The sequence below is a fragment of the Ambystoma mexicanum genome, chromosome 1p, assembly GCF_040938575.1.
Source record: "Ambystoma mexicanum isolate Mex_15411 chromosome 1p, UKY_AmexF1_1, whole genome shotgun sequence".
Lineage (NCBI taxonomy): Eukaryota > Metazoa > Chordata > Amphibia > Caudata > Ambystomatidae > Ambystoma > Ambystoma mexicanum.
In genome coordinates this window covers 1,496,209,554-1,496,353,732 of record NC_090921.1, presented here as the reverse complement: position 1 = coordinate 1,496,353,732, position 144,179 = coordinate 1,496,209,554, and positions in this window count along the sequence as shown.

Below are 144,179 nucleotides of genomic sequence, written 5' to 3'. Positions count from 1 at the left end.
CCAGCATGCCCATGAATACATGTCCCTCAGACTCACACAATGGCGACACATGACTGTGAAAAACCACATTGTGACATGCACAAAACAAATGAGAGAAGACCACACAAGTAAAGTATAGAAAAAAAATGTATTGAAGAATAAACCAAATTAATAAAACAAAAACACACAAGAATAAAAAGTACGGAAGTCCAAAAATGAAAAAAAAAATGAATGCTGTAACCAAAAAAATCCAAAGTAAAATGGCTCCAATGGGTCCGTCCATTAAACAAAATCAGAGTTTCAAAAAAGCAAAGTATTCCACCATGGGACCAAGAAAATGAAATCCAGGTCCAAAACTATTTACAAATGAACATCCAAGGGTCCGTGAGCCCAACAATCCAAAGGAAACCTAACCTAAATCCTACCTAATCGATAACTATATACAAAAAGGCGGGGCATAGTCCATGCGCCCCAAAGGAAAATAAAATAGAAAGGAAACTTACACCTACAGAACTATTTACAAAGGCGTCGGGCAAGTCTAATGGCTCACCTGTTGATGGCCAGGGCATCATCGAACTCCTCTTGAACGTCCTGGAGGCGGGCCTCTTCCCTGGCACCGAGGTCTCGCAGGGATGCAGCCATGGCCTCCTCCTCTAACTCCTTGCGAGTTGCCTCGAGAAACTCAGCCCGCCTCAACTCCCTGCGCATGGAGTTCTCCACCATGACCATAGTGAGCCGTACCTCTTCCGCCCGCCGCCGCTCCGCATCTATTTGCCGGCCCAACCACTGCCACACAGAAGACACTCCCAATCCAGGGTCCTCCTGCCCTCTGGCCGATGCCTGCCCCTGTGATGTTGATGGCCCTGAGCCATCATTGCTCCCACCTTGAGCCTGCTGCTGCCGTGCAAGTGCCCTGCCTGTTGATGCCTACACGTCCTCCTCCTGCTGGTGTCCAGTTGTTGGGTAGCCACCTCTGCTGGACCTCCGACTCCCGACTGTGGCAGGGATGTGTCCTCCACCAGCCTGGCCGCTGGGTCAGGGGCACCTCCACAGGGTGCCCAGGTGATACCTGGGCAGGAAGATGGCACGAAGGACAACTGGCGCATAGGGGATTCAGTTGAGGAGGGGGTCGGTAGAAGGTCCAGTACATGGAGGAACCCAGCACTGGTGACCCGTCCTAGTAGGTCGACGCGGTCAACGAGGCATCCGAAATAACGTGCATTGTCCACACAGGAACCCTGCACATCATCCCGAATGCCACGTTGATGCAATGCCATCCCAGCCAGGACAGGCTCAACACGGTCCCGGATTGCCACGTCCGCAGGGAGAGGAAGGCCAGTTGTTGTGTGCGCATACCCTCCCTGAAAACGGGTCTGGACGAAGGCATCCCTGCTGGTGTGGGATGATGCAGTCACAGGATCAGGGACAGGATTACACACAGGCACCTCCGCGGCCGCCTGTGCTGCCTCCTGTCCCTGCCCCTGGACTGCACCACTAGCACCAGTGGAATCCCCCCTCCAGGCCCGTGCGTGGGCCTTTAATGGCCTCCTCCTCAACCAAACCCCCAACAACCTGGATGACTCCGTGCCATCTTCCTCCATAGGCCCCTGTGGGGTCTCAGCTGCCCCTTCTGCTGCTGAGGTGTCCACCTCCGACCTCCGCCTCTTGGACCTACCCTAGGCAGCTGCGGCCCAGACTCCTCACTCCCCGAAGAGATAACAACCCGAGAGGGGAGCTGGGCCTTGCGTCTCCGGCTGGCGGTGGGATCCCTGCCGCTGTGCTCCACAGCACTGTCTCCGCCCTCTTCATCAGTTGACGCTGTAGACAATGAGAGACAGAACACAGGCATCAGGGCACTGTACAATGGTCTGATACACACATGACAGTTGCACATGAGTGGCAGTGTCAAACTTCACAGATGGCATCACACTCCCTAACACACATATCATTCGAACCCACACACATGCGCAAATTAACAGGATTGTTGCAGCAGGCAGCATGTACAACAGCATGAGCATCCGAAAGTTAGCCTGACGTCACATGCAACACGGGGAGTGCCAAACACATGCAGACACACCACCAGACATACATGCATCTGTACATCTCCACCACCTGTCACAGTGAAATCAGACTCATACATGTCTGTGTCACATTCATCCATGGTGTATCACATTCGCACACATGTCAAACACACACACGCACATGTATGCCGTCCACGTACATGAAGGTGGAACCAGCATCCATGTGTCACAACACAACCATGCCACAGTATATACACAGAAACGTAAACATGTGTGCACCCACACATGCATTTGGGCATCATGCATTTGAACACATACACCATCCATTGATGTGCCTCACACATGACTGGACTCACATGCGGCAGGCTCATGTCCATGTAGATACACATCCATAAATGGGCCTTTCAAGACATATGTCCAACCTGCACCCTCCTGGCACACCTCAACATGCACTGTGTCCAATCAGTACGCATGGATACTTACCGGTCGACTCCGGACGGGTCTACCTCTGAAGGACCTAGAGGTGGAGTGCTGGGTGTATGCATTCCAGGACCCTCATCTGGATGTTGGTAAGGCGAACCCGGCACCCCTCTGCATGCGCTGCCTTCAAGAGGCGCCGGGCCTAGTTGAGGGTCCAGGATCTGAAGTCCTCCCAGCGCTTCCAGATATGTGCTATGTTGCGGGCTGCCACCCGCTCCACGTTGATGGCAGCCACGAGGTCCTTCCAGATCCTCTTCCGTCCTTCATTGTCAGCGCGTGAACTTCCGAAGAGGGCATCATAATGCACCAGGACTTGCTCCACCAGGATACCAACTTCTGCGGCACTGAAGCTGGTAGCCCTCTGCCTCTCTGGCTGGGGGTTGCCAGTGGTCTCCGATGGTGTTTCCCCCGACATGGCAACCCCTGAGGCAGGTGCGGGTGGGCAACTGGGTCCTGGTGCTGGGCTGTGGAGCAATGGAACTTCAGTCGGGAGTCTTCTGTTCTAGCAGGGGTGGTCACAGCAACTGGACCCCTGCAGATGGCTGACGTGCAGGCACCAAATAGCAGGGCACGTGGCCAGCAGGCAGCAGCAGATGGCAGATGGGAGCGGGCTCGGGGCTCTGGGGGGGCAGGAAAATGGCCTTCTGGGCAGGAGCATGGTCTTCCGTGTGTTGTCGCGTGGCCAGCTTGATACGGAGTGATTTGGCACATGAAAAAACTGCACGCCAGTGTGAAATTCAAGGAAAGGCCCTTAGCACGTAAGCGCGTCTGTGACGTAAGACGCACGGGCATTTCCCTCCACACGGGTGCATGTTGATTCTACACGTGCAAAAACTGCACGTCCAGCTGTCACTGCGTGTAATTGGAGGAAAGGCCCTTAGCGCGTACGCGTGTAAGTGACGTTGCACGTGTGGGCTGGGTTAAAAGGTACACGTAGGACGCCATTTTCTTGTATGTATGTGCTTTTTGTGGAGAGCGAGCGGGTGATTCTTGTACTTCTTGTCGTTCACACGCGATTACCTCACAACGGTTCCAGTTCGTACTTCTTCTATACTCAGACAGCGTTCAATTCTTCTTTTGGCGGGGTGTTGCCAACGCGCACATGCGTTTCTTTTTCACATTCTTGTTCCAGGCAGACGGTGAGTCGCGCACGTATTTTTCAACTGTGGCTGCCCCGTGTGTCGCGTACCCATTCAGAAGTCATTGTAGCCTGTGTGTACCACGCGTACGCTTATTTTTGTGTTTCTGTGTGCCACAGCGTAGTGCGGGTTCTTCATTCCATGCACGTGGGCTACCAGGGGTCGCGTGCATGTTAAATTTTGTTTTCGGGGTGCCTGAGCATTGCGTGACCTGTCATCTTCCCCCAGGGGTAACAGACAGCCTTGCTAGAGAACTGGAGTACGTATCCCATCTAGAGTACCCTTCCCCTTTCACCCCAATTGCCCAGGACAATTGTTTACTGCACCTCCCATTCGCACAAGAACATCAGTCCTATGGTTGGAAGGTGACCAAGTGGTAAGGGAGGCAAAGGTGGCCGACCCCCAAGAGGTGTCCTCGGTAGGGGACGTGGCCAGGATGTGCAGGGTGGCCCAAGAGACCAGTGTGTGGAGGACCAATCAGGGACACCTATGCCCCCCAATGGGTCGGGGAGATGCAGCTGACACCAACCCAGCTCAGGCCTTGTTAATCCGGTCCATATTGTCAACCGAACCGGCACAGGATGACTCACAGGCCGACTTCCGTGTCACCAAGTCAAAGCCATGTGTGGCGGTGAAAGTTGCTGTCACCAGACCACGTGGATCTGGGGCCGCAATGTCATCTGCTGCCCCAAGTAGCCAGGGTTAGGAGGCTGCAGGGGCAGCTGCAGCTCAATCCACCCCAGCTCCGAGTCACCCAGCCGGGTGTCATGATGCCTACCCCCGGAGCACCAGGCCAGGCCCAGCACCCCCGGGAGCAGGCATCACGTCCCCGGGTAAAAGCCCAGCGGCCCTTTATAGGGGCTCTTTGGACTCTGTCCTGGCGCCGTTGGCGCCAGGCTCATGTTGGACATCAGTCCTGGCGCCATAGGCGCCAGGCTCATAAGGGGAAGTGTTTGGTGCACTTACCTGAAGCAGACCATGCTGCACACTCACCTGATGCAGACCATGCTGCATGAAGAACCAAGCCAAATGAGGCTTAGAAGGGACTATTTTTCTGAAGGAACTATTTTGTTACTTGGGTGGGGCTGTGGAAGAATACTCACCTGGAACTTCTTCCAAAGCTATTTAAGCCACGCCCGGACAGCCACACGTGCTTCGCGTTGTTCTGCATCCCAGCAGCTGAACGCTCACCGTGTCTGCTCCCGCACCTGGACTCCAGCCACGCCCGCCTCGAACCTGGAACACCTGTAAGGGAATAAGAGAAGAGAAAGGTGAAAACCAAGAACTTATTCAACCTTCTTACCTGCATCCAGAATCTTCACGCCAGCATTCATGAAGGAAGACTTCCATTTAAAAGCACTGCGTTGCTCGCTGCAGCGCCGCGCTTCACTCACCTGTTCCCGAGACGCCGCCCGGCTCCATCGCGGCTCTCAGCACCGGTCACCACATCTCTGCACCTAGGGGAGAGAAGAAGAGACAAAAGGTGAGCAAGGGAACACAAGAGGAAAGCCGAATTTTCAGCCATATTACTTACCGGCTTTTCTTGGTGAACCATTCCACATCTCGGGTCGGCGCCGCATCTTTGGCAGGTACCGCACCCCGGCCCCTATGGGGAAAGGACAAAAGACATTACTGGGGAATTATAAAGACATTTAAAGGGGTCGCCCCCATCACTATCTCACCTGATTTACCACCAGCAATTTAACCCCTCAACACATCGCCTTTGTTCTGCACCTGAAATAAAGGACAGAAAAAACAACATAAAAGGAGGCTCACACTTGAACTTTTGCATCTTCATACTTACGGCGTATCGCTCAGAAAAGTCAAGTGGATGTGCCAGCGCCATTCTGAAAACCAGTGAAGTAACTGGACGAACGCGCGCCCCTGCACCAGAAGCAGGATGGAGAGTTCATCCTTCCAAACCATAAGGTGAGCTTAAACCGGGGGTTTTGGAGGAAGTCAGAGAAGAACGAAGGGGGAAAGGGGGGAGCAAGCACACTATTTAGCAGACAGTTAATCCCCTTTCTCATCTGCAGAAGGATATTCCTACGGGCCAGACAAGCAAGATTTGGGGGTCCTGTTCAATCGGTGGTCCGAATTCTGCGCATCACGCTTGAAGAGGCCACAGTAACCCAGACCAGACCAGCGCCTCCGTGGGAGCCAGGTGAGCGTTACACCGGGGCGGGGTTGTCCAAGTCCATCACTCCAAGGTTGGGCCTGCCAACATCACCCAGCAGCCAATGCCTGCAGTGAGACCTTTGGTCATAGTGCCTTTGGCTCCTTCCAGTGCCCAGTCCACCTGCGCTTCAGCCCCTACCGACCAAAGTGGCGTAAGTCACTCAGGGTCCGCACCACCTCTCAAGAGGAAGAAGGGTGCTCTTGCGGTACAGGCTGGGACCTCAGACACGGCTCCCCCCTCCGGCACGTCAAGGAAGCAGAGTTTCAATGATGTGGAACTAGACGCACTTGTGGGCTACGTGTCGGCCCATGGCCGCTAAATGCTGGTGACTACAGGGTACAAGACTACGACTGCTCAACGTAGGGCCCACTGGCAGTGCATCGTGGACCAGATTAGTTCCCTTGGATTTGTGAGGCGCACAGCTGATGATTGCTCTAAGCGGTGGAATGACCTCAAACGCAGAGCAAAAAACAAGCTGGCTTCCAATCATGCCTCTACTCTGGTGACTGCCAGTGGGTCTCCACCAGAGGAGGAAGTACTCACAGAACTTGAGTCAATCGCTGGAGGCTTCATCACAGAGGATCAGATCCAAGGCGTGGGAGACCTACCAGATCTTGAGGCAATGTCCGATGAGTGGGCATGCATGTGTGTGCAATCCATGTGTATGTTGCTTGACTGATGTGTACTGATTGAGTGCCAGGTGAGGCTGTGTAGTCATGACTGCTATGGGTCACCCATGTGGTGCCTACAATCCATCTCCCAGCCTTGGGTTTGGGTTTTACAGTATCCCTTCTGACTGCAGTTAACAATTTGCACCTGATTACTGCACTTGCCCTTCAATTGCCATCATGCCACAACATTGTTCATACTGTTTCCTGTTCATTTTGCCTGATTGATGGAATCCTTTGCATGTTTAACACACATTTTTGTGTCCAGTTCTGCCCCAAATTTAACATACTTCAGACATAGATTACACCCCACAATGCCCCACATATCTTTACTTCTTATGGGAATGATTTCATCAATCAGGCTGATTGAGTATTGTGCACCTACACATGCCCTCCACACAATCACTTCGGGGCCCTTTTTGAATGTTCAACATGACAATTGTCTTCTGTCATATCCAAGTGACCAACCATTGATGTACCCATGTGCCTCCCTCACTGCATTAGTGAACACTGGCCTTGTTGCAGCGTGTGGTACATGTGTGTTTTGTCACACTCTTTTGCATGTTCTATTTCATGATGTCCATCTCACATGGGTGGGTGACAGTACTGATTTGCTACCATCTGGGTGTCCTTGTCAAATCTGTAATGGCTATGCTATGTGCCATCTGTGTGCTGGCATGTGTCATGTATGTGGATTGTCCATGCCACTCACAGGCTGATGTGTGATGCAGGTGCTATGCAGCATGCAGCACATGTGTTGCTTTTCCATCTTGGAGTCCTCAGTGTCTGCTTTTTGGCTCCCCTTCCAATTCATTGCCAGTGCATGCATGCCAGAGTTGTTGACATGTGTGACATGTGTCATTTATGTATTCGATGTCTACCTCATCATGCGTATGTGTGTGGGCTATGCTGCTCATGCCTGTCTTCATTACTTTTCTTTTATGTTTTTGCAGGTGATGAGGCACTAGATGCTGTTGAGGAGGAGGAGATGGCGCAGAGACAGGAGTACTCACAGCCACAACCAGGCACCAGTGGAGGACGTGGGGTGGTGGTGGGTGAAAATCCATTACTCCTACAGACCATCCTGTCCACGGGTGCGTCTGGGTACACCTCCGTAGACCTCTATGAATCAGTTGCTGAATCTGACATTGAGACATATGTCCCGTTACAGGTGAGTGTTTCTGGCAGGGATGCTGTTCTGTCCAACCCACCTGCACTGGGGCATTCAGTGTTGTAAAGTCCGCCAGTGGCGGTTACGGATGCAGGGTCACACTCCACTATATTTGCTCCTGTTCCTGGGCCAGCAGATCAAAGGAGGAATGCAGTCCTGCAGCCTCAGGCAGTGCCAGCACAGCAAGGTGCACATCACCTTGCCCCAAACGGGTGTGGTGCCCGCCAACGCGGTGGCCGTGCGCCACCAGGCAATACTGTGTGGGAGAACTCCATGTATGCTATTGCAGCATAACAGGGAGCATCATGTGAGATGATGGCCCAGGCCGTGGATAGGGTGGCCACTTCCATTCTCCCCCCTGAAAGGCAGGTGGAGCTCCAGCAGCAGGCAACAGAGTCCATGTGCCGCTCACACAGGGAGGACATGTTGGCTGGACTGGAGACTCTGCGCACAGCCATATCTGCAGAGTCAGAGGCCCACAGGGATGCCATGAGGTTAGAACACAGGTCCCTCAGAGATACTCTGGGTGCACTTGAGGTGTCCCAGAGTACAAGGTCAGAACAGCAGCTGGAGCAGCTAACAAACACACTCTCAACTGAGCTCCAGGCAACCCGTGATGAGATCCGGGCATCACGCGAGGCCTTGTAGGCAGAAATGCGTGCTACCTGTGAGGTGCTGCATGGGCATCTCCGTACCATCATCCTGCAGAACCAAACCTTTCAGACCGGCATACTTGCTGCCATGGAGGAGCATACCAGGGCTTTGCGTGGTCTGCCTCCCATATCACGCGCACCTTCTAATGGGTTCCTGACACACATGCCCCTCCTGCTTCCCCTTTTCATGGGCTCCCAAAGGGTGTGACCAAGTGACAGTAACTTAAACAGAGGCATTGGGCTCCCATAAGTTGTGTGGGCAGTCTGTAGTCCAAACTGTGTATACATCCCTAGTGGGTATTGGCGTGGATTTCTCCACTGCATGGTGGATTTGCATATGGTTTTACATACAGGATTTTTTGCATATATACATGTAGCTTCTTCATGTCTTAACGAGCCCGTCTCCATTGCAGATGCAGTTCATGTTGTATGCAGTAGACTGCCACATTTGCCTACCAGCAATACACTGCAGTTGGAAGGGGTCGATGTGCTGCCTTTTGTCAGGTTGTGACACTTGCACTACTTTCATTTTTTACTGTCATACGGTGCCACTGTTGGATCCTGTACTGATGTTTTATCTTGTTGGTAAGTATTTGTTCATGTGTGCTGTTTTTTTCATTAGTGAGAGGAAATTGTCTCTGGCCTGTTTCCATTTGGGACGGTGCACTTTGTGACACTTGTGTCTTGTGTTGTGCATTCATTTGGTTGCTTTCACATAGCATGCCATGCCATGGTGTGTTGGGTAGCTGAGATGGGGTTAGGGAAGGGTTGGGTGACATGCCACTATTTGGTTGTAGTATTTTGCAAGGGGGTAGTCCTTCATGCTGCATGACTGTGTGCCTTTTACTGACACAGCTTTGGGTGTGTTTAAGTAGCTAGGGATGCACACGATGTAGCACTCAAGGTAAACAATCTCAGGGTGGTATGGTTGTGACAGATGACTGTCCCTTTTGTCATCATCATTAATTGTCAGCTGGTATGTGCCAGGCCTGTGTGCACTCTGCAGGGGTGGGATTTTAGGTGAAGAAATTTGCCACAAGCTGGGTGCGTACTGCCTCACCATGTGCCCTTTCACCTACCATGTGCAGCGGCCGTGCATGTGGTTGGGGATTTGGGGGAACCACCATGTCCGCCAGCACACCCGCCGGGTTGCAACATTGTGCAGGACACATGCTGCCACTATGATCCTGCACACTACTGGGGGCGCATGTAGCAGCTGCCCACCAGAGCGGTCAAGGGAGCGAAAGCGTGACTTCAGCACTCCGAATCTGTGCTCCACTATGCCCCGGGTTGCAATATGGGCTGTGTTGTATCTTACCTCGGGTCGTGTGGTGGGGTTCTGTATTGGCGTCATCATGTAGGTGCTCAGAGGGTAGGCACTGTCCCCTGGGGAGGTGATAAAGGTTGTCATTAGTTGGGTTTTCCCATTTCCCAGTATCTGACATGCATGCATGTGCAGAGGCATTTGTACTCACCAATTAGCCATGTGTTGCCATGCCTCCCAGCTTCCAGGGCCTGGTTTAGGGATGACAATCGGAATATGAAACTATCATGGCTGGACCCCGGATAGTTGGCATATACTGAGGTGATGATTCCCTTGGTATCACATCCAACCTGCACGTTGATGTAATGCCAGTGCTTGCGGTTTCGATAGATGTGCTCAGTGGCCCTGGGAGGACGTAGAGCCACATGGGTGCAATCAATGGTACCGAGCACTTTGGGGAAGTGTGCCACCCCATAAAAGTCCTGGACAACGGCCTGCCTTTCTGCAGGTGTTCTGGGCATGTATATGTGCCTGCGGACTGAGGGGCGTGCAGTCATGATCGCCAACACGTGGTGTAGGCAGTGTGACTGCGTGGCCTGTGAGACACCCCAACTATGGCACTTGTCAGCTGAAATGACCCAGTTGCCAAGAAGTGCAGTACTTTGAGCACCTATTCCAAGGGGCTCAGTGCTTGGGAGCACAGGGTTGGAGATGTGATTCTAGGATTATTAGTGGTGGAAACCTGTACCTCCCATAGACCTGGTCATCATGCATCCCAAAAAGGCTGGTCATGGGTAAAAAAATGCGGGGCCTGGCTATCCTCTTCCTACTGCGGTGCCCCACAACCACTGCTGAGAGGAACGGTATATTCATTGTAGCGTATGAGCTTGTTTGTTGTTTGCGTTCACTTTTATGCTGCGCAGGGCCTCTTACCCCTTCTTCCTGCTGGTGTACGTGTTTCCGGAATTAGCAGGTCTTTTTTGGCACACGGGTTTCCCCTGTTCGATTCCATGAATATGTGTTGTGCGTGCGTGTGGGCATTGCCAGCATTTACCTCCGGTACTTCTCTCGTAACGCCCACATTTTCACACGTTGTTCCCCATTCCACGTGTTACGCCCCGTGTTACGCCCCGTGTTTTCCGCCCCCTTTTCTTGTGTGCGCTACACGTTGTGCACTATCGATGTGCGTGTCGCGCATGGCGTTTAGTGACGTGTGCGCCCGTGTTCGCCACCCACGGATTTGGCGCACATCCCAGGGTTTACACGCGCAGCGCATTCCATAAATCGACAAACGGCTGCGTGCGTGGCTTTAGCACACGTGCGCTGCGATTTTTTTTAACACTTGCGCTCCCCTTTTCGGCGCACATTTATTCCATGAATTACCCTGATGGTATTTCATGAAACAATGATAAAATATTTGGTCAATTTAAAATAATACTGTTGGCTGATTTAAACAATACCTTCCGTTCCTTGTAGGACATGGTAAATTGAATCATCTAACTTTACTACCAGGGGTTTATGCACTAGTTTCTCTGATGCATTTTTTTATCACTGCTAATCTTTTTTCATCTAAGGCACAGAATGGAAGACTCTTATTAGCACTAGTGTTTACATAATATTTCTTGGCCTGATGGAATGTCTGCCTAAGGAACGTCATCCTTCTGTATCTAGGGAACATCATCCTTCTGTATGTATTTATTGATCGATAGTCAGATGTAACTCATCTTCAGACAGAACGTCTTCAGTTGTTTGTGTAGCCAATGATGTTGCAGGCAATTAATTGTCTACATTTGTTTTCCTCCTTTGTGTTTTACAAATCTTGCCAAAGCTCCTCCAAACTTCAATGTTTACTTTTAGCGTCTCCTGGAGTAGGCACATCTGTGGATTTACCAAAGCAATTCTGCTTTAATATTTATTCATTTATTTCCCTCAAGCGGCGTGATGAGACTTGATGATGCTTGCCCTCCATTAAAGATTGTCTCAATTTCCACAGAAACCTCCTCCGTTTTTATGCAGTCACATTTTTAATGTTGTTCCTTTTTTTTTTGCTTTCTTCAAGTTTTAGCTGTTATTGGATACCCAACCCTAGTGGGAATCAAGATTGAATTAGATGGTACAAGTTGAATTTGATTATGGATAGCATTGCCAAAAGATGAACTCACAGGCCCACAAGAATACAAACTGTGTTGGAGTTGTTGGCCTAGAGGACTACACTGAGGAGTCAAACTCTTGATTCAATAGCAAGTTGATTTTGTTTTTGTTTTTTCTGTGCCCAAAGATGTACCCTTTCAAAAAGATTGTTTTTTTCATTTATGGTGTTCAGTGTACATTTGTGATCTTGAAACTCATCAGTTTAACCAATGAGATCAGGACAAAGTTGAGCACAAAGATGCAAGAATGGCTCTCTGGTTGATTATCCTTAAATAAGCACTGCAGTTTAGGACAACTTAGTGGCAGAGGTGATGGATGGTAGGAATAAACCCATGATTCAAAGCTTATTAAGTCATCATTTCTAAATAAAGACAAATACCGGCAGTAACCGTGCCGGTATAGCAGGCATGGCTGCCGCCGGTATCATTTATTTTCCGGAGCCCAGGAATGGGCAATTACCGGGTCGTTATGGCCTTGCCGGACCCGGTAATTGGCCATTCCTGGGCGTCGGAAAAAAATCCCCCTCATTCCCATTCGAGCCCAATAGGGCTCAATGGGAATGGGGAGGCTTAATGCACCGGCACCATTCAGAATGGTGCCCGTGCATCCGGCATGGTCTGATCGCGGGTGCTGGTCTGCCTGCCAGGTCAGACCTGGCGGGCGAAAAGGCACCCACAAGCAGAACTCATAGTTTGCCGGTACAGTAACAATAGTACCAGCAAGCTTACCGGTACCGGTGTTACTGTACCAGCAAGCTTGGAATGAGGCCCAGTGATCTAGCCAGAAGTTCTAGTCAGTCACGCATTTCTCTTATGAGCAGAGTAGATGTATTCAAGAACGCAGTAATTGACTCTCTTAGATCTAAGGGACGAGGGGCACCCAGAGTATTTTCAGTGAGAATTGATTATGTCATTCCTCAACCAATTTTGTTTTTAGTTGCCTAGTCTGCAGAGTCTATTAATAATAATTTTGCATCTAATGGTGAATTTTGAGTCTCATTTTTAAGAATGCATTGATCATAGTTTGAATTATTTGTTTTACACTTGCTTGGTTCGATGCAGATAGATAATTGCGTTAGAGGGGCTACAGGGATCAAGTCTGGGTTAACGCCACTCTCCAATGCTGAATTCATAGCTTTGGAGGGAGAGGGTAAGTTAATTTGGAAGCCTGTAGTTGCTTTTCTGTGCATCTCATACATTGGCTCTAATCTAGTGTAACAAGTTTAAGGACACAGTCTATATCAACTTGTCAGTATGTCCCTTACAAATATAATATTGATGGAGGCAAAGAATGATAATCATAGATAAACTAAATCAGATTACTCACAGAGGAGTGAGAAAGGGGTCTCTTTCACCATATGATATGATATGATATGATATGGCATTTGTAATGCGCCTATACACAAGTGTTTCAAGGCGCGACGATGCAGAGAGTGGGAACAAGGGGAAGACAGACAACGATCCTACTAGGCCAGGTGTCATTTAGATTGCGCAAGTGCAGCGGTAGGGCGGAGGGAAAAGTGCAAGGGGAAGGGGAGGGGGGAAGTGCAGTACAGGGTAAGTAGAATAAAAAAATAAATAATAGGGCCAGCTGGTGGCAAGTGCAAGGTAAGTGCAGACAAGTGCTGGGGAGGGGGGGCTGTAGGGCTACAGAGACAGACCCGCAGTACAGGGGTTGCCAGGGAGGCAGTGCAAGTGGAGAGTGGCTGAGCCAAGGACCGAGGTCGGAGAGAGTGGCCCAGTTGCAGATTCAGTGCAGTTTCAGTGAAGAATTTAGCAGGGGAGAGGGAGAGAGAAAGCAGAAGCAAAGAGGAAGGTTTTGAGGTGCTTCCGGAACCGGAGATGGTTCTCCTCAAGTTTCAGGGAGGCAGGAAGGCTGTTCCAGAGGGAGGCCCCTGCCGCGGAGAGAGATCTACCCCCAGCTCGTTGCTTCGAGAAGCGGCTGACCCTGAGGGAGTTGGAGACGGATGAGCGAAGGGCTCGGGAAGGAAGATATTTAGGAAGAGAGAGTTGAAGGTATTTAGGCCCCAGGCCCCAGAAGGCCTTCTGGACAATGCAGAGGGTTTTGAACTTAATCCTTGCAGCCACTGGGAGCCAGTGTAGAGATTTCAGTCCTGGAGAGATACGGTCCCTGGGCTTGAGGCCAAGGACAAGTCTCGCAGTCCTGTTCTGGATGAGTTGCAGAGGGCGGAGAGTGGAGGCAGGCAGATTAAGATAGAGGCTGTTACAGTAGTCCAGCTTCGAGAGAACCAGGGCTCGGGAGACAGTGAGCTTCTGGGGGAAGGAGAATATGACTGCACTCGTCACTGCACTCTGTGTGGTGCTCCGCTCTTGGCTGCATAATATGATATGATATGATAGTTTATTTATATAGCGCCCATACACAATGTGTTTCAAAGCGCTTCAAGGCAAGGGAGGGATCGAGGGAAAATACAATGACATTCTTACAGGCCATGAACAGTAAGGATGTGATATTCAGTATCATACTCGCCCTGACGACATTTCAGATAGTGCTAGAGCTAAGATATAGATAAGGAAGGGAAGGGGAGAGTTGGAAGGAAATGGAAACAGACAGGCGACTTCCGTACTAGGCCTGATGACATTTCTGGTAGAGCCGGAGAAAAACTAGAGGTGAGGGAGAGGGGTGCAGAAAGGTAGGGGAGGAACAAAACAAGTCACTATCACACTAGGCCAGACGACATTTCAGATAGTGCTGGGGGGGTGGGACCATTAAGGGGAGGGGGCAGGAGACAGACGAGGTTCCTATCATACTAGGTCCAGGGACAATTCTGATAGAGTAAGTGCATAGAAGAAAGTAAAGGGAGGAGATAGGAAAAGGGAGGAGGGAAAGGAGGAGAGAACAGAGAGTTAGCAGTCAAAAGAGTGGAGAAGCAAGAGGGGAGAGTGAATACAATTGCAGAAGTCAGTAGTAACAATAATGTTGCAAGCCAGGATACAAGATGAAGATGGGAACAGCATGATTCAGGGCCACCATGAGTACAAGACGCAAAGTCCAGCATGAGAGTTGAGAAAGGGTGACGCACCGTGAATCAATGAAGTCCATAAAAGTAAAATTCAGCATTGGCCACAAGACCAGAATCTATCAGGACAGACTCATGCAGAAGTAAGCTGGAGGGGTAGAAAAATTCACTGGTGTGCGTCCACAAATGGGTCTGACCAAATAAAAACATCCACTGAACCTCACATCTGCCACTCCTGCAGTGTGACTGCACTCGTTGGTGTGCACCACGCACCGCTCCGCACCTGACCACCCAATAAAACTATTCACTTGTGTGCATCCAGAAAAGGGTCCCAGACAAAACACCATCCACTGCACCTCAGATATGCTTCTCCTGCCATGCAACTGCACTCCACGTGTCGGTCTATGCCTGGCCACCCAATAAAACAATCCACTGGTATGCGTCCAAAAAAAGTGTCTGGCCCAAAACAACATCCACTACACTTCAGATCTGCCTCTCCTGTCATGTGACTGCACTAATCAGTGAACTCTGGGCGGCACCCCATGACTGCCCGCCAAATAAAACAAATAACTGGTGTGCATTTACAGAAGGGTCAGGCACGAAACACCATCCACTGCTCCTCAAGTTCCACCGCTCCTGCCCTGTGCCTGCACTCGTCGGGGCATTCTGTTGTACATTTTGTCAATTTGTAAATACATGTCCTATCAACATCCACAGTGCATATTTCTGTAAATTCCTCTTCTACAAAAGCAATATTGTTTGTGAAAAGAGCACATTAAATATGTCCTTGTTTATGATAGCATTGCCACTTACACAACCTTGGGTTCCTTTTAAAGGCACATGTGAATACATGTGGATGAAACTCCTTGTACCATGATCTGACATTTTAGTAGACATTGTTAGCAAATGCACAGAATGACATCTGTGACACATATATCTCTGTTTAAGTGGATAGGAGCGATGATGGCAGACCTGTGACAGGTCACATGTGCAGATGTGCCATGTAGTAGTAGTTTGTCATTTATATAGCGCCTTTAACCCATTAGTATGGCCACAATGCGCCTGTAGGGGGAACGCCCTTGGGGGACCGCAGTCCAAGTTATGGGAACATTGTAAAAAGGATTAGAACACGTGTACGTATTTGGGAAAAAAAGGGAGTTTGGCGGTATAGCCGAGCTCCAGTAAGCTACCCATTGTGAAGGCATGCCGGAGTGAGACAGAGAAAACAGATTCTGAATTATAAATAAAACACTTTGTCAACTTAAAAGTCAGGATGGAAAAAGGCCTAACTTGCCCTATACTATGGTGGGACTTCCCTATTGAAATAAAACTAAGGAAAGTCAGAGTCAAAGAGTTCAATTTAAGAAACAGTATGTGTACAAAACCTATGCTTACCCTCACAACTAATCTATACAATATGTAGGGATGTCAGCAACCAACAGAAGCAGTGTCCAGCACAGAGTTCCAAGCTCCGTCTAGCTCACAGCTTCCTTACAGCTCCCTTCCCCAAGTATGAAACAGTTACAAAAAAAGTCTCAGAATTGCCTTCCATAAGTGCAGGATGATATAGTTTCAACCGATGCGTGGGCCTCCCTTTCCAAAGTTCAAAATACCATGGCACCAAACACAAAAGAGTCTTAAGGCTTAGTCCTAGTACTAGCCTTAGTACCATGGCTCAGGCCTCAGGGTTCCCTTCTCCAAGACTCAGTTTCAATGTCACAACAGAATTTTCAGTCTTCTTAAATTTCTGCGCCACACTTGCGCCCTCTTGGTATGATTGGTCTTTGTATAAATATCTTGACTGATAGTTAACTTGCACTTCATTCAGCTTTCAAGTATATTTTTATAATGTACAATTTTCTCCCACTATGTTATTCAAGAACGCAGTAATTGACTCTCTTAGATCTAAGGGACGAGGGGCACCCAGAGTATTTTCAGTGAGAATTGATTATGTCATTCCTCAACCAATTTTGTTTTTAGTTGCCTAGTCTGCAGAGTCTATTAATAATAATTTTGCATCTAATGGTGAATTTTGAGTCTCATTTTTAAGAATGCATTGATCATAGTTTGAATTATTTGTTTTACACTTGCTTGGTTCGATGCAGATAGATAATTGCGTTAGAGGGGCTACAGGGATCAAGTCTGGGTTAACGCCACTCTCCAATGCTGAATTCATAGCTTTGGAGGGAGAGGGTAAGTTAATTTGGAAGCCTGTAGTTGCTTTTCTGTGCATCTCATACATTGGCTCTAATCTAGTGTAACAAGTTTAAGGACACAGTCTATATCAACTTGTCAGTATGTCCCTTACAAATATAATATTGATGGAGGCAAAGAATGATAATCATAGATAAACTAAATCAGATTACTCACAGAGGAGTGAGAAAGGGGTCTCTTTCACCATATGATATGATATGATATGATATGGCATTTGTAATGCGCCTATACACAAGTGTTTCAAGGCGCGACGATGCAGAGAGTGGGAACAAGGGGAAGACAGACAACGATCCTACTAGGCCAGGTGTCATTTAGATTGCGCAAGTGCAGCGGTAGGGCGGAGGGAAAAGTGCAAGGGGAAGGGGAGGGGGGAAGTGCAGTACAGGGTAAGTAGAATAAAAAAATAAATAATAGGGCCAGCTGGTGGCAAGTGCAAGGTAAGTGCAGACAAGTGCTGGGGAGGGGGGGCTGTAGGGCTACAGAGACAGACCCGCAGTACAGGGGTTGCCAGGGAGGCAGTGCAAGTGGAGAGTGGCTGAGCCAAGGACCGAGGTCGGAGAGAGTGGCCCAGTTGCAGATTCAGTGCAGTTTCAGTGAAGAATTTAGCAGGGGAGAGGGAGAGAGAAAGCAGAAGCAAAGAGGAAGGTTTTGAGGTGCTTCCGGAACCGGAGATGGTTCTCCTCAAGTTTCAGGGAGGCAGGAAGGCTGTTCCAGAGGGAGGCCCCTGCCGCGGAGAGAGATCTACCACTATGTTATTTAATATGCCTTTCTTTGATTCACTGTTAAAGTTCACCTTCGAGGTTCCATTCACCTTAAAGTTCAGCATATAGTGGGCTCACTCGCATTGTTAAATTTCTGTTCACCTTAAAGTTCAGTATGCACTGGTGTGAATTAAATTCAAAGTTCTGTTCACTTGAAAGTTCAACATATATGGATTTTACTTGGATTGAATTTCCATTAATTTCTGACTTTGGCTCGTGGTGGTTTTATTTGAATGTAAAGCTCCATTCACTTTTAATCCTCATTTGTAACAGTTCTGCTTATTTATTAAGTTTTCATTCAGATCTGACTTCAATAATCATGAGATAGTATTTGTTAAGGTTTTCTTTCAGTTCGGAATTCAATAACCATGAAGTTGTATTTTTTAAGGTTTTCATTCAGTTCGTAAATCAATAACCATGAAGTTGTAATTGTTAGGGTTTTCATTCAATTCAGCCCGCTGTTTAATCTTTGTATGTTGCCTTTAATGAACTGCCCAGAACTGGGAGAATTTCGAAAACCTGCTTTCTTACAAATGCAACTACTCCACTACAAAGTATTCTTAACATTTCAATAGTTACCAAGGATTCAGATCAGAGACCTGCGAAAACGTGTTCTGTCAAACACACGCCCATTCCGATACAAAGTAATCCTCTATGAAAGTTCAAACACTTGCATACCAGGTTTCTCCTTTGATAGAAACTCACCAGTTGCGTCCATGGGTTTTCCAACCGTGCAGCTTGTTCAGCCTTCTGCTCGCCACATCAGGTTTCCGCCTCCAGCTCCTCTGGCACTCCTGTATCCTCTTTAGTCCACAGGAGAACAAGCACTGTGAACACCAGAAAAAGGCACAGCCTCTGCACGGCTCCCTCCCCAGTGTTCGTTTGTTTCCACAGAGCCCCAGCTCCTAAACTACACTTCCATGAACCGTCAGCGTGCTTCACAAACACGGTTCTCTGCTGTTTCTCTTGATCTCTTTGCTGCTGCTTCAACACCACTGCCACCGCCTCGCTCTTTGCCTCTTGATTTGTGCTCCTTTTATACACCTACAGGCCCTTGACAGGCTGCAGGTTTGAATATCCAATTGAACCTGTCTGACCATAATCAAAGGGACATGCCTGACGATGACAAGTCTTGTATTTGTATTTTATTTATTTGTATAGCGCACAAGGTCCAAGGGCAACCGTGTGCATTATTTAGTTACAGGCAGGTTACAGTTAGAAGTATTTACATTGAAATATACAAAATATACATGTTACATAGTCAAGGGAATGTAGGTTGCACAGGCTGAGCAAAATACAAGGCAAGATATAATGCAAGAGGTCAATGATGCCATGATTACTGTTACAGTCAAGGTCAAGCTTAGTCGTGGGTGGACAGCCAAGCTTTGGCATTATGCTTGAAGGCAGGCATATTCCTCGTCCCGGTACCAAAGTGGTAAAAGCATCTAATCTTCATTACTCCTGGTTGATTCTTCTTCATACTGGTACGGCCAATGGTCATATATGAGGAAGTCAGGAGAGCTGAGCCACAATAACCTATGAAGGCTGGGGAAGGGTTGGGTTGGTCATTAGTAGGGAAAGGAGGATTCCATGTCTCTCCCAAGGGCATCCCAGTACCAGAGGACCCTCCACCCCTCTTATATTTAACCCTTTGCGCTTTCTTCCTGGCATATCTAGACTGAGGGCATCTCATACCATTTTCTTGGTCAGTGGGACCTAGATAACAATATCCCATGACTGCTTCTGGAATAAAGGTTTCTTCTGGTACGGGAAGTGGGGAATACCACATCTCGCCTGCTGGCATCCCACTCCCAATCCCTAAGGACCTTCCAACCAGGTGATCCTCCCTTGCTTCCCCACCCACTTGGTCAGGATCCAAGAGCAATGGCCTTTCCCTGGCCACCTGCGCAGAGGATCCAAGGGGAGTAGCAGTGAGAATAACCTCAGGTTTCTTACACCATGATGGTGAGACATGTGGATGGGTGCTGTGCGGTGGTCAGAAGAGTGCGTGAATACGAGAAACTCATTATGTGTCCAGCTTGACCAAATTATTTGTAGTAGATTGTAGCTGCAAAATGTGACTGACAAAACCCCACCATTGCACATCCTAGTAATAGATGACTGCCACCCTACTGTGCATTTCAACTGGTATTGTTGTCCCTCAATAATGCTTCAAAGGCCAAATACAGTCATGAGGGAGACAGTGGACTGTAGTCCATGGAATAGACATGGAATAGGCACAAAGGTGAGGAGAAGTAGAAACTCTGACATGATAATTATGTTAACAACCACATCTACCATCTGCCATATACCAACACGTGCTCAGACTTGTGGGTGGTGGATGGGTTGTTGGGCCACTTCATCACTCTGTGCCCAATTTATGTTATATTGTAGAGCACGTTTGTTCAGTAAGTCACACCCTACCTCATTTTACTGAAGGTTTCAGCTGGCATTCATAAATCTTCCACACTTAGTTATATCACCAAGCTCACTTAACAGGATGAAAACCCTAAGTCAGGAAATCTGACCAAAGCCAGGCAAACGGTCAGACAAGCCTCTGGGTTGAGTTTCCTTCAGGCAGTAGCTTTAGGTCCTGTTGGAATATCAACTCAAAGCAGTTCCCCAAACCAACGCCAACCACAAGACTTGCCTGCCAAACACAATGAATATCTATCTCGCCCCTCTTGCTCACCTGATCTCGTCCTTCTATCCTCATTTCCATTGTTATGCTGATGAAACACAGCTTTCTTTCAAACTTCCCTCTACTACCTCCTCTTCCTCCCCTCTCATTTTCGATTGTCTGACAGCTTTCCAGGCATGGTGTATAGCTGATGACCTCTGTCTTAATGCCAGTAAGACAGAGATCCTTCTTATCGGGACACCTTCGCCCTGCTTCCCTCCTACCATCTGGCCGCCTTCCTTCCTTTGGCCCTCTACCTTGATCATTCTGTGATGCCAAAAACCTCTGGGTCACCTCCTTAGAGGCATTCCCGCTTTCCTCACCTTTCCACAGAAGCTCAATGTCTCCAGAACTCTAGTCCTCTAGCTGGACTACTGCAACATCCTCTTCCTCAATCTCCACTTTCCTGCGTATGTCCCCTTCAGATAATCCAGAATAGGCCCCAAGCCCAGGGACTGTATCTCTCCAGCCCTAAGATCTCTCCACTGGCTCCCGGTGGCAGCGAGGATCAAATTCAAAACCCTCTGCATCATCCACATGGCTTTCTGGGGCCTGGAACTACGGTATCTCCAACTCTCTCTCCCTAATTACTTCCCTGCCAGAGCCCTTCACTCCTCTAACTGCAACTCTCTGCTTGTCAAATGCTTCTCCAAGCAGAAAGTGGGAGGCGGGGTCCCTCTATTCGGCTGGTGCCTCTCTTTGGAAAAGCCTCCCTGGCCCTTTCAGACTTGAGCTGTACCTCCTTAAATTCTGGAAACGTCTAAAAACTCAGATTTTCTCTACCCCTTTCCCTTCCCTGCTAATCACCCCACTGCCGCTGAGACTCACGGCCTGGACCTTCATGAATCCCACAGGTACCAGGCCCCTGCCCAGTCGACACCAGCACCCTCCACTCCACCAGCACTGCCCTTGTGGGCCCCCTACCTGACGCCTCTGCATCCCACTGTTGGGATTCCTTCACCTAAGCACTTAGCCAGTGGCCTCCTCCCCTGGCAACCCCCGGCACCTCTCTCCTGGGCTCTCGCCAGCACTGCTCTTCACTGCACTTGCACGTCTGAATGTCACAAAGCCTAGTAGGACCACGATTTCATATTTACTGTCTTTTGCCGCCATTATTATTTACTCCCCTTGTTCACTCCCCACTTTGCCTTCTAGCACCTGGAAACAATAATTTGTTGTATTGGCACCTAACAAATGCTCAATAAATAAATGAACTTCCCACCACTGGCCAAGTCGACGAAAGCTTGAGGCCTCGACCAAGCAACAAGGAAGTTTCAACATTTTTGGTCCCTATTAATGATGCCTGGGGGAGACCCACAAAGCAGATTCCTGTTTTCTTGAAAGACTCTTTGTTTTGGTGTGTACCTATTTGTGTTACAAACTGAATGAACAATGCTAGTGGACATGGACATCCTGAAATTGTGCTCCACGGATTAAAAACAAAGTAATAGAAGGAACGACTTTAGCAAATTTGGGCTTTCGGAAGATGGTTGAAGTTATCCTTTATTTGGGTCAATGTATTCCTTTACAGTGAATGTTATTAATGAAAAGGCTGTTTGGAAAGTGTTTGTTTCTGAATAGTTTTTTGATCCATGTCCACTTTGTGAAAAAAACTGTCCCTGATCCAATCTACACTTATGCTGCTAGTTATCACTGCATGGCAAACCTGGAGTGCTTCCAATATTCTGCACCTCCCAACTTGGTCTGCTGTTGTAAGTGAGCAGTGCAGACCGCTCAACCATTAACTGCAGGGTTGGTGGAATATATGCACTGGCAAGCAGCATCCTGATGTATGATTGGTGGCCCCTGAGAGTGAATGCAGCCACTCCCAACAGCCTAACATCTCCCCACTTCCTCACTGGCATCATTTCACAAGGAAGATGTTAAGTGATTAATTTGTGAATTGTATGTGGTGATTAAGGATATTAACATATGGCCACTGCTGTGGTGGTGCTTCTAAGGGCAGCCAAATGTGACAGTTACTTAGAGAAGCATCCAGGAAAGGATGGCATCCAACTGGTCTTACAAAGAATTGGCAGCTGGTGTATTCCTCTGTAATGTGTTTAACTATAGCTGCCCCACTCTAAAATGTTTACCTATTTAGGAATTTAAACAACAAACTGGCATCTGAGAGTCCTCTTAACAGCAACAGGGCACTTAATCCAAATCCTATAACTCCACACCTTTGGACCTTAGGCCTCGGGGATGTGGTGGAGAGGCATCAAAGGCCAGAGAAGCACTGACAATGTATTTAGGTTGAAAGTAGCTTCACAAGAGGGTTGCAAAAATCAGCAGGGATTACATAAAAACAGGACAAGGGCCTTCTCAGCGATGAAAACTGAGAGTCAACTACCCCAATTACAGAGCAGAACTAGGTGGACCAGAAGGTAGGTTAACAGGTGGATGCCTCAGCTACGAAGTAGTCAATGGTGGATGAATTGCAGAACACAGTGAATAAACAATTTGCCAAATGCAGCAATTTGGGGCAGAGGTCTGGCAGGAACAATCTCGCACTGCTTGGGCTGCCAGAAGGCATGTGGAACGGAATATGGGTTCATTGTAAAAGCAAATTATTCCCACTCCATGCGAACATGGAGAGGCTCTGCAAATCTTACAGTTGGGCTGTGAACAATGAACTCCCACTCAAAAACAACCAATGGAACGATTGTTCTCCAGAATGATCATGATATACTGAACATCCATAAGAGGCCAACAAGCAATGTGCATTGCTCTAAAATGGGAACCAATCCTTTACCTGGAGTGCAGTACTGAACCTTAGAAGCTGAACAGGACCTAAGAAGAGGTCAAAAATCTTTTGAGAAACAAATGGGTCTCGCACACCTTTGGCCAATGTGACTCAGAATTGAGCTAACTGGGAAATACATTTTGATAGAGTGCCTATAACAACCTTGCACTATATTTAAATACATCTGTGCACATGGAGCATACTAAGGCTTTGAGAAGGCATAACTGTTTATAGAAACCTTCTCTATTCATACACATGCACATTTATTTCTTAGGTGTGCTGGCAGTTTTGCCAGAATGTGTTACTTTTGATTCTCTTAATGCATTGGACTTCTCCAAAGAGAGCTCATCTGTCCATTCGTGCCTCTTCTCCCAACGTGGGATTGTGTTGCGGACCAGGGGCCTCATTACAGCCTTGTCGGTGTCCCAGCGGTAAATCAACCAGGATACAGCCAACGCAAATAGTGTTACCGCAACTCAGTCTGGTGCTATTAGTGCCGGATCCTAAGTTGTGGTAAGGCTGTTACTCCCCATTTTCTGAAGAGTCCATAGGACTCTATGGGGAAGTGATGGTGCTATTACCGCTGGTGGAATTGGCGCTGCGGTAATAGTGCCACAAAGGGGCAGAAAGTGGAGAGTTTATCTCCAGCAAAAAGCTGGAGGTAAACCTCCTACTTTCCACCCAAACTCGGGATTGGGCAGAGCTGTAATGCAGCGGTAATATCATTACCGCTGCATTTTTGCCGCTCTGCCTATCCCCTGATGAGGCCCCAAGAGTTTAGACTCCTCTTTGTAATGTCTTCATATTTTTATTGTCATTACTTCTAATTAGTTGTTGAGTTGTGATGATCCATGTTGCACTTTTTGATTGTGAGGGAAAGGTTGGTGGATTAACATACCATAGATTTTCGTTGAACTAATATTGTTGTAACTCAAGATGGCGTTATGTGATTAACATTACAGGTGCATTGTACATGTTCTAGGTTGAATTCGGCGAGCACGCCTGTTTCCATTTAGTTCATGGGCTATGACTCCCTTGATCCCACTATATTGACTGTGCTGGATACCACTGAAGGGGGTTATAGTCCAAATCCCCTGTGGAGCTAAAGTTTTGCTGACCCCTCATTTAATGACATGTAGCACTAACACTTTGCCATACGTTATGCAGATCACCCACAGGCACATTTTGGTACGTTGCTTGGATTGAAGACAATTGAATGTTTATTTATTTATTTATTTTTATTTATTTTTATTTATAAAGCGCACTGGCAGCCCACGGCCATAGAGACGCTGTTACAATAAAGTGACTTGGTTGCAGCATTGCTTACTGGTTACATGAGGCATAGACATTTTAGAGCAGGTTAAATGTTGGAGCAGGTTACATGTACATAGGAATTCAGATGAACAGTCGTGTTTTGATTTCCTTGCGGAAGGCTAAGTGGGATGAGATATCTCTGAGGTTGGGTGGCAGGGAGTTCCACTGGGTTGCGGCAATGAATGGTAAGTTGAAGCCTCCTGCCCACGCTCTAGTGAACTTAGGCACTGAGAGAAGGTTGGTGTTAGGGGTATACTAGGTGTAATCAAAACTGCAAGACAATGGGTGTAGATGTATAGGAGTCATGCACATATTGTTTTATCACTGGAGATACATATGACACAGATAAGTATTTGACATTGGGAGGTAACGGGGTGGACAATTTTTCAGGTCATCTGTCATCCTGGTATGGTTAAAACATAGTATTCCCTGCATGTTGAGAAACCTCCGATGCCCAGGAATGGCAGATAAGTAGGCATGCCCAGTACAATACATGGGAAGCTGGCTATTCTTCTAAACATGTATGCAGCTAATATCCATGATGCTTCCCTTCAAATGGCCGATGTTATTCAAGAATACTTAATTTACATAAGTTATGGATCTGGAAGAATATTGGGACTGGTCTATTGAATTTTCACATGAATTATTCCTTACCCCACTGACACTTGCGAGATATCCTGCACACTACCACAGATATGTTCTGTATTTGAAAATCACTGGGAAATTGAAACAATCTGATGGGCGCTGTTGAGCAGCCAGCCAAGATGGCTGCCTAGCATCGTTGCTCCGCACCTTGACTAAAAGATCCTGCTGGTGGTGGCTGTTTTCGGTGCTCTGATGAGTCAAAACATTTTAATAAGCACATACCACTGTGAGGAAGAGCCGAATGCCTTGTTACACGAGTGCTGGGCTGCAACACGTGTGATCGCTGCTGTACCCTTCCTGCTGCCGGGACCGGGTGTGGCTGAGACTTCTGTTGGCTACTGGGAGGAGGCTGTGGCCGTGTGTCAGTGGAGGCAATCCTACATTATCCCCTCCTCCCCTGCACCGACTGGTGGGTTTTTGGGACACAGAGGCCCGCTGGATATTGTGCTGTCACAGTACATCACTGCTGGGAACCCCTGAGTTGCCGCGACTGCCGATGCGGGCCTCTGGGGTCGCGGCCATATCCCTTCCTACACGGCCGCACAGGGCCTGATAATGCGCTCATCATGTTGCCGGAGACGGTGAGTGCTTGTTTTCCCGTCTGTGGGACCGTTATCCCTGTGCTGATCTGGTTGTCTGCCTCCCCTTGCTGTGGAACACCTGGATCGCTTTTGATTTTCAGAGGGTGCGAGGGATTCTCCCTTTTTCCTCCAAGCACGTCCTAATAGCTAGGCAGTACCACAAAAGACATAGGGCTTCATTCCGAGGTCGGCAGTAACCCGCCAGTGCCACTGGCGGGTTTCCCGCAGACGCGGAAACACCAAATCCGCTGCCTGACTTCCCAGTGCCACTGGGACATTACAAGTCTCGGCAGCATGGGTAGTCAGGCGGTGGGTTTTGTAACTCCCCATTCCTGGAAGTGGGGAGACGGAAGCACTGGCACCGTTGCTAACAGTGCTGGTGCTTCTGGGAAAGGTCTGTCTGCAGGGGCTGCTATGCCCCGCAGGTCTGACCCCGGTGAGTTTACCGGCACCCTTGTTTCCGGACCACCACACTTGTAATTAGGCCCATAGTGTTCTGGCAACAGCCCAACACTGATGGTGCCCTAGAAACTGGCCATCAAGGTCATTCCCCTGACATTGCCACTGCGGATTCGATGTGCTACGCTGATATCCCTGGAACTTCTGACTGTTACACCAGCGCACTGATCAAACTCAATGAGGAATAGACTTTGGCCAGGGCTTGGCCTTCATAGGGGGCAATCCCACATTGCAATAACACGGAGTGCACCCTCGGCGAGCTGAGCTGTAGGTGACCTTCCAACTCCCCACTTGCCCAGCTTGTTTCCTCCTTTCAGTTGTGAGATTGGTATACCCGCACAGCATGACTAAAAGGGCTGGCGGGTGAAAAAAAAGGCTGGTGCAATGGATACATTTGCGAAAGGGACCCCCCGGTTGGAGACCGGGTAGTCGCATTCATCTCCTCCTGGCCATGATTCAGCCACCATGGCCCCATCTGCTGACTTAACACATATGATGGAGGCTATGGCCAAGGGCTTTGCGGAAGTACATGAGAAACTGGACGATATTATGGCTAGTGTCGCCTGCATGCGCTCACAACTAGCAAAATAAGTGGTACATATTAATGAAGCGGAGGAGAGAATAGGGATGACGGAAGACAATGGGCCTCATTAGGAGTTTGGCAGTAGCCTTGCCGGTACAACCGGCAGGCTGCCGCCAAACTTCTGAAAATATCCAGCACCCGTGAATGGGCAATAACCGGGCTATTCCGGCCCCGCTGAACCCAGTAATTGCCCTTTCGCGGGTCCTGGAAACGAGTGATTCCCATTTGAGCCCCTTAGGGCTCAATGGGCATGGGGATGTCTGTAGCACCTGCACGGTTCACTATTGTGCCGGTTTTACAGGCATGCTGTGCTGGCGGGTGCCTTTCATTCTGCCAGGTCAGACCTGGCGGAATGAAAGGCACCCACAAGCACACCTAAGAGTCTGCCGGTGCGGATACAACAGTACCGGCAAGCTTACCAGTACAGTTGTATCTGGACAGGCAGACTTGTAATGACCCCCAATGTCCTTCGGGGTGGTTACCCTGGTGAAGGACATGAAGCTGGTTAAAGGTAAATGTGATGACTTGGAATTACGGAGGAATAACATCTGGATAGTTGGGGTCCCGGAAAACAGAACAAGCCGTGGAGTGTCTACTTAAGGGTCTTTTGGGAGACCCACAATTATTGCCTTTCTTTGTGGTGGAGTGGACGCATGGTGGTCTCACACCCAAGCCGAAATCTGGAGATTTCCCCCGCCCCATCATTGCCAAAATCTTAAGTTATCACAACAGAGACCCTGTGCTGCGCTTGGCCATGGAGAAGAAGGAGATGCATCTTGGCTCTCATACCATCCGGATCTTCCCAGATTTCTCGACAGTGGTCCAACAGGAACGCCGGCAGTTTATAGGGATCAAGAAGATGCTGCGCAAACTTAGCATTCAATATGCGAAGCTTTTTCCAGCGTGCCTCCGATTCCAATTTCGAGGCAAACTTTACTGCCTTCCCAAATGAAGCATTGAAGTTGATAGAAGCCAAGATCCTGATTGACAGCCTGGAGGAGGTGTCAGCATTATCACCCTCAGAGGATTCAGATTCTGTCACAAAGTCCCCTTCTTCCTCCTCACCTGACGATATGGACTCTGGGGAAGGTATCTTCTTCTTTCCTCGTTGGTGTCATGATCCCAGCACAGAAATACAGATCCCATTCAGAAATGAGTGAGAGGCAGGGAACTTCATTTCTATCAGTGGGTCAACAGTGGCTTCAAGCCTCGTGCAAGAGGCATTTGCCTCCCTCTTAGCATTGTACCCATAGGCTCATTACACTTACATTATCTTCCCTATCTTCAACATGGCCACCGCTAATTCCAGAAGGTAACTCACAGTGCATTCTACACATGTAGCAGAGGGAACTACTTAAGCCCTGCCTCCGCCGAAGCTCTTGCTTCGTGTCTTCTCCACCGACAACGGGTAACTCTTCCAACGATCTCCTGAAAGAACCTGTCAACAGAAGGAAAAGGGTCAAAGATATTAGTTCCATAGCAAAATCAACAGAAGAGCAGAAAAACTATAAAGACTTACCAAACCCAAGTTTTCCAGGAATTTTCCTCAGTCCGCATTAATATTCGAAGTCTCTGCATCTCCTGTCAGAAGCTCAGTCGCAGCATTTCTTCTCTCAGCAGCCTTTGTCGGTGGTTCCAGCGTATTCTTCCGAAAGTTTCCACAGCAGTTCCCCGCATCGTCCGAAGGTATTTTCTTTCCTCAGTTTCTCCAAAGACCTGCAAAATAAAGTTATTTAATGAATGAATGAACTTGTTAAAAGAAAAGAAAGAAGAAGTTTCATATATGCTTACCTGAAGTTTCAGCAAGGCTTTTCTTTGCGTATTTTTACCGTGCTTGTTCCTGAAGGCAGCTATTACTATGCTTTTTTCAACGAACTGGCATAATTTAATCTTTCCTTAAAAACGAGTATAGCTGCAACCTTACCACAGCCTAAGCCCTAATTAGGGAACCACAAACCTGCAAAGGATAAAAGGAAATTAGCAAGAGAGATCTCTCCAACATAGGGACCATTTCTAATTTGATGAACTATAAACAATTATTATTCTTACTAAGAGACTTTCCGTTGATACCTTAAGAAGTTTTGGATGCTATATAGATAAAAGGCTTTGAACACCATTTCCCCCTCAGAATAAGTCACCTACCCAATGCGCTCCTGTAGAATACAGGATGGAGAGCTCCACAAAACAAAAGCACAGGTGAGAAGGGAGGGTCATTTTCAAGGTACACTGTATCACTGTTATCAGTTTGTGAATGGGGATTACAATAGTGGAGTGGTTTTGTTTTAATTGTTGTTTCCACAGAACTAGTGCCCAGACCACAGGTCCTCAACTGAAAAGGCATTACTCTCCCACAGAGATTTAAGGTAAGTGTTACAGTTGGGGTTAATCCTTTTTTTTTAGCAGGTACGGCCTACCACGGAAGGTTGCTACTGTGACCGCAAGGATTCAGCAGGCCAGGGACTTTGCTTCCGGAGTAGCCAGAAAAATAGAGGAAAAAGCCTCCAGACATACAGGGGTGGACTGGGAACTAAAAGAGGCCCTGGAAATAATTACTGGGTACCAAAAGAGGCCCTGGAAATAAAGTTCAAAGTGGCCCCATTTGACACATTTTCAGCAAGCCCAATGCTTTTCCTATGAGAAAATTTGGAAACACCACACAAAAGAGGCCCAAGGTGCAGAGGCCCACTGGGAAATCTCCAGAGTCCCCTATAAGCCAATCCACCCCTGCAGGCATAAAAAACCCTGTGCACTTGTCATAGATGCTGATTGAATTTCTGTATTCAGGTAAGTGTTTCCGGAAATTGATGGAGAATCCAGGTCTGGTATCAGAACCAAAAGTACACTGCTGAGAGTTCAAAAATGTACACCTCAAGAAAGGAGAACCCTGTGGCAAAATCGCCACAGCGGTGAAGCGGGCTTGGTGGTGAGGCTTAGGCAACGGCAAGATAGAGGAGACCGGAGCATAAAAAGTAGCCGGGAGTCAGGGAGAGCGAAAGCAGAAAAAGTAGGAAAGCAGGGTGTGACCTGCACATGGGAGAAACAGAGATCAGGTAAGAAAAAAGAGCTAAACAGGGCCGAAGGAGAGATGTCACGTGAAACTGGGAGGAGCCAGAGCAAGAGAAGCAAAAGAGAAGGAGAGAGAGTAAGAGCGCGGAAGAGGGGGCTCAGCTGTGGGGGAAAAGTCAGCGCAATGTGCAAAATAAAGACCTCAGGAGACGAGCGCAAGCACAGGGATAGGGAGCAGGGCGACGCTCAAGGGAAAACTGAAGCAAATCGAACCCAGAGAGAGAAAGAACGCAATCGGTTGCAAAGCGCTGACCACCAGGAGGACGGGGAATAAGAGCCTCCCGGTGGCTGTCATGTTGGAACTGACATCTAGACCGCAGAGATCCGCATGAGGGAAACGTAGTGCACAATCAATGGAGGCGGTGTCTCCACTGTTTCAATAGGCGCTAGCTACCCGGTAGCGTGACAGGAGGAGCCTCCTGTGGAACATCCACCTTGTTGACCGCTCTCTCAGCTCACAGTGTCAGATGGCTCCGTTCACCACATGAGAACATTGTATCAGCCTGGAATTCTACCGCCACCGCAACCAACCATATGTGTCCTGAATACATTTAGTAGAAGGTGCTGATGTGGCAACAGTTAGCCCCTTTGAGATTGCTTGGTTTATGTTGAAACTAATAATTTTTTTGTTGCTGGGGTAGTTGGGTCTTGGGAGGGGGAATGGGAATGGGGGATGTATTACACTGCAGGTTGGGGCCTGGCAGTGAGGGTGGATGGGGAGGGGTTAGGATCCAAGTTTGAAATGCATCTTTGGGCATGCCTAAATTTAGGTTGCACAGGTCGGATGAATGGGGTTGGAAAACAAGAATATATCTTGGCAGCAGGGTACACAGGTACTATTGACCCGGCAGGCACAGACATGATAGGCAGGTAGGTAGCCACAGATGCTGTATTTTCATTATATTATCTTTACAATGTGGTTGAATATAATGGGCCTCATTATGAGTGTGGCGGAAAGGCAACAACGGCGGTGGTAGTGCTACCAGCGCCGTTGTTACCTCTCCACCACACTACGAGTTCTGCACGCCGGTGCCGGACTGCACACCTGGCCAGGCGTGCATACCGCCACCAACGAGCAGAACTCATGATTCCACCAGCACCGTTATAAATGGTGCCTGTGCAACCATGCTCCCGATCCCCATTCTGCCCTATGGGACAGAATGGGGATCGGGAGGCCGACCATAACGGCACCCGCGAATGGGCAATTACCGGGTCCGCCAAACTCGCCATGACCCGGTTATTGCCCATTCGCGGGTGCCGGAAAAAAAACAACTCTGGCGGCAGCCGTGCCCCAATGTGTTGGAATGTTAGAGGGTTGGGTAATTTCACCATATCGCAGAAATTGATGACCTATGTGAACAGACATAAAATCAATGTTCTCCTTTTGCAGGAACCACACGCTAAAAAAGGGGTTTGCAGCAGTATAGGTCCATTCTGGGGGGGAAACAGGTACTTTACCTCCTACTCGACCTAATCGAGTGGTGTCCAGACACTCATACACAAATCATTGAAATTTACTGAAAAAGGGTATACATTGACCCGGAAGGGAGAAATGTCATTGTACATTGTGTCCTGGAAGGGACTAACATTTTGCTGGTGAATACATATGGCCCTAATTTTGACTCCCCACAGTTTTATGATGCTACGGTATATTTACTGGATATGTCAGGGGTTCCCATTATATGGGGTGGGGACATGAATCTGATTCTATATCGCGCCATAGATAGAACAGGCGTGGCACCAAGGCCCCAATCAAAGGCGGCGGGGCAGCTCTTACATCATATGGAATTCTTGTCCTTGAGAGACGCATGGTGCCTTCTGCATCTGATTGCTCCAGAGTATACGTTCTACTCCTCAGTAGATGACATGTCCTCTTGTATTGATATGTTCCTAATATCCAGCCTCCTTATTGATAAAGTTCTGCGCAGTAAGTTCTTGCCACGTACTCTGTCCAATAACTCCCCTCTGGTACTGTCGCTCACGACTGCCAGATCTTCTGCACTGGGGAGGTCATGACATTTTAAAAATCCAAAGCACGGAAAGATAGTCTTTAAGGCAGAGATTGGATCTGACATTGAAACCTTCTTCTCTTGTAACACTGCAGAAGACACATCCCGAGGCATAAGATGGCAGGCCTTCAAAGCTTATATAAGAGGTATGGCCATTTCTAGGGAAGCAGGGGTTCTGAAGCCTATTAGAAGGGACCTGCAGAGATGTGAAACTACACTTAAGGAGCTGGAAATGGAATACACTTGTTCACCAAACATGTCTGGGACTGGAGCAGGTTAGAGCCCACGCCTTGAGAGAGGTCGGAGACCTTACATGTCTGCTGACGGCGAGTAAATATGGGGAGGGGGAGAGGCCGGGGAGGACATTGGCTAATCTGGTGAAGACCGAATGCAGGAAAACTCAAATTGATTGTATCCTTGACGTGCAGGGGAACCCCAAGTGGGTAGATCAGGATGTACTTGTGGTACTTGTGAGTTTTATGGTTCATTATACACTACAGGCCCAGTGCATGGGGAACAGGGAACAAGCCATTCATTCCTTATTGGAGGGGGTACCTCTCTCACGCTTGAGCGCCCAAGCCAGAGGCAGTCTGAATGCTCCCCTCTCAGTAGAGGAACTCCTAATAGTAATTGGAGATCTTCCCAAGTGTAAGGCACCTGGACCTGATACAGGGCCCTATTGGCCCCCATCTCCTTGAAGTCTGGGAGGAGTCATTACATAATTCCCTTCTACCAGAATCACTATGGGAAACCACTATAACTGCTATGCTAAAACCTGACAAACCTGGTAATGAGTGTGGCTCTTACCGTCCCCTCATGAATGCGGATATTAAAATATATGTGAACGCCTTAGCGAACTGTCTCCTCCCATTAATGCCCCATGTAATCCACAGTGATCAGGCTGGTTTTGTCCTGGGCAGGTCCACATCTCTCAATATCCGAAGCCTGTTCAATGTTATGGCTAGGCTAGATCCCATGATCGAGAGAGTGGCAGTGGACATTGATGCCCAAAATGCATTTGATATGGTTTAATAGGAATATTTATTCATAGTACTGGATAAAATGGGTCTAGGCTCTGCAATTATCTGTTACATTAGATTATTGTATACCAGCCCGTTGGCTTGAGTGCTGGTTACTCTTGTGTGTCCGAGCAGTTCGCCCTCGGGAGGGGCACCAGGCAGGGTTGTCTCCTGTCCCCTATATTGTTTGCACTGGCCATCGAACCAATGGTGGACCTAATACACGATCGCCATAAACACTGGGGTAGCCACATTAATGGCCACCCCCATGATTATTTCGCTATGCACAGATGATGTGCTTCTTTACTTTAGGGATCTGCAGATAAACCTAAATCCTATTCTCCGTGATGTCATGCAAGTTGGTGCAGCCTCTATATTTACAATAAACTATTCTAAATTGGAAATTGTTCCCTTGACACACAGCGCTAAACAACCTCAAGGAGAGTATACTCTTTGGTGGGCCCCAGACAATATCAAATACTTGGGGGTTGTGGTCTCTAGGGACAGGTCAACCCTCCTTCAGGACAACTATCTTACTTTGGAGCGGTATGTGGAGGACAAGCTTAGTAGGTGGAGGTTGCTGCCATTTTTGGCAGCAGGGAAATTGTCCCTGATTTAGATGACCCTCCTACCCAAGTTCCTATAAGCATTTGCTAATGTCCCTGTCTGACCTGTTAAATCCTTTTTCTCCAGAATACACAGGTTGTTTGCACAGTACCTGTGACGCGCAGGTGCCATCTCGAAAAAGTGGGTTGACCTGACTCTCCCTTATGAAAAAGGGGGTCTTGCTGCCCCCCACATGGAACTGTATTGGTTAGCAGCGCAATCCCAATTTGCCACCTACTGGTACGGTAGCGGAACACACCCACCCCATGTTAAGCTGGAGAGACTGGCGGCGGGCAAGTCAGACATTAGAACGCTGATTCTAGATCAGAGATATAATGATGACCGCCTGTTTGATCCGGTTTCTGCCACAGTCTTTGCCTGGCAGTCCATCTTCTCCAAGCTCGAAGAGACACAGCCATATTACAAATGGCTTCCTCTCTGGTAATTCCCGGGATGGTGGCCGACATGAGACCGATCCTTAGCACTTCAGTGGGAGCGCCTGGGCTTCAGTGTATTGTCAGATATGTTTCCAGAGGGGAGATTTATCACTCCACAGTCATGGTGACAGGAACACACAAACACAGCCATGGAGCTAATACATTATTGCAAGATCCGCGCAGCGATTGAGGCATGGTGGTCGGACTACCCTGATGAGCCCCCTGAAAGCATGGAACTGGTATACATAATCAATTTCAGTGGGAGCAAATTACTTACAAAATGGTTTTGAACAAGTTGAGGCCCTCTACATTAGCACCGAGGCTCCAGTGGTCTGAAAGTATGGTTGTTGAACTGTCCGATGCCCAACGGAAGCAAATTTGTATGCATACTAAGAATGTATCCTTGAATTCTAGATTCAAATTCATGCAATTTAAATTGTTGAATAGACTGAGATGCTGCTCACATGACGCTGACTACATGCTTATGTTCTGGGGTTGCACCCATCTAGATACTTTTGAGGACTCTGTCCTCAATACTCTATTAGGGGTGGTGGGGTTGCCGGTTGAGCACTCTCCCTTGGGCATATTGTTTTGAGTATGGGCTACGTCTCCGAACAAAGGTCTACCGTCATTTGTTAATATGGGCTGCATGATTGCTAAGAGTTGCTTACTGCAGAGGTGGAAGGACAGGCGCCACCTTTTGCCCAGGCTTGGTTGGTTGTACTTACCTGGGATCACAGCTGTGAAGAGGCCTTTATCGAGTTGTTACCCCTTGCCTCGAGACCCAGCTATGTATGGGTGGAATTCCGTACATATCTCGAAAACCAAGCTCCTACCTGATGTCTATTGCACTGTATTAATCTGAATTGAAACAAAAACTGGATTTATAATGTATACTGGTTAGTAACCTTACTGCCTGCCTACCCACATGTCATTGATTGTCTGTAACAGTCAACCCTGTATGACACCAACTGTGTTCTTTTGTACTGTCCCCTGACTTGTCAAGTGTAAACACAAGTTTTAAAAAAAAGAAATTGAAACAATCTATACTATTCTATAAAATGTCTTTCCTCTTCATTCTTCGTTGTTTATTTTGGAGAGAGGTGTGTTGGTAATATTCTTGCCATGTGTAGACTGCGGAGTCATTACGAGCTGGGCGGTAAGGGGATAACGGCGCCGTTAATTGTGCCGGTGCCATTAACCCCTTACCGCCCTATTACGAGTCTGCTCGTGGGTCCCGCTAGCAGACCAGGGAGCTAACAAGAGGCACCGTTATTAATGGGCCCGTTGTTAGCTCCCTCCCCATTCCCATTGAGCCCTATAGGGGTTCGAATGGGAATGGGGATGTACCGGATCTGGGTTTCTCAAATGAGGAATTACCAGGACCTCCAAGGTTGGAATGGCCCAGTAAGTCCTCATTTGAGGAACCCGGACCCGGTACCCGGTAAGGTTACCTCCAACCTCGTAGTGACCCCCTATGTCTGAGTTACTGTACTGCCTTTGAATTGTATCCGTTTTTAATTCTCTGTCGTTTTACATTATTCCACAAAAGGATCATTATTGATGGAGATCTAGTATGACATGTCTCATGTGAGGGTCAAGGAAGATATTTGTAGAAGGATCACATTTTGTTTTACTTTTGTATACATATGGAGAATTAATGTGAATGTATGTCACAGGCTAAGAATCCAGATATTTTGAGATTTCTCATTTCCTAATGTGATTTGTAACATTTTCTAACCATCTTTTTATTGAATGCTATGAAATAGGATAGATTGTGTGTTTTCATGAATTAGACAAGTAAACTTATCTTTGAAGATTCTAAATGAAATTGTGTTTGTTTGATATTTCAGGAAGTCAGTAATTCTACTCCCAAAGAATTGTCTATTACAACTTGAAACACTTTGAGTTCTGTTATTGGGATATCATCTAAAGACCATAGCAAGGCATTGAACTGAAGATGACAAATCCCTTCTTTATAATTTGGAAAGCAGAAATCCAACAAGTTTTCTTTGAAGAATAAGGTTTTTGTATCACATAAATATGGTGGATTATGTTTAATTATTGAGGAAGACAACTACGAAGAAAATTGTTTGATTTATCAATTTTCTTTGTAGTTTTTTGGGATAAGCCTTTAGAAATTAAGTAGTTGATGAACTCATCTATGTATTATGTTACCAGTGAGATTTCATAAGGAGGGGAAATAGCGATTTTTAAATACAGAATATATCTTTGGGAGTGTATGGGATATACCCACAGGTGGCTCTGGGGTAAGGCTTAATGCCTAATGTTTTAGGATAAAACCCTTTTCACTGTATGGTTAATATCCCAACATTAATAATTGTCAGAAACATTAAAATAATTGTTTTATTAGTTGTGTAACCACCTATTTGATGTTATGCAATTGAATTCTTATAATGTGCAACACGCCCGATAGCCTCATTGCACTGCAAGAAAGAGTGCAAATACAAGGAATCAGGACCAGGACAGCAATACCGAAAGAGTTCCAGTCTAAACATTGGAATTAAAAAACAATGTCTCCACAGCTTTTTTGAAGCCTGCAAGACGGAATGTGGTTTAGATGCTGACAGGTATGGAGTTCCAAAGAGTAGGGGCCTGAACAGAGAAAGCACAGGCCACCAAAGTTTCTCATCTCATGCCGGGATACAGAAAGTTTAAGTTGCTCACTGGACGCAAGGGTGCGAATAGAAAGACTCATTCTTAATCTATTAGCCAGATAGCTGGGTGCTTGGTTGGTAAGGCATTTTTATGACAAGGTCAACATTTTATGAGAAATATGGTGGCGGATAGGCACCATTGTGATTCTCATCTTGTCTGAGTGACAGTATCACGCGGGCCCAGATTGCAGATTGTTCTGACAGCATTATTTTGGACTACTTGTAGACTGTGGAGTTTCTTTTGAGTGCCTGTCAAAAGGCTGTTATAATAATTCAGTCATTAATTAACACATGCACAGCTAATGAGACCATGGGTCTCATTACGAGTTTGGTGGTAGCCATGGAGGTATTAGCTCCATGGCTGCCGACAAACCAGGCTTCTTTACCGGGTTCCTAGAATGGGGAATTACCGGGCCATTCCGAGTTTGGAGGGCCCGGTAATTCCTTCCTCTGGGAACCCAGGCCCAAACCTTCCCCATTCCCATCTGAGCCCCCATAGGGCTCAATGGGAATGGGAGAGGGAGCTAACAACGGGCCGATTACGACTGGCCCGTTGTTAGCTCCCTCTTCCCCTCCTGGGACCCAGTAAAGACGCCAGGCGTCTTTACCGGGTCCCGCGAGGGGACCTCGTAATTTCGCGGGACTGGTTCAACGGGTCCGCCTTCATTAGCGGAGCCCGTTAGCCCATTCCGCGAAAGTTGTAATGAGGCCATATATGTTCCAGAGACAGCTAAGGCTTGATCTCTCTCAAAGTTTTATTAATGTATGGACATGAGGATTTTATTTCTGAAACATATTGATTCATGGTAAGACCAGAGTGTAGTGCAATGGTCTTCAAACTTTTTGACCGGGAGCCCCCCTAAGAAAAATGTCTCTGGCTCGGGCCCCCCCTTACACATGGACTCCAAAATTGTACACGGTTGCTAATTTATCGTGCACTGGTGTATAATGGTGCCCCTGATGCAGGAGTGGGTGCCAAACACTAAATTGTTTCAAAATCACACCCCTGCCCCCCATGGCACCGACACCCTTGTCCCAAGACACTCTTCCTACCTACTCTCGATCGGCACTGGCACCCAGCTGGTAAATACAAAGATCGGATGAAGGGCTGGAAAGACCCGTCAAAGTACGGGAAGGCGAAGGTCTTCTGGTGCACATTCTGCAGCAGCACGGTGGAAGAGTCTGGGGGGAAGATGGAAGGCGTTTGAGCAGAGGTTGGGAGGCATCACTGTTAAAAGCAGGCTTTCTACATGCTGAGCAGACTATTGTTCCCCAAATTGGCATCTTACATTTTCACAGCAAAAAAGTAATTTCCAAAATCGAAAGTGCTGCTTAAACCTGCATTCACTAGTTTGCCTTGAAAAGTGAATCTTCTTTTATCAGACTACCACACAAATACCCTGTACTTTTTGTGCCCATCTTTTGTGTTTTATCATAGGTTATATTTATAAAGATGTTATATGCTTGCTAAACTGCTTAATCACCATATAAATGACAAGAATTAGGAAATGAAAAGAAGCATCATGAAAGAAATTGCACCATTTTAATATTATTATTTTGGACATTTCATTAGAGCGGAGTTAAACTGCCGGAACTCCGCCACCACATGCAAACTCCTGCTACCGGAGTAGCAAGGGTTTTAAAATGTGCATTTGTTGGCTCCAGGTGCATGGGGTGAGGAGGTAGCGGGGCAGTCAAAGCAGGGGGAAAGAAGCATCATGAAAGAAATTGCACCATTTTAAATTTAAGTGTTGAATGATACCGGCTCCCCCATGGCAGATTGCCGGAACCTAGCAATCTGCCGTGGGGGAACTGCATTAGGAATACAACACCAGACACCGGCAATTCAGTTTTGGTCCTGCTCGCCTCCTCTCCCCTCTACCCCCAATGTGGAGAGGAGCAACGAGGGGACCGGTGTTGTATTTCTAAAGGGGCTCCCATAAGGCAGATTGCTGGTTCTGAGCAATCTGCCGTGGGGGAGCTGCGTTAGGAATATAACACCCGACACCGGCAATTCAGTTTCGGTCCCCGCTCGCCTCCTCTCCCCATAACCCCCAATGTCGGGCGCACAGAGGGAGAGGGGCACAAGGACGACCAGTGTTGTATTCATAATGCGGCTTCCCACGGCAGATTGCTGGATCCCAGCGATCTGCCGTGGGGATGCCGCGTTAGAAATACAACACCGGCATACAATTCGGTTTCTGTCCCCGCTCGCCTCCTCTCCCTTGTAGCACTCCAATGTGGAGGGTGCAGAGGGAGAGGGACGCAATGGGGACCAGTGATCACTTAGCTCACTGCAGCAAAGGCGGGCAGAAACAGTAGGCAATGCAGGAAACCACAGAGCAGCCTGGACTTGCGATCCAAATGCAAGGAAGCGCGCGTCCAGGCTGTGTTTATTTCCTGTTTTGTGGCCATGCCCCCACCACATCACACTGGCTGAGCATGTGCATGGGAGCCAGTGGCTCCTCATTGCACATGCTCAGTTCAGTGCAGGAGGAAAAAAATAATTAAAATCTCGTTTTTGTCTTCTGGCATCACGCGCCCCCAGAGGCATGTGGCCGCGCCCCTCACAGATTGAAGACCTCAGGTGTAACACCAAGGGCCTCATTACACGGTAGGCGGTAAGGGATTAGCGGCACCAGTAAGGGCACCGGTGCGGTAATCCCTTACCGCCCTACTACAAGGTCCCTCTGTGGGTCCCGTCCTTAACGTGTGGTCAGACCACACGTTAAGGACGGGACCCGCTGAGGGACTTTAGAGCTAATAACGGTACCTCTAATAGCGGTACCATTGTTAGCTCCTTCCCCATTCCCATTGAGCCCTATGGGGGCTCGAATGGGAATGGGGAATGGTAATTGGTATGGGGACTTACCGGGTCCTCCGGAGTCGGAATGACCCAGTAAGTCCCCATACCGCCTACCCGGACCCAGAAGGCGGTAGGGGGTAGCCATGGCGCTAATAGCACCATGGTTACCTCCTACCATGTAATGAGGCCCCAAGAGTTTTAAGATGGGAACTGACCACAATAGGGCAGTTTGAAATAAGAAAATGGGACTACTGCGCTTCAAGTTTCAAAATTCGTTGAGGTGAGCCTACAATCATGAGTTCTGTCTTATCGTTATACAGCACCAGCAAATTATGAGTCATCCAGTGCTGGATCATATCATAGACGCTGTTCAAGCGAAAAAGATTAGCATCATAGTCGCCATCAAGTTCCAGAATAATCTGGCTGTCATCAGCATAATTAGTATAGACGACACCAGCGTAATCAAGCATGTCAAACAACGGGCGGGTATAAATGTAATATAGAATAGGCGAGAGACATGTACCCTGTGTAACCCCACACAAAAGGGGTTCTGGAGGGGCCTTAACGTTGTCATTAGCCACTTGTGCTGTTCTGGGGCTAAGGAAGGATGCAAGCCATGAGATCGTAGCTTCAGAACACCCGACCTGGTGTCTCATCCTTTCCAAAAGCAGGGAATGATCCACCAGGTCAAAAGCAGCCGACAGATCTAGCAAAACCAGGAGAGCAAGCTTGCCCTTCTCTGCTATTTCCGCCAAGTTTGTACGCATCTCAATGAGGGCTGTCTCTCTGCCATGCATGGCACAGAATCCATATTGAGGAGCACTTACAAAGCTTTGTCGTTCAACATTTTCTTGGAGTTGTGAGTAAGCAATCTTGTCCAATGTCTTCAATAAAAATGGGACATTGGTAATGGAACGATAGTTACCAACATTCCCGGGATCTAAAGTAGGATTTTTTAGAATAGGTGTTCTCCACATATTTTTCAAGCTGGAGGGAGCAACAAATGTTCTGAAGGATGAACTAACAATTTTAGACAAAAGGGTGACAAGCAAGTGAATAAGACTTGAAGTACAAATATCTGAGACACATGATGTAGGTTTGAGTTCTAAGACAATGGGCCTCATTACACGGATGGCGGTGAACCATGGCGCCATTAGCGCCATGGTTCATGCCGGTAAAATACCGGCACCGCCTTGGTGGAAAGGGGAATTACCGCCCTATTCCAAGGTTGGCGGGGCGGTAATTCCCCCTTCCACCATTGCCCTTCCCCATTCCCATTTTTGCCCCATAGGGCTCTATGGGAATGGGGAAGGCCCTAATTATGGTACCGCAAATGGCAGTACCGTAATTAGCTCCCTGGTCCCTTTGCGGGTTGGTTTTTAACGCCTGCAAAAAACAGGCGTTAAATTCCGCAACCCGCAAAGGGAGCTCGTAGTAAGGCGGTAAGGATTTACCGGTACCGGTAAAATACCGGTACCGGTAAACCCTTACCACCATCCGTGTAATGAGGCCCAATCTTTTTTATGTCCTCCTCCGGCGGCGCAATAGAATCAAGGGGGGAGAACAGTGTGGGTTGTGTCATTTCGACTGATGGAATTATTGGTAGGGTGTGGGTGCACTGAAAATAGATTCTTCTGCCCAGTAATTATGTTCATTTGATGGCTTTTTATTTTGTTAAAGAAACCTAATTGTAATTCCCTGCACCATAAATTGCTGGCTTGAATCGGGTTGTTATCCTCTTTTTTCCCTTCAAGCTCTTTAAGTACTTTAAAGAGCTCTCTTTTGTCGGATTTGGCATTAGCGATTCTAATTTCAAAGTTAGATTTCTAATTAGAGAGCAAAGCTTTTTTATGGTGGAGGGCTTCAGCTTTGTATTTGGCATGTCTATCAGGACATGGGTCTTTCCTCCAATTTCTTTCCAGAGATCTTTTCTTGTTTCCTTGCATCGTGTAATTCTGTGGTAAATGTAACATGATTAGAGATTAACACTTTCTTTTTTATCAAGCCAAGAGGGGCAAGCGTATTAACAGCCATTGAAGTGATGTCAATAAATTGTTGTACTAGTAGATTAGTTTCATTCGTCAAGGTACATGAGTTTAACTGCTTTATGATAAAAGCCTGAAATGAGGACTGAGACATGCTACTTGTGTTCCTTTACATGTATTCCAGAGCGGGTGGGAGGAGTGCCGGGGGGGGGGGGGGTAAACCTTTGTTAAGGCTGTGGTGAGATCAAGTCAAAGAAAATACAACAATGATCAGACTATGGACACGGCTCCGTTATAGGTGGGGATACTGTAGGATTAAGGGTTAAGATCCAATCAATAATGTGCCCTTTTTGATGGGTAGCCATGCTAATGGTTTGAGCAAAACCAAGTGAATCAAGCATATTCATCAATGAAGAAACCATGTTGTCAGAATCTTCATCATCCACAGGTTAAAATCACCCAGGATAAGGGTATGTGATACATTATCTATTGCATTTTCTTGCAACTGCTGAAGAATTTCCAGTGTCTTGGTAGCACTTTAATCCAATGAAGAGAAGCTACTCTTTTTACTCACTTACTTATGGGAATTGCATGTCGGTTCTTCTGACAGAGACAACATTTTGCTGTTAATTGAATGAGTCAACATAGGAATTCTGACTTCTTTAATTAAAGAGGGTTCGATGGCTGCCAACAAAACCTTGTTAGGGTTTTAAATGTACAAGTTACAATTTTGGGAAAATAGATTATAACATAATGCGCTTTCAGGACATTATTAGTAAAGAAGGTAGCACAGCTGAAAGACAAGGACGGTGAACAGGATAACAGACGATGATAGCCGTACAAAGATCACACAGACAGTAGAGGGGACCTTTTAATATGTATGAGTAGTGTAAGGAACTCATGGTGGCAACATAAAAGACAGACACAAGTGATCACAGTTCAAGGGTGTTTATTGAACAATGTTTGCAGTGTGGAAAAACACCTGATCTAAACCTAAATCTAAGATGGGAGCAAGGGTTGACCATCAAATGAAAATAAGGCAGTCCTAGTGGTGTCGTGCACCCGGCTTTTCCTGGGTGATGGATTCAACCCTGGATCTCCCCCATTCGGGCTCAGATCCCTCTCGACTGTTGTTCTTTTTTTACAATGAACTTTGGGTGATAGCTTCACCTCAGGATCTGCCTTGTTTGGGCTCGGACACTTCTCAAATGTAAATGTCTTTTTAAACAGTTCACAGTGGACATCCCTCGACTGGGTTCAAATTTGTCAACTCACCTTTTACTCAGACTTTAGACTTCGCCCCTCGTCTCTGGCTTCCCTCCTTCCGGTTTCCTCTTCCCATTTCAGTACTTTCAATATTGGCTGTTAGCACCATGGCTGCCTCCATACCGGGCTCCAATACCGGGTTCCTTCAATGAGGAATAACCGGGTCATTCCAACATTGGAGGACCCGGTAATTCCTCCTTGAAGGAATCATTCCCCATTCCCATTTGAACCCCCATAGGGCTCAATGGGAATGGGGAGGTAGGTAATAACGGGCACGTACCTAACTGCCCATTATTAGCTCACTCTTCCCCTCACAGGACCCGGAAAGGATGTCTGGTTTTCCAGACGTCTGTTCCAGGTCCCGCAAAGGGAACGTGGTAATAAGCGCTCCCGTAATGAAGGGTGCCGGTCCCGTCCCGGCACCCTTCATTACGGGAGCACCAGGGTCGTAATGAGGCCCCATGTCTCCCTTTGGGTATTCCCCTAAGCATACCCCAGGCTCCCTTACCCATGTAATCCTTCCTCGCTCGTCCATCCCCAGGGTTTGGATCTGAGAGTGCCAGCCCTTCCTATGCCTCCCGAATAAGGGTCTCCCGAGTCTACTTCTCCAGTTTCTCACAGTAGCTAGGAAAATGGGACCTTAAAAGCAACAAAATAACATACAGCGTACAGTGTTGGAAGAACCTTAGTCTTTTTGTTAACAGAAAAAATAAAATTGCAATGTACTTACACAGGTGGGTAAGCACCCTGATTTGATGGTTAGTGCTGTACAATGTGGCATTGTAGAGTGATGTCCTCCCTGAATTTACTACATGTTTTGTCTTTTGCCCATGCCAGGCAAGGATACTATAGAGTTTTACTCAAGCTATCTCATATGTCCTAGATGTTAAATAGGGATTTAAAAATTCAAAGTAAGATCATGGAAGCAACATTGTCTGGCATGGTATTGAGACTGGCATTTAAAAAATAGGTGGGCTTTGTTCATCAGTGAAATACAAAATGTAAGACCTGCACATTTTTGGAGTTATGTAACGTGAGACAAAATAGTTTTGTGCCAATGCAAGTTTCGTATGCCACACTTCGAAGGAGAGGTATTATGCAGTAGGATCGATCAAGACCCAGTCCCAAATTCTTTTCTCATGTGGTGTGCGGAATTCGCCCTGACACAAAATTATTTTGAGTTTGCGGGTAAAATGTACCAACAAATTGAAGGAACAGCTATGGGGGCCACGATTGCGCCCAGTCTTGCTAATTTATGTGTGGAAAACTTTGAAAAGCAAGTTATCTATGCCGGTACTAATTCACATAAAGACCATATGAAGGAATGGACAAGATACATTGATGATGTCCTTATGGCGTGGGAAGATTTAGTAGATCTAGCCCATTCTTTTTTTTAGCTGTCTCAATACAAAAAATAATCACTTAAAATTCACTATGAGCCACAGTGAAAATGAAATACATTTCCTAGATATTATCATTTACCACAAAGAAGGGGGCCTATTGGTAAAACCATACCATAAGCCAACAAGTACAAATTTTCTCCTGGAATACTCAAGCCACCACATTAAGCATCTATTTGATACTTGCCATTTGGGCAGTTTTTATGCCTGAATGGGAATAGCAGTACAAAATAATAATTTGAGGCTGAGGCGAGGACCCTCTCTAAAAAGTTGAGAAAGAGGAATTACCCAAAAAGGTGATAGGAAGGGCCTCTAAGGAGGCCTACAATAACAATCATGAGGTGCTCCTAGAAAGGACTAACAAAATACCCTGTGGGAACAAACTAGTGTTTGTTTCTACTTGCACCAATCTGAGTTTTAAAATACGCAATGTCATGAATAAATATTGGCAGATTTTTGAAAAAAGAGGGTCAGAGTTTCAACCTTCTTTGCCTGCATTTAAAAAAAGTGTTTCTATTGGTAACATGGTGAGTAAAAGCAGGATGACTAATAGCATAGACAGAACGAACACAGTACAAAGTGCGTTGGGGTTAAGCCTGATTAAAGGACATTTCCGGTGCGGGAAATGTGGAGAATTTAAATTGATTAAACAAATCAAAATTGGTGGACATTGGTATGAACAAACCTTGGACACAGAACACGTTGACAAACTGTAATACTGAACACGTGGTATATAAATGATGACATGCCCGTGTGGGCTTAATGATATTGGTAAAATAAATAGAAAAGCAAAAACACAGATTATGGAATACCGGAGCTGTTTAAAAAACCAAATTGAACAGGACCCTTTAGTGAAACACTTTAGTCGACTGAAGCATGGCTGGGAAAAATTTACCTGGACCATTTTGCAGAAGATCACAGGTCCAAATGTGAGAGATTAAGAAATAAACTATTCAGAAGGGAACAAGAACTCATTTTCCTCACCAAAAGTGACAGATGGGACCTGAATGAGGAGGTGGAGTGGAACAATATCTAAGCGATCTGATGTTCTGCCTGTAAATCCTGACAGTTCTAATGTAGGTGTACCGCAGAGTGTTCAATAGCAAACATATGTGGACTTTTCATGAGCCTGTTGTATGCTTGGAAGACAAATAAACTGTAATAAGTAGGTCTGATTTTCATGTATTGACTCATCTAAAGATGACCACTATATCTTAGACAATAACCATAGAGATTGGGGCGAAGACAACCTCTGGAGATCGAAAATATATATTTCTGGCCCAACAAGGGTAACAGCAGGTTGATCAAATGGAAAGGTTCACAAGTGGAATCTGATCTGGATCAGTTCCAAAAAAGAGGTAGATTGAGGATTTATACTTTGTGATGGTACCTTTGACCCGTTGAATGATGGCCGGCCCTTTTTCAGGTCCGAGACCATACAAAGTAGGTTCAGGTAAACCACCAAAGAGAACAAAACTTGAAATGTTTGCCAAGTCAGGGCAACGCAAGGACGACCAAACTAAGAGGCACGCAGGGAGTAAACAGAGGTAACAAGCTGCGACACACAATTAATCTAGATTAGATAAGAATCTAGCGTGACTCAACTCCCATAAATGTCTTTGAACGGGTGAATTGACACCGACCCATTGGGACGGAACCCTTGATATCCAGAAGACGTATGTACGCGTCCTGACGGTTGAAGCAAAAGAACGGTTACACGATGGAAGGTCTTGTCTAACTGGTGAGTGAGTAGAAAGAAAGAAACCAAGTGGAGAAGTGACACACAGGGGGAGAATAGTAATATGGTCTGTATTTCTGTTGTAGCGTTTGGCAATGGCTGACTGAATAAGTCAAGGTGCCAGCAGAGATCAGAGTGAAGTGGGTAGATCGCCAAACTATAGGGAATCCTCCCACAAGTGTGTGCCAAGGTGAGATGCGTAAGCTAATGGAATTATAGACTGTGTTTTGGTAAGGTTCTGAGAGTACGGGCCTAAATTGGTGAACTGTGTGCGTGGAAGGTGGATTCCCCTAATAATGCAATTTCTTTGCGGTCTATCCTAGGTGACAACTACTTAACATCTGTCTGGTGATTGAAACACCCCATGATGGATAGGACTCCCTGACAGGTAAATTTGAGAGCCAAGGGGGGAGGGGATGTGGAAAACAGGGCAGGTCCCTGCACATCTGTGTTTGGAATTAGCACTTTGAGCTAACGGATGTTTGTTGTCCTTTTTTGCAGTATAAAGGAATAAATAAGGAGGGAAGTAGTTTATGTAATAATATCTGATCGAATTCCTCTGTGAAAGATGAATAGTGACTAAAACAACAGCTCCTGAAGAATGTTCACCACAGTGAGGATGGAAGAACAGAAACATGTTGGCCAATAGAAAGGGTTGATGTTATTTTAAATCACTGTCTATATCCAGAATTGTATTCTTTAGTGATGATGGAAAAGAGAGGGGCATACCACTTTAAGTAATAGATGTGTTTGGTATTGTTATAGTCTTGATTGTTATTAAAAACTGTATAGTGATATTTATGAACTGTATTTTATGATATGTCTTTAAATAAAATGTGATCTATTTTTTGACACAATAAAAGTAACATTCGGTGGTGATTCCTACATTCCAGGTTATTTGGTAATACCCTGTATACTGCAAAGGACAATCAGCATGAGTTTCACCCTTTGTTTTTGTGTATAGTGCTCCCAGGTGGCCCATGCCCTTATTCTAGTCAATGATGGGTGCCAACTCCTCCGTCTTGGTCCAATTCTGGGATGGCAACTGAGTGCTTTGCTTCCGTGCAGTAGCTCCCTGGACGATGGCCACTCAGGTGGCAGCTGGCAGGCCGATACTCCCCCACTGGGAGAAGGTGCCTCTTCCCGTCTTTGCTCAGTGCTGGTGTGTCCGGAGCCTTTCTCTCGTTCAAGGAGCAGCAATCTTCTTCCTGAAGGAGTTGATACCAAAATGCTGTCTCCCCTGGGTAGTTTTTCTAGATGGAATAAGAGGTTTCTCTAGGATGTTCAGGTTCTGTTTGGGAGCCATCTCAAGATGCGGCCATCTTTCTGCAGGTGCAATAGCGCCCCCAGAATGTGCTTTTAAATGCACAAAAGTGCGAGCTTCCCCCCTGCACCTGTTCAGAACTGGCACAGGGGAAGCTCACATCATGGCAGCCTTTGGCAGGGTAATTTCTGACCCGGTCATGATTTGCTTTTGAAGAGATTTCCATGCCTTATATGGGGATGGAAATGCTTTTTGATTTTCTTGGTCATTTCACCGAGACGGCCCGTTTAACAGCACATCTTAGTAAAATGTGCTCCCATAAACCACGTGGTTGCTGGGAACTTGTCATACATTAGTGTCCAGAATGTGATTACGACACTTATGTATGCACAGGGGCTGGACAGCACATCTTTGCGCTATTTTCCAGCCCCTGCTCAGGCCACTTTTGAGAATAAGGTGACCTAAGAATTTCAGCAATGAGCACAAATGATTTTAATTTGTGCGCATTTATGAAAATGTTGACCAATCTGTGGATCACTAGATAATACACAGGCTTGTATTGTTTGTTCACTCTTCTCCAATCAGCATTTGAAGAGGCTGAGAAAAAAACAGGAAGCCATTTTGCCAGTATTTTTCTTTTATCATTCCATCATCAAATGGTGTTCTGAATTATCAACAAATTATGGACTCCATACCAAAACCCTGTCCATCACAATGAGATGAAAAATTGTGGAAAGATGCTTGTGTGGCATTGTGCATCCCATTGAGATATTGCAAGTCAGAAAGATCTGCACGTGAAATGCTCAAAATCCAACTATGCGCATCGCAAATCAGAATTAAATGCTCATATGACACATAATGTTGCATGAAACACATGCTCATCTTGTGGATTTGTGGACAAGTGTGCATTCTTAAGACTCATGCGCATATTTTGTCACATGACTCATGTATTATCATGTGCACTTTTTGTAGCATCTGTTACCTGTGCGGGAAAAAAACAAAAACATTTGATAGCCTGCCACTATGTTTCAGCGATCAGAATGCAACACGATGTGCACATTGGCACTGCATTTCCTCATGTATTGTTCAGTAGAGATTCCCAACATGCTCTAACAATCACACAAACACTAATTACTGATAATTTATACCGCCTGCTGGGATGGTCATTTTGGGTTGGCCTGACTAATCTAAACGTTATGCCTTGTTCAAAGGGAATTACAGCTGGGCTGTCAAATAAGGTTTCTCACTGTCTCCATTTATAAGAGAACATTTGGATTACAACCCGTCTGTTCCCGATGACCTGGAGCTCTCCATCCCCAGAAACGTGCCAGCTTTTTACTCTCATATTAGAGGGAAGACAGTTAGTGGGATGAGAGTCAAGGGCTAGGAGACACTGGGCCAGCTGGCAGCTCTGGCATTCTGAATTATCTATTTAAACATATACAAGAAATAATGGATCTCAGGGTGCTGGGCTCTTGAATTGGACTCTAAGGATGCCTTTCCACTCAATGAGAACAGAAAGAACAATTGCTCACTAAAAAAAGAAGGCAATAAAAGCTCTGTAACACGTTTGTGTAGGACTACAGAGAGTCTTCTGAGAGGGAGCGCTGAGCCCATGTTCTTTTTGTTATAATTACTTTGTTTTCATTTGTTTGTCCTTTGGCGCCCGTTTGCACCATCGACTTTTCACGTTTCCAAAAAACCACAGCAACGTCACACCCATCCCAAAAGATACATGAAGTGTCATGAGCGCAGCCCATGAGGGTCATTGTGTGCCTGTTTATTATAGTCTTGACTCTCGGCCCAGGGCATTCCATTACTGCAAGACCGCAAGTGAAGGATCCCACTGTGGTAGGTCAACAACGTAGAGCTTAGAGCAGCACAGATCTCTCCTCAACTAACCCCAAAATCGTGTATTTGTTCAACTCCCTTAATGCACAAAAAGGTAAAATAGCTTCTTGTTATGGAAAATAATAAAAGCATAACATAACATAGACAGCTATATTATTACATCACTTCACGTACATAGCACAGAAAAGCAAAGTATAAAGCCAATTCAAATAACATAACATCAAGTCTCACAAGAAATCACATGGCATCACCTCAAAACAAATCAATGGCGTTCCTGTCACCACACGTCATAACACCATCGGCCTAATTTACAAAATGTTCTTTGCAAAGTGGCTTTGTGCCGCAAAAGTACACTTTACGCAGCACTAAATGGCAATTACCGATTTACACATCAGACTTTGCGCTGACTCTTTCTTCTTTGCGCCCTGCTGGAGTGCTTTTTGCTGCACGCGCAGAAAGGGTCAGCACAATAAATGAAAATGGCAAGAAATATGCAAAATCCTAATTAAAGGAAGAAAATGAGGGATAATATGGGCAAGGGGAGGGAGGCCCCGTGCAAATGAACAAAACACCCCATCAAGTGCTAAGTACACCCTATTCATAGAAACAATCAGGCTATCGTTCCTGACGTCAAAGGAGAACGATCTTACCTCCAACTGTCACCTGTCTCAAAGCACAAAGTGCAAGGAAAGGCCATATGATTGCCACAATACCAGATCCAGCATTGCTAGCACTGATATTACTACATAGAAAGAGGAGGAGGAGAGCCAGAATCTTCCATCCCCCAATGACAATATTAGGGATACCAGATGATGAGATGCATGGATGATAACGCTTCCCTCCCCATGTCATCCTTGACCTGCTCATGGAGTTGGAGAATGGTCTGCCATCACCCACCATGTGCTCACTGCCTTTGACACCTCTGGTCAAAGTGTTATCAGCCTTACACTTCCTGGGTACTGGATCATTCTACAACCATTGTAGCGGGTATATTGCAGCCCACACAATCAAGGGGCCTCCACCAGGTTTTGCGCTGCATCCTAACACGTGCGCATAGGCACATTTTGACATGCCACACACACTGCTGGAAAGGCAGCGAGTGTGGAAGGTATTCTATGCAATTGTACATTTTTCTCCAGCCCTGGGAGTCACAGACTGCACCCATATAATGCTTCAACTCCTCCCCCACCCCCCGGAGACAGAGAGCACATATAACACATCAGGAAACATTGACATTCCATAAATGTGCAGGTGGTCTGTGATGCCAAGGAAGACACATCATGCATGTGAATGCCAACTACGCAGAATGCACGCATGATGGCTACATCTTGTGGCATTCCCCTATATGCTAGGCCCTGGCATCTGGAACCTTTGGCAACACCTGGCTCATTAGTGTGTATCAACTGTTACGCACACACAAGCAGTCATATGACACAAAGAAAAACAAGAAATTGAACCACATGTAATCAATTAACATCACCATAATAATTGTCATAAGGGCATCAAGTGATTGGGGAGCAAGCATGGCACCACGAGGGTGGGAAATCGGAAGCAAGGGAGTGACAAGAAACTAGGAGAGGAGACAGTGGGGAACAGATCACAGAGTCCCAAGTATTGTAATGTAACAGATATTTATAAAGCGCGGACATTCGCCCAAGGGCATCTTAGCGCACCTGCAGGATAGGAGTGAACTCATAAAGAACAGACAGGTCTTCAGAAGTTTACGGAAAGCAGAATGTGGCACTGTGGCCCTAAGTGGCTGCGGTAGAGTGTTCCAGAGAACGGCAGCCGCAACCAAGAATGAACGACTCCCAATGTGGCAGTATTTCACTGCAGGGACTGAGATAAGGCAGGCATTAGTCGAGCACAACACGCGAGTGATAACATATGGCCTGAATATAGCCTGAAGACATTCTGGTTGTAAAAGACACAATGAACTAAACAATGGGCCTTGAACTGAATCCTCTTGGCAACAGGGAGCCAATGGAGATCCCTGAGAATTGGAGAGATGCAAGCACGACGGGGGGTGGACATAGCCAGGCGTGCTGCCAAGTTCTGAAGCACCTGGAGACGCTGGATAATGTAAGCAGGCGGATCCAGAAAAAATGAGTTACAATAGTCGATGCCGAAGTCACCAAGGTGGAAACCACATGCACCCATTGAGGAATGGGTATAAAAGGTAACACCCGATGCAGAAGTTTGAGTTGGAAGTAGCTCTGTTGACAAACGGAGCCCACCTGAGATTCCATGGAGAGAGAGGAGGTAAGGTTGACCCCGAGGTCCTTGACAACCGAGACAGGAGATGGACACGGGCCAAGAGAAGGAGAACAGAAGTCAGAAGTCCAAAGAGCCAAAGCAGAAGAAATGCCACCACCAGAACCTCAGTCTAGTCCCCATTTAACTTGAGCTAGTTGTCCCACATCCAGTCTCCCACAGCTTCCAAACAGGCCCGAAACCTAGCTGCTGTTTCTGGGATGGACAGTCAAGCTGGACCAGAATCTGTGTGTCATCGTCATAGGAGTAGCAGCGGAAGTCGTGAGAGAAGATGATCTTGGTCAGAGGTTGAATGTATATATTGAACACGACCGGGGATGCGGCCGACCCTTGAGGAACACCACACATGATGCCCGTTGCTGAGGACAGAAAAGGTGGAAGAGAAAGAGTTTGGCAGCAGTCAATAAGAAAAGATGGAAACCAAGTCAGGACGGTGCCGGAGACGTTGACCCTCACCAGGTGATCCAGCAGGACCCCATGGTCGATGGTGTCAAACGCAGCTGACAGATTGAGTAACAGCAATCCAAGGACCAAGCCAGATCATCCATGACAGAGACCAAGACACTCTCAGTTCCACGCCCTGGCCGGAAACCCCTATAATGAGGAGTGAAAAAGGAGGATTGTTCCAAAGAAGAGTTAAGTAAAGGACAGACCAAATGCTTCATAAGCTTAATTGCAAAAGGTAACAAAGAAATAGGACGGAAATTAGAAAGAACAGATGAACCAAGAATGACTTTTTCAACAGCGGGCTCACTGTTGCATGTTTCAAAGAGGAGGGGATAACTCGAGTGTGAAATCACAGGTTAACAGCGGAAGTGCACCACCTGGGGCAGAATGTCTTTAGTCACCATCAGCAGGATAGGATCCTGCGGAGAGGCTGATTTTAAATTAGAAATCACCATTGATACTGCACTGGAGGAAAAAATGGGAAAAGTGGACCAAGAGCTGACTGGCAGAGAAGCTGGAGAGGACAAACATGATTGAATAGGCAGGTCTGAGGAAGAAGGTGGGGAGAGCGAAGGGAAGATATTAGCCCAAATTTTGTTGCTTTTCTCAACAAAGAAAGTAGATAAAGAGTTGCAGAGGTACTGCAATGGAAGAATGCGCACAGGATGGGCGGACGATAGTCTGCGTACAATTTTGAAAAGATCCTGTGAATGATTGATGGAAGCATCAATGATTGTGGCATAGTGGGCTTGCTTAGCAGCGGTGACAGCCCTATGATACTGAGCTGTCACTAAGGACAGATAACTTTTAGCTGATGGGTCATAAAGCCTCTTCCAGCTACGCTCAGCCTGACAGCACTTCAGGCGAAGTAACAGAAGCTCATCAGAAAACCACGACTGAGAAGGGCGAGAGGAGGATCTAACTATTTTCAGGGGGGCAAGAGTGTCAGCAACCATACTCAGCTTATCCGATAAAGCTGAAAAATCCGGGGGATCAGCTCCCGGGTGCTGGGCACATATAAGTGTGGAAACATCATAAGGTCAAACCGAACGCCAGCCGTGTCTAGCAAAGGCCTGGGCTCGGAACACACCCTGCTGGAAAGAAATCTCCCAAGAAAAAGGGATGATCAAATGATCAGTCCATGGCACTGGAAAGGGTGGAAAGGCTGTAACATCCAAAGGCTGGGAGAATATAAGGTCAAGAAAATTGCCTAACCTGTGAGAGGGACTTGTAATTCCCCGAGCGAAAGATACCACATGCATAGCAGATGTAAAACCTTGAGTCTTTGAGTTGGCCAGATCATTTACTTTTAAATTGAAATCACCTTGAATCACAAGGTGTACATGCCTAAGATGTAGGTCCACCGCCAGGTCTAGAAAAGCGTCACAAAAGGACGGATAAGATCCCAGAGGACGATACACTAGCAGAAAATGTGTATGAAAGGTGGGAGAAACTGCAAAGCGTAACACAACATGGCTTCCATTTTTATTTTGTGGCTAACAACAAGGAAAACCCCAGAAGAAGAGAATTTACAAATAATTGCCACGCCACCCCCGGCCTGCGGAGGAGCGCAGTGTGCACAAAGAATTTTAAAATTGGACGGAAGGAGTCGGGCCATAACAGGACTGATGCTTCACTGAACCAAGTCTCTGTGACACATGTGAAATCCAGAGCATACTCAACAAGGAGATCATGAACGAATGCGGAGTGAGCAGTCAAAGAACAGGCATTGAAGAGCAGACATTTAACTGACATATTTAAGGACGACCCTGGGCACATGGCCTTACCGGGTTTCAGACCACCCCAAGGTAAAGAGGTGGAGGCGGGCACCCACTGCAGCAACTGCTCCTTAGAGTAGCACAGCTGGTACAGCGTGGGCAGTCGTACCCAGGGGAACAGAACCCCCCGGCCAACCGAGGTCCGGATGAGCGCAGACGGGCTGAACTTTAGCACGCGAAGCATGCGCCCGTTGGGCTCCATGTACGGCCTGGTTATGAAGCTACACATGTCATCGTATGAGCCAATCAGACGGAGCCCGAGCGAGCAGCAATAGAGGAAGGACTGCTGACGGGTGTCTGCAAAAAAGGAAATAAAAGAAAGACAACCACCGGAATGAGCCCCGGGGCTGAAAGGAGACCAGGCAATATCGGCCGCAATCCATCCAGAATAAAATAAAAGCAAGAGGGAGAGGCAAAACAATTTAAGAAAGTGATGCAGGCAAATATGAAAAAACGGATGAGCGCCCAGTCATGCGTCGCGGCCCGGACTAGCCGGTCCGTGAAAGGAAAGCAAAATAAACAAACTAAAACTAAACAGGTGACAATATAAGGAAGTGTAGGGCAGGGAGGGCAGGGTGTTTAGAGTTACATGTTAGGGGGGAAGTTCTTGAGCTTATCTTGAACTCACAAAATGATGGGACAGGTATGTTGTTGATGGGCAGGAGGTCCCAGAGTCTTGGAGCAAAGCAGAGAAGGACTGACCAGTGGTCATTTCCTTCCTCACTGTCAGAGTTTGAATCTGCACATTGCCTTACTTCTGGTGGATGCAGGCCTCTGGAGATTGAGAGTTTCTCAGTGAGGTAGCTTGGGCACTTTAGGGTCACAGCCTTGTAGATGATACAGTAGGACGTGAACATGATATTAGTCTGCATCGGAGTTACATCAGCTCAATGAGTATTGGTGTGATGTGGATGAACTTGCAGTGTCCATTGATGAGTCTTGCTGTAACATGCAGGACACATCTAAAGTGTGCCAGTGTAGTTGCAGCAAGCACTTCCAAAAGGGAATTTCTATGAAACAGGTGTGAGAGGACCAAGGATTGGCCAGCAGATATAAAGTTGTTTCTGTTATGATGAGAGAAGGTGGCGGATGGGGCGCTATTTGCTGAGATTGTCTGGGTCCAGTGTTGCTTCCTTAAGTTGTGGAAGGATTTGTCCGGTCTTGAGAGGTGGGGTGCAATGTGCCTTGACTTAGGGAGAGTTGAAGATTGACAGGTAAGGGTGGAGTACTCTTGAGCACGCAGGTAGAGAGGATGCTGTCAGCAAACATTATGGCCTTGAGTGATGCCACGGTTTCAGTAAGGGCCTGCATAGTTAGTGGTTTGAAAGTTGACCAGGTAGTTGTGTTATTGTGTTGGCAGATTGTGTTGGCAGATCATGTTGACCTTGTTGCCGAAGAAAGAGTAGATGGTGGTGGATCATTTGATGGTGTGTCATATGGTTGGGTCAGGCATAGGGTTGCTGTAGTGCCTGAAGGTTTAGAAGAGGGCTCTGCTCACATAGTTGGCCTTTGCTATGGTGTATTGATAGTAGTCACCCTTAGCAGGGTCTGTGTGTAGCTTGGAGGTCGTTGAGCAAGCCAAGGTTGCATATGCAGTTGCATAAATTGCCAATTTGATACTTGTTCACTGATGATTACTTTGCTAATATTGAGTTCTTGCGTGTACCAGGGTGCAGAAGCTGTATGCTTAAGGGTGTGCCCGCACACTGGGGTATGGTGCGGTCTTCCATGAAAGCTGCTACTGGGAAGTACATGAAGGATCATAAGGAATGTTTGCAGGGTTACCTGTGGGTATGGATTAGAGATGTTGTGTAACTAATGTCAAACGGGATTGCCCGATGGGCTGGACAGTAGAGTGGAATAGGGTAGCTGTGATGAGGGGGGGTGCATGTCATTAAAGATACGGTCGAGAATATAAGCTTTCATGTGAGTTTGGATTTACATGTTCTGTGCAAGATTCCGTGTGTCTATTAGGTAGGGCAGACCTTCTTTCAATTACTTGGTTGCTGGGTTGCCAGGTATGTTGTTGTTGCAGAGGAAGAGATGTTTGGCATGTGTGTGAGATGCAGTGAGGATCAAGTGGTCTGTAGATGAGGTGAAAAGTGACTGTGTGCGCAGGGGGAGCAGGATGTGGCATAGTTGTTAAATAAAAGAGACAATGGTGTGGACACCCATGCTGACTTGTGAATGATGGTGAGGCCTTAGCCTATCTTGTTTGGATGGTCTAGTTGCACAAATCTGTAGCCATTGTGGATGAGGACATCTGGGATGTAGGTGGATGCGGATGCCATCCATGTCTCAGTAATGAAGATGTCATCCAAGTCATGTGTATTTATGAGGTTGGTGATTTCAGCTGCATGTTTGATTGCTGAGCGGACCTTGGCGAGCATCAGTTTACGTGTAGTGATGGATGCTGGAGTGGTGATGGGGAGTACATTAGTGTGGTTGAGGCCGCTGTGCTCTGGTGTCCATGATGCTGCTGGTGAGCAGCGTGGTTGGCAATGAGTGGTAATGGCAGGGATGGTCTGATGGGAGAGAGGGGTGAAACACATATACATAAATAATCCTATCAAAAATCTTTTTCTCCTTTGCAGGGGGGCAGTGCCTTCACACTGTCACCATTCCTGTTGATACCGATCAGGAATCCATTCACTCCAGGTGAAGGTCCTACAATGTAGCACACATAGCCACTAGGGGCACAGTGGAGCACACATTCCGAGTGCTTAAGTTATGCTTCCGCTCCCTTGACCACTCAGGTGGCGTATTGCTATATGCACCACCTGTACTATGCAAAATCATTGTGGCATGTTGTGTCTTGCATAATATTGCCACACATCGTGGCATAGCAGTAGAGGTACAGAGGGCTTCAGGCCTCACCCACAGGCCCCACCTATTCCCTAAGCAGGCCAAAGGGCACAGGGACTGGACACATGTAATTGGTTAGTACAAGCCTACTTTGCATGAATAAAAACTCCTTTGGAGCACACACAATGTAGCCACATCCCTGGTGGCCTTCAATGATGCAATTGAGCTCATACAGATTACCCATAACAACACCTTGAGAATGTGTCTAATGGATTGGTAAACACTGTGTGCTCCATAACAACAACCAACTCATTGGCATCCTTCACATTAAGTGCAGAAGCCACATCCACATGTCTGTCAAGTCAAAAGGGTCCATGTCACATGCCCAAAATTCCTGATATTGCAAAGCCAGCCCCTGGCATAATGGCTCTATCATATGTGTTCCCCTGAGTCACATGCATCACGTGAAACAACAATGTCTCATCTGAGAGCCATCTTGATGCTGGGTCCCTCTGCAAACACATCAAACTACCCTCATCAGTTTAAATGTGCCCCTAATGACAATATATGAGAAAAAATAATAATACCTAAATACACAATGAGACTAATAAATGATAGTAATCTCGTAGAAAATGTTAAAATACAATTCATTCTGGTCAATCAAAAATAGCTATTAAAAATTAATAAAAACTAAGCAGCCAGGCCCCTCTGGACCATTTCTGCAGCTCAGCACAGCCATGTATGTGCTCCTGCAATGGAGAAAATCAACAGCTGCCCAGCTACTGTACCTGTTTACCTACATCTCCTTCCTCCACTTCCCCAATACATCCCTACCCCTGCTATTTACATCTACTTCCCACATCCCCACCATGTAACTCACTTCAAAGCAATTCCTCCTTCCCTCCCGTCATCATCATGCCCTACGCAAAATACCCACAACTCTAAGTCTGCCATCACTTGCATTCAATCGTTCCTAAACAATATGCAAGTCTTCTCATCTACTGTGGTGGCGGACCCCATACCTATCACATGCAGTGTACCCCAAGGCTCCTGCGTCTCGCCCACTTTGTATAACATCTGTACAATACCGCTATTTGATGTGCTGGATCATCTGGGTGTCACCTACACTAATTACGCAGATGACACCCAGATACTCCTACCCTTTACAGGCAACTATGACACAGATGTACGCCGCGTGAATGAAATCTACACCATCATTCAGACATGGATGGCAATCTATGGCCTATGCCTGAATGATGATAAAACCGAACTCTTGTTAGTGGGTTCCACAGTCAACCTAAACAAATTAAGTCCCAGCTATAACATATTTAACATAGATAGGAATAACATCACCATCGCCAAAGTAGTAAAAACAATTGGCTTCTACTTTGATGCCACATGCAATCTTAACAAACAAGTAAACATAACCACCCCAGCCACTGCCTACACAGGCAAATTGATAAGACCATGCAGACCCATGCAGTCTTCAGAAAGCTGCCTCACACAAGCCAGAACTCTCATAGCTTCTAAACTGGACGACTGCAATGGGCTCTACTTAGGTGCCAATAAATCAGTAATCAAAAAACTTCAGACTCTGCAGAACAATGCACTTAGAGCTGCCCTTAACATACCTAGAAATGAACACATCTCAGCAATGAGACAACAACACAAATGGCTCTCCATAAATGAAAAGATCGAACTCAAAACCTTATGTCTCACATTCAAAGCGCTGAATAACACAGTACCTCCTTACCTCACTGAAAAATTCACCTTTTAGATCATCCCCACGTACTACCAGATCCACTGACACTTTCTGGCTCACGGTCCCAAGAAAAAAGATCCGGCGGTTCTAGTTTTCCAGTACTGTCCTCCCAACTATGGAACTCCCAGCCCTCTGACATCAGAGCCTTACAAGCTTTCAATAACTTCAGGAGTAGCGTTATCACCTGGATCCTCAGCAAAAACGAATTAACTAATGCCAGCCTCCACTCGACCCCTAGCCACACTGATCCTAGCTACCCACTTGACTTGATCACTTTCTTTGCTCCTTTGCAACTATCCCCTATTGGCTTCTAGTATACTGTAATATATTTTGAATCCTTCTAAGTTGTATGTACTCTTTATCTATGCCAAACTGCTTGCCTACACATGCAACCACCTGTATTTAGTCACACCTATGCCCGTACCATACCATACTATTACCTGTATGTACTGTGTATCCTATCCAAGGTTTTATGTATTATTCAAGGTTTTATGTATTATTTTCTCTGCCAATCTGTTTGCCATGTACATGTAACCAATATGTAACTATTCTTCCATAGCGCCCAGATACCCATGGGTCAGGCGCGCTATATAAATATAATAAACAAACAAACAAACAAACAATCAATGTCCCCTCATGACTCTTGTACCACCCTGTAACAGGGCACCCCCATATTCATACTGTCTGCCCCACATCTCACCAGTATGGGCTGGAATCCACACACATCTCTGCCCCAACCTGGGTGGGTACTGGCCTACCCACCATACTGATGAACAATGTGTGTGCAGCCATATCACCTGATAGCCCCACCACTATCTCCAACCATGGTGTAGCCCCATTTAGCCTCTGTTGTCCTGCTACCACCACAGGCAGGGCCGGACTACTTAGACACAGATGACAGTCATTGTTAATTGCTGAAGCCCTGCCCATACACCCACTCTCCCTCCTGCTCTCCCAAGTGCACCCCACTAACCTATACATTAACAGTTGTGACAAATGTGTCTAGAACCCCTTACCATGTCCTTTATAATCCAACATCCCCAAATTACCTCTGCCAACCCCAGCCCCTACTTCTTCCTGTGTGATTTTTCCCTCTTCATACTGACTCCTTTGCACTACTTTCCATTCACAACAAATTTCGTTAGTAGGTGTTTGGGGGAAGTGTTGCAAGGGGATTACATCACCTGTGTGTCATTTGTCCTTCTGAAGAGTGATTTTGCTTCTGCTTTCTATTAAAGGTTTATGCAGATGATGTTAGGAATTTGAATTAATTGAGTTGTAGGATTCTTGCATTGTATACTGCCACGGTAGTGGTGGCTGCTGTCCTAATTTTGATTTGCTAGATTTTCTTTGAATTCTAAAAATGAATAAATATTTCATTGTTACACACCGGCCTGGTTCATAGTCCATTGCAACACAGGTTATTTGTTAAGGTGGGTGTGAGAGGGGTTGGGTGCCTTCTCAAAGTAGAATCCGAGGATAAATAAAGATAAAAAAGCGTTTTTATTGTGTGCCACATTCATTTTCAGTGGAAAGAGTCCCTGGCTGGAGTGTGGCGTGTTCTAAAACCCTTACAGAGCAAACTCACTTCATCTTCAGTCGCGCCTACCCTATTCTCGACTTCCGTGATGCGGTGTCAGTTTTGTCCATACAGGCTTTGATTGAACAGATTGAGCTGCTCATCCAGTCGAGTGCAGCGTGGTGAACCCCTCATGCATGTATTCCATCATGCGCTGAAGCTTTCTGGGCTCCGGGGGCTCCACGCCCGTCCTTGTCACATCCGCTCCATCCACCACTTTGGACGCAGTCTTGGCAAACATATTGATGGAGCTCTGCTTCTTGCCGGACCCTTTCGTCATTGCGCTGGGATGTAAGTGACCACGACTAGCCCCCAACGGAACCTAATACAGGATTACTTTTGCCAGTGCAGCATCCGGCCAGTATTGTCAAGGTATTCAATCGCCTCGGGTGCTTATCACCCTAGAGTTGCACATCATAAATCTGTGAGGGGTGCTGCTACATAAATATTGGGTGGTCCCTAGTTTTGGATGTTCAATGAGTTGGGGTCTTCCTGGTGGATGGTGGGCTCCGTTGGTCAAAATGCTGTTGCAGCGCCCAAATGCGAACTGCCCTGCGCTGTCAAGCTCAAAACTCAAACATTCACATTTATACTTAGCATCTGGATCATCTTCGTTCTCGGATTGTGAGTTTTAGGTGTGTTGCATGCACATGCATCATGGAGTGGTTACTTGACATGACATTTGTCAGGAGATGTTATACAAGGCTGACATGAAAGGAGTGTCAAATAAATGCCACACAAATAAGAACCTACAGCATCAACCATCCCCACAAACGTGTGCTCAGGAACATCCCGAGTCAACTGACTCCAAGCAGTAAATCGCAGAGCTGTAACCAGTAACAAAAAGCACATGCAAAGCTTATCAAGGAGACATGCACACATTTAATCATGGAGGACAACTCACATCTTTAGTGACAGTGACCATCACCTAATCATCACCATTATCTAATGTACATGCTCAACCTTACGTGTGCCACATCATGCCACAATTGAGATGCATATATCACCAGCCATGCCAATGCATGACAGTGCACAACATTACCTGGTGCTACTGCTGTTGTTCTGTGCATCCCTCATCACCTCCACCTAACACTAATGCTAGGAGGGTCAGTGTCCAGGAGAGGGAATGGGGAATTGGGTAGAAATATGGTGAATGGGGTGTCCTTTCACAGAATGTGTGCACTGGCTGAGGCAAGTAATCTAAAATGATATTGGACATTTGTTTGGACTTGCTAGATGAGTCTGTCTGACAGACTGCACATATACACATCAATCTAGAATGGAATGTTCATCTGTATGTGGGAGGCTGTAGCAATTCATGAGACCATGTAAGTTGTCTTCACTGTGCACATCCAGTCCCCCCACACAATAATGTGCCAGTTGCATGGGCAGTTGACTCACTGCCCTCTAGAACACTTTGTCCCTGTCATGTGTACAAAATGCAAACAGTCCACCTTGGACATGAAAAAATAATTAACATAATCCATCTTCCATCCACGTGCATCAGGACACCAGGGTGCATGAAGAAGGTTTGGTGGTGGCAAGAGGATAGGGGTGTGTGTGTGGACATGGACAACGGCATCACCTATGTGGTCCAGCTGGAACCCCCATCCTGTGGTAGATCCTGGGATGGTGGACTCAGACCACGCAATGCCAAAGTCTGGTCCTCATTAGCTATGGCCACACGTAAGAGGAATGCGTGCATGAGTGCCCCAATTGCAACAAGTGCCTGATGGTGGCTATCACGAGTGGCCAGAGTGTCAGCATGCATGGCGACACAGGATGCCTCCAACTGCGTGTTGAGAGTTTGCTGCAATGCAGACATCTCTTTGTGATGGAGGGCCGTTAAGGCCAACATCTCCTGATGCAGAGATTGTCTCAGAGAATCCATGTCTTGATGGCAGAATTCCCTTGAGTCCAACATCTCCTCATGCAGAAATTGTCTTGAGGAATCTATGTCTTGACGGTGGATTGCTCTTGAAGCCAACAGCTCTGTATGCAGGGTTTGCCTCGAGGTGGCCATCTCTTGCCACAGCACATTCCTTGCTGCCAAAGTCTCATCAGGCAGAGATTGCCTGAAGATAGAACCCTCCTAGTTAGTCGCCTGGCTCTGTTGTTGTATATCCTCTCTCCTCTCCTGCCGCAATAGGTGTAGGCAATAGGCGTAATTCGGAAGTGAGTGCGTGATTTAAGGAGATAACATTTTCCGCCAGGCGATGGATGTCACTGGCCATCTCATGTAGGACCTCTTCCCATTGAGTCCTTGCACACAGCAACTCTTACTCCCACTCCAAATGTTCGGCAGGCACACGTCCCCCATGTGTGCATGGCCTAGCAAGCCGGGATGCCAGAGCCTTGGCCTGTCACAACCCTCCCACTGACATTAGCCTCTACTGCCGACTCCATAATGGTAGGAGGCAAAGTGTCAGACACATAATCCACCACTAAAGAAGGCCTCTCCACTGCCCGTCCCAGGGTCTCCTAGCTTTCACTCAGCAACCTCTAGGAACTCAAGGAGCTCCATGGAATCCAGACTACTCATTGGTGGTCCCTCGACCATGTCCCTAAATATGCCTTCCACATCGGATTCGGCAGCATCATGGAAGTTGATTTGGCAGACCTGCTGATGACTGCCTGCAACATGAGGGGATTCTCACCAGACACAGCACCCCGGACTGCACTGGTGGATGGTTGTTCCTCCTTCTCCTTCTCCTCCTCGCACCCACTGCGCCATCACCTGCACAAAGTCTGACAACAAAATTCAGAGGCCCAACTATCCACTTGGACATGCATATTCGAAATCAAACGCACAGAGACACAAAAGGGCTTGGCACACATGCATCATACATTAAAACTGGGCATTCTGTAATGTGAAATGCACAGGTGGGTGAAAATCAATGCTCTGAGCAGTCTTGTCAAGGCACATTGGGTCATGCATCAAGACACTGATTGCAGGGGTAGGTGACCATACATACAGCCAGACATGTATGAGAGTGGAAGATGTAACAGTAGACAGATGGAGTTTGAGTTCCGTGCTTCATTGCTGAGCCCATTCTCAACTTCATACATTCATACACGCAACACATGCAAGTATCAAGTTTTCTCGTGCTGACATTAACGCCCTACAGGATTTTGTGTTGCCAACATCCCCATCATCCCCTTTGCCAGATTGGGAAAGGCACAAATAGTAGTTCAAAATGCTCACATGCATTTTCCCATGTATGAGGAGGCTACGACAGGGATGTGACCAGTGTGTACTTACATGGCAACAGAAACATTGACAGTCCAAATGTGAAAGGAACATCACTTAAGAAACATCTTTTGGACAACCACAGCAACTTCTGTCTGGAATACACCCCTGTGCAACTTCTCACTGACATGTTGCACATCCATGTTCACTGGCCACCAGGGCCAGTGAAGGGATTATTCTGACATCATCCACTGCTTAGTGTTGCTCCATGTTAGGCATCATTAGTTTTCGTATGCCCTATCCACATGTATGACACTGTAAGTGTGTCCAATGGCATGTGTCTTGCAGCCCCTTGGCACATATAGTTGTTTTGGTGTTGGTAAATAATTCTGTATACAGTAATGTGAGGTGTAAGATAAATGTAAACCGCAAACATAGATCATGCATCCACCTTCTAGGATGCTCTACATGTAATGAAAGTGACCATGAATGCATTAATGCAGTAATTATTGATGGATGGGTGAGAAGGGCCCCAACCAACTGTACTACAGCATTTGAAGCCATAATCATATGTTGAGGAAAGCATACATGGCATTCACCTGATATGGCTGCAAAGGTGTCCATGCTCCCACACCAACCACCTGCTCACTGGTTCTGAAGCCACTGGCAACCGATTCAAATGGATTTAGCTCCTCAACATGTGGTGATCCACCTCCAGTAGTCTCAGCAGAGGCCACTTTGCTGCCAAGCTTCTTCTAGGTCCGACTATTAGGGCAGACATCCTCTTCTGGACCTCTTCTGCAGTGTGCCTCTCCACCCCACAGGCCTTTATGAGAGTTGTGACCTCCTGCCACATCCTCCACCATTGGGTAACAGGTAGTGCTGCATTCCCAAAGGTACAGGTCCAGATTGTGTTCATCCATGTAATCCGTGAGGATTATTAGCTCCTCATCAGTGAAGTGTTTCTTCGTTGGTGCCCTCTTCTCCATTGCCTGTGGCTCTTTGCAGGATGCTGCCTGTGCCTGCTCTGCAGGGTGGCACGTATTAATCCTAGTGGGCCTTGGTGGTACTGGGGCAACTGTGGCCTCACCACCATGTTCTGCAGCTGGAGCCTTCTTCTACCCTCATTCTGTACTCTCCATGGAGCTATATCACGCATGGTGCAATGGGATGGTTGAGTGGAAAGAGTTCGCCAAAGCACAATGTAAGGCGTATTTACAGCAAGATACACCCAAATATCACCACTTCTGTGCATGTCAGGAAGTCCACTTGGTACCCCAAATATCTCTTCCTCTGTGCATGCCAGGAAGTCCACCTGGCACCCCCAAATATTGCAGCCTCGGTGCACATCAGAAAGTCCACTTGGTACCCCCAAATATGTCCACCTTTGCGCACACCAGGAGGTCCACTTGGTACCCTCAACTATCATTGCCTCCATGCACACAAGGAAGTCCATTTGGTACTCCAAATATGGCCGCCTTCATGTACACCAGGAAATCCACTTGGTACCCCAAAATATCGCTGCCTCCACGCAGGCCAGGAAATTTGTTTGGTACCCCAAATATCACTGACTCCATGCACGCCAGGGAAAGTACATGCAGGGTGGGGCATGTTATTTACAGCGTTACACATGTATGTGTGCACGTGCTGTGTGCAATGTGGCAGTTATGTCCATAGGGCTGTTCCTCTGATTTTGTCATTGCTTCCTCGTACCTTAAGTGGAGACACCAGTGCCTTGCTATTCCTACTCTCTTGTGCCTTTCTTTGCCTCCTCTAGCCATATTTTTCCTCCAAACTTTACATCTCCTGCTGCCTAGTAGTGTGTCACTGGCTGCTGAGCACTAGCATTGCCTTGCAGTGCCTGGTATTCCTCCATGACCTGTTATTTTAAGGCTCTCCTGTCAGGCTCTGTGACCACATCATCTACCATATAAGGCTTTCCACACCTCAAAACCACCACCACAGTTCCACAATATGTGTCATCAGGGTCCAGGTTCACCCCATCAGCCTCAGGTGCACCATGTCAGCTACATCGAGGTTGCGAGGCTGCGGGCTAACAACTCCTCTGCTGCAAAAGTTTGCCTTCCTGGGTGAACAGGTCCTGGCCATTTAGGATGCCTTCTTTGATCAGCAGAAGCAGCTTGGGACCTATGGCTGCCAGAGGTCTGGATGGACATCACAGCTGGCATCAATGCGGAGGGGGTGGCAGTCCATATAGTGGACAGCACAAAGAACCGATGGGCCAACCTTAGGACCTGGAGCCAGGCGAAGGTGGCCCTTGAGGCAGGTGCTTCCTTGGTGGAGCACTCTGCATGCTGCCATCAGGTGACACCCCTTCTCCTCCGTATCCTGGAGAGGATTCACCCAGCGGTCCACGTGGGCGGATTTTTCCAGCTGAAAGGGTTTTTGACCCTGCCTATTCGAATGTATGTGTTGACGCAAGACTTTCTTTTCAACATCAAATGCAATCAAGTTCCTAATTAAGTCGTGTATAATAGCCAAAAAGCCAAAAATCCATTGCTTAAAAGATTTCAGGAACTCAAACAATTGGGTCTCCTTTCCCTTTCACTTCTAGCTGATCCTGACCACATTGCAAAAAACGAACTTTCTGAACATTAGGTCCTTGGATTGCAAGCCCTTCACAGAGGTAGAAGATACACATTTTAAGATCATGTTAGGGTCATCAGCAGGCCAATAATATCACCATTAGCAAAGGGTTTGGATGTGTTTGTGTGCACCAACATTGACACTGAAGTTGATTTTTCTAGGACCTTTTCTATTTGGGGATTATTAGCCTGGACCAGACCTACTGAAAATAGATCTTGCTCCAATTCTCATTCACCCCTTAGTACTTTTTCCACCAGTTTACTGGATACCTGCTTTAAACATGTCTCGAGCTAAAAGTTTTCAGGCTTCTGAGGGACACCCTGGTTACATTTCCTTGGCTACTTTATAGTTGTTAGACTCTGTTATTGCGGGGCATTTCTTTTCACCATTGTTTCGAGTCACCACTTTGTCTTCTTATTGTATTATATTTATTGTATTGCACCTTTTTGAAGAACAAAGATGTCAATTTTTCGATCAGAAATAACTTGCAATATCACATTAACAGAGGTATTCTGACAAAGGGTGCCTGTACAATAGCATAAAGATGAGAACAAGTGGTGAGCAAGGTTATGAGGGTGTACAAAAATAAAGTGGGACATATCCCAGGGACAAAGCAAACAGAAGAAAATATGTAAGAAAACAGGTGACTTACAAAGGTATCATTAACCTAAGGGGTCAAGTGATTAAAACTAAAGAGGAGTACTATTTAATGATACATAATTATATTAGTAAGACTCACTGGAGGCAGTAGTGGGGTCAGGTAGGGAGGATGCGGGAGAGGGCATTAGCAAATAAGATGTTTACGTCAAGTCTTGAAGAGATCCACAGTTGGGCTGCTGTTGATTGTTGTGGGCAGTGGGTTCCAGTGGAGCGGGCAAGTAGGGAGGAAGAGCAAAAGCAAGAAGAGGCACGCGGGGGGTATGGGATCGTGAGGTTGACTGCAGATGAGGATCAGACAGAGCGAGATTGCAAGTAAACTGAGATGCAATCTGAAGAGCAATAAGGAGCAAGACCATTTATAGCTTTGTAGACTAACAGAAGGAACTTGAAAAGATAGTGGCTGTGAATGGAGAGCCAGTCAACATGTTGTCAGTAGGTAAATGTGGGGGAGGATCTTGGTAGGTTGTAAAGAGTGCTGGTGTTGAGGAGGTTATTGCGAGCAGCAGAGGCAGTAGTAGCAATGAATTGTTGCTGCTATAGGTCACTATCAAAGAAGACATCAGGATTGCGAGCTTTGGATAATGGAGTAAGAAGGACAGGGAATAAGGAAATAGGAGATTGGAGGGTAGGGATGGCTTTGGAAACCAGAAGAAAGATGAGTCCTGTTTTTTTAACATCTATGTATTGATATTTAAGCAAAAGTACAATATTCATCATAAGGAATACATATTTAATGTTGTAATGCTTTGCTCCCCCTGTCTTGACTGCACCACTGGGGTACCCATTGTGGAATATTTGGGACTCATTCAGCACCATAATCCTCCCCGGACAATACCTATTCATAGGCTTGTCTTTATTTTCCGCTTGCAAGACTTTGGTACTTCCTTATTTAATTTCACAAACAACATATCCAATAATGCACTTTGTGGCGGTTCTTATTCACTGGCTATTCTTATGCAGCAGTCTTAGAACCACAATCCACAGAAGCCTTAGAGATCTGTGCTGCTTTCACTTTCCAGGAACTAGAGAGGGAGAAGGCAGATTACCTTCAGGTGTGGTGCTCCAAGTGCTGCCAATGAGCCTGCTTCTGCACAGGGCAGGTCAGTATTTAAGCAGCTGCCTCCAGAAACACAGGGCTCTTGCATTGCGTTCACTCCCAGCTCTTTGATCCTTTGATTTCTGCTGTTGCCTGTTGCTTCCAGATCCTGGTGCCGTTCCAGTGGATCATGCTCCCTGCCTTGAGGCCCTTCTGCTCTGCCTGCATTCCCCTGCCTTCTGCCCTACACCTCTGTGCTTCCTGCACTGCAACCCTGCTCTCCTGCTTGCAGACCTCTCTTCCCTGCCTGCAGCCCCTTGCTCTCTACCACCAATTATCTTGTTACCTCCCTGCAGTTCCGTGTTCTATGCCCATAGTCAGTGTTACCTTGTTATCTGTCTGTAGCCCTGCCCCTGTTATTCCCGTCCAGATTTGCAGTTCCTTGAATTCCTTGTTACCAGTCTGAAGTTCTGCACTTTTTTTCCGAGTCCAGTGTTTCAGTCCTGAGTTTTCTTGTTCCTGGTATATAGTTCAGTCCTCTGTTCCATGATTCTGGCCCTTTGTTTCTAGTCTGCAGTTCCAGTCTCCTGTACCACTGCACTTAGATTATTTTCGTCATTCCTGGTTTCTGTCCTGAACTTTGCTTATATTGACTTCCTATTCATCCCTGGATATTTCTGTCGTTGTTCTTGTCCTCACTTGGGCTTGTATAATTCCTTTGTTCACAGTTTGGCTGCTCAGTTTTCTATCAGGCAATCTCTGCCCCTTTCCTTTGTCACATTTCAGTATTGCACCTTGTGCCATATTGTTAACAGTGTGCTGGTTCCCGCTTCAGAAGGCAGTCATTGTTCAGTTCCTGCTGGACCTGTACAGGTTTCAGTCTTGTGTGCACTGTTTCCTTGTTTGTGCCTTAGGGTACAGACACAGACACCCACTCCTGCTGCTCCTTTCCATGAGCATTCAGAGTGGGTCCCTGTAACAGTAACCAGCTCAGAAGGCTAGAGTTTCACCAGACCATGTGGGAAACTCTCCCCCCATTCTGTGTACACCTTAAGTGGGCACCTAAAGTGTTTGTCTTACTTGTACTCACTGGCCCTTTCTTTTCGCTGCCTTTGTTGCCTGTCTGTAGTACTTGCCTATCCTTTCTTGTTTGTAGGATTCCTTACACTTCTGTCTCTTTTGCACTTTTCTCCCCTCAGTTTTGTGGGCACGTCTCTGCCCTCACGTCCCTCACACCCCGCTTCCCTCCCCTCCCCTGGTCCTACCTCACTCCTCCCTTTCCACCATTCCCCCTAACAGCACACCAAGAAAGTAATCAAGTTGAGGTTGCAAGAGAACATTCAAGCCTTTATCTAACAATGCAAGTCTTAGCGGGCAGCTCTGGATTCTAAAGTTTCCTTTTTGAGCTCTTACTTTGTAGAGACTATGTCACCCGTTCCAAAGCTACAAATTCACAAATTGTTATCAGCCTTGCAGCATGGGCACATAACCCCCTTCCGCCTTTGAGCTATTAGCAAAAAATCTGCAATGATCAGTATCACCACGGCTCTTCGAAAGGCTCTCAACGAGAGTTCTTTCCCTTGCTCCCTTAGTCCCAATAAGGCTTCCATGGAAGCTTTTCCATAGTCCACTCCATACACGGAAACAACTGCATCTCTGACTTCACCCCAAAAAGTCTGAAGCTTGGGGCATTCCCACCATATGTGAAGCCATGTACCCCTGTGCCCACAATCTCTCAGACACTCTGGTGACACGTTCTGGAATATTTTCTGGAGTCTAACTAGTGTGAAGTGCCATCTATGATATGATATGGTATTTATAAAGCGCCTATACACAAGTGTTTCAAGGTGCGACGAGGCAAAGGAGCGGAACAAAGGGGGACAGACAAAGATCCTACTAGGCCAGGTGTCATTCAGATCACGCAAGTGCGAGGGAAGGGAGGAAGGGAAGTGCAGTACATGGGAATAGATAATAACAATAGTAAAAATAACAGCCAGCATGTGGCAAGTGCATGGGTAAGTGCGGACATAAGCTATCGATGTCTGGTAGCGGGACTGTAGGGATACAGAACATTCCCCAAGTGCAGGGGTTGCCAGGTGGGCAGTGCGGGTGTGTGATGCTGGCAGGGGAGGGACTTGGGCCCAGGATCAGAGGGTGTCCAGGTAGCCAGTGCAGACAGGAGGTCAGCAGAGGAGAGGGGGAGAGAAAGCAGAATCAAAGTGAAAGGTTTTGAGGTGCTACTGGAACCGGAGATGGTTCTCCTCAAGTTTAAGGGAGGCAGGTTGGCTGTTCCAGAGGGAGGCACCCGCTGAGGAAAGAGATCTACCACCAACTCGTTTCTTGGAGAAGTGACTGACCCTGAGGGATTTGGAGGTGGATGAGCGAAGAGCTCGAGAAGGAAGATAGTTAGGAAGAGTGAGTTGAAGGTATTGAGGCCCCAGACCCCAGAAGGCATTGTGGACGATGCAGAGGGTTTTGAACTTAATCCTGGCAGCCACTGGGAGCCAGTGTAGAGATTTCAGTCCTGAAGAGATACGATCCCTGGGCTTTAGGCCAAAGACAAGTCTTGCAGACCTGTTCTGGATGAGTTGCAGAGGGCGGAGAGTGGAAGCAGGCAGATTTAGAAAGAGGCTGTTGCAATAGTGCAGCCTAAAGAGAACCAGATCTCTGAAGACAGTGAGCTTCTGGGGGAAGGAGAGGAAAGGCAGAATACCTCTGAGGAGGTGCAGCTGGTAGTGTGACTTCTTGGAGACGATAGAGATCTATACATAATTTTACATCACATCTTGTGTATTTGTATGGCCTTCGTTAGCCCTTCAATCCACAAGAATGAAAAAACTGGGAGGGCTCACCTGGTCCTGGCTTGGGTGACCTGAGTTCTTGAGCCCTTTCGAAGAGCTTCAATTGGGGTATCAGATACAGCTTACAGGAGCTTTAAGGCCTACAATTCCTCAACTCGATGCCGAAGGTCATATTTAGGGATTTGGTTAGGGGTAACCAGTTTACTATGGTGACTGCAAGCTCCATCTCTCCAACCATGGTGCATACCTTCTGATGAGCTCCTAAACAGATGCTGGAATCAGGCTCCACTACACGATTTACAATTTTAGAAAAATGTATGGTAAGAACCACACTCACTCTAGCACCTGCTGCTGCAGTTTCACAAAGTTCAAACTGTGTGGCTCCAGCCCCTTTCTCTGTTAGGCAAGCTGCACAATGGTCTTGGTTCTGTTGAGGTACTCCCATAGTCATTCAACGTGTTGTAAACATGTGGCACAGAACTTGACCATCAACTCTGCACCTGACTCGGAGGCACCAAGTATTCCATCCAAGGGATTGCTTGTTGTTGCCTTTTGCAGAAACACTGGATCACCTTCAAAGCAGGACCTCTCACACTCTCTATGATATGATATGGCATTTATAACGCGCCGATACACAAGTGTTTATCACTTTACACGATTGCTGCCACTCCAGGATTCGCCAGTTATGAAGTATCTGGTTGGTCTGGTTCGCTCATATCCGGTATGCATCGCCACCTTTCAGCGTGGGCCTGAAGACAGGACTTTGGTGGATGTAAGGACCATGCTTTGATGGTGTTGAGATGGCTGTCTGCACCACAACTTTGAAGGTGTTGGCCATAGAGGATGTAATTAGCTTAGCCTATATCCCTAAGTGCAGTGATACAGTGGTAGAGGTGGAAGCACTTGGCCCGACACAGATGTTTGTAGCAGAGGAGGGGAATGCAAGGCTCCAACAGGGGCTAGGTGGAAGTGGACTAGCTGATAACATTGACTAGTTTGCCGAATGCAGATATGTTACTATTGAACCTCCCTGAAAGTGTAAGGCAACGTCTCAGGATTAACCTACCTGAGGCCATAACAGCAGGGTTCAACTTCTCACATGGCCAGTGAGGTGTTCTAGGAGTTGGATTAAAGCTAACATCTGGTAACTTAGTTCCTTCCAGGGGACGCCCCTAATAGCAATGCCGGTCCCAGTCTTTACACAATGTATTGCATTGCTCGATCCATAATGATGGTATGTGTCACAATCAATGCATGTGTAATATTTGGTAATGAGGTCAATTTTGCCAAAAGTGTCAAACCCATGGGGTGCTCATTACAAGTTTGCCAGAATCCCTCAAAAGGACCAGTGATACCATGTATCGGCACCTTTACAGGACCAGCATAGGATGGGTTACACGGAACCCACTTGCCGGAATTACCAGCGCCTATAACACCTCTCTCCGAATTACCAGCACCAGTAACTCAGGTAATGTAAATACTGGCAATGCCAGAATCTTGTGCTGGTAAGGCCGGTACAATGGTATTACAGGCACATTATGAGCATGGACTTGCTGGTAATACAGGAAGACATTTGCCAGTATTACTGGCAAATCAATGCTGGAGAGACCACCATCTAAGAGTAGCCTGTAAAAAGACCCAGGTAGAGGAAATAAGGCCACAGGTGCACCTAATACACCCAGGTGCACCCAATGCACATAGGAACAGTACCAAAGAGCCAGACCCACCCCAAGAACAACTTTCAACACAATCATTATGACACTTATTGTCGCTGCCATGGACTTGGAGGCGCTGCATGCTGATGTGCAGCTAGTCCTGCTGGTGCTGGAGCAGCAATAGTGGCGACAGGAGGCCAGGGACAGAAGAAGGAGGAGGATGAGGATGGGGATAAAAGGGATGCAGGTGGTGAGGCGGAGGCATGCCGTGATCCCTCACACAAGGACCACACCGGGGGACATCACTGACAACCAGATACACACCCTGTACAACGTAGACAGGGAGACCATTCATGAGCTCCTGACCCTCTCCCAGGATGACATTGGGAAGCAGGATCGGCATCAGGACAGCCGTAACACCTCTGTTCAAGCTGGTATCGGTCCTACACTTCCTGGACACTGGCATATTTGAGCACTCTGTGAGCCAGCTGCATGACATTTCAAAGCCTGCCTTTTCCAGAATACTGGTGCAGGTACTGGAGAACCTCCTGCGCCATGTGGGCCAGCCACATGCAATGCACTACAGGTACCAGAATGCAGCACCACCACCCGTCTTTAGTGCTATCACTTCACTTAGTCACCACATTTGGAGGTTAGAATGCTGCATCCCACACTATGTGAAGTGATACCACTAATAAATCGGCAGCAAGTTGAGACACAGGATAGTGCCATTCAAAGAAATTGGGATTTTTTCTGGCAGCCCCCTTTCTGAGTGAATGCTTCTGCTGTGAACAGTGTAACAAACTTGTCAACGCACAACAAAATGTCTCATAAGGTCTGTTAGTTTCCCTAACACTGTGATAATTAAGCATAGCACCATCTGCCACAACATGATGCATGGTGTAACTCTGTACTGCCTTGTTTTGCTCTAACATTTTTTTGAACATGTAAAAAGTGGAGTTCTACCTTGTGGGCAAATCTTGCACAGGATGAGTACATGTCAGGTTGTGCTTGCCTAAAGGTTTCACATGCTGCATGTGCATTCACAGAATGGCGAAAATTGAAGCATATTTCTTTCCAGTTCCCATCAACATAACCATGCTGCTGTACTCCTTCGAAAAGTAATGGACCAGAAGATTCAAACAAGGGGAAAAGCATGGTGTATTATGGAATCTGCAGTTTTTTGCCCTTTCGCAATGCAGATTCTATATTTGCTACAGTATAAGATACCACAAAAATGATATGTAGATTCAGTGGGCCTCATTCCGAGTACGGCGCTAACCAATGGCGCTATTAACGCCTTGGTTGACGCCGTACCCGGACCGGCAGCGCCTTGGTGGATGGCGGAATTACCGCCCCATTCCAAGGTTCGCGGGGCGGTAATTCCCCAATCCCCATTTACCCTTCCCCATTCCCATTCTTGCCCCATAGGGCATAATGGGAGTGGGGAAGGTGTTAATTACGCCACCGTAAATTACGGTGGCGTAATTAACATCAAGGTCCCTTAGCGCCATGGTTTTTAACACCTGCTAGAAGCAGGTGTTAAAACCTCCATGGCGCAAAGGGAACTCGGAGTATGGCTGTAAGGGATTACCGCCACCGCTCTCGTTAGCGGTGGCCGCTATCCCTTACCGCCATACTCGGAATGAGGCCCAGTGTCTGTAGCCACTCAGACATAAGATTTTGCAATTCTTCTAAAATATTATTTGCAGTGTGTTTTTTCTAAAAGAACAGGTGCAGAGGATAGCCATTTTCTGTATACCACCTGTGTGGCTGGTGGAGGATTATTTTGGAGGCAAGGTCTGAGAAGAGATTTATTGGTCTGTAGTTTGCAACGGCATCCAATGTGCAGCGATGCACTTTGGGAGCCGGTCCACATATCAGTTGGTAAATGGACAGTATGGTTTTCACTGACCATCAGGTCAGAATGTACAGTTTTTCGTGCAACTGCATAACTTCAACAGTTTAAAAAAATCAACAGCTTGCCATGTTGTAGTGTGTTGCAAAGTAATTAATAAACACCTTCAAACCAAGGTTTGACAACACTGAATGGCTGCATGTCTTATAAACTCGTTGATTTCTGCAGTTATTATGTAGTTTTTGGATGTTGTGGAGATATTGTCACCATTCTTCTAATTGTTAACCACAATTGTCAATTGACCACAATAGTTAGTGCTGTCTGATGGTTAGAAAGAGCCATTGGATGAAATCGTTCAAGATGGAACTTAAGCAGAGATGCAATGAAATGCCTTGTCTGTTTTCCATGGCTCACTTTCTCTGTACATGTAGTACAGATAGCCATATTAATATCTTTGGGGATGATTTGAAAGTGACTCTAAACAAAAGATGCTGAGGAGTTTATTTGTCGTTGATTTATTTATGGTGCCTGTACAGTAAAACGTGTTTCCAGGTGCCAAAGACAACAAAAAAAGGGGGTGGGGACAGAGGCGAAAACAACAATAATGGTCCTACTAGACCTTGTGACTTTCGATCGTGCAAGTGCAGAAGAAACGTGCATGGGGAGGGGGCAGAACAGGGCAAGGAATGGGAGAAAGAGGAGTGCAGGAGGGAGGAGGCCCCAGGCCCCAGGGACTGGGCAAGTGCTAATTGGGGCACGGAGTGTAAGTGCCAGGGTCAACAAGGGCGAGGATGGGGTTGGACCAGACTCAGTAGGCTAGTCGGGGAAGTGTGCCTGAGGGCATGTGCTAGTGAGGGTGCAGAGGAAGATTGGTCAAAGGAGGGCCTGGCCCCAGTAACACTCATAAGGGAACAGGCAACCAGTTGCAGTGTCAGGTGGGGACTGGCAAGGGGTGGGAGAAGGAAGGTGGATGAGAAAAGGAAGGTCTTGAAAAGCTTTAGGAACTTAAGGAGATCCAGCTCAAGACGGACAGGGGCGGGGAGGCCAATCCAGCGGGAGGCACCTGTTGAAGAAAGAGATCTACCACGACTCTATGCTTGGAGAAATGTCTGATCTGCAGAGATTTGGAGCTAGAGGACCGAAGGACTCTAGCAGGGAGGTATTTAGGGAGAGAAAGTTGGATGTAGCGAGGTCCCAGGCCCCAGAAAGCCTTATGAATGATGCAGATGGTCTTGAATTTGATCCTTGCAACCATCAGGAGCCAGTGGAGGGATTTTAGGGGTGGAGAGATGCAGTCCCTTGGCTTGAGGCCAAGGATACGTCTTGCAGTTCTATTCTGGATTGGTTGAAGAGGGCGGAGGGAGGAGAGAGACAGATTAAGGACAAGGCTGTTGTAGTAATCCAGCCTGGAGAGAACCAGAGCTCTGGAGACATTGAGTTTCTGGGGAAGGCGAGGAAATGGAGAATGCCTCTGATGAGGTGAAGCTGAAAGTGGGCCTTCTTGGCAAGGTCAGCGATGATAGGTATGAAGGTGAGAGAGGAGTCGAAGATGACACTCAGGTTTTTTGCCTCACGGGGGGGTAAAGGGAGGAGGCCCAAGGAGGGTGGCCAGAGAGGAGGAGGGAAGTAGGGGGCAGGAGTCCCGATGAGAAGGATCTCTGTCTTACTGGCATTAGGGCAGAGATCAATTTCAGCACACCATGCCTGAATAGCAGTCAGCCAATTGAAAATGAGAGAGGAAGCAGAGGAGCTTAAAGGAGAGCAGTGTGTAATTAGCATAACACTGACAATGAGGAGAGAAGGAGGAAATCAAGTGGGCATCAGGGGCAAGGTAAATGTTGAAAAACCACAGTGAGAGGATAGAGCCCTGGGGACGCTGCATGTAGAGAGTGAGGTAGAGGAGAGAATAGGGCCCAGTTGCACTTGAGAGGAATGATTCTAAAGGAAAGAGGTCAACCAATCCAGTGCCCGGTCCGTAATACCAAGGGTATTACAGAGACGATTTCTGAGGGTGGAATGATTGACCATTTTGAAGGCAGAGGACAGGTCGAGGAGGATGAAAATGGATGGAGAGTTGGATTTGAGGTTTGAGAGCAAGTAATCACGCGTGTTTAGGAGAGCAGTGTCTGTGCCTCTGGCAGCTCTGAAGCCAGACTGGTGGTCATGGAGAGAGCCAACAGATTCAGTGTGATGGATTTGTTGGGAGATGCAAAACAAAGAGGTGACGGCTGGAAGGGGGGAAGTGAATGAGAGATGGACGATGTCTGTCAAGAAGGAGGAGGTTGGGTTGACAACCCTGAGCCATGATAGTGCTATTCTGGTAGACATTAATGATGCATCTAGATGATGAGAAGTGTGCCAAGAAAACTTCCTATCTGGTTCCACCATTAATGGGAGAGTAGGAAAAAGGGGAGAGGATAAAGACCATATGGGGAGTCCATCGGTCAGGAGAAGGGACAGTAAAGAGGGTGTCAGTGATAGTGTGCCTGGAGGAAGCATTGATGTGGGTGTCAGCAATGAGCAGTAATGGGTTGGAGACCAGGAGTGCTTTCTTAAATGTTTTCCTTCCAGGCTTCGAGGGTGAGAGGTAGGAAAGGTGATAGAGTATCAATTTTAATAGACAGGAGATATGGAGAGAACCATCGTTGAAAGGGGCGGGTGGAGAGCTGATGGGGGGACTGCACAATGCACAAGGATCTCACGAGGCTGCCTAGCAGCAAGTCAGGTGAAGGAGTCAGTTGCAACAAAATAAACAGTATAACAAGGTTAATGAGCAATAGGGCCTAGGTTACAAAGGCAGCAGGGAGCAAGATCGGGAGGTGCATCCTGTAAAGTGGGCAACAAGAATGACAGTCATGGTAAAGGTAAAAGTTTGTATAAAAACATGTCAGTCTTCTTTTAGTCAAAAGTTTATTTATTTAGCAGAGAGCGGATTTCCCTGTCCCATTTATGTTCTTTAATTTCAAGTCCCAGTTCCCCAATCCTTGAACAACAATGCAATTCTAAATAATGCATACTTGCCAAAGGAAGGTAGTACGGGCTAACAAAGTGCAAAAGAAAGAAGACAGGTATAGCAGCATTTCTTTGTGGGGGAGTCATCAACTCGTGTGAGTTTTTGGTAATAGGGAACCAAATTAACTTTTCAGACAGCTAGCTTTCTGTGATGAAAACATTTACAATTTTCCAGAGATTGCCAGAACAAGCCCTATGAGTGATAAGGTGGCTTTTCTGTGAGTCTTTGAGACACCGCCAAGCCGAAACTAACACTTTGCTGAGAGAGCGAGCTGTATACAAATTTACCAGACAGGAGATGCAGTCCCGAGGCCAACCACAGTGAAATAATTGGCACATGGCCACTAAAGTGATGATTGATTCTAACAATAATTGGAGGAAGGCCGGGGGAGCTAGGGGACACCCTGCACCTGGCCGACCATTCTGGGTGCTGCTAAGCAACGTGGAAAAGTATGAGTGGGATTGGTGCCAACCCAATCATAATGGACCAAGTAATCTAGGGTCCTATAGTTAGTAGAACCAATGGGATTTCGTACTTTTAGTGACGTCACAGTAGTCATTTTGAGGGAAGGGCTTAGATGCCCCACCTGACAGTGTTTATTCAATCTCCTTACTCCGTTACCATATACAGATATAGTGCCTATATTAAAAGTTACTTTCCTAGAACCAATAGAATTGCATGCCAACTTTTAAGTGTTAAACGTCACTGATGATGAGTTTTCAGTATAAATATTATGTTTTTTGTGAAGAGAGAGAGAAGATCACGCATCCGCTGATATTCATATGACTCCCCGTTTTTTGTACTTGTCATTAAACAGACTCCCTTTGCCAAACCGTTTTGTTGCCATTATTGATTTGGTGTTTGAGTATTCATCTGCACCCCCCATCCATCTCACGGGTTCTGCTATCTTATCTTATCTGCTATCTTATCTTAAAGTGCTATTGGGCAAACCCCAGCTCTATGGGCCGGTTGGGGGTCCTGGTGCACAAAAGCCTATAGGGTGTCATTCCACTATCATTTCATCATTCCTGTCCCTGCAGTCTGCAGGTGTGATCTGCCGGTCAGAGTAAGTGATCTTGCTTGTTTTCCATGCTCCAGGAAGAGCTCTGCAGGTACATTTTTAACACAGGTCGGTAGCAGTTGAGGAAGCAGATACAGTCTGCACCGTCGTTTTTTCTTCCACTCTTCCTTCCTCAGGAATTTTCAGAAACATTTTGGAAATCTTGGAGCACAATATTTCCTCAAAGATTCTTGGTTAGATTCTAGGAAGCTCCAGTTGCGCAGCTTGTACTTACACAGATTGGTGTATGGTGATGGTTCCAGATAATGGTTATCACAGATGCATATTAGATGATTATTGTCCAATTGCGGTTAAAGAAGCAATCAACAAAACTTTGCTTAAATTGTATCTTGTGTTTCCATTCTCCCTATGTGACGGATGACCAACCGCTTCGAAAAACAGATCTCAGTATAGTGAATCTTATCACTTCTTTGTGGATATTAACCGTATTTTGGCCTTCAAATTATTAGTGCAGCGGATTCAAGGACACATAGCAATGCAACCCTTCATTCAGCATTCAAAGCGTGTCAGCGGGAGTTTCGTTTTGGGAACACATGCCACAAAATTGAAAAATATTAATGGCAAGCGCGCAGTGAAAAACTACGAAATAGTTCAAGTATCCTACATATGAAAATATTTACTTCCATTTGAACATTATAAATGCGCCTGCTCCCTCAAGATTAATTTCTTTTTTAAAAGATGAACCTTGGTTGAGGTGCAGAAAGGCTCGGATTTCCCTATGCTTTAATATGGGCAATGCCTGAAAAAGAAAAATAGTGTTTTTTTTGCCAAAGTGGGCCACTTCTTTTCTGATGTAAACAGAATTTGAATAAAAAAGTGGTGGGTTAATATATAAAGATGGCACAGACAGACCGGGAAGGGAGGGGGGAAGGGTCGATTTCACAACAGGCTGGGTGGACTGTTGCAGCCAGGGCAACACGTGCAATGAGCAACGATAAAAAAGAAAAAAGTTTACATCACTAAAGTTCAATCATGCCTCATATTAGTGCAGTTTTGAAAGGGTCACTGGCTTCTGTGTGCATATATTCTGGCAATCATATTGATTTCTGCACTGATGCATGCGCGCCTGGTTGTCCGTCACATGTGGGCCTCCACAGTCAGATGTAAATGTGCAAAGGCCAAAGGTGTATTTTCATAGTGCACATTGGCAAGACATATTCATTTGCTCGTTATTTCAATGTTGGCTAACACTGTGGCATATAAACCTTTTGTCTATTGCTATCTGCAGCCACTTACCCAAAGTCTCTACACTGGCTCCCGGTGACTGAAAGGATCACATTCAAAACCCCTTGCATCATCCACAAGGCTGTCTGGGACCTGTGACCTCTCTAAATCCAGATATCCCTCCCTAACAACATCCAGCCAGAATCCTTCGGTCCTCTGGCTCCAACTCCAACTCTCTGCAATTCAAACGTTTTTCCAAGCAGAGAGTGGGAGGTAAATCCCTCTCCTCGGCTGGCGCCTCCCTTTGTAACAGCCTCCCTCTCCCCCTTTCAAACAATCTTTGAAAATGGGCCAATATTTGGATGGCCACTCCCGTTTCTCGACAAAGTGCAAGGGTCAACACCTAGAATCGACACTCAAAGTTTATTCTATGCACGTCAAGGCGGCCTTCCTCTAGGGAGCAGCTCTCTGGGGGTACCAAAATCCTGGTGGCATGCAGGCTAAGGAAAATCATCACCTCAAGAGGCTACTGGGACCTCCTGGTTCTTCTTCCTGTGCATCAGTGCACAGAGAATTGCGGTTGACCTTTTTGGAGGATGAGTGGGCAGCGGCCCCTGGCCTGTTATGGCTTAGAATATGGGGCAACATTAATGCTTCACTGTGCCACTTTATAATTAAGGCAACCTTGAGTAAGGCCTTGTCGTACAACATTCCTTGGTTAAGATGTGCTAGAGAAAAAATGTCTAGGGCAAATCTGGCGGTAGCGCCTCCCGCTACTAGAGTGCTTCAAGCTAGGGAGGTAAAATCTTCAAAGAAGTTGGTAATCAGGGAACTTGCGGCTATTCGCTCTAATGCAGTACGGACCTCTCAGGCCGATGGATTTCATCAGCTGATAAGAGGTACGTCCAATATCCAAACGTACGTCACTTGGGCTAAGGTGGGCCACCAGAGTTGGCTCATTACTAGAGCCCGGTTTGACTGTTTGCGTTTGAGGGGTAGCACAGTAAACTGGATAGGGTTTCCAGATGATCCATGCTGACCAGTCTGTGGTGCTCCTGTTGAAGACTTGGCCCACTTTATTTTGTTTTGTCCTGGGTATGGAATAATTAGAGAGCGGACAATACTACAAGTTTTAAGATGCAATGATCTGTGCCAATATAGGCCAGCTCTGTCTTTTTTATTGAAGGCAGATACACAACTAACTGCATGGGCCTTGCTATCATATTTGAAGGTTGCAATGCTTTTAACAAGGGGTTTCTTGAGAAGGCTGGTGCCTGTATTTTAACTATGTGGTAATATGTCGCTACTAACTGTATTGAACACCTGTATATTTTAATAGCATCAATGCATTGTTTTATTGTGATATTTTATGTATGAGTTTAATGAATATTTTACTATTCAAATAAACGTTTTCAAACAAACAACAGCCTCCCTCTCCCCCTCAGAATTGAGCCAGATCTTCTTAAATTCCGGAAACTTCTCAAGACCTTCCCTTTCTCCTCTTCTTTCTCTCTCCCCCCTGCTAAGCTCTCCACCTGCCACTGCGACTGGGGCCTGGTCCTTTCAGAGTCATACAGGGACCACTCCACCCACCTAGCAGTCCTTCACAGCATCCTTCGCCAGCACTTGCCCTCTGGCTCCCTATCCTAGACTTTCCCAACCCACTCCTACTGTCCACTGCATTCCCCCATCCCTTTTTCCCCTAGCACTAGCCACCTTGGTATAATAGCACTTGCCCTCCCCCATGGGTTCCCCTCACTCTTGCACTTCTCCCTTTACCCCCTACCCTGTTGCACTTATCTCCTTATTCAAGCACTTGTACGGTAGGATTGCGACAAAGCCAATATAACCGCCTCTTTGTTCTTGTTTTCTTATGATATTCCATGCCCTCCCCCTTCTTGTCTTTTGGCTCCTGAAAACACTTGTCTATAGGCGCCATACAAATATCCAATAGATAAATAACTAAAATAATTATTCCTACTTTCCCAGTGAGGTTAGACTTCATTTATTTTATTTATTTATTGGCTATATGCAAAGCACCTATACAGAAAAAGTGTTTCAAGGTGCCACAAGACAATAAAGGGGGGGGGGGGGGCAGGGAAGGAAAAACCAGTAATGGTCCTACTAGGCCTTGTGTCATTTGGATCATGCGAGAGCAGTATCAAGAAGTGCAGGGGGGAAAGAGTGGGTAAGGTTAGTTGTAGGTCGGGGCAGAAGGGAACATTCTAGGGTTGGAGAGAGGTGCGGAGCAAGAGTAGGTATACAAGTGCCGGGTGGGATGAGGAGGGGACGAAGACAGCCAATGGGGCTATGCAAGTGCTAATGGGAGGCCAGGTGTGCAAGTGCCAGGTGAACAGGGAGTGAAGACCACATACGCAGCATGAGGAAGGGGCTGGACCAGGCTCAGTAGGGAGCAGACCCCACCAGGCTTGTCAGCAGAAAGGGGCCCAGAAGGGCAAGTGCAGGTTGTGGGCGGGCAGGGAGAAAGGGGGGTGGGGTATACTAGGCAAGGAGGTCCTGGTGCCCTTTGGAGCTCAGAAAGGACCAGGCAGCCAGTCAATGTGACAGAGGGGGGCGCTAATATGGGGGGAATGAACAGGAGAAAAGTTTGGCCTTGAGAATGTTCTGGAACTTAAGGAGAACAGGCAGAAGCCTGAGAGGGGCAGGGAACCAACTACAGAGGGATGCTCCTGCCAATGAAAGAGATCTACCCCAAACTCTCTGCTTGGAATAGCATCTGATCTGCAGAGAATTGCGACTAAATGACTGAAGGTCTCTAAGAGGGAGGTATTTAGGGAAAGAGTCAGATGTGGTGGGGTGCATGGCCCCAGAAAGCCTTGTGGATGGTCTTGAATTTGATGATCGCAGTCACCAGGAGCTAAATGAGATATTTTTGTGCTTGAGAGATGCGGTGCCCAGGCTTGAGGCCAAGGATAAGTCTTGCAGTCCTATTCTGGATTAGTTAAAGGGGGCGAAGGGAGGATTTAGGCAGATTGAGGAAGCGGCTGTTGCAGTAGTCCAGCCTGGAGATGACCAGAATTCTGGAGGCATTGAGTTTCTGTATGTCTGCTGCTCCAAGTTTCTTCTTAGATTCCTCAACTATTGTGACTTCATTACAAATAGGGCTCGAGATTAGGATTGGATAAATTGGAATTACAAGCAGTGTCTGTGTATCCAGCAGTAACCGGTCACCAGGAGCTACCACTATGGAACGGAGCTATTTTAATAGCGTTACATAAGTTGGCCTGTGGGAGCCAAAAGAATCTCCAGGTGACTGTTGGTTTTAAGCTCACTAGTCTCTTCTACATTTGATTTGAGTCACATCCTTGAAATAATCAGACTGACATTTATTGTTCTAACATAAATCAATTATATTGATGGTATTAAATAAACAAATCAAAGAAAACTAGAAATGTTAGGGCCAATCTAGTGACATTTCTTGACAAACAGTATTTAATGAAAAATACATTATTTAACAATTACATCTCAAGTGACATACTACTCCATTTATTGCACAATGAAAATAGTTTCCAAACACTGTACAAAAGCTTGTTACTGTCGTTGTTAAACATTGTGAAGAGAGCCACACATCATTTAAATCTTGAAGTCAACCTTTCAAATGATTTAAGTTTGGGAGGGCATACCTCTGTCGCAATGTTCTGTGGCATAGACTGGGCTCTGGAAACAAGATCTGGAGCAATTCCATGCGTTTGCATGGCCAGCACATTCAATGTCAGATTTTTTGCAAATTCAAAATCCATCTGCTGGAATATTGGCTTTGAAACTCAGTGTTTGCTTCTTTTGGTAAACTCCTTGTCGTAACGAGGCATCTGGAAAATTCCTGCAGTTTTTCTTGTTCCATTCCAACATTCTCATCGTGTGCAAGTACAACCAATCTTGTTATGGCCTCCATACTGTCTATGCCAAAATGCAACCTATTAGACCTGTACCTTAGGCACATATCATGGAACACCTCCCAATCTCCAGTGTGGCAGAACTCAGAGAGTCCTCCCATGTCTCTTGAAAGCATTTTGTCATACACAATCTTCTCAAGTGTTGTGTGAGGTAAGAGAGCCTGGAACCAGCAACCTTTTCTTACGCTCCTGCTCCTTGCTCAATGGTCAATGTGCACATTTGTAGAAATGCTTGTTTTCTGTCCAAGAATGTATGTTAGAACAATGGTGCATCAATGAATGCCATTTTTCAAGCAGAATATCTACATATCCATCACAGGTTTTGGAGCTTCACCAAAGATGGTTGCTGATAGACTGTGACTAATTTAAAATGTCTTCTGTAGCCTTTTTTTTCAGCAGCTGTAATTTTTTTCAAAATTGATTTTGCGACGTGCCAACTGTTCTGGGGAAGAGGAAATCGCTGACAGGCCCATAGGTCAGTGGTCACCCTACAGAACCTGTAAGAAAAGATAGCTGCACCATGTGAGGACAGGGGGTGCAGGATTCACTTACTCCAACACGACTCAATAATGAGGACTCAGTAAGTTGGCAAAGGGAAGTCCGTTTAATGATAATTACATCAAACAGAGAAACAAATGGAAATCAGCAGCATTGCGATCACCTGTCTCGTTCCGACTTCCTCGAACTTCAGTCGAACAGCAATTCTTATAGGCAAAAATCGTCATCACTGACATCTAATTTCTATAAAAAATCATCATGCAATATAATTGGTTAGTAGAGGTAATTTAAGTATGGGTGTTATATCTGTATATGATAATAGGGCATGCAGATTGGATAACTCTTATCGGGTGGGTGTCTACGCCCATCCCTCTACATTACACGTGATAGATGTCACTACAACTACGATGTCCTATTGGTTACAATATCTATAGGACTCCAGATAAGTTGGTCCATTGTGATTGGGCAGGTTACACCCCTAGACATAAATGTCCACTTTTAATTAGCAGCATGCAGAATGTACACCCCTGTGCCTGGTGTCCCAAGTTTCACCCTGCCTCCCTTCCATCAATCAGTGTTTTAGGGCGACGTGTCAATTAGTTGGCTAAGGATGGCCTTGAAACTGTAGTCTCTTATCGGGAAAAGTTATGGCATCCTTGGGTCCTGGATGACATCAGGCGATGGTACTTCTTGGCGCCTGGCTGGTCACGTGTTAGTTCACCATGAATCTGCTTCAGTTTCCAGCTATTAGTGCATTTGATTCTGTGTCAGCCTGGCCACCTGCATGGGCCCCCCTTATCTTGACCTTCATGAGGCAGGCTGGTATGCTCTGAAGTTGGAGTCTTGTGAGCTGACGCTCTCCCCCCCTTCTCTGGTTGACCTCGATTTCCTAGGCATGAGCCGCTCTTTGTTGAGTTTTGATTCCGCTCCTTCTCTTGCCTTTGGCTGGGTTTCGAAACTTGGCCTGTCAGGCCTTTGGCCGCCTGGGTACATTTCTGCTTTTACAAAATGGAGTCGCACTTGTATAATGTGCCTTATTGAGGTAGATATATGGTTGGCGCTTGCCGCTCTATCTTCTACTAAGCATTGCAAGCAGTATCGATTTCTTAGCATCTTGCATTTCAAGCCTATTTACACACATTTAACAGGACGGTTGCTTTCATCTTGTCTCGTAGCACTGTTTCCTCACGTTGTAACATTGTCTTCTCTCTCTGTCTATTCCATTCATTTTCGTAGTTACTCGCACTGGCGTGTTATCTTCTTTGCTGCTTTTGTTCATTCACGGGTCTGTTCAGGCCCTTGTGTCATTTCCACTGGCCTTCCATTAAGGCTTTTGGGGTCTCTTCGTGGACCGTATGTAGGTACTCCTCATTTCGTATCAGCGGCTGGTATGGCTGTCTGATAGGATACCGTGCTGCCAGGGTTGTCTGATTATGGGTGCTTCAACCGGTATGGATCTTCTGATGTATACTGGGCAGAGTCCCATTGCAGCTCTTTGTAGGTTAATTTGCTCTTCATACGTCACATCCCTTGGCGAGTACGCTCCTGGTACCTCGAAATGAGAGGAAGATGTGCAGACCATGTCTGTGACCTCCTCTACACTCCCCCCTCTGGTCGGTTCATCGACCACTTCTGCACCCTCCTTTGCATTAATTTCTTTTGATTCTTAGGTGTCATGCTCATCGTCCTCTGCATTGGTACATGATGGTGTGAATGTGTGAGCCTTTGGAGTCCATATTTTTATCACTCCCTTCAAACTCCCTTCTGTTTTCACATGTTCGTCTTTGTTCCATGTCATTAGCTGACATTGTCCATTTGGGCTGCAGTAGATCCATTTTCCTTCATACCTTCTTCGTTTCTTAAAGTAAAGGTATGAAAAATCCGGAAAGAGACTGCGCCCAATATTCAAAAGGTTGTTTTTATTGTATTTTCAAAGTCCCCATTGGTGATGACACGTGTTTCGGTCTCCCTTAGACCTTTCTCAAATCAGGGCTATTGATTAGTCATAGCACCATAAGTATTAACAAAAACAATGGGTTGTGTACCACAAAAAATTTAATATTCACACATAATTACATATAAAGGAGTCCAAGCAAACAATTGCAAACGAAAATATTGAACCGAAATCATGACAATTGCAAATGTATGAAAATAAAATTGCAAAAGAGAATTGAAAAAATTAAAAGCCAGACAAAAAGAGGGATTGGGGAAAGGGTAGTAATAAAAGGGTAATTTTTGCAAAAAATGAATACAAAAAACACTTGTTAGACAAAGTATTGAATCATTGCTATGGAAACAAGAATTGAAATCACTGATACACTCACAGTTACTATTGCAGTAGTTTTACCTTGTATTGCTCTAGTGCCCCTATTTCTTATGGAATAGTACCGCCACAATGACCGGGTTAGATCCCTACAGGTATAAAAAATTGACAATGTAGATCGTTGTACAGCAGTAGTTGGTCATATCCTATAATTATTATGCATTAATTATTTTTAACATAGTTCATTAGTGCCCAAAACGGCTTACTGTCATTAGTCTAAGTAAAAATACTCTCATGTGCAATAATGCTTGTGATGTGCCTCGTATGGAGCAGGAAACATGAAATAAAAGTAAGCGCATGGTGTCGTGCGAGTGAAACCCATAATGGTACCAGTAGCGGCTTGTTATCTCATTCGCATTAAGTATGCTCTAGGTAGAACCAATCTGTTCACTAGGTACTGAATCATCTAAGCGTTAGGAATCTTGAGTGCGAAAATGTGTGTGAAGTGCCGCGTTCGCTGCAAAGGAACTGGAGTGAAACTATGCGTGTCTTGCCGTGCGAGTGAAACACGTATTGAGGGTGAACAGGGCCGTGAATTTGTAGATGGTCTCTTACCTTTGATAATAATAGCACGTATGATCGCGTGCTGCACTGAATCTCGAGGGGGCGCCATTAAGCGTCCTCTATGTGTGTATATAGCGTTACCATGGGGATGGTCAAAATGAGTCAGTCCTATTTCCCTGTCAAGTGCAATGTAATGCTGGCGGCCATGATAGAATGTAGTGTGCTATGTTGAATAATGCAGTTGGATCGACAACTCATAGAGTTATCTGCATCACAGAAGGTCGATGTAGTGTGAAATTTACAATTGTATTATTTTAATTATTAGAAATTATCCATATTAATTAGAGAAGGCATTGTGTTGCGAGCGCATGCAATGGTAGCGCGTCGTTACATATCATGAGATAGTGCGCACAGTGTCTAATCTCAAAAGATAAAGCCACATGTATAATGCACTGCTTTAAAACGATATCATTAAGGGTGATATATCATTTAGTGATCAAATCTTTATATTACACATTCTCAGATAGAGCGTACTATAGCTAATCTCAAATAATAAAGCCACATGTATAAAGAACTGCTTTAAACCGCTGTCATTGGGGTTGGTGATTCATTTAGTGATCAAGTCATTATATTAGCAAAAGCATATTGTCTATGAGTAAGTCTGATTGCATCTCAGAGTAGAATTAAATGCAAAGAATACAAAAAATGCGTGATTTGTCCACATTAATGTTCTACAAAAAAGACACCGTTTCGTTATCAGTGTTGAGGCCGAATACTGTAGTATTAAGTTTGCAAATTATCTTGGCTTCCATTTGTCTAAGTTTCTTTTCTTTGTTCCCCCCACGTCTTCCTACTGTCACTCTTTGGAGACCAATGAATTGAATTTCTGCCTTATTATCCATTTGATGTTTCTCTTGCCAATGGCATGCAAGCAGCAGTCTGCGATCCTGGCTGCCAATTTTTGCTAGAAGCTCTCGTATTCTGGTCCGGAGTTCTCTGATCGTGCTGCCTATGTACACCAATTTACACACACAGATGATTGCATAGACCACATATTTTGTTCTACAGTTAATGGCTTGTCTGATTTTTAAGATCTTGTTATTGCTGCTTGAGAATGAATCTGTTTTCTTATGTGTATATTTGCACATCGTGCAAGTCCCGCATTTCCTGAATCCGTTGGTGGTCGTTTTGAACCAGTTTTGTGATTCCTCCGTTATATCTGGTAAATTGGAAGGACTTAGTTTATTTCTCAAAGTCTGTGCTCTTTTGAAAATTATCCTAGGTTTATCATCAACAAAGTTTGAAATGTTGCCATCAAGTTTCAATAGATGCCAATGTTTGGCTAAGATTCTTTTCACATGTCTGTAGTCATCACTGTATTTCGTAATAAAACCTATGGTTAGTTGTTCCCGCGTATTGTACCTTTCTGCTAATGTTTGCTCTTGCGTTACTGACAGACTTTTTTCCCAAGCCTTGCTGACGCATTGTTCCGAATATCCTCGAGCTTGGAATCTTGATCTCAAAAGGTCACACTCCTTCTCAAAGTGTTCCCTGGTCTGGCAATTCCTTCTTGCTCTCAAAAATTCTCCTGATGGTATATTCAAGATTGTTGATCTGTGGTGGCAACTTGCCGCGTGTAGGGTCGAGTTGACTTCAGAAGGTTTCCGATACGTACAAGTTCTAATTTGGTTTTGTTCGATGTAAATCGTTAGGTCCAGGAAGTCTATACTTTTTGCATTACAGGTACCAGTGAGTTGAATGCCCAATTCATTCAAGTTAATTCTGTTCTGAAACTCCTTGAAATCAGAGTCTGTGCCTTTCCATAGTATCAAAACGTCATCGATATATCTTAACCAGTGCACAAGTTCTTTCTGATATGCCTTATCCTGATAAATAACTGTGTCCTCAAATAAACCCATGAAGATGTTGGCGAGGGCTGGGGCGTATTTAGTGCCCATCGCCACACCTTTGGTTTGTCTGTAATATGTGTTGTTGAAATTAAAAATGTTGCATTCTAGAGATGATTCTAATATTTCCTTGATCATAATGATCTGATGATATATTGATGCTGAGTCATTCCTGAATGTATGGTCTATTGTTTGAAGAGCCCTTGAGTGCTGGATTGATGTGTATAACGCTTTCACATCCAATGTTGCTAGTAAGCAATCCTTCTCCCAAATCCAAGATTGAAGTTTAATAATTACATCCGTGGTGTCCTTAAGGTAAGCCTTCAGTTTCATTGCTCTGGGTCTCAAGGTATGTTTGCTTGGACTCCTTTATATGTAATTATGTGTGAATATTATATTTTTTGTGGTACACAACCCATTGTTTTTGTTAATACTTATGGTGCTATGACTAATCAATAGCCCTGATTTGAGAAAGGTCTAAGGGAGACCGAAACACGTTACTGTTATGGGCCCCCATTTCGAATGAGTTCATAGTCAATTATTTATTCCTTCTTTTGCTCTGTTCTCGTATTTCGAGAGTTCGTTACTATTAGAGGGACGAGTGCTTCTCCAAATGTCCCCCCTCACGTGCGTGACAACGGTAGTCTCTGGGTACTCAGTACAGTGCCTGTGCTAGACTATGGAAAAGGGTTAGGCTAGCACCCTTGGTACATAACATTCATTGTACATATCGATAAAAATAGGTGAGGTCCCAATGCACGCCTCGAATTTGCATTGGTCCTGAGGAAATGCTGGAACTTGCTCAATGCGAAAGAAGGAGAAGATTTTAGAATCTTTTAGAAATCACACAAAAATGAAATGTTGTAAAAATAAAAACAAAAGTAAACATAAAAGTGAACATATGAAAAAATAGGAAGAAATGAGAAAAATGCAGAAAAATGAAGATAAGATGGTGAAGTTCTTGTGTCCGCTCCTTTCACTCTGGCTCTCGGCGACAAGTTGAAGAACGGTGTCTCTCTCCTCGATATGCTCCACGGCGGAAAGTTCATTGGAATCTACTTAGGAATTCTCGCTGGAAGTTGGACAGCTCCATTTGGAGCATTATACCATGGAGAAGTGTGCCCATGTGTGGGGCGTTGACCTGATCTCTAAGGAAGGTGTTCAACATCTGCAGGCCTTCCTACCATTTCTGGATAGTCTGTGACTAACCTAAACTGAACATTCTGCGTCTGCCAGGTGTCCTCGGGTGATAGGGACATTTGTCCTGTTTGGCTGTGTCCTGATCACAAGCTTTTCTTTTGATTCACACAGTCTTTGCACCTTCCCGTCGCGTGGATTACCACCAAATGATTTAATTTAGTCCACAGCTGACTCAGTTGAGCTAGGTTTCTTGGATCTCTGATATAAATGTGTGTGTCAGTTGTTCTCCTGACGAGCCCTGGGAACTTCTCGACTATTTGGAAGAACAAATTAAACGTGAGTTCATCAATGTCTATTGCCGGTGGACGCATTTGTGTCCTTCTCACCGTACTCGGGCAGTACAATGAAGGCTTCTGTGATGACAGTCAGTAGTTGCCAGATTATTTTCTTGTTGGCCGGATCTTGGATAAAGTCTGTGACACTGGCTCCTCTCCCTATGAGTGATGGGTATGATAGCACCACGAGTTGGAAATAGGTTAGCACATCCCATTTGAGACTTCTGCCGGAATGCACCATAAGTTCTGTGAACAAAGTCTCAATACTGATTGCTTCAGGATACTGTGTTACACTCTCAGGCAATGTCTTATTTGCAGTCTATCAGAGTCTTGATTCTTTGTACTAATTGAGCCAGACGTGCTTTCGAAAGCACATTTTATCAATGTTGTTGGGGCTTAGGATGTGCTTCTCTTTACCCTGCAACTGGGATGTACAGAGTGTTCGTTATGTCCCTATGTCCCCTTGCTTGTGGAACCTGTCCAGTTCTATGCCACACTTTGCATCCGGGTTCTTTGTCTTGGTTTTCTGCTCATGCATCCTTCTTCCTCGCCATGGATCTTGTCTGCATGTGCTGAGGTTCTTCGCCGTTGTCTGTGGTTTCTTTACAGTTGGATGCAGCAGGAGGGCTCTCTCCTATATAGGTTTTAATGTCATTTGGAAAGATCCATGCTCTTCTGCCCTGGAGCTTGACGGCGGACAGGGTGCAGTCCTCTACGATAAAGGGGCCATTAAATCTTGGCTCGTCCCACCTTTTTCTTGCGTGGTTTCTCACCAATACTGCATCACCAGGGAAGACGACGGGCGCACAAAGGATTTGAGCTGAGCCTGCTTCAGCACTTCCTGTTGTGTCTCGTGCTGCGCCGTCCCCTTTTCGCTGTTGCTGCAGCTGGCCTGTAATGACAGAGGCGCTGGACATCATACAGTCAAGGTACTTTTACATCTCTGTTTCCAGAACCTCTCTAGTCGGATGGACATCACACCTAGCTCTATCTCGGGGGGTAAGAGGGGTCCTCATCCTCTGCCTGGAACTATCTTGTGCGGCATGAGATGATGGTCAGAGCCTGGTTGGTTCCGAAGTACATACAATGCCAATGGTAGACAGTGCAGCCATCCCTTCTTTAACGTGAGCTTCAACTTGGCTATCCTCTCCTTAAGCAAGCCATTGATCCGTTCACATATCCCGTTCCCCTCAGGATGATACGCCAACGAGAACTTGTGCTTTATACCAAGCAACAAGCTAATCTGTTCGAAAACTGAATTTAAAAAGTGAGCCCTGTTATCTGATCTCATTACTTCGCACCGCCCCACCTAGGGAACACCTCCTCTCACTAGCAACTTGGCAGCACAGGTAGCGTCTGGGTGTGTACAGGCACCTCCTTCTATCCATCTAGAGAATGGACACACCACCACAATTAAATACCTGTACCCATTGCACACTTGAATCATGTCGACATAGTCGATATGCAAGTGTTGGAATGGTCCATTTGGTCTGGGGATGATCCCTCTCACTACTTTTAATTTGTGCCCAGCGGTGAATTGCTGGCAGATTATGCAGTTCACCATGAAAAATGCAACATGCTCTGCTAAATTCGGTGTGAACCAGTCTTCTGTGAGCGTTGCAGCAAGATTTTCTTTTGTCATATGGATGAGGTAGTGCAGTTGCTCTAACGCTACTTTTAGAAGGGCGACAGGCATTACTGGTTTACCAGTGCTGTCTTGCCTCCACAACCCGTCAGAGGGTTTTAAAGAACACCCTCGACGCTTCCACACATTTTTCTCCTCCTGAGGTGTCTCGCCCTGGAGCTCCATTAGCTGAGTCAGCCTCATATTGCTATAGGCTTCTGGTGTGGCTCGCGCTACCATCATCCTCTCATTGGTACGTGCCACCTCCACGTCCATGATTGTTTCAGTTTTGGATGCCATGCGTTTGGCTTCCGTGTCCGCTTCATGATTTCCACGTGACACGAAATCCGTCCCCTTGGTATGAGCGGCGCATTTCACGACCGCTATGCCCACTGGGAGCTGTAGTGCTTTTATCAGCCTGTCCAATAAGGCTGCATGTTGCACTGGCATGCCGTCTGCTCGGAGGTAGCCCCTCCTTCTCCAGAGCGCTAGACCTGCATGTACTGTGGATGTCACATAGGCTGAGTCACTGTACACAGTTACTTCCTGGTCTCAATGATTCTCAATGGCGAGTATCAGTGCCAGCAGTTCTGCAGCTTGCCCAGAATAGTGAGAGGGTATTCGCGCACTGATGAGTACTCAAAACTCTCCATTCGCTAGGTGTTTTATCACAGCCACGCCTGTATACCTTTGTCCGTCTTCTTGGTCGATTCTCGAAGAGCCGTCAATAAAGACGATCTCTCCACTTGCCAGGGCGTTTTCCTTTACCCTGTGGGATCCCATCATAGAATTCCACATATTTCGCACTGTCGTGTATAGGTTCTTCCTCTGTGACTGGCTCAGCTATGAATGTAGCAGGTTTCACAGTTTTCCATTGAACTATTTTGATCGATGGGTTAAAGATAATCACCTCATAGGCGGATGCTCTCTGAGATGTCAGTGTGCCCTTTGGCTTCTCTAGTATGGCGAACAGCGAATGTTCAACATATAATATCATGGAGCACCCCATCACAATGGATGACGCTTTTTCGATAGCGAATGCGGCAGCAGCTAGATTTTGTTCACACGGGAAGTGGCCCTTCATAACCGGGTCCAGACTCCCACTGTAATATGCTAGGGGCTTGTACCCCAGCGAGGTTCGCTGCACGAGCACTGCCGTCATAAAATTACCATCAGAGTGTGAGAACAGGTAGAATTCCTCTGCATAATTAGGAATCCCGAGAACTGGGGCCTTACAAATTGCCCCCTTGAGTTCTGCAAACCCTTTCTCCATTGCCTCAGTCCATTCAATTTCTTCTTTTGTTGCCTGGGCTTTCTTTAAAGCCTGAAGCAAGGGCTTGGTATACGAGCTGTAGTCAAAGACCCATGCTCTGACATAATTGCACAGGCCTAAGAAGCTCTGCATGTGTTTTAACGTGCGCGGCTTAGCCGTGTTCATGATGGCTTCAGCCCTTTCTGGGGTTACCTTCTTCCCCTCATGAGAGATCAGTTGGCCTATGTACAACACCTCCTGTTGACAGTACTGCAACTTTTCCTTATCAACTTTGTATCCCTTTTCAGCCAATATAGTCAATAGCTGGACAGAGGCGCGCCTGCATTGCTCTTCAGTGGTGCTGCAGATCAGAATGTCATCTAGTTACTGCAAAACAACACTGTCCACCGCAATATTGCCTAGGTCCATTTGCAGGACAATGTTGAAAATAGACTGGGACTTGCAATACCCCTGTGGCAACCTCATACTTTTCAGGCGCATTTGTCTAAAGGTGAATGACGTCAGGTCCTGAGAGTCACGGTGCAGTGGAATTGAGAAAAATGCATTTTCAGATCAATCACTGTGAAATATTTTGCCTCAGTGGGTATATTACACAGTATTGTGGATGGATTGGGGGCTAGAGGGAACTCGGCTTCAACTATATCGTTTAATGCTCGTAAATCTTGGATTAAACGCCAGAACCCTCCCTTTGATTTTTTGACAGGGTAAATCACCGTATTGCAAGGTGATTCTGACGTCACTAGGATGCCCTGCTCCATCATGGCGGAAATTGTCTTCGCAATCCCTTCATCTGCCTCTCTGGACATGGTTTAGTGTCGCACTCGTGGTAAAATTGCTTCTGGTTTCAGTTTAATTTTCACTTCACCTGCCCCCGTCAGGAGGCCTACATCATAGGGCCCTGTAGTCCATACCGCGGCAGGCACTTGGCCCATGTCTTCCTCAAAGTATTCTGGACGTTCCAGCGCAAGCATCATTCTCTGTGGCACTTCCCGTCTGATCATTTTGACCCAAAATATGAGACTTACTTCCACTCTTGTCTCCTCTAGGTATTCTTTGCTCTTTGCGATATAGTTGTTCTCACCTTAGCCTATCTTTCTTTCTAGTCCTTTCATCTCTTTCTTCCATCCCTTTCTCTTTCTCTCTCTTTTGTGTCTCATCAGACTTCTCCCTTGGCCTCAAATCCTCACTTCCTTTTCCATCTAACTTCAGTAATATTTGACCTCCCATTCATTTGTCTTCAGCATTGCTATCTCATCACCTCTACCTTAATTTCCTTCATGTTTATTTCCCTCTTTCTCCTTATCTGGAGGTGCACAACTCCGTGCCCAATCTTTCCCTTCATCTTGGCATTACTCTTTGTCCCTTGAGACTGCGGAGGCAATATTGTTTTCCTGTTCTTTTCCCTTATTATCGTCACTACTGTACGTAGGCGAGTCATATGCAGGGTTGCTCTACCCCATGGCTGCTTTAAGTTCTCTTAGTGGGTAAAGACCCTCTGACTTTAATGACTGGCTCAGGCGGGGCTGGTGGCGCGGTAGGCGTCTCACTCCCCTCTGTACATACATTTAGTATCCAATCTGTGGGTGGTTCTTCCACCTTCGTTTCTTCAAATATTTTCCACAGCAGTTTCTCTAACTTCTTGCCCGAATATGTGGCTTGTAGGAAGGTAGTCATGTGCTGTAAAACAGCCTTAGAGAGTGACCCATTCTGGGGCCATGGCATACACATCTTATTGGTGGTACCCTTAACCCACTCCTGGCTGTATTTCTTCAGCTTTAGTGCATGCTTGGGCAGTTGCTTGCATAAATGCGCAAGTGGGGTAACTTCCTCCATTCTTAATTTCGTCACTAACAGTATTTATACAGTTCTTTAATCTTCCAATAGTATGAGCGAGCACCACATACGCAAGCTCCAATCCAATTTCTTCCCGCCAAATTTTGTGCCAACAATTTACTCAAAACCCATCAATTCAATCGTGATTCCCTCTTAGTTACAGAATTGCGTAAAGCCATCATGCATTTAAATCAATCATCAATACAGTTATTTCACATTTGACATAAACAGAACATACATGACAGACATTTGACAGACTAGACGGACACCAGCTGGTCATACATATACCTGCCTTCTAATCAATACCCCGTCATGGGATGTGAACAAACCCCTTTGATGCCGTCTTTAATCGTCACCGTAGCCTAAATTGTCCCCCCACTATGGGCTATCGGTTCACGTTCCTTCTGACCACTCTTTGAGGCACAGGAATAAGGCGAATCCTTACGTTTTTATCTCAGGTGCCCCCAATGTAATCCTTATGCTTTGTCTCAGGTGCCACCCTGGTAATCCGTATGTTTTGTCTCAGGTGCCCTCCTAGTAATCCTTACGGTTTATCTCGAGTGTCCGCCCGGTATCCACTCTTTATTTCTTATGCTCGAGTCATTACCCCCTATATATATATATATAGTCTCCTCTACTTCTAACTACTTTATTTTTTCTCCACCACCCTCCGTTACCTTTTCCTTACTTACTCTAATGCCTACAAGACAATTGCCAAAGTAACGAGTTTGTTGTTTCACGCACCGATCGCATCTTTTCGTCTCTGGAACTTCGGGATCACCGCTCCTTCCTCTTCCTGCTTTTAAGGTTTTTGTCCGATCCGCTGCCCGTGGGAATGAGAAGGGTTATGCTTGGAAAGGCGGGTTCCTTCAGACCCACTGCAGATTTTTGAAGTTTTACTCTATCGTTGTCCAAGGGGAGCTTCTCAGTCTACTCAGCCGAAATGGCGAAAGGACTCATGATCTTACTGAAGGCCTAGAGTTACTTTGTGCCATCGGTCTAAAGGTGTCTTATAACTATATCAATCGATAATCAATAATCGATGGCCGAAACCATCCTCATGCTACCAAGTGTTCTGGGGAAGAGGAAATCGCTGACGGGCCCATAGGTCAGCGCTCACCCTCCAGAACTTGTAAGACAAGATGGCTGCACCATGTGAGGACAGGGGGTGCAGGATTCACTTACTCCAACACGACTCAATAATGAGGACTCAGTAAGTTGGCAAAGGGAAGTCTGTTTAATGACAATTACATCAAACAGAGAAACAAATGTAAATCAGCAGCATTGCGATCACTTGTCTCGTTCCGACTTCCTCGAACTTCAGTCGAACAGCAATTCTTATAGGCAAAAATCGTCATCACTGACATCTAATTTCTATAAAAAATCCTCATGCAATATAATTGGTTAGGAAAGGTAACTTAAGTATAGGTGTTATATCTGTATATGATAATAGGGCATGCGGATTGGATAACTCTTATCGGGTGGGCGTCTACGCCTATCCCTCTACATTACGTCACTACAACTACGACGTCCTATTGGTTACAACATCTATAGGACTCCAGATAACTTGGTCCATTGTGATTGGGCAGGTTACACCCCTAGACATAAATTTCCACTTTTGATTAGCAGCGTGCAGAATGGACACCCCTGTGCCTGGGGTCCCAAGTTTCACCCTGCCTCCCTTCCATCAATCAGTGTTTTAGGGCGACGTGTCAATTAGTTGGCTAAGGATGGCCTCTAAACTGTAGTCTCTTATTTGGAAAAGTTATGGCATCCTCGGGTCCTAGATGACATCAGGAGATGGTACTTCTTCCCGCCTGGCTGGTCACGTGTTAGTTCACCATGAATCTGCTTCAGTTTCCAGCTTTTAGTGCATTTCATTCTGTGTCAGCCTAGCTACCTGCATGCCCCCCCCTTATCTTGACCTTCATGAGGCAGGCTGGTATGCTCTGAAGTTGGAGTCTTGTGAGCTGACGCTCTCCTCCCCTTCTCTGATTGACCTTGATTTCCTAGGCATGAGCCGCTCTTTGTTGAGTTTCGATTCCGCTCCTTCTCTTGCCTTTGGCTGGGTTTCAAAACTTGGCCTGTCAGGCCTCTGGCTGGCTGGGTACATTTCTGCTTTTACAAAATGGAGTCGCACTTGTATAATGTGCCTTATTGAGGTAGATATATGGTTGGCACTTGCCGCTCTATCTTCTACTAAGCATTGCAAGCAGTATCGATTTCTTAGCATCTTGCGTTTCAAGCCTATTTACACACATTTAACAGGACGGTTGCTTCCATCTTGTCTCGTAGCACTGTTTCCTCACGTTGTAACATTGTCTCCTCTCTGTGTCTATTCCATTCATTTTCGTAGTTACTTGCACTGGCGTGTTATCTTCGATGGCTGCTTTTGTTCATTCACGGGTCTGTTCAGGCCCTTGTGTCATTTCCACTGGCCTTCCATTAAGGCTTTTGGGGTCTCTTCGTGGACCGTGTGTAGGTACTCCTCATTTCGTATCAGCGGCTGGTATGGATGTCTGATAGGGTACCATGCTGCCCAGGGTTGTCTGGTTATGGGTGCTTCAACCGTTATGGATCTTCTGATGTATACTGGGCAGAGTCCCAGTGCAGCTCTTTGCAGGTTAATTTGCTCTTCATACGTCATATACCTTGGCGAGTACATTCCTGGTACCTCGAAATGAGAGGAAGGGGTGCAGGCCATGTCTGTGACCTCCTCTACACAACATCATTTTGATGCTTTATGTCTGGGAACAGCTCTTACATGGCTTTGGCTATTGAAATATGCCTGTAAGTGGCTATCAGGTCTATTTGCATTCCTCTGCATTGCAGAAGTTGGATTTAATTAAACCATATTTTTCCATGGCAACAGACAATGTACATTCAGATACTTTCATGATGACTGTACTCACTATTTTTTCGGTTCCCATGTTTTGGAAGTGGTAAGTGCAGTATTTAGAAGAAAACCCTGGACTGACACACTGTCTATCACCAGCAAGCCAGAGCCTTTTCCCAGCAAGAGCATTGTCCATTGACAACTCATCGAGTGTCCCCGCTAGCTAATAGCGGGGAACAAGAAATGCTGATATATGTAGTACTGCGTTTTTAAAAGGAACTCGAGTCCAACAAAGTTAGAAAAACTTGAAATTGTATTGTACGTTGATCCGCTAAATAACAAAGAAGATGAACAAAGTACATTTCCAGCAGTCACTTTCCCAAGTATAGGTTGAGAAAATGAGTAATGGTGGTGTACACAGCTACCTTTGATCTTCAGGTTGGTGCCTTTGAATACATGAGTAAACTTCACCAATGACTCCCCACAAATCCAACCTACGCAATTTATTATCACATTTAATAATTTTCGTAATCTCTATCAGACAGCAGTCGAATACAATGTATTTTGGTTCCTTTTATAGCCAATCATCCAAAGATACAGTGGTTTGCGAATCCATGGTGGTGGATAAGTCCTCAACACTAGGAAGAGTGAAGTTCACATCACAAGCACAATCGTCAATCAGTAGCAAAGATGCTTTGGTTATTTCTGTGTATGATATTTCCGATGTGTCCACATGTATTGGGGAAACAGGTAACATTTTCTGTTTATTAAATAGCATTTTTTTTGTGGGTGTGGATTGTGTGAGCGGTTCAGCAAGCAATTCTGAAACATCTATTGTGTTGTCTGTTTCTTTTGTGGGACGTTGTGTGCTGTAACAATGATCCAGGGTTACTTTCCGTGGGTCACTGCTGACATTCAATTCAAATTCGGGCCACTGGACATCTGCATCACAACACTGAATCTTGCAAGGACCATGCTGAGCCTCAAAATGTAGTTGCTCCCAAGTGACAATGGCATGACAAGCAGCATCATTCGTTTGTGTAGTTGGCTGAGTCTTTATGCTCCTCTTCTTCCTAGGCCTCTAATCGAAGAGAATAAAAACATGCTTTATTCATAGCACGCTTAAAGAATATATGAATTACAACATGAAAATGTAATATCAATGAAATAACTGATAAACCACTTTTTTAAAAAAAACATTCTGTTTTGTACCCTTATTTTCTGAATTTTCCCTGAAACAGTCAAATTGGATTTGCCGACCACAAGACCAAGCTGAAAAACAGCATTTTCAAATTGTATAAACTTTGAAATGTGATCTTCTGCTTAAATAAACATATAATATTACATTACAGTTAAAAGGGATAATAACTGATATTTTGCAGTATTTTATGTATACCTCTTGTCCATGTGTCTCTTAAATTTTGACCGCTTCAGTAGTACATTCCTTGTACTTAACAAATTCAAAGAACATTGATTACATTGTTAAACAATTTAATGTTATAATGTTTGATCTCACAAAGTACATCTTGAGAAAGTTGATTTAATGATTGTCAACCTTACAATATCAGTTAAACTATGTAAAAAGATATAATTATCTGATTACATTTTTCAAATTAATATTGACATAGTTGAACTCTGTGTACATATAACATTTTAAAAAGACATAATTAAAAACTGTACCTGAAAACCTTCAGAGATGTCACAGGGAGTTGGCGAGAGATCATCCTGCAAAACATATTGATTACATTGTGGCCCCTTTTACTCACTGTAATGTTATTTTGTTTCACCGATTCAATTTTTTCGATAAGCAGCTAATGTTTTATAAACAAAAATATACACGATTCATATAGTGAAAGGGTCCATGTTATTCAGTAACAAAGCACATTTTTCTGAAGGTTTACTTTCATTGTTGCATGTGTTTCTGCAATAAATACATCAAGGTTGTTGATCTAATGCCTTGCAATTTGCTGATAATATTGCAAATGATCAAAATGATAAGTTATCTTACATGTAAAAAAGATATTGTTAATCAATAACTATTAGTATAAATCAATACATTATCACTTCTTATACCTCATCCTCAAGACCGGTTGCATTAGAAGAAAAGTTGCAGGCTCTGCCTATATAAATGTAATTGTAATAATAAAGATGTAACATGAACAAAAACAAATTACATGTAAAAGATGATCGATCTTGACAAGGAAGCATACAATCCAGTTTGTATCAAAAGATAATAATATACATAACAATAATCAATATGTTTTAAGTTGAACTTGGACAAATAAATATTTTGTATAGTCACATCTGAAGGAATATTCTAAAACAATTATTTGAAAGGTGAGTGAGGTAGCTGTTGACTCCGGAATAGTGGTTGATGTAGCATCATGGTCCTTTAATCGATGTATATATTCATACCATTGTTCGATAGAACATGGATATTACTATTATAATTTAGACCACAACAAAAACAATAAATAAACGTTTATGTGCAAGTTGCTTGGCCTCAATGTTAGGATGTTGGACGTGTCTGTGGTTTCCTCCATGGTAACGGTCTGTAATTCTATCAGTGCGGTCTACCTTAAGACAGACATGGTCATTTTAAAAAAATGTACCTATTTTTAAAGGACACGATGTGAGTGCGTGTTTGCAAAGGCTCCCATTGCACTGAACTATTGGAATATCTCTGAATTGTAGGGATACACAAGGTAATCTAAAGTTCTAAATTTACAAACCACAGTACATTATGTCACAAAGGAAACTTGTATAATAAAATATCAATGGAAATATTCCCCAAAAACTGAAAAGCGTTCATTATGTTACCTATTTACAGACTATTTCAATATATTGAGTGGTCATTTATAAGACATTTTATACTGGCACATTTTGAAAATGGTAAAATACATTAAAAAAATGCACTGTCCACTACTGATGTGGGTAAGCGTGTGCTGAAATTCAATTGGAACTGCGTTGGGAAGGAATTTTCTGAAAATTCTGTGGTGATGCTTTTTAGTGTACTGTTATTGTTCGCACATATCATCTGAGAAGTACATGTTGCATTTGTGGAATCGACTGCCCCTCATGTCATCCAAGACATCCTTGGCTCTGCTTTCAATTTCGGAAACTGGAAAATCTGCAGCTCAAGAGCCGTTTTCTTATTAAATTTAAATCCTTTGGAAATATATGCAGGACTGTACTCAGACTATTAGCATGGCTGTTATTAGTGCAACCCAACAGCCTTTCCTTCTCAATAGCAAACAACCAATACCAGTACATTCCAATTTGTGAATACTTTTAACTCATACTGATTTATCGATTTGTAGTGTGAGGTTGATCAACCAGCCATTTTAATTTGATGTATATTTCTTTGCATGGGACTCGGTAAACAAAAACATAACTGCTGCAATCTGCTTGCTTGTCTATATATATTACCCCTGAAGCCAGTTGCCTGAAGTGCACAAAATATATTTTTAGGTGCTGCTGTCCTTACAGGAGTCTGAGAGTTTGCCAATGCGCTACTTAATTTAACTGACTTCTTTTGAACATGGCTGATTTCCTGCCTCTCCCACTGGCAAGCACTGTTTTCAAACTGGAGGTACCGATTGAAATACCTTCTGCTGCAATTAAACACACATTTGCTTGGGGTCAATTTGATCGGACAAGGGATGATGATGGGTTTACCTCTTCTGGCCCCGTCTGGATCGTTATAAGGGCTACTGTTCAGTGTTTACATCACCAGTAATTCTTCTGCCATTCATCTTGGCACATTGTAAAGCAACCAGCTTGTGTTTAGTGTTGCTCTTCAACCTAGTGATAGGTAATTCAGTAAGGTTTGTAGACAGAAGCCAGGTTACTACTGAGACACCATTGTTGGGAGGATTTGTGTCTCGTTCTACCCCATTGCTGTGGCCCTGAGGTTTCTTAGCATTGGTTTAAACATTTTGCTAGGCCAACATTGCCATGAACCAAGTTCTGAAATGCACCATTCACACATTGAGATACATTCGCCTACACAAGCTCCCATAGTCCAGAAAGCAGTGAGCATGCCTACCAAAGGTGTTCCAGAAGGAGTAAAGAGACTTTGCCAAAGAAGAACAATTTACTTACCCGTGGTGGCGTTCTTTCGACTGAATGTTCCTCCCACATATGCCTCATCTTTGATATATATCCAAGTCTGCTTGCAGCTTGCTTCAGATTTTTGTTTCATAGGGTTGAGCATCGTGTGTCGTCGAGTCTTGGCCTTCAACGGCCTGCGTAGCGTCCCTCATGGCGTCGATGCTGGTATATGAAGCACGCGTACTGACCTTTACCTCAGTTCTAGTTTTTCCTCCTTTAAATTAGGAGATAATGTTGATGTTGAGAGAAAGGTAGGTGTAAGACATGGACCTTCTAGGCAAGCAAGACGGGATGGATGGGAGGGCAATGGGGACTATGTGGGAGGAACATATAGTCGAAAGAACATTACCACAGGTAAGTAACGTCTTTGAATGGATTGCGTCCTCCCATGTATTCCACATCTTTGATAGACTCCCAGAGCAGTTTTTCTTGATAGGTGGGTACCAAGAATGTACTTATTGGTTTATATTATCTAGGAAAGCTTTGCCAAATTTGACTTCCTCTCCTGATAAAGAATACACACAGTAAAATGTACTGAAAGTATGAAGGGCCGACCAGGTTGCTGCTCTGCAAATGTCCTGCACAGGCACACCTCTTTCCAGAGTTGAGGAAGCAGACACCCCGCTAGAGGAATGCACCTTCAATGCTTCGGGCGAATCTTTGCCTGCCAAAGAGTTGCATTCTGTTAGGCACATGGCAATCCATATAGAGATTGTTTGTTTCATGACCACCAAGCCTAATCTTTGTCCAGCATAACCAATGAAGAGCTGGTCATATTGATAAACACTTGCCATCCGTGTAATGTAGTAATTTAAAACCCTTTTTGGATTCAGATGATGTCACTCCTCCTCTTTTGATGGATGAAGAGGTGGATAAAAAGTGTGCAATACGATACGTTGTGCTAGGTGATACTCGACACAACTTTTGAATGGAAAGATGATCGACTCTTAGAACTACCTTGTCCTTGAAAAAGAACGTGAAAGGTTGTTTAGAAGACAGGGCTTGTAGCTCACTTACCCTACGGGTAGACGTGATAGCTCCTAACTAGGCTGTTTTCATAGTGAGCATTCTTAAAGGACATGAATGTAATGGCTCAAAAGGAGCTCCCATAAGACATCTTTGTACAATATTCAATTCCCATGAAGGCCCGATGCAGGGAGAAGGTGGGAACACATTTTGTAGGAAGAAGAAGAATTGGACAAATATGGCACACCCCAGTAATGAGTATATAAGTATGTAGGATTAAAGCCCAGTTTTAAGAAATTTAGGAAATAGGAGAAAAAGATATGAGGTGCAGAGGAGAAAGGAGCAACCTTGACACCTAGATTGCACAAAGTAATGAGAAACAAGATAAGTTCCCAATTTTGGGAACTCACGTCCCCTGCACACTTTCTAGTATCTGGAATACCAGACCAACAGTTAAGTAGTTATTTAGACCGTATTTCAAATGGTTTCAAAAGGGAACTTTATATTATATTAAATTCAAAAAGACAAACTATTGAGAAAATAAACATTCAACCAAATAAGGTCACAAGAATCAGTCTTCATTTTTATTCTTGAACGTGAAGCTGTGGATGGCCCAACGCGTTTCGAGTGGTGCAACACTCTTCATCAGGGGAAAATCAATATTTCTAGAGAAAGATATGTACAATATTTACATTAGAGTTTTGCTTCAGTCTAAACATTGTAAAGTAATAATTTAGACAGACTTCAGTTGCTATATGCTCTGTGTGTATAAGCATTATTTGCACTCAATATCCATAGTCAACAGATCACATATTAGTTACATTTTTAATCTGTGCCTACTACCGCTGATAAAGGAATTCCATGATGCCTTCTTTCACCTTTACTCTTACTCTAATATAAGGATACTGGAGTGGTTGACATGATGTTTTTTACTTTGTACTCTGGACCTTTTGACTATGGATATTGAGCGCAAATAATGCTTATACACGTAGAGCATATATAGTTTCTTTTCCCTGCACAAGCTGCAAAACTTATTCCAACAACAGTGGTACAGGGATTTATTAGCCGACCTCTTAGCCGAAAACAATAACTCTATTATGTCTTCCGGAAGGTCCCAATCCTTTGTCATGATTCCTGCCCCTCATGTCCCCAGCCCTCCAAGATGTCAGGCTGGAGCCAGGCCACGATCACCTACATGGCCCTCAAGGGCCTCTCCATCCCTCCAAAGACCCACTTGGAGTCAGACTTGGCGCTTGTGGCACCAGATTCACTCACTCCCATAGGATAACATTGGGGATTGGACTTGTAGTGCATTGATGGGGACAAGATGGATGCCCCACATATTTCGGTTCCCAGAACTACACGTGCAGTCTAGTCTTTTGGGTGTGGTTCAGCCAAGAGACACCTGGGATACCCAGAGACTATTTAAGCCACGCCCAGGCTGAGAAACAGGCTTTGTGTTTTCTGCACCTGTAGCGTGATACTCACCGTGTTCGGATCGGTCTTCAGTAGGCCTGCATCTTTCTTCTGCGCTCAGCTCCTGCAAGAACAAGAACACTGTTAGGAACAGCCTTACCTTGCAGCGCCAAGGGAATCAAGACCTATTAACATACATAGCCACGTTCAATAGACTAGTAGTTGAAGCAGAATGGCCAGTGGAGAAGAGAACCACGTTATTTCATCGGGGATTGTGGGGGGAGCTCAAGGATGTTCTTGCACAAGTAGTGAACCTTCCGAAAGACTGCTCAGAATTCATTGACCTTGTTGTTCAACTGGATCATAGGTTGCAGGACCGAAGAGCAGATCGAACCAGACCGGACCCTCGCCCTATGTATGTGCGTTCAAAGGACAATATTGCCCGCACAACGGAAAGTTCAGGAGAACCAATGCAAATCGGGGGGGTCAGATCCCCCTTGACTAAAGCGGAAAGGGATAAAAGGAGACAGCAGCAGTTATGTCTGTACTGTGGAAGGTCAGGTCATTTCCTTAAAGAGTGCCCTGTGAAGCCACCGAGGAGGACGGTAGGGGCCACGGACCAGGAAGATACCATCAAGGAATCGGAAAACTCCCCAGCCCGGCAAGTGTAGGGGTCCACATGTCGAGCGAAGAAAGCGAACTACAGACCTCCCATTTTGCACTATCTGTGGTCTTGATCAATCACCAACAACCATCTCGGATGCACGCAGTGAGAGCGTACATTGACAATGAGCCATTGGGAATTACATCGACCAGGATCTTGTGGCAAAGATGGGGCTTCCGTTACGCCCTAAATCAACCACTGACACTGTTACCACTGTCGATGGCACGGAAATAGCTTCTGGTCCAGTATCCCAATGCACTGCAGCTTTAACCCTTCTGTGCCAGGATGGACACCAAGAATCTATCGTTTTCGACCTCATTAAGGCACCACAGTTCCGGTTGATTTTGGGAATGCCATGGTTGGTAGATCACAATCCTCGAATCGATTGGCGAGCAAAAGAATTGGCCTTTCCCCGAGACTTGTGCCCACGCATCTTATCACCAAGAGAAACAACCAATAGACACCAGAACCTCCACGCTTGCGACTGTGGCAATCGGCACCCTACCAAGTGAATACCAGGACTTTCAAGATGTCTTTCAGAAAGAACAGGCTAATACCCTGCCACTGCATAGACCATACGATTGCCAAATCAACCTGATACCCAGTGCACAAATCCTTTGTGGGCGAATTTACGCACTCACGGAAACAGAAAACCAGCACCTGAAGGCCTATCTTGACCAATACCTGGCCAACGGTTCATCCGTCCCTCGAAGTCTCCAGCAGCCAGTCCTCTATTCTTAGTATATTCCGCATCAAAGCAGGACCACGTTAAACACGTCCGATCCGTATTGGAGAAACTCCGTCAACACCAGCTCTACACCAAGCTTGAAAAGTGCTCATTCCACGTCTCCGAGGTGGAATTCCTGGGCTTTATTCTCAGTCCGAATGGAATCCGAATGGATGTACACAAGGTAGATGCTATCCTGAAATGGCTATCCCCAAATTCATTCAAGGGGGTTCAAAGTATTCTGGTTTTTGCAAACTTCTACCGCCAGTTCATCCCAGGATTTTCGCAAATCGTGCATCCCATCACGTCATTGCTAAGGAAAAGCAACAAAAAGTTCCAGTGGACAACAAAAGCCGAGGAAGCTTTCCAGGAACTCAAAGCAAGATTCACATCTGCCCCAATCTTACGCCACCCTCACCCTGATCTCCCATACCTGGTGGAAACAGACACCTCAAGCATGGCTATGGGAGCCGTCCTCTCACAAAAGGACCCTGAAACGGGCCAGTTACACCCTGTTGCCTTCTGGTCACGTAAATTCACACCCCCTGAACTCAATTACGCTATCACAGACAAAGAACTCCTGGCCATTAAGTCAGCCTTTAAGGCATGGCGGCACTACCTCTTGGGCGCCAGACACACAATCACCGTAATAACTGACCACCGGAACCTCCAGTACCTAAATACAGCAAGGGCCAATCCTCACGACAACTACGTTGGGCTCTTTTTTTGCTGAATATGACTACGTGATTACATTTCGACTAGGGGTGAAAAACGGGAAGGCCGATGCCCTTTCCCATATGGGGGTGGAAGAGCAAAAGTATCAGACCCCTGACCCAATAGCAATCATCCCAAGTGACAAGCTCCTAGGAATCACAGCAACCATAACTCAGAAAGAATTACATGAAGAAAACCAAAACCTGATGAGTCTGGAGCAATTACAAGCGCGGAGTGCACAAGGAGAACATTACATGATAAAAGATCAGTTGCCCTACTTCAGGAATCATTTATTCTTACCAAACCAAGAACTACGAGAACAAGTCATGTCCGGTTATCATGATTCCTTGATCGAGGGCCACCCCGGAATCGCTAAAACCCTAGCCAAGGTAAAACGAAATTATTGGTGGCCCACGTGGCGTAAAGACATTATCCAATTAATTCTATCTTCTGGAGGGTGTGCTCAAAACAAGTCATCCAAGCAGAAACCGGCTGGGCTATTACAACCATTGGAAATCCCACCAGCACCCTGGCACACATTGTCCCTCGATTTTATTACTGACTTACCACCCAGTCAAGGGTTTAACACTATTCTTGTGGTTGTGGACCTATTTTCAAAAATGGCACATTTCATTCCTCTTAAGGGGCTCCCAAATGCTTCCACTCTGGCAAAGGTATTTCCTGAAGGCATCGTACGGCTCCATGGCTTTCCGTCAGTTTTGCTCTCAGACCGAGCTACTCAATTTTTATCTAACTTCTGGAGAAAATGCTGCTCTATGGCCCAAATCGACATCCGGCTATCCACCAGTCACCATCCCCAAACGGATGGTCAAACTGAGAGGACAAATCAGACGCTCGAGCAGTATCTGCGTTGCATGTTACACCAAGCTGAAGGAAGCTGGTTCGACCTGTTATGGATTGCTGAATATGCTTATAATAATTCCCTACACACCGGCACTGGGCAGACACCCTTCTATACCATGTATGGCAGGCACCAACGTACTTCTGAGTTGGACATTCCTACAATCCTGGAAATGCCAGCAGTCAAAACCTTGCACACGACCATTTCTCAAACCTTTAAAAGGGCATCTGAACACCTACTTCAAGCTAAGAATCGCCACAAGAAGTTTGCTGATCAACACCGAGCAAAGGCCCCCAACTACCAAGTGGGAGACAAAGTCTGGCTGGCGTCTAAACACGTATCCATTAAAGGAACCCGAACTTTCCGTCCAAGATACCTGGGTCCATTCACCGTCACCTCTGTGATAAATCCTGTGGTGGTCAGACTAGCTTTGCTGTCAAACATGCAGATTCATCCCGTGTTCCACGTGTCTCTCCTTAAACCTGTTTAACCTGGGACCCGGGTAGCAACGCCACCGCAGCCAGTAGTAGTCGCCGGGGAGCCAGAATTCGCAGTCAGGGACATCCTGGATTAAAAGTACGCCAGATCCAAATTATACTACCTAGTAGACTGGAAGGGGTATGGTCCACAAAACAGGACATGGGAGCCTTGTGAGTACATCCATGCACCTCGCTTGCTTAGACGATTTCATCAAAACGGTCCAAACAAACCAGGACCAGACAGAAGAGCCACCTTGAGAGGGGTCTTGGGGGGGAGTGCTGTCATGATTCCTGCCCCTCATGTCCCCAGCCTTCCAAGATGTCAGGCTGGAGCCAGGCCACGATCACCTACATGCCCTCAAGGGCCTCTCCATCCCTCCAAAGACCCACTTGGAGTCAGACTTGGCGCTTGTGGCACCAGACTCACTCACTCCCATAGGATAACATTGGGGATTGGACTTGTAGTGCATTGATGGGGACAAGATGGATGCCCCCACATATTTCGGTTCCCAGAACTGCATGTGCAGTCTAGTCTTTTGGGTGTGGTTCAGCCCAGAGACACCTGGGATACCCAGAGACTATTTAAGCCACGCCCAGGCTGAGAAACATGCTTTGTGTTTTCTGCACCTGCAGCGTGACACTCACCGTGTTCGGATCGGTCTTAAGTAGGCTTGCATCTTTCTTCTGCGCTCAGCTCCTGCAAGAACAAGAACACCGTTAGGAACAGCCTCACATTGCAGCGCTTCTGCCCATCATTCATCACTCCTTCTGTTCAGCGGGCATCTTCGGCGGTGTCATTCCCATCCCGGCACGCCGCTTCCTAAGGAAAAAGGAAAGAACAGAAAAAGGCATTAGCAAGCATTCAGCAAATCTTCGCTTATTTTTTAAAGACTGTACGAGCTTCAAACGCTTACCTGAGGTATCCTGGCACGCCGCTTCCTAAGGAAAAGGGAAAAGAACAGAAAAAAGGCATTAGTAAGCATTCAACAAATCTTCGCTTATTTTTTAAAGACTGTACAAGCTTCAAACGTTTACCTGAATCCCAGCCGCTCTGGGGGAACTCTGTCTCCGGAACTTCTCATCCATCTACAAGAGGAAAAAGACACTCCAGGTTAGCGTGGAAACATCTAGAGGCGCTGCATACCGCGCTTACTCACTGCATTTCTTCTTCATAACCGGCATCCTCGCTGAAAATGTCGCGGCACCTAAAAGACACAGAAAAAGAACTCAGTTCAATACAAATACGAAAGGGTTGCATCGCGCTCTCACTCACCTTCAGCGCTTCTCATCTCAGCAGCACGTCGCCATCCCTGGACGCTTGCCATCATCTAAGGAAGAAAAGGAACGAAGTTAGAGAACTGTTCAAAGACTCATTATACTTACCTGTCGGACTCTTGCCAGTGAAGTAACTAGGCAACAACGAGCCCGCATCAATCAACACACCCCTGCTCTGAAGGCAGGACAGAGAGCACACTTTCCAAGACAACAAGGCCCAGTTTCCAGTCGAGTTGACTCCAGGGAAGGGTTTGAGGTCGTAAGAGGTCAGAACAGGCTGAGTGACGTCCCCGTGGATACCAGGTGAGCGTTACATCCTTAAATATCACCCTTTCAGACACCAGGTGTGAAGATTGAGAGTCCTGATCTCTGGGTGAAGAATGTAATCTCCCTCTTGCAAGAGTAGGTGCTTTCTTTGGGAAAGACGAATTGGAGGGCAGATGGTCATTTCCAGAAGGTCCGCGTACCATGTTCTTCTGACCCAATCGAGAGCAATGAGGATCATGGTTTTCTCAAATTTCCTCAACCTCCTGATCACATGAGAAATGACTGGGACTGGTGGGCATGTGTACAGAAGTGGAAATTCCCAGCCCACCATGAACGTGTCCCCTAGATCTCCTCTTTGCAGAAATTCCGTGGAGCAGAACCGCTCGTACTTCCGGTTGACACTGGTTGCGAACAGATGCACTTGAGGGTTTACTCAAAGGGCGAATTTCTCCAGAAGGACTTCCTCAGCTAGTTCCCACTTATGGGAGATCATGCTCTGCCTGCTCTGAGCGTCCGCCGTTGTGTTCTTTTGTCCTGCTAGATGAACTGCCACATGAGTGATTGCTTCTCTCAGTGCCCAGAACCAGAGCTATGTTGCCTCTCTACACAGGGGCAGTGACCCCAATCCCCCCCCTCTTTTCTTGAGGTAGTGCATGGTCACTGTATTGTCAGTCATTATCAGGACACTTTTCCCCCATATTGAGGGCAGGAAGGCCATCAGTGCTAGTTTGATTTAACTCAGATCTCTAAGGTTGAAATAGAGTCTGGACTCCGACTGAGACCAAATGTCCGCTTATTGTAAGATCTCTTATGTGCACTCCCCATCCTGTGAGGGAGACATCTGTCACAACGGTCTTCTCCGGCCATGGTTGCCAAAAGAGTTCTCCTCTCATCACATTCTCTTTGCAGGCCCACCACAGGAGATCCTGGGTAACCTTTGTCAGGACCTGAATAAGGTCTGTCATTCTGCCAGAGAATTAAGAACACTGGGATCCAGGACTTCTCCAATAACTTGAAGCTTCTGTGAAAGTGCCGAGTGGGACTTCTTGAAGTTCAGGGAGAAGCCCAACTCGTGGAGGAAGTGGCAGGCGTGACTGAGATGACTCTGGGACCATTCTGGAAATCAAGCGCTGATCAACCAGTCGTCTAGGTAAGGTAGGTGTGAATCCCCTCCCTCCTTAGACTTGATGCCACCACTGCTTAAGCTTGGTGAAGACCCTCTGGGCTGAGGTGACACAAATGGCAGAAACCAAAACTGATCATGAGAACTGCCAACCGCGAATCTCAGGTACTTTCTGTGCTTCTGATGGATGGGCACATGAAAGTAATCATCCTGAAGGTACAATGACACCAACCAATCCTGGAATCGAAGGCCATGAAGGTTCTGCAAAAGTGTTATTAACTTGAACTTGTCCTTCCTCAGGAACTTGTTCAAGCAAGCATCTCAAATCCATGATGGGTCGCACTCATCGGTCCTTCTTGGGAATCAGGAAGTAGGGAGAGTACCAACCCTGGTTCCTCTCCACCAGAGGTACCAGCTCTATTGCACCTCTCTCCAACAGGATGAGAATGTCCTGTTAAAGGAGCCGATCTGGAACCAAGGTCAATCTGGCTTTCAGGGGGCAATCAGGAGGTTTCTTTAGGAATGGAAGGCAGTAACCGTCTGCTACGGTTTGCAGCACCCATGCGGCCGAAGTTATGCTTCGCGAACTTGGGAGGTGATGTGACAGTTTGCCTCCTACCCAAGAATTGTGGGTGAGGGAGTCATTTTGCTGCTCCACCTGCATCTGAGGGTAACTGGGCAGTTGCTGCACAGGGAGTTCTACCTCCTCTTCCTCTGCCTCCATGAGGAGTTCTCCTCTGACCCCTTTGCCAGAACTGTCCTCTTCCTCTAGAGATGGAGGAATAGAAATTAAAAGGACGTCCCCTCCATCTTAGACATGAAGGTTGAGGTTGCCTGATTGCTGCCCCTAATGATTTAGCTGCAGCTCTAGAAGCCTGCAGGTTCTCCAGGCTGTTGTCAGCGTTTTCTACAAACAGGAAAGTTCCATCAATAGGCATGTCAAGTAAACATCCCTAGACATCTGCAGAAAACCTAAGCACAGTACCGGCAACCATGGACCTACTTACAGAATCCACTGTATCAAGTCTGGACTGTAAGATTGCCTCATAGCATCTTTTACATCTTGTACTAAGCTTAAAACGCCTTCCCTTTCTTCTCCTTCAGGAATGTGCTTTGCTGCACTGGCAGCTGTACCCCAAAGGATGTGTGTATATTTAGCTAAGGCACTTGTAGGATTGGCTGATTTTAGTGCCATGCTTTTTGCACTATGCACTTTCTTTCCCAAAGAGTCAACCTTTCTATCTTCTTTGTCTGCAGGATTAGAACGATAAGCTGCAGACTTAGACAAAACTGTTGCCGCTTGAACAACCAGGCTCTCTGGTGTAGGATGCCTGTTCAGGAATGGAGGGTCCACAGAAGTGGCTCTGTACTTTTTTGTTAAAAGTTTGTTTACAGGGGGAATGGAATCTGGCTTCAGCCAATTGTCCATGACCCTTACCCTTAAGGCAGCATGAAAAGGTAGTATAGCTGCCTTAACTAGACCACTGTCTAAAATATCAGTTAGGTCATTAGTCTCTATAGTATCTGTGGGTTTAGACCACCCCAGATATTCAGCCACTTAAGAAATCAAAGATCTATATGAAGGATCAGCATATACAGCCACCCCTGGGTTCCCAAAATCAATCTCAGGAGATGTCTCCCAGCTTCTGGTCTCTTTAAGGGTTTCCACCGGCATCTTGGACTCTGGAGAAATACATTCTTCTAAATTCATAACCAAAAGAGGCTTGATCTTCTGCCTCATCTTCCTCGAAAATGGAACCCATTTGCCTGAGGAAATCAGGACAAGGAAGGGGTTTGAATGACTTGGTCAGTTCAACAACTGTTTTACAGTCTTTGGAGGCACTGAATGTTCTAATGGTGTCAAAGGGGTCAAGGGTTTCGACGACTTCCTCAGAGCGGTCGGTGAATGAGCTGACAGTTTAACATGCTTCGATGGCTTCAAGTGGATACCATGTCTCAAAGGCTCGCTTGATAAACTCGACAGCGTTGATACCTTCAAGGAAGGCTTCGATATTGGAGGTGCAGGCCTCCTGGGGGTGGGCACTGGCTTTTTCTTATGTGTTGATGAAGACTCCTTTGACTTGCGTCGAGAAGCCTCTCTTCCCAGGCGCATGAGAAGGAGACACACAAGCCTTGCTTCTGGTCTTGTCAGACGACGAGGGGAGGCTTTGTTTCTCTGACTCCTTCAAGGGGGCACTCGGAGGAGCTTAGCTCTGAAAAAGATAAAGCATTTTTAAGCGGAAGCTTTCCCATTCCGTAGGAGTCAAAGTTTTCTTCGGAAGCAACACTTTTTCGGTAGAGGAAGACGACGATGACGAGGACCTGTGATGCCGTTTCTTACTCTTCTTATGAGAAGAGGACGATGAGGGTCGTGATCCAAACCTCGATCATCTCCAATGTTTCCGCCATTTTCTCTCGGGGGAAACATTGATTGATTCGGAGGATGACTTTCTTTTGGACGGGGTAACGGAAGGGGATTTGGGAGAGGGCTTATCTGCAACAGGTTTTCCCTTCCTTTCCCACAAGGCCTTGACAGTCATAGATTGACATGAGCCACAGTCATCCACCTTGTGGTCAATCCAATCCCCATACACCACAGACAGGCATGGTGAGGGTCTGTTATGAAAATGTTTGCTCCACAGTCTGTGCACCGTTTGAAGCAGGTCTTCCGTGTCGAGGATATGTTTGAATAACATCGAATTGAGTTTAATGTAGGAATAAACGCAATCGAAATTTCGCTGAGGTGAGTAGCTCCAAAGCACTCAGCAATGCAGAAAAAACAGAACTGAGGTAACAGTCAGTGCGCGTGCTTCATATACCAGCGTGGACATCACAAGCAACGCTACGGAAGCCATTGAAGATCAAGGCTCGCCGCCACACAAAGCTTGACCCTATGAAAATAATTTTCCAATGCACATTGCAAGCAGACTTGCATATATATCAAAGATGAGGAATATGTCGGAGGACACAATCCATTCGAAAGAAGCATTAGAAACTGCTGCTCAGGAATATTGTGAATGATTCAGCTTTTGCTGTGATAATCGAGGCACTAAAGAAGACTGATTTGTTCTCTCTGAGCACACCAACCTCTGCCTTCCCCCTAACTGCCCAATGTCCTAGGGAGTCAAATATATAATCTTTACCTGCATAATATCTCATCCGTATGAATTTATATACATCATAAGCCTCAGTAATCAATGTTAATTTGTATTAAACACCTCATGTCTAAAAATGGCCTTATATTCACATCCATCCACTCACATAGTTCATTGTTGTACAATTCAATCAATACCAAACATTAATACAAAAAAACCAAATCAAACAGAAATTGCATCTGAAATTTCCATTCTTTTCTAACTCACATGTATATTTTGACACAAGGTATTGGACTTATAGTTTAGGAAAAAACACATACGTACATGAAAAAGTGCTTCTAATTTCATCCAAAGTGCCTAAATGTATAAAGTGCCTGTTTCGGAATGCATTAATTAAAGAATGCCACCATAATAAAGTGCTGAAGTGTCATGTAATAGGAAAGCAGGTGCTGTGTTCTAAATCACTGTGCTCAGCCTCACACAATGGGGAGTGGTTATGTTGGCCACTCAATATTTAATCCATCAGTGTACACAACCACCCATCATTTTACCAACCCATCATTTTATATAAACACACACACCCTTTCTCTCGCCCAACCATTAGACGTCATAATGCGAGAAAGGAAATAAAAGAGCCAGAGACCAGGGAAAACAGGTCAACCCCAGCCACAACATCTGTGTGTGTGTGTCCATATTCGGCGAGTTAGGCCCAAGACCCGCACTGCATCACACAGGCGACGAGCGGACGGCCTCATTCGGTCCTGCATTGTGAAGCACTCTGCTCCCCCGCCCTGAAAAAACGAAAATGTAAAATGAACGTCATCACCCCTGACCCTAAAACACTTGCGGCAGAGAAGCGGCGAGGTCAACAGGCAGTCAATTTCAGAACCAGGAGCAGCAGCTGAGGTGGTTGTGGTCGCACCTGCTCCGGGAAAGCCTTAAGTCAAACATAAAATAAGGGACAACACCCCTGGGGTCAACAGCAGCACACAATAAGTGCGCTGATCATTATATCAAGGGACAGCATCCACCAGCCATTGCCAACAAGCGCCATGGCAGATGATCAGCAAACAACACCAGCCTGTGATGGAGCAAACAGGCCAGCGGGAGAGTCATTGGGTGGGCAAGGCCTACTCCTGGGAGCCACCACTTGACAAGACTCATCACAAGGCTCGTTCATGAAGCGTTTTGACCCCTTCGCAGTAGGTGCCGCCCTCCAATGGGTGCTGTGGTCACAGAAATTTGAGCTACACCTTAAATCCAAGAAAATTGCGGCAGCAGAAGACAAAAGCACCTTCCTCATGCTAAATCTAGGATTACGAGCTGTGCGGCTGTTCAACGCCCTGCCTAATCTAGGCCAGGAAGACGACTACAAAGCAGCCAAGACAGGCCTCACCCATCATTTTAAGCCCCAGCTGAATCCAGACTATGAGCGGTTTCAGCTAAGCCTGGCGACACAGCGAAAGAGTATGGGAGATTGTCGTGGGATATGAATTCCCGACGAGTTTGCAGTACGGCAACAGATCATACGTGGCATCTTGTCCGACAAGCTCCGAAAGGCCATTCTATCATAGAGGTACCTATGACTTGAGAGAAACCTGGAGATGGGGTGACAGAGGGAAAGAACGGGCTACCAAGTGGCAGCCATGGAGGTAGCAATGAGCCGCATGCCCAATGATGCAGGGAAATCTACCGCAAGCATTACTGCAATTGACTCACGAGGAGACCGAAGAAGAAAACGCTCTAACATACCTAGATGCACAGCATGAATGCAAGAATTTTGTAAGTGGTGCGAATGAGCATGGCATAAGTAAGAACAATGCACAGCCCTATGAGCGACATGGTCCAAGTGTGGCAAAGTAAACCATTTTGCTTCCGACTGCCTGACCTCCAGGTTCCGCAGAGAACCCCACAGATAGAACTCGATGGAGACCAGAATGACAAGAACAAGCTACCAGAAGAGTGGAAAAGGAAAAACAGGAATGGTTGGTCGTAAACACAACCAGAGCGAGAGTGACAGTGAAGACGATGAACAGTCCGTAGACGAATCGTCCTGGAAACAGCAAAAAAGACACTGAAAGGGACGGAGCAAAAGAGTGCACCTAATCTGAGCAATAGAACCAACCAAGAGCAAGAGGAGCAATAAACACAAGTCCTAGCCAACCTGCACTATGCTTGAGGACAGCACGCCAACTCGAATGGTAATTGACACCGAAGCTACAGTGAACGTGATGCCACTGAACAAATTCCAGAAGATACCAGCAGGACCACAGCTGCAATACAAAACAGTCAGACACTATGGCCCTCATTAGGACCTTGGCGGAGAACCATGGTGCTATTAGCACCATGGTCCATGGCGCTAAGTTGCCAACTCCGCCATGGTGGTTGGCGGACTTACCGCCCCATTCCGACCTTGGCGGGGCGGTAAGTCCCCAATCCCCATTTACCCTTCCCCATTCCCATTTTTGCCCCATAGGGCATAATGGGAGTGGGGAAGGCGTTAATTACGCCACCGTAAATTACGGTGGCGTAATTAACAACAAGGTCCCTTAGCGCCATGGATTTTACCGCCTGCAAAAAGCAGGCGTAGAAATCACCATGGCGCTACGGGAACTCGTACTCAGGCGGTAAGGGTCGGCGAAGTTTACGCCGGCGTAAACCCCTTACCGCCTGGGTCGTAATGAGGGCCTATGTATATGGCAGCAAGAGATCCCTTTTTGTAAAAGGGTCTTTCAAAGTCAATGTATCGTACAATGGGGAGACGTGTCGGAAACAAATATATGTTGTGGATGCCGGCATAGAAACACTGCTGAGCTGCAAAATGGCTGATAAGCTGAAACTCATCCAATTCGCGTTTAGTGTCCAAAAGCTGGAGAAACATACCAAGCTGTTCAGACGAATCAGCTGCTTGAAGAACAGGACCGTCACACTTCACATAGTACCCACGGTGGAACCAAAGGCAGTGCGGCACTGACGAGTCCCATTTGATATGCAAGCAACAGTGGAGGCTGAACTACAAAATCTTGAGGACTTGAACATAATTGAGAAAATGTCCGGACCCACTCCATGGGTATCCCTGATGGTCATCACGAAAAAACCCAAACAACAGAACTCTGTGTACACTGGCAAGAGCGACACATAACCCCAACAATAGATGAGCTCATTGTTGATCTGACCGGGGCAACTGTCTTCTGCAAGTTAGATCTCCGGTTGGGCTACCACAAGATCAAGTTGGTTTAAGAGTCCCGGTATATCACACATTTAACTTTGGCATCTCGTTGGCGGACAAAGTGTCTCCGAATGAAATATACGTAAGGTTCTGCAAGATGTGCTTGGCGCCATGAATGTCAGCAATGACATACTAGTATACGGCATGTCAGAGGAAGAACACAGCATACAGCTGGCGGTACTGCAGCAGTGATTAGAAGAGTCGGGCCTAACTATACACGCAGAAAATGCAAATTTTGGAAGAACAAGTTGACGTTTTTCAGCTCTGTCTTTAATGCAAGGCGGGTATCCCATGACCCGACCAAAGTAGCTGACGTGAAGAGCACAAAGCCACCTACAACGTCATCCAAAGTCCAGAGCTTCCTAGACATGGCCACGTATTGTAGCCGGTTCATACCAGAGCTGGCCACAACAGCATCACCCCTAAGGGAGCTCACCAGGAGGGAGGCCTCATGGATGTGGAGGGAAGTATAAGTCACAGCATTCCAGGAGATAAAAGACTCACTCCTGATGAACAGAACAATGGCATTCTTCAACACCACATGGAAAAATTAACTACTTGTGGACGCCAGTGTAGTCGGGCTCAGAGCAGTCCTGACCCAGACAGACCAGGAAGGTATTACACACCCAATCTCATTTACCAGTTGGGTATTAACCAAGACAGAGAAAATTATGTACACATTGAACCAGAATCACTAGCCATCCAATGGGAATTCCAACATTTCCAGGTATACCTCCTTGGGCATCATGCTAAGGGATAAACTGATCAAAAACCACTCGTACCGATCTTCAGCAAGACTGGAACGATGGAACAATGGAACCAGGGGCGTTGCTAGTGGGGGGGCTAAGGGGGCTATAGCCCCTGATCTTTTGGTTGTAGCCCCTGATAGAATCTCAGGAGCTACAGCCAAAAGGCTAGCTAGCCGCCAGTCCCAACAGTTCCGACATCAGCATAGCCCCCGGTCTTTTCCAGACCTAGCAAATCCCCTGGATGGAACGATGGAACAATGGATGCTATAACCATTCCACATTGAGATACTGTACAGAGTGGGGTAGACAACCTGGCAGACTATCTGTCCCAACATCCCCTGCTGGTAACACTGGCAGAACAGGAAGCATCACAAGAGATAGATGTACACGTCTGCCATGTGATAACATGCGCCCAACCAAAAATAATGAAACTGGAATAAATAGTCAGGTTACGTGCTTGAAACTGGCAAAAGAATCAATAACGTTGGGAGACTGGAAGAATGTTCTTATGGTTACCTGGCTACCCTATGATCTTGGGCCTAGGTCCACTCCCCGCCAGTTGCACACCTGCATTGTCCCCCTGGCAACACTTGCACTCGGTCCCTGTTTCTGTATCCCTACAGCCCCTTACCAGCGCTTGACAATTGATGTCTGCACTTACCCTTGCACTTGCCACCAGTTGGCCGCACTTTTAATTTATTTAGTCTTTCATTTTACTGTTAATCCTATGCACTGAACTGCCCCCTACCCATTTCCCCCCCACTTTTCCCTTCCCATTCTCCTGCACTTGCGCGATCTCAATGTCACCTGGCCTAGTAAGATCGTTGTCTCTGTCTTCCCTCTGTTCCCCTTCCCTTGCCTCGTCGCGCCTTGAAACACTGTCTATAGGCGCGTTATAAATATGTATCATATCATATCATATCATGGCACCAACGCACCATGCAGTGGCAACCCAAGAGCTGCTACAAGGCCTGTTTGGAATATGCCATGAGCTGTCCATCTCCCCTTAAGGAGTAATACTAAAAAGACATTGCATTGTCCTGCTGATGACGCTTAAAGAAGGCATGCTCTGACTATCCCATGAAGACCATCAAGGCATAATAAAAATGCATGCCTTCCTGAAATCAAGAGTATGGATGTCGAACATCTAACAGAAAGTGATGACATTAGTGGGGTAATATCCTCCCAACGCCAAGGTCCACCTGAGCCGATCACAAATCCCTGTGCAGCCAGCTCAGTTGGGACGCGATAAACATAGATGTCTGTTCCGTTGACAACAAAACCTACCTATTGGTAGCGGTTAATGAATTCAGCAGATACCCACAGGTTGAACCTGTGAAATCCACTGATGGGGGTAATAAAGGCGCTAATGAAAATGTTTGCCTATATGGACTTCCTAACAAAATCGAAAGTGACATTTAGCCACCGTTCAAGGGGAGAGAACTGCACGGATTCCTCGACAACCTAAACAACCACCTCTACAGGATCACCCCATGCTGGACCCAGGCCAATGCGGACGCAGAGAGATTTATGGCCTCGATAAATAAAGTGGTGCAGATCGCAAAGGACCAAAACGTCCCATGACTGCCAGAAGTATACTGGTTCCTCCGAACATACCGGCATACACTGCACTTGTCCACCCAAGTGAGCCCAGCAGCTCTCATGTTCGGATTGCCGATACAAGTGGGGCTCCCAGTACACCCCAACTGGGTAGCACTGGACATAGATCACGAGCAAGTAGAGCGGTCCAGGCAAACCAGAGATAAGAAGGAAAGCCTGACAAGAAGGTGACACAGTGCTAGTTAAAACAGATCCCCACAAAAGAAGATGGCTCTGTCGCATGAATCGCAGATATGAACCATAACTGAAAATGAACATGGAATGGTGACAGCGATCCGATACCACGAAACAGTGACGAGAAATGCATCACACTTTCGAAAAAAGGTGCCACATACCATGTGCAAAGAAACCCCCATGATGACCCCCGAGACGACACCCTGCAGAAACAAACCCCCAGAAGAGAATAGAACAGACACGACGACAGACAGCTAAGGCACGGCTCCCGACTCACCCCCCACAAGGCGGAGTCAAGAAGACAGAGTCATCCCTGATGAGCCACGAGACACCCGCAGGGACAAGTCATACTTGCTGAGAGAGCGGCCGCAACCATTGGCACAATTGAGGGGTTTCGTCCTCCAAGGCATATACCAACGGACTGTAAGATGAGCGCCGAGACTGAGTTGGGATGGTTAAGTTTTATCTAAGTTGGGGAGGGTCGTGGTGTAGAGAAGGGGGCGTGGCAGCGTCATGACTTCAGATGTGAAAGAGAAATAAAAGAGGCGGAAACCCGCAAAAACTGGTCAACGCCAGTCACAACATATCTCTGTCTCTGTGTCCGTTTTTCGGTGCGGCAGGCCCAGTGAGGCCGAAGACACGGGCTGCAGCACACATAGCATGTGATTCACACCTGATAAAAAATCTTTACGTTTTGTTGGTCCTTTGCCTCTTGGCTAAAATCTCTGAATAATTTTACTGTATAGCAAATCTGATTACAAGTTCTGGGTTGACCCATTTTGAAACAGCAGCCCTGCAGAGAAGTTCGGATATTATAGACCATTAAAAGAACATCACCTATGTTGAGAAGTGTGATACTGTTACATTAAACTTAGAGCAGTTCTGCTGCGGTATAGCAGCCCTGCAGACATGCTGGCACGATGATAGGCGTTCACACTACTCGCCAGGATGCACTGCGCCTTCTGAGTAAGTTAAATGGATTTCAGTCCCTTTGCTATTCTATTATTGCCCCTTACCACTGAACCCATTAGCATGTGCCATGATTATCTCCACACGCCATTTAACAAAATCTTACACACAACATATCTTCATATGCGATTGACATACACATTTCACTAAAGCAGGCAGGCCTGTTGGCTTTGGTATAATATGTATTGCACTATAATTTATATTCCACTGTTCTTTCCAGAGAAATGAATTCGCCTTCTAACACAAAGAGAAAACGTGACCTTGCAGTGCTATTTGAATACACGCCCCCAGAAAAGTACAGTCTGCCATTGGGAAAGGAATCAAGGCTGTGTTAAAATGATTCATAACCACTCGCCCAGACGAGAATTATGAAAAATTCCAAGTACCAGTGGGGGAGAGAGGAGGTGGGAGAGGGTCACTAACCGCTTTATATTGCTGGTAGAAACAAAGAAAAAAAACGAAACCGCTGTAGCTGGCTAACTGATTCCTCCTCCGCCAATCCATCCATCTCTTGGCTCCCACAGGGCCCTGCGGCAGTTGGAGGAATTCCCAATTAAAAAAAAAAAGCGAATGCTAAAGAATGCAAGTCGGTAGAGGGGGTGGCACGTGTCTGCAGACCCACCAACCAGGGAATGAAGTGCTTTATCACTCAGGGCTGAGCTATAACACTGTTCCGTGTCTCACAGCACTCCGAGCACATTCGAGAATAGCACATTGTTGCTCCTTCGGATCGTCTGTGTCTGCTATGCATGTTTGTCACGCAGATCTAGACAGCTAGTCATGGCCAAGGAGGAGGGGGAAAGGGGCAGTCAAACGAGTCTGATTGAGTAGATCGAACACGACATGTGATTAGTCTGTATTGTCTGTCAGCCAAAAAAACACTGTCCTTTAGAGAATCCGGGAGATTGCAATGGCGACAGTCTGGTACCTTTTAAACAAGATTTATACATCTTTATTAATTTCAAATTGACATTGTAGCCCATAGCTACAGGTACACTGCTGAAATGCAGTCATAAACATTGTGACTGCATTGCAACTTTCATATGCTCTGCATTTTCACAAAACCTCATGGGAGAGGTTGCCTAGGCCAGTCCAATGAGGTCCATCACAGGGTTTGGCAAGGCGTAGCTCCTTTGAGTTTATGGATGGAGGAATCCAATAATGTTCAAGACTATAATTAAGGGACAGACCACCAGCTGTATAGAAATGTCAATCAATTCACACCATTAAACGCCAATAACAAGTTCTTGGGTGGAATTAGAATCACCTCTTTGGGGCTCATTAGATGTTTGCCGGTATTCCGGTGATAATTCTGGTGAGATACCAGCAAACTGCCCCTACAGTTGGAGAGAGGGCGCTAGAGGGCCAACCAAGATGGCCGCTGTGGTCTGAATTCCCGTTGTGCCCCGCATCAATCCTGCATAATCCTGCCACCCCCTGTACTGAAAAGCCCCAATTCCTCGACTCCTGGTCTCCCGACCTGCCCAGCTGCCTGCCAGTGAATTTCTGGTGAAAATCGGCCCTTCCCTGCCTGTACGAGACCCAGCATGGCCTTGGCTCCGAGATCTGCGCCGCCGGCCCGGCGTGGCAACTGGCGCTACGCGGCAGACCCCCTCCGGCTCGAGGACCGCATACCAGGCCCCCAAGGAGGCACCAGTGGCGGGCACACGGCGTGGTGTGTATTGGAAGATCTGCGGGGGTCTGCCTGCATTGCGCCTGTGAGGGGCCGCTCCCGCTCCTTCCCGAGCCTTGCCTGGTGGAGTGGCCAGATCCGGGGAGTCGCTCGTGGGCACTGTGGTGAGCCGCAGGGGCTCGGCAGAGGCGGGGGCCCAGCATCTGCCCTCCCGGCGTGCTGCTTTCGCCGGAGCCTGCTCCCCGCCCTGCGAGGCACCCCGGCACCCGGAACAGCCGTGCCCGCGGTGAAGCTCCCCTGCAGCAGGGATCCTCGGCGACCGACGGCGTGAGGCGGAGGGAGCAGTCGAGACATCAGGTACGGAGCGGGAGGGAGGTCGCGCTCCGTGATAGAGTCAGGCCTTCCCGAGCCGGCCCCCCCTCCTATCCCCCCCACCCCCTCGCCAGGCCAATTTCGGGTCCCTTCCGCGGCTCCGGGTGTCACGGCACGGAGCCGGTCCCATTCAGCTCACGGAGAGCTCCGGAGGCGCTTCGGGAGGAGTGTGGGGTCACCCGTGGCACTCCGGCGCATCTGCTGCACGGGGATTCAGAGCAGCGCACTGAGGGCCCAGTGAAGGGCCTTGGAGAGAGCAGTCCCCAGTGCTCCTCATGATTAGAACAAATCCAGCATTTCTTTGTTTGTAGAGCGCACTCCGTGCCCCAAGAGCCCCCCCCCACCCTGGACTTTTGCATAATATCAGGAGTTACACCCAACTCGCCTGTGGAGTGTTCCACTGCATCCCTCAGGCCTCTCTGCACACACCCTGCTGCCAGGCAAGAGTAGCTCCAACACAACAGCACTTTCCATCCTGTCACAGTGACTCCAGCAACACGCATTATAAAAAGAAAATTCATTGTGCAATACATCCCCCCCGTGTCAACACCTCTCCTGGGGGAGTCTGTTTGTAGAAGCTTGAGCCATCACAGAAGAGCGCTAACCTCCCCCTCTGGTCAGCCAAAGACAGTCCCCACGGAGCGCTCCGCAGAGTGCACAAAACACAGCACAAGAGAGGGGAACCAACTCTCCATACAACTGAAATCCCTCCAAATTGGACCAGCCGGATAAATCCTAGCATCACTGGGTGGGTCCAAGGAACACCCCAGGCACAGCAAAGTATAGCTGGACTCACACAAAGAACACCAGATCCACATTTGAAATGGGGAAAAACGACAAATCCCAGAGGAAGTTGACTTTCGAGGGAGGTGCGACACCTAAAGCCCCCGTTCAGCGTGAGGACCAGACTCTCGCCCCCAGCAATTCACCCCAGATGGAATCAAAGGGTAACTCATCTGAAATCAAAGAACTCCTATTGGAATTGAAAGCTGGCATTGGAAATCTAAACAATAAAATGGACGGCCTCGCCTCCAAAGTTGACCTCCTTCAACACCGCACGGACACACACTCAGAACGTTTAAATGAGGTCCAACAAAGAGTGTCAAATTTAGATGATGGCGCATCGTCCCTCTCAACCAAAGTCTCGCAGCTCGAAGCTCAAATGAAAACGACAATGGCCAAATGCAAAGACTTAGAAGGCCGATCAAGGAGGAATACCATAAGAATCAAGGGAACAGCAGCCGCAAGGTAGAATGGAGGAGTTTGTGGAGTCACTCTGCACATCACTCTTCAGTAGGGAATCATTGTCTCAAGTTTTCATAGTAGAGAGAGCACACAGGATTTCATCTGCCCGACCTGCCCCCGGCGCTCCGCCTAGGCCAATCATCGCAAGGCTGCTCAACTACAAGGACCGAGACACCATCCACCGCCTAGCTAGAGAGAAAGGAGAACTGCTCCATGATGGTGACAAAATCCATATTTATCCAGACTTCTCTCCCACAGTAAAAACCCAGAGGAAATCCTTTAACGGCATCAAACAAAGACTCAGAGCCAATCAATTACCCTACTCGATGCTCTTTCCAGCACGACTCAGAGTACAGCAAGGGGAGAGGATCAATTTTTTCCAATCGCCCGATGATGCAAGCATGTTTCTTGACCAGATAGGCTGCCCTGATCCGAACCCCAACCGTCCCAGGCCCCAAAGAGACAGAAATCTCAGGAATCCACCATAAACCGGAGTGCCCAGAGTCGGCTTACAAACTCGCAATAAGTTGCAAAAAGTACAGGTTCAATTCTCACTGATTACAACGCGGGGCAGGGATGCTTGGAAAGCCCCAGGCGCCCCTAGCACAGCACCAGTTCATTCTCCAAAGTTCACTCAGCGACCAGTTGGTTTTTTAAGCTGAGTTCCTTGGGGGTACAGTTCACACAGCGACATGTCATCCACATGTTTCGCTTTCTTTTTTATTTGGTTATTGAGGGATCTCCCTGTGGGCCAGTTGGGGGTTGCCCACTTCAAAGAGAGAAACGCCACAGGCCAGTTGGGGTCTACCCATGGACGGTGCCCTCAGAGTTCATCAGGAAAGTTCTGCGCCACCAGTTCTCAACCATCCCCCTGCTCTCTGTCTCCCAATCAGATACCAGTGTCGTCTTGTCAAGCAATGATCCAATTTTTCAGCATCATTTCTAGCAAAACTCACCCCGATGCCACACCACGGCTAGCCTCAGGTGAAGATCTGTGGTCAATTAGAAAGATATACCCAACCCATTCAACGTTCTAACATGGAACATAAGAGGCGGCAACATTCCAGCTAAAACCAGTAAAATACTGCAATACCTCAGGCGTCACGAAATAGACGTGGCTATGATTTAGGAAACTCACCTTCTCCCAGGGAAGGACCACCAGTGGGCCAAGAGCTGGGGCTGTCACAGATACTACTCCTCCTACTCAACCTACTCCAGAGGAGTCGCTATTCTCATACACAGGAGGATGAGCTTCCGCATGATACGCACGGCGAAAGACGCAGAAGGGAGAGCGATCCTAGTGAGCGGCATAATAGCAGGCCAGAAAGTGACCTTTGTTAACTCCTACGCTCCAAACACGGATGGCCCAGACAATTTCGGATGGGTGCTTGCCCAGCTTTCCATGCAGGTCCCAGCATCCATAATCTGGGGTGGGGATATGAACACTGTATTGGATCCAGTAAGAGACAGATCGAAAGCTTCTCCACAACCTCCGACCAAAGAGGGGCTCCAAATAAAAGAAATATGCAATGCCTTCAACATGCTAGACATTTGGAGGGTCTCGAACGGCGAGTCGCGAGAATTCACATTTCATTTACCAGTACACAACACGAGCTCCCGAATCGACTATTTCTTCGTCTCAGCGAGCGGTCCAATGTCAAGTGATCGTTGCTGCATACATCCGAGAACGCTCTCCGATCACTCCCCTCTTTTCCTCAGCTTTACGCCTTCCACTCTTACGTCGCCACTACAGCGATGGCGCTTCAAGACAGGCTCGTTAAGAGATGAGGTGTTTGCCTCTGAACTAAGGGAGGAGATCAACGTGTTTCTCAAAGCCAACGTCGGATCGGTCCCCTCCGCAAGCACAATCTGGGAGTCCCTAAAATGCTTTTTCAGAGGAATCTGCCACACCAAGGAAAATGGCATCCTCAAGCTCATCAGGCGCAAGCTCACAACCAGCGAAGAGAGGCTTAAGGTACTTGAACTCCAAGCCACAAACGGGGCGGATCCCGGATAACAGCAGCCCTGAAGGAAGAATTGCTAAAATTCAATCTCGCAGCAGACCGAGAGGTCAAATTCCTGAATCGCAACAGCCAAGTCCGTCAATACGGAGAAGGTCAAAAACCTGGTGCCCTTTTAGCAAATTTAATCAGAGCTGATAACAAGCATGCGCAAATAGAACTGATTCGGACCAATCTAGGAGGGTTGGTTCACACCGACGAAAAGATAGCAGAGGAGTTCTGGATCTTCTACCAAGATCTCTATAGTGCTAAACTCAACAACTCTTCAACCGCCCCACTGGAGTACCTGGAAGACACAGAGCTTTACTGGGTCGAACAGTCTCTCCGTGAACCCTTAAATGAAATGATCACGCAAGAAGAGATTATAGAAGCCATAAAGTCCCTCCCCAGCTCCAAAGCGCCGGGCCCTGATGGACTGACGGGAGAATTTTACAAGTCATTTGCGAGCACCCTGGCCCCCCTCCTGGCGGAAGTATATGGAGAAGCGCTGGAAAGGGGACATCTCCCTCCCACCCCCTGTGAAGCCAATGTTATTCTGCTGCACAAGCCTGGCAAGCCCCCGGAAGAATGTTCATCCTACCGACCAATTTCTCTCCTCAATCTTGACAATAAAATTCTCGCCAAGGTGCTGGCGGGGAGGTTGATGCCATTGATGCCAGCCCTCGTACTGGCAGACCAAGCCGGCTTCATACCTGGCCGCAACACGACTTTTGGAATCAGGAGAATGTTCGGTGTCATCGCCGCACTGGATCCCTCGCTACAGGCTGTGGCGGTTCTTCTCGATGTCGAAAAGGCCTTCGACTCGGTGGAGTGGCCGTTTCTGTTCACGGTTCTCACCAGGATGGGCCTGGGAGCCCGCTTTATCAACCTTGTCTCCCTCCTATATACCAAGCCACGTGCCAGTATCATTGTGGGTACAGCCAAATCAGCTCCAATAGATCTGCAACAAGGCACGAGACAGGGCTGCCCACTATCGGCCTTAATTTTCGCCTTGGTGATGGAACCACTGGCCTCCAAACTTCGAGAACAGCGGCAGCAGAGGGGACTCATTATAGGCCCTCACAAACTCATCATCTCTCTATATGCCGAGGACGTTGCACTGTTCATCCGAGACCCTGAGGACAATCTGAATCCAGTCATGAGGGAAGTCATCAAGTTTGGAGCAGCGTCAGGATTAAAAATCAACCAGTCAAAATCCGTTGTATTCCCTCTGACCCCAGCCACCAAACAGTTTCCAGACGACTTCCAACTTACATGGAAATTCTCCAAGGTCCGGTACCTCGGGATACAACTATCTCTAAAGTGTCAGGAAGTGTTTCGTGATAATTACAAAGAGGTGGTCAAGTCTCTGCAAGACAAGATTTCTCGATGGAAGTCTCTTCCACTAACCCTCTGGGGAAGGGTCTCCCTAGTGAAGATGGTGATTCTACCAAAACTATTATACCTATTCAACAATATTCCTCTGTTGCTGCAACAATCCTTCTTGAAAAAAATTGAAAAGCCTGGTCCTTGAGCTACTCTGGGCGGGCAAGCCAGCCAGAGTGGCATACTCCACGCTGACACTCCCGGTCACCAATGGGGGATTGGCGCTGTCGGACCTTGAGAGATACCTCTGGGCAGCTCAAGCACAGTTCCTCAGCCATTGGTATGCCTCTCAAGCTATCCGACCACATGTACAAGTCGAGCGAGCCCTCGCAACGCCTAACTTTCTAACCGCGGTCGTCCTTAGTCACACGCTGTTTCCCAGTTCCACGATGAACGTAATGCTCACGACGTACAAAGTCTGGAGGACTCTGGCCCAGAAACTCGGAGTACATTCACGGTACTCCCCACTCCTACCTGTCAAGTTTATTCCCGGAGTCCCACTGACCTCAGAGACGGTGTTCCACCAATGGGTTGACAAACTGAACATACAAACCCTAGGGGATCTCTTCACGGAAGAGGGCTTTCTAACTCCAGAACAAGCAAAAAATAAAGGGGGCAACACTGCATTGGATGTATTCCTTTACTTCAGGACTCGCTACACCATTCAGGCTCTGCTGCCAGACTTCCTGTGTCAACCACCAACTTGGCAATTGCTGCATAATGTTATCCAAGCACAAGGCGAAGGTAGGCTGGTGTCACAGATCTATAAATCCCTCATTCCCACTACAACCCCCGCCATCACTGGTGCAAAAGCTAGATGGGAAAAGTCATTGCATTTTAACATATCGGATGAAGACTGGATTTATAGTCTGAAACAAACTCAAAAAGTGGCGCTTAACTCACGCCTAAAACTTATACACTTCAACTTCCTCCATCAAACATATCACACACCAGCGAAAACCAACAAACATCACCCAGACGCAGAAGTGAAATGCAACAGATGCGGGACAATCTCAGCAAACTTTGTTCACCTAGCATGGGAGTGCCCCGAGCTAACGCCTTTCTGGAAACAAGTCCTGGAGACAACAGCTGCTATTGTGGGAGAACCAATACAGCCGAGCCATACAGCAGCCCTGTTAGGCATGACTAGGCTGCTCTCAGCTCCAATAAGAAAACTGGCCGGGGTTCTGTTGACTCTGGCTCGGAGGAGGGTTGCCATGGCATGGGGCCGATGCCCTCCCCCGACAGTCGCCGCATGGCGCAGTGACTTGCTTTATTACCAAGATGTTGAAATAGACTTCATCAAACTCCTTCCATTGCACGCCCGGCCACCAGACATCTGGGGACCACTGACACTGTTCTTGATGGGCTAAGTGGAGGATCACGCATCTGACTCCTAAGACTCGGAAGATACCCCTCGGTGAGGGCTGGCCCATGGTATTTCCATATCCTTGGAGCGAGAGCTAGAAGTAGCTCACACTCAGCTAAAGAGGACGCTGTATCTGGGGGGCGAGGATGTTGGAGGGGTGGGGGGGACACTGGGTGGGTCCTGGGTCAAGGCGCAAAGTTTAAAGTCCACCCTAATGTGGGTGTGAAGTTGTATTGAGGTTTAAATACCTAAAAATAAAGTTTTAAAAAAAAAAATGCCCCTACTGTTTCCGCCGCTTGATATCCCGGTATTACTGGGATATTCCAAGCGGCAGAAATACCAGTAAATCCCCATTCTGTAGAGTCTTATAGGACTCCATGGAGGGGATTACTGCAATTTCTGGCACCGTTAATACTGGGGCCAGTGATTGTGGCCTTTTTTTGCTTGTGGGGGGCCTAGATTACCAGCAGGTCAGGCCTGGAGGTAAGTAATTGCCCACACAGTCACACTTGTGTTTCCCCGGTACAGTAAAATTGCCAGTGCTGGAATTACCTGCAATTTTACCAGTAATTTTTCCTGACCGAGGAAACTGTAATGAGGCCCTTTTTCTCTGTGTCGTATTTCACATAACCAAAACCCACATACCACCAAATGGATCGAGTGAAAATCATTTGTAAATGGTTAGCTGGCTTTTCCACCAAAATGTTGGGTTGGAGTGAACCACCAGGTAGGGGAGGGCTACTGGGAGTCCCTGGATCCAGAACATATGGGAGGCCCAACACCTCCCTTTTTGCCAAAAAGGAATGCAGAAGTCCAAACAAACAGAAAGTTCAAACTGTGGTTTTATTCTGGCCAGAAACAAACAGGGATCTGTTCACAGAAGAAAGGTCCATGCACACTCTCACAGAGAGCCTGGCTGAAGGCTCTTTTCTAAGACACAGGCCCTCATTAGGACCCTGGCGGAAAGGGGTTTACGCCGGCGTAAACCATGGCGCCCCTTTCCGCCAGAGTACGAGTTCCCGTAGCGCCATGGTGATTTTTACGCCTGCTTTTTGCAGGCGGAAAAATCCATGGCGCTACGGGACTTGTTGTTAATTACGCCACCGTAATTTACGGTGGCGTAATTAATGCCTTCCCCACTCCCATTATACCCTATGGGGCAAAAATGGGAATGGGGAAGGGTAAATGGGGATTGGGGACTTACCGCCCCGCCAAGGTCGGGATGGGGCGGTAAGTCCGCCAACCACCATGGCGGAGTTGGCAGCTTAGCGCCATGGACCATGGTGCAAATTGCACCATGGTTCTCCGCCAGGGTCGTAATGAGGGCCACAGTGTCCTACTGACATCAGAGCTTGGGTCAGTTCCCAGAAACCTATCTCACCCTGTGATTGGGTGTTGAGTGATAGGTCACATATAGTTCCCTTATAGAAATCATTTTCATTGGCCCTATGTTGTCAGAGGGCTGGCCTGGCAGTTCCCCAATTACCTAATTCTAAAATGTTGCATTGTGAATGTCTTCCCATTGGTTTAGCTCATGCCCCAGCCTGAGACACAGGGCCTCATTACACGGACGGCGGTGGACCAAGGTGCTACTAGCACCTTGGTCCATGCCGGTAAAATACCAGCACCGCCTTGGTGAAAAGGGGAATTACCGCCCTATTCCAAGGTTGGTTTGGTGGTAATTCCCCCTTCCCCCATTGCCCTTCCCCATTCCCATTTTTGCCCCATAGGGCATAATGGGAATGGGGAAAGTGCTAATTATGGCACCGCAAATTGTGGTACCATAATTAGCTCCCTGGTCCCTTTGCGGGTTGGTTTTTAACGCCTGCAAAAAGCAAGCGTTAAAGTCTCGAACCCGCAAAGGGACCTCGTAGTAAGGCGGTAAGGGTTAACGGTCACCGGTACCATTAACGGTGACCGTTAACCCTTACCGCCGTCCGTGTAATGAGGCCCATAATTCGCTCTGAGTTCGAATGTATCTACCCAAAAGTAAAGGTAACTGTTTTCTAAATGCGTCATAATTATGTGTGAATCACCACTGCGTTTGAGTGCACTCGCTTTCAAATGCAACATGCAGGTGTTCTTGTTACACTGTGTTGCAAATCATGTCTGGGCTTTGCGAAATTGTCTTTCGGTTCCAGAGAAGGGTCCTTTGCTTGCTGTCAGGTCCCCTGAATCAAATGTTCTGTCTTCATGATCTGGGCTTTTCCAGCCCGGAATTAGCTGTATTTTATAAGAATTAATAATGCTGTGTGCGCTTGAGTTCACTTTCACTCAGAGAAAGGAATTTTATCTGTCGCACAAGAACTTGGCTGAGAGCCTGAATTTGCGAGGTGCATTCCATTGTTCGAGCAGACCCCAACGCTACTGGACTTCACTGAGACAAGTGTACTTTGCTGTAATTTTCCTGAGCCAGACATGGCTTCCACTGTGCCATTTTATAATGTATGAATTAATGAGTTATAGCGCTGTTAGGTGGTCCAAATAATTCTTGCATTTTGCAGGTTTCACCACTACTGCAGTCAAGCTAATGAACAAACCTAATAAACAATGGCAAAGTGTAAATGATATGATATGATATTTTATTTATATCGCGCTCGTACACAGGTGTTTCAGAGCGCGACCAGGCAAAGGGAGGGGAACAGGGGAGAAAATAAAAACAACAATCTTACTAGGGCCAGTGACTTTGAGAACGTGCAAGTGTATGGGGAAATGAAAAGGGGGAAAGTGCATGGGAGGGGGGAGAAATTGAAAAGTGCAGAGCATAGGAGAGAACAAGATAAATAATAAGTAAATAAATAAATAAGGTGATCAGAAACAGTGATAGTGCAGCCTTTGAATGGCAAAGTGCAAGGTTAGTCAGATGGGGCCTATCTGATAAGTGCAGAAGAAGAATGGGGGGGGGCTGTATGGGTACAGATACAGGCCCCAGTGCAACGGGTGGCCAGGAGGCAGTGCAGGAGGGTGGCAGGGTGAGCAGGTACCTGGGCCTGAAGGACAGAGGGTGGCCAGGTGCAACAGTGCTGAGAGAGAAAGCAGATCAGCAGGGGAGAAGAGGGGCAAAGGCAGAGGCAAAGAGGAAGTGTCACGCTCACCTGATTCCCACGGAGGCGCAGGTCTGGCTTCGAGTGCTGATGCTTCTTCTATGGTGAAGCGCAGGACTCTGAAGATGGACTCACTGGCTCGCAGGAATATTCCCCTGTGCGTGAAAAGGGAGTATTACCTACTGACGGAATAATGCTCAAGCCTCCCACTCCCTTCCAACCCTCCACGATACCCTTCCTCGATTCCCCGTGCAGTCTCACCTTAGGGTCTGGAAGGATGAGTTCTCCATTCTGCTTCTGATGCAGGGGCACGTTGAAACCCAGTTACTTCACTGGATTGAGGTTTGATGGGAGTTCAAATAAGCTTGACTATTCAGGTAAGGCGCTGTAAGAGTTCTGTAGCAAGTTCAAAAGTTCAAACTTAATAATAATGTTCATTGTCTTATTGCAGCAAGCGCTAACGCTTATGTCTTTTTCCCCTTAGATGCCGGGGTTCGGAATGCCGGAGATATGGCGCCGACCCGAAGTGAAACGTGCAGTTCCAGTAAATGACAGGTAAGTTCTGGATGTGCGTTCGGGTAATGTCTTTGCATTCGCTCATTCAATGTCTTTGTCTTTTTTCCCCATAGGGGCCGGGGTCCGGAATGCCAGGAAGCGGCAGGACCCGAAATGAAATGGGAATGACCCAACAGGTAAGTCTTATAAGGAAACTGAGCTTTTCCTATTCCCTTCCTTCTCTCACCTTGTGTTCTTGTCTTTTTCTCTCTAGGATCTGGGAAGTGGCTGCGGATCCGGATGATCGCTGCTGAAGATGGAGGTGCCAAGGAAAGGTGAGTGAAATGCAGCGCTGCAGCGATCGAAGCGAAATGCTTTTAAAATGAGGTCTTCCCTTTCAGGATCGTCGTTGTGAAGTCTCCGTGATGCAGCTTTAGCAGGTAAGTTCTTCTTTCTCTCCAATTCTCTCTTAGCAGGTGACCCAGGATGCTGACAGGCGTGGCTGAAGTCCAGATGCAGGAGCTGACACGGTGAGCGTCCAGCTGCGAGGAGCAGAACAACGCGAAGCGTGAGTTGCTGATCGGGCGTGGTTTAAATAGCTTTGGAAGAAGTTCCAGGTATGTATCCTTCCACCGATCAGGTATGTATCCTTCCCCGACCACACCCAGGGGAAAGTAGGTCCACAGGTAAAGTAGTTCCATTCAGGCCTCAAGATGGCCTGGATGTAGCAGCATGGTCTGCATCAGGTAAGAGTGCACCTTAAAACACTTGAACACATGTCTAGCTTTATGAGCCTGGCGCCTAAGGCGCCAGGACAGGGGTCCAACATGAGCCTGGCGCCTAAGGCGCCAGGACTGTGTCCAAAGGGCCCCAGCTTGGGCCCGCTGGCACTTCCCTGGGGGAAATGATGCCTGCCTCTGGGGTTGCTGGGTCGGTCCTGGCTCCTTGGAGGTAGGCATCATGACAGTACCCCCCCTCAAGGCCCCTCCCAAGGTTGTTCCCTCCGTAGGTTTTGGCTTGTTCGGAAATCTCCGGTGGAACCTTTGTATTAATCGAGGTGCGTGAACATGGTTACTAGGCTCCCACGATCTCTCCTGAGGTCCATATCCCTTCCAGTCAACAAGATAGAAGAGTTTTGACTTTAACACCTTGGAGTCTAAAATGTCTTTAACTTCGAATTCTAATTCCCCTTCAATTTGAACTGGGTCTGGAGGCTTGGACAGTCGGGTCCCTGGTTGTACTGGCTTCAAAAGTGATGCATGAAAAACTGGATGAATACGCATGTTAGACGGTAAATCCAGTTTAAAGGCCACGGGAGTGATTATAGCCTTGATGGGATAAGGTCCTATGAATCTGGGATTGAAGGTTCGCGGGCCCTTGAGGGGTAAATGTTTCGTTGCTAGCCATACCTGATCTCCTACTTGGTAAGGAGGAGTTTTACTTCGGTGCAAATCAGCATTTTCTTTATACTTTTTCTTGGCTTGCTGTAAATGAGTTTCAGCTTCTTTGAAGGCTTGGGTTATTGTGGAATGCAGATGATTTACTGCGGGCATTTCCAGGGTCAGAGGTGCATCTAGATCAGAGGTCCGAGGATGGTGACCATACAAAGTATAAAAAGGAGTTTGTCCGGTTCCAGAATGCACTGAATTGTTGTATGCATATTCTGCGATCCAAAGGATGTCTTTCCAATTTAACTCGGATTGGTGTAACATGCACCGAAGATATTGCTCGAGAGTCTGATTGGTTCTCTCGATTTGTCCGTCGGTCTGGGGGTGGTGGCTGGTGGATAGCCGCACATCTATTTGTGCTAGTTGGCAACACTTCTTCCAAAAATGGGAGATAAATTGACTTCCACGATCCGAGACTAATATGGAAGGGAAACCATGTATGCGAACTATACTCTCCAGAAATTCCTTGGCCAAGGTGGAAGCTGAAGGCAAACCTTTTAAAGGGATAAAGTGGGCCATTTTGGAGAATAGATCCACAATTACAAGGATAGTGTTGTAACCAGCACAAGGAGGCAGGTCAGTTATAAAGTCCATTGACAAGGTATGCCATGGTGCCGGTGGAATATCCAAGGGTTGAAGTAGGCCGGCTGGCCTTTTCTTTTGACCCTTGTTTTGGGTGCAAATTCCGCAAGACAAAACAAAAGACTTTATGTCTTTTCTCCAAGAAGGCCACCAGAAGTGGCGTTTGATTTTTTCCTCCGTTTTAGCGATACCAGGGTGTCCTTCCATTAATGATTCATGATGATGGGCAATAACAAGTTCTTGCAATTCTTTACTAGGCAGAAACAACCGCTCCTGGAAGTAGGGTAAATCATCCTTAACAGTGTAATGAGGACCCTTTTGACTCCATTCCAGTAAGGCTGAAGAGTCTAGAAGTTGTTTTACTTGCGTTTGGATGTCCTCAATAGTTTGCAATGAAGTTAGGCCTAAGATTCTTTGTTCTGGTATGATTGGCACAGGTTCTAAACTCGAATTGGGTTCTTCCATGCCAATCCGGGATAAGGCGTCCGCTTTACCATTCTTGCAGCCAGGGCGATAGGTAATTACAAAATCAAATTCTGCAAAGAATAGAGCCCATCGGAGTTGTTGTGAAGATTGTGCCTTGGCCGTCTTTAAATACTGTAAATTTCTGTGGTCCGTTATTACGGTGATGGTGTGTCTAGCCCCGAGAAGGTAGTGACGCCAAGCCTTGAAAGCAGATTTAATAGCCAGTAACTCTTTGTCGGTAATTGCGTAGTTGATTTCAGGAGGAGAACATTTCCTGGACCAAAAGGCCACAGGGTGTAGTTGGTTAGTCTCTGGGTCTCTTTGCGACAGGGCAGCTCCCATGGCCGAACTGGATGCATCGGTTTGCACAATGTAAGGGAGATCTGGGTGCGGGTGCTTCAATATAGGTGCAGAGGTGAATTTGGTTTTCAGGTCCTGAAAGGCTTGTTCGGCCTCAAGAGTCCATTCAAAGCGTTTGTTTTTCTTTAGGAGAGCTGTGATGGGTTGGACTGTTCGGGAAAATTCCGGGATGAATCTTCGATAGAAATTGGCGAAGCCGAGCATGCTCTGAACTCCCTTCACCGAGCTAGGAGATGGCCATTTGAGGATGGCGTCCACCCTTCGCGAGTCCATTCGGACTCCTTGAGGTGTCAGGATAAATCTGAGAAACTCCACTTCTGTGGTATGAAAAACACATTTTTCGAGCTTTGCAAATAGTCTGTGCTGGCGCAATTTCTCAAGAACTGCCCTAACATGTTTTCTGTGATCGGATTCTGAAGAGGAGTACACCAGGATGTCGTCAATATAAACAATGACACAGACGTCAATAAGTTCCCGAAGAACATCATTCATAAAGTACTGAAAGGCGGCAGGTGCATTGCACAAACCGAAGGGCATCACCTGATATTCGAAGAGCCCAAATTTGGTGCGGAATGCAGTCTTCCATTCGTCGCCTTCTTTTATACGCACCAGGTGATAAGCTCCTCGGAGATCTAACTTGGTGTACACACAAGCGTCTTTCACCTAGTCGATAAACTCAGGGATCAGGGGCAGAGGATAACGATTCTTAATCGTTATTTGATTTAGGGCGCGAAAGTCTATACATGTTCTAAGGTCGCCCTCTTTTTTCGGCACGAAGAACAGAGCTGAGGAGACAGGAGACTTGGACGGGCGAATAAAACCATTGGCTAGGTACTGATCTAAATACTGACGCAAATGTAGGTTCTCAGGTTCCGTAAGAGCATAAATCCTACTACAAGGTAGTTGAGCATTGGGTACCAGATCGATTTGGCAATCATAAGACCGATGGGGAGGTAACGTGTTAGCCTGTTCCTTCTGAAAAACGTCTTGGAATTCTTGGTATTCTGACGGTAGCTGTACAGGGGTGGAAATTGCTGAGGCTAGACCCATAACTGGATTTCTTGGGTAACAAGTTGGTTCACAATCAGGAAAACTTATCTTCTTTGCTCGCCAGTCAATTCTGGGATTATGTGTTTCTAACCAAGGAATTCCAAGAATTACTTGAAATTGTGGGGCCTTGTTCACATCAAACACGATTGCTTCCTGATGTCCATCCTGACCCACCAGTGTCATTTCAACAGTGGAATGCGTTACAGGCCCTGAGGCTATTTCGGTTTCATCTACTGTAGTAATGACATCTTGGGTTACTTTCGGGCGGAGAGGGAGCTTAATCCTGGAAGCCAATTCACGGTCTATGTAATTTCCAATAGCTCCACTGTCGATGTATGCTTTTATAGCATGCAACAGCTGAGGCTGTTTTGGGTCCACGAGCACCATTGGCATGACAAAATGCGAGGTCAAAGAGTTAGTTTTCAAGCTCGGCAAGCGGACCCCTACGCTTGTCGGGCTAGGTCGTTTCCCGAATCAGGTGTCAATAAATCGTTATCAGTGGCTCCAACCACCTTCTTAGGTGGTTTAACCGGACAATTTCGAAGAAAGTGACCGGAAGTCCCGCAATACAGGCAAAGTTGCATTTGCCGCCTTCTCTCTCGTTCCTTCTGTGTTAATGGACCTTTAACACCGCCGATTTCAATAGGTTCGGATACGTCGGTACTCTTGGAGTTAGCGTGGGTTTTGATCGGTACTCGGGTTTCGTACTTGAACCGATCTGCTTTTCTATTTTGAAGTCTGTGATCAAGTTGAACCACCAAGTCTATGTAGTCTGCGCAGACCTGGGGTGGATCTACTATCTGAGCTAGAACATCCTTAAGCTCTCCGCGCAGGCCTCGATGAAACAATGTGATCCTTTTGTTTTCTGGCCATCCAGTTTCCACAACCAGTCTATTAAAGGTGGCAACGTAGGACATAAGATCCTGATTACCTTGTCGTAAGGATAGCAGTTCGTTATCAAGGGCCTGTCCTTGAGAGTGTCGAGCAAACAATCTTTCCATGCTGGCCTGGAAACCCTGAAAATTCTGGAGAATGGGATCATCCTGATTTACCAATGGAATAGACCAATCGGCAGCACTGCCACTGAGGTAAGATAGTATAAAGGCTACCTTGGTCTGGTCGTTAGGGAAGGCCCCGGGTCTGCATAGAAAGTCTAAACGACATTGGTTCATAAAGACGGCATATTTCTTGGGATCCCCCGCAAAACGTTCAGGCGGGGCCAAAGGCATGTGTCCAGGTAGATTGATTTGTACCGGGTTATTCAAATCCATTGATGTGGAAGTATCTCCGGAATTAGGTAAAGGAGTGTGCCCTGCCTGGGCCTGCAATAACCTTTTGGCCAGGTCATCTGTTCTTTCCTTGGATAGGATCAGTTCTCTTTTGAGAGCGTTAGTCTCCTGGCGGGCTGAGTGCACTTCTGCCCGTAATTCCCCCAAAAACTGGGCCAGCTGATCTGTCTCAGAAGTCTCCATTGCGCCCGGGTGGGAAATTGTGGGTAGGCTTCGCATTCTGTCACGCTCACCTGATTCCCACGGAGGCGCAGGTCTGGCTTCGAGTGCTGATGCTTCTTCTATGGTGAAGCGCAGGACTCTGAAGATGGACTCACTGGCTCGCAGGAATATTCCCCTGTGCGTGAAAAGGGAGTATTACCTACTGACGGAATAATGCTCAAGCCTCCCACTCCCTGCCAACCCTCCACGATACCCTTCCTCGATTCCCCATGCAGTCTCACCTTAGGGTCTGGAAGGATGAGTTCTCCATCCTGCTTCTGATGCAGGGGCGCGTTGAAACCCAGTTACTTCACTGGATTGAGGTTTGATGGGAGTTCAAATAAGCTTGACTATTCAGGTAAGGCGCTGTAAGAGTTCTGTAGCAAGTTCAAAAGTTCAAACTTAATAATAATGTTCATTGTCTTATTGCAGCAAGCGCTAACGCTTATGTCTTTTTCCCCTTAGGGGCCGGGGTTCGGAATGCCGGAGATATGGCGCCGACCCGAAGTGAAACGTGCAGTTCCAGTAAATGACAGGTAAGTTCTGGATGTGCGTTCGGGTAATGTCTTTGCATTCGCTCATTCAATGTCTTTGTCTTTTTTCCCCATAGGGGCCGGGGTCCGGAATGCCAGGAAGCGGCAGGACCCGAAATGAAATGGGAATGACCCAACAGGTAAGTCTTATAAGGAAACTGAGCTTTTCCTATTCCCTTCCTTCTCTCACCTTGTGTTCTTGTCTTTTTCTCTCTAGGATCTGGGAAGTGGCTGCGGATCCGGATGATCGCTGCTGAAGATGGAGGTGCCCAGGAAAGGTGAGTGAAATGCAGCGCTGCAGCGATCGAAGCGAAATGCTTTTAAAATGAGGTCTTCCCTTTCAGGATCGTCGGTGTGAAGTCTCCGTGATGCAGCTTTAGCAGGTAAGTTCTTCTTTCTCTCCAATTCTCTCTTAGCAGGTGACCCAGGATGCTGACAGGCGTGGCTGAAGTCCAGATGCAGGAGCTGACACGGTGAGCGTCCAGCTGCGAGGAGCAGAACAACGCGAAGCGTGAGTTGCTGATCGGGCGTGTTTTAAATAGCTTTGGAAGAAGTTCCAGGTATGTATCCTTCCACCGATAAGGTATGTTTCTTTCCCCGACCACACCCAGGGGAAAGTAGGTCCACAGGTAAAGTAGTTCCATTCAGCCCTCAAGAGGGCCTGGATGTAGCAGCATGGTCTGCATCAGGTAAGTGCACCTTTAAACACTTGAACACATGTCTAGCTTTATGAGCCTGGCGCCTAAGGCGCCAGGACAGGGGTCCAACATGAGCCTGGCGCCTAAGGCGCCAGGACTGTGTCCAAAGGGCCCCAGCTTGGGCCCGCTGGCACTTCCCTGGGGGAAATGATGCCTGCCTCTGGGGTTGCTGGGTCGGACCTGGCTCCTTGGAGGTAGGCATCATGACAGGAAGGTCTTGAGGAGCTTCCGGAACCGTAGGTGGTTCTCCTCAAGTTTCAAGGTGGCAGGGATACAGTTCCAAAGAGAGGGTTAAGCCAAAGACAGAGATCTACCCCCAGCTCGTTTCTTTGAAAAACAACTGACTCTGAGGGAGTTAGAGGTGGAGGAGCGAAAGGCTTGAGAGGGGAGGTGTTTACAGAGGGATAGTTGAAGGTATTTTGGACCCGGGGCCCAGAAAGCCTTGTGGACAATGCAAAGGGTTTTAAATGTAATCCTTGCATCCACTGGGAGCCAATGAAGGGATTTCTGTCCTCTAACTACAGAACTGAGCATAGGTGTTCTTCATGTAATCACGTGTTTGAGTGGTTCAGTGTGCGGATGGCACATGTATTTCATATCTAATGTGGCTATGTCATGAGGGCCCTAATGGCACTGAGCATGTCTTCTCTAGGTGCTTTAGTCAAGACTGTTAATTGAAGTGTTTCCGCTAGCACCCAGAAGCTCTTCATCCACTCTGGGCAAGGTTTGTGTTTCTTTTAGGTTGCAGGGCTGGTGAAGTGGGTATCTTTCAGCATATTTGTCACCAATGGGCACACTGGGATTGGTGCAAAATGGTGAGTGTGCTCATTATTCTTCCTGCTCTTCTTCCTTTTCATGTGTCTGAGGAAAGGAGGGGCAGAGGTAGATTCTGTCCCTCCCTCTTCAGTCCCCCCTCTGATCAACTTGTCAACCACATTACAAAAAACCTGTTCATCTCCTTTAAGTCGCCAAACTTTATCACTCCTGCGAGGTGTCCATAATAGTTCACATGATTGTCAAGGACCAGTACATGTAGGAGTATGCTCCTTCCGGGTTGCACCAAATCCACTTCCCTTTGTACTTCCTCGGATCACAGGGATTGCCCATCTTCATTCCTGCAGGTCACACACCACTATCTTTTCCATTAGTCCATCTCTTTCTTTTACAATGTCATTCATTGTTCCTCCTATGCTCACATCCATCAGGGTTTGAATTCCGATCACTTCTTCTGCTATTTTCTTGCATCTTGCAATGCAGAGAACATCTGTGTCCTGTTAAACAGACTATGATGTGCTGATACTTCATCCCAGGCTGCTTTTGATTTGCTTGAGAAGTAGTCCCCCCATCTTTTCACTCATCTCAGTGCTGCCTGTTTCTCTTCTTCCTTTGTTTGGACTGTTGGTGCCATATTCAGTTATCACTCCTTCCTTCTGTTGTTTTCCATCTTGGGGAGGTCGTCAAGCTTCACTTCTTTCTTGGCTACCACCAACAAGGGCATGTTGATTTGTACCAATGAACATTCTCCTCCCCCATTCGGTGGCAGTTTCTCCTATGCTTTAGATCAACATGCCCAATAGTGATCCATAAGCACTGCTGTTCCTGCTTCCTTTGTTGGAATGATCTCAACCGTCTTGCAGCCTACATTTTTACTGACTTCTTCATCACTATTGGGCTTGTAACATGAGCTGGTGTCTTCAGGGTAATTATTGGTATAGTTTCAGCTTCATTCTCCATCCAAGACCCTAACTTCACACTCCTGTCCCACTCATTTAGGCACTTGTCATTTTCTTCTTGCATCTTGCTCACTGGTGCATTGGCTAGGGTCAGTGCTTTTGCTTCCTACCACTCCCTCTTCCCAGCCATCATTTGTATATAGACGTCCATAGATCAACCTCTGTGGTCTTTCCCAGCAACCATGTTCTCCCCTATCTTGTTTATTGTAGTCCATGGGCATGGCAATTCCTTCAGTGTGATAGTTTTTGTCTCCCCTGTCTCTGGCCCCTCTGTTATGAATTGCAGCCCCTCACTGGGCTGCCAGTAATTGTTCATCATGGCTAATGTCTTGATGTAATTGTCTTCATAGTGGAACGTCTCTTTTGACATCCATCAATGTTGCTGTCTTCCCTTAGAATCTTCCTCGCGTTTGGAACATTGCGAGATGCATCAGGCATTCTGCTTTTGCTGCAGGTATTTCATTTGCATGAATGTTCTCGAGGCACTCAAGGCAGAGGGGATTAAAGAGCAGACATAACAACTCTCCCTGGTGGTGTCCTTACCAACCTTGTACATGTGTGTATACCACATGTTGTTGGTTACTCGTGCTGTGTCTGTGAGGTGCATGTTTACTCCTTTCATGTTTGCATCAAGACTGCGCTTACCTCTCCTTACCTTGGCAGCAGTGTCTCCCTTTCCCTCTGACACAGTAGGCCTTCCTGCTTGGGTCGGGGAAATGTTAGTAGGGGGTACAACGGTAATGCTCATCATTACAAATAATTTTCAAAGGACCACCCACATTGTTCCACTGATGATTGATAATGCTGCCACGCAGATAACAGTTTTTATTAATACACCCATAACCACTTAGGCTGCTGGATCCTTGCAGCTGATGAGACGATAAAGTTGCCCACCGGAAAGTCACAAGAAAGGTGTTAATAAGTTAGTACTTGTCAGTACCCTCAAGCTTCGTGAACTAAATAATCACTAAGGGTGAAAATAGAAACCTCCCCCCAGACCTTTCTTATTGAGGGGTCTCTCAATGTGGATAGGACAGGGTATGAACTGTATTCAAGTTGGGGAAAAGTTGGGCTATGCATTCAATGGAAGCAAGGAAATATACTTCACAGAATCGTGCTCTAAAGCGTCTGGGTCTTCTAATAGAGTGGACAACTGGTTGGAAAATACTCCGGGGTGATTAATGGGAGGTAACATCAAAGAAATTCCCTACCCAATTCTAACAACATACGTAACAACCTGCATGTGCGAGGAAAAGAGAGAGAGAACAAAACAGTGTTACAGCTGTCGAGTGCACAACATATTTGTTTCTGCTTCACGACCTGCGTGTGTGAAAAAAGTGTTAAGTCACATAAAATGTGTTTCAACTGTCGATACATACGAGTGTGTCTGTCTCTAGCCTAGCTGCTTGGGAGCTACGGACCATAGGATGGCCAGGTTTCCCTAACTCAGGAATGTTGTGCACTTTTGCAGTTCATTGAAATCTGTTGCGTTGGCCCTGTCAATTGTTGCTCTCTCATTGCTAGGGTGGCCACCGCTTTGTAGGGCTTGACGTCTAAAGCATCTAACAAAGGGCCTCATTACACGGACGGCGGTAAGGGTTAACGGTCACCGTTAATGGTACCGTGACTGTTAACCCTTACCGCCTTACTATGAGGTACCTTTGCGGGTTGGAGACTTTAACGCCTGCTTTTTTCAGGCGTTAAAAACCAACCCGCAAAGGGACCAGGGAGCTAATTACGGTACCGCAATTTGCGGTGTCGTATTTAGCACCTTCCCCATTCCCATTATGCCCTATGGGGCGAAAATGGGAATGGGGAAGGGCAATGGGGGAAGGGGGAATTACCGCCCCACCAACCTTGGAATAGGGCGGTAATTCCCCTTTCCACCAAGGCGGTGCCGGTATTTTACCGGCATGGACCAAGGTGCTAATAGCACCTTGGTCCACGGCCGTCCGTGTAATGAGGCCCAAAGTCTTTTACGAGAGTCAAGTCTCCAACTTGCACTACATTTTGGTGCAGTCTCTAGTTCTTAGAAATTAGAATGTACTTTTCCGTTGTCTTCAGGCCTGCCCTGGGTCTTTTGTATCTGGCGAGAGATGACAAAGAAGCACTTGAGACCTAAGAATTGACATATTCTTCCATTTCTTGACCTGACACCTCTGCGCTACTCAGTGCCCTAGTGGGAGGAGCAAAGCGTAAATTCATGCACCGTCTGTCACCACCTTGTGAGGCGTTAAATGGTCACCGGACCTAGCTTGTTGCACGATTCAAAATCCACCTGAAAAATGGGCAGAAAACCACTATCATGTAGCACTATCTTTGACACACTTGGATCATATACACATTATTTAGGTGTAGTTGTAGGAATGGGTTTCGGGTCTTTTTATGGCTCCTCTCTCAACTCTCAGGGTGTGCCCCACAGTGAACTGCTGGCACTTTAAGCTGGTACTAATTAAATTTGCTACATTTTTATTCAAATTGTGGATACAACAATTATTCTCCAATTCATGCAGCAATGACCTCTTTCACTGTGTGTTAGATAATGCATTTGTGCCAGTGCTGTGTTCAAACGTGCTAGTAGCATGACTACTTTCCCTATGTTATTATGTTGCCAAAAAGCATCTGTTGGGGACATAGAACATCCTATCTTTACCCAGAGTTCTCTCCCCTCCTGCAATTCCATTATTTGATTCTCTAGCTGGTGGTTGTACCCTTTCCTCATCACCATGTTCCTCACTCATCCCAGGACATTATGTCTCTTATTCAGTTGTCTATGCTGTGTTCTAGTGCCAGTATGAGAGGCACTAGTTTTGCTGCTTGTGCTGAATAACGAGATGCTAATCGTGCTTCCACTACCACCTCACTGGTCCCGTCTTCCCTCAGTCTCACTACAGCAGTTCCTATCCTCCTAACCCCTTCAGTCTGATCAATGGTTGGTGAATCATCAATGTAAAGCACGCCTCCTCTCAAGTGCACCTTCCTCCACCTTGCGTGTCTCACTGAACTGCTCTATGTCCTTTGCATAGTCATCTATTGTAACCCCTATGCGAGTTTCCTCCGCAGGATTGGGTGTTACTGACAGGATGGGACACATCAAGTTCATCTGTGGGCTGTCCTATTAAGGGTACACATTTCCGTGAAAGGGTTGTTCCCCACCATGGCAACCCCTCCCAGTCATCTAACCGGTACCATTGCTATGAGGTCCATGGGCTCCATTGTGTCAGTGTTCTGTATTTGTGCTAACTGTTGTGCAGTCCCTCTGGCTTGTGGTGCTTGTAGATACTGGGGTAGTGGTGCTGTCATTTGTGGGGTCTGTGTCTGTACCCGTGGTGGTGACGGTGCCTGTGTTGGTGCTGGTGTTGTCTGCTGAAATGAGCCCTGCAGCTGCCCTTGTTGCTGCTGGCCCTGGGCATAAAAATCTCCCTGTGCCCCTGCATACTGTTGTTGTCCCTGATCCCCCCAATTCTGCTTTGCTCCCCCATAATGCCAGGTTCTTGAAAAATGTCCTAACTGCCCGCAGGTCCAGCTCTGTGTTGGCTCCCTCCCCTGTCCTGGAAAATCCCCTGAAAAGTCTCCTGCATTATGTGGTCCCTTCTGTCCATATCCCCGAAATCCTCCCTGATTGTGGTGCATCTGTGGTCCAAAGCCATGCCCCCTTTGAAATCCTCCCCTTCCTTTTAACCCCTGCTGGAACCTGCCTTGTCCCATGTATCCTCCCCATATGGGCGGTGCGTATTGTGGTGGTTGTTGATACTGCTGTTGTGGTGCTTGTGAGGTGGGGCTGGTTTTTACTGCGCATTCCATTGCATACTTTAATAATTTCCTTTGTACCAACTTGGAGTCCTCTGACTTTTTCTCCTCTGCCTTTTGTTTAACCTTCTCCTGCCACAATCTACAATACACAAGGTCAATGTCTACCAGGCTATACTTGCTGCCTCCCTTCCATAACCCCATACATGCTGCACCACTCCCTACTGAGCCTCTTTCATGTCTGTCTGTGCTGTCTGGTTCTGTCCTTCTGTCCTCCTCCAGTCTTTTCCTTTCCCATTCCAGTGCAAGCCGCTCGCTGATCGCGTTTATGGCCCGCTCATCCTCCTGCTTTTGTGCCCGTTCCCTTGCCAGTCTTTTTAGTTGCAAATTTCTCTGTTCCATGTCTGCTAACTTTCCTCTGCACCTATGCCTTCAAATTCTGCTTCCGAGCTCTGCAGCCCTTCCTTGCTCACTCCTGTGCTGCTAGTGGGTTGTTCTGAACCTTTCTGTTTGTTCTCCTTAGTTTATGGTGGTGACTTGTATGTGGGATTTGAATATCCTTCTGCTGCCCTCAGTTCTCTTATGGGGTACATCCCCTGCTCATCATCTGTGTCATCAAATATTACACTTGGGGGACAAGGGGAGGTGCGGAAGGGTGAGATCCCTCTTCCCTTTAGCTCATACTGGTTCAGCATCCATGGACGCCTCACCACTTCCCCTTCCTCCTCTTGGAATATATGCAACAATTCAAATATAGCCAGGCGTTTGGTCAGTTTCCTGCCTTTGTAAGTACTCTGTATGTGTCAGTAGTGATTGCTGCATGTTTCTGGAGAAGCTGCCTGTGGGCGGCCATCATCTTATTAATTTGCTCTCTGTATCTTTGGAACATTCTACACTGTATGTGGCTAATCTATCTTTGTAGGATGGCAGCGTTTTACTTAACAGTTGAAGGATGGCAGCGTCTTACTTTACAGTTGAAGGGGAGCCATTCCCCCGCCATTCCCTAAATACATTATTTACCACTTTTAACTGACCTCAAGTTCAGGATTTCGATAATCCGCTGTTCAGGGAACAAAAGTTAGCAGGTAATTTAACGCCTTTCAATTTCATGAGCCTTCTTGGCTCTGTACCTTCGCCAGTGTACTCCACGTACAGCCCCTCTTCACCAAATCACTGCCTTCTTCAGCACACACCCACAATCTTGCATATGTGCCTTCCACACACCGCCATTGGTTCACCTCTTCTGTCTCTCCCAAGTTTACAACACTAGCTCCACACCATCAAACTCTGCATCCTATGCACCAACCTAAGGGGTATTACCCAAATTGACCTTTTACAATTGACCTTTTACACAATTGACCTAATTATAGTGGTCCTAATTGACCTTCTGTACA